General features: G+C 44.7%; 3 protein-coding genes across 7 annotated transcripts; 1 reads left to right on the plus strand and 2 right to left on the minus strand.

The window, feature by feature from the left end:
* Positions 1 to 2,318: 2,318 nt before the first annotated feature.
* On the minus strand, positions 2,319 to 5,817 carry LOC149339271 (heat shock 70 kDa protein cognate 4). Its single transcript, XM_089548033.1, has 5 exons — positions 5,660 to 5,817; positions 5,329 to 5,535; positions 4,014 to 4,650; positions 2,812 to 3,724; positions 2,319 to 2,727 (listed from the first exon to the last, which is right to left on the minus strand). The coding sequence occupies exons 2-5, from the start codon at positions 5,531 to 5,533 to the stop codon at positions 2,542 to 2,544; spliced, it is 1,941 nt and encodes a 646-aa protein (XP_089404159.1). The 5' UTR covers positions 5,534 to 5,535; positions 5,660 to 5,817; the 3' UTR covers positions 2,319 to 2,541.
* An 825-nt stretch (positions 5,818 to 6,642) lies between these two features.
* LOC149339272 (PHD finger protein 14) lies at positions 6,643 to 41,167 on the minus strand. 5 transcript variants are annotated; one of them, XM_089548029.1, is made up of 23 exons: positions 41,000 to 41,167; positions 40,711 to 40,833; positions 36,569 to 36,789; positions 35,509 to 35,579; positions 34,282 to 34,337; positions 32,956 to 33,059; positions 32,011 to 32,066; positions 30,505 to 30,616; positions 28,798 to 28,892; positions 26,139 to 26,181; positions 25,238 to 25,369; positions 23,874 to 24,135; positions 22,242 to 22,348; positions 18,427 to 18,522; positions 17,458 to 17,558; positions 16,823 to 16,954; positions 14,185 to 14,326; positions 13,198 to 13,623; positions 12,100 to 12,224; positions 11,591 to 11,699; positions 11,164 to 11,190; positions 7,660 to 7,737; positions 6,643 to 6,842 (listed from the first exon to the last, which is right to left on the minus strand). In XM_089548029.1, the coding sequence occupies exons 1-22, from the start codon at positions 41,052 to 41,054 to the stop codon at positions 7,696 to 7,698; spliced, it is 2,637 nt and encodes an 878-aa protein (XP_089404155.1). In that variant the 5' UTR covers positions 41,055 to 41,167; the 3' UTR covers positions 6,643 to 6,842; positions 7,660 to 7,695. The 5 variants fall into 5 exon arrangements, with proteins under 5 accessions (XP_089404155.1, XP_089404158.1, XP_089404157.1 ...); XM_089548032.1 differs by lacking the exon at positions 11,164 to 11,190 and having other exon boundaries at positions 7,660 to 7,698; XM_089548031.1 differs by lacking the exon at positions 11,164 to 11,190.
* A 223-nt stretch (positions 41,168 to 41,390) lies between these two features.
* Positions 41,391 to 108,832, plus strand: Sse (extra spindle pole bodies like 1, separase). The gene is made up of 28 exons (XM_089548034.1): positions 41,391 to 41,579; positions 42,224 to 42,305; positions 42,383 to 42,613; positions 43,889 to 44,783; positions 48,577 to 48,687; positions 49,570 to 49,709; positions 52,446 to 52,624; positions 55,090 to 55,194; positions 55,591 to 55,737; positions 56,368 to 56,524; positions 64,148 to 64,312; positions 65,863 to 65,994; positions 69,663 to 69,902; positions 69,985 to 70,243; positions 73,536 to 73,689; positions 76,700 to 77,924; positions 79,746 to 80,037; positions 80,891 to 81,006; positions 84,117 to 84,223; positions 87,816 to 87,964; positions 88,532 to 88,677; positions 91,267 to 91,386; positions 93,018 to 93,185; positions 97,057 to 97,233; positions 98,952 to 99,172; positions 100,548 to 100,628; positions 103,565 to 103,732; positions 106,537 to 108,832. Exons 2-28 carry the CDS (start codon positions 42,237 to 42,239, stop codon positions 106,769 to 106,771), a joined length of 6,189 nt encoding a protein of 2,062 aa, XP_089404160.1. The 5' UTR covers positions 41,391 to 41,579; positions 42,224 to 42,236; the 3' UTR covers positions 106,772 to 108,832.
* Positions 108,833 to 111,878: the final 3,046 nt, after the last annotated feature.

The following is a 111,878-nucleotide window of genomic DNA, read 5'->3' on the forward strand; positions in this document are numbered from 1 at the left end:
CCAACCGCGACGGCCGCGTTTCGATGGAGGCGAAACGCAAGAGGCCCCTTTCCTTGCGGCGCGGTTCGGGTGCCCATCGAGATATGCGAGACAGTTACTGCATATTTCCTTTCCTCAAAAAACCAATCATAAAACCCTGCTGCGCTGTTCTGGAACCTTCTATACCACTGTAGCAGAACCCAGAAAACTGCTTGGGCGTCTTCGCGGTACTCCTTACGGCTTACGTCCTGCTACACTCTTTCTCTCTCTTTTCAGAGTCAATATATCATAGAGAAACGTACCACTTTCTCTATGAATATATTCTCTCCGGTGATTTTGTCGCTGTGGTAATTTGGCACGCGACTCAAATAGCTCAGTTACTCGAGAGCCCGTCCGGAAACTACCGCCACCTACAATGCGGTCTTCTCTGTAAATGTGCACCAATTATGCACTTTTCCAGGGTTGCCAGGTTTGGCTACTTTGCGCCAAATTGGCTACTTTTGAGAGCTCTTGGCGACAAAAATTTGAGCTTGGCTACTTGGCTACTTTTTGGCTACTTTTGAAGTGCTATTTATGAACACCATTATCCTGTTGTACCTGCCTTGTTGTCTATAAATAGGGAACAATTTAGCGGGGTTAGGCCAAATGCGTATTAGTTGTGCAGGCACTTCGGTTTTCACTTCGGTTTCGGTTTGAGGCTCGGTTTTACACGTCAAGCAGGCTTCAGACAAAGATCGGCGACTTAATCAGACTTCAGCTCCGTCTTAAGGGCATGACGAGATAGCATTAATGGGTTAGTGCCCAGATATGTGGAATAGGTCATTATCTACATTTACTGATCGCTCAGAGTCCTACCACTCCTGGCGCCGTGGTGCAGTGGTTGCCCTGCGATGGCAGGTGCTGCCATTGGTGGGGCTTGTGCCCAGGTTGCTCTTCCCAAGCAACGAGTCTCAACCAACCAGTAATTTAACTTCCACAAGCCATGGTGGGGAGAGTACTCATAATCTGGTAGGCAGTGCTCCACTCCTAGAGTTCCACGTACGCTTCACGCCTTCACGTAAGACTCACAAGGGCTTCACGTAGGGCTTCACGTAGGGCATCACTTTGTTTACCCATCTCGAAATTGCGACATGTCCCCTCTAATGCTCACGCATTAATAACTATGACTGCGTCAAAAGAACACAAAGTATTTGCTCTGCCGAAGAGAAAATGATTTATTCTGGTCACTTTACAAGTCATGTCATAAATACCTCTTATGCTTCCAAGTTATTTACAAGCACTGTTGCCCCATAGGTTGCCCTCTGTCTTTAAACTGTAAATTTCCTGCCTCTGGTGACGTTTTTTAGGTGTCCTGGCGCCAATTCTGGCTACTTTTGAGACCATGGCCGTAGATTGGCTACTTTTTGGCTACTTTTATCATTTTCTTGGCTATTTTTTGAGATTAGGACCTGGCAACCCTGCACTTTTCCTTTGTTTGTTTTGTTCAAAGCACAAGCACATTCTTCCGCAGTGAGTCAAAATAAAAGACATTACCATGAAAATCATGACTAGAAAGGGCCGCTTAAGGTGGCGTCAGCCCCAGTGAAGTTGCGTTCTCAGCCTGTTTCCTTTCGTTAGGATATTGTACCAGCGGCGAATTTTTCCGTTCTTGCGACCATGCCGGCGGTCCATACAGCAGTTATGTTCGGTTGCGAGTTCTCGCGAATTCAGTTCCGGCGTGAGAGTGCCAGTAGCAGCTGAAAGCTCATTTGACTGCCCCTGCAGAAAGACAAATATGCCTCATTTTAGACCAATCTGTTTTAAAAATGCGGCCTGTGCGGCGGCGTTTCCTGAACGCACGTGGGCCGACACCGCGCGACACACGGAAGAATTTAGTGAAGCATGGCAGTCATAGAGAAACATACTGTGTGGCCGTAATGAACCCCAGTCCTCCAGCTCTATAGCTAAGCCAACATAGTATGTTACTGCGGTCACGGAACATCACTGATGCAAGCAGTTTCGCAGACGAGCGGGATGCATTTAGAGCTCAGCTTGGCGTATTCAAAGCATAACTAAGCAATTTACATACGAGCCCGAAGCAACGCAGTGCTCAATTGCATCGTACACAAATTAACTGACTGCGCCATAAAACTAGCAAACCTACGAAGCCAAGCTGTATACTTTCCCCAAATAGCGCCACGCGGAGTTGCGTAAGAGCTCATAAACGACCTTCTATTAACCCACCTTGCATCACTTCTGACCACCCACATAATTTGGTGGTGTCAACAGGCCACATTAGGCTGAGGGTTATCTGCTCAACCCGCCTAACCCAACCCAAATTACGGCGAAACGACGAAGGATACGGTGACTACACTTTTATTTATAAAACAACATTCTGTACACATGCACTGTTATGCATTCTTTTATATATTATATTAACACCAGTATGAGTGTGGAATGCCTATAACAAGACGAGTAACACAGAAGCTTTTATTGGTCAAGTTTAAACAAAAAAAATGAACTCTTCAATAATGACATATACAGTTCAAATGAACACAATTTTTTTTTTTGTGCCCCTCCCCCTTAGTCCACTTCTTCAATTGTAGGACCGCTCCCAGCACCGCCTCCTGGAGCCGCGCCAGCACCAGCTCCAGCACCTGGGAATCCCGCACCGGGCATGCCGCCTGCCTGGTACAGCTTTGCGACGATGGGGTTGCAGATCGCCTCCAACTCCTTCTGCCGATGCTCATACTCTTCTTTCTCAGCAAGCTGCAAAAGACAAAGAAAGTGCAAGTTAATGACTGCTACCACGATCTGTACATCATGTGTTGAACTGATGAAACTGCAACACACCTGGTTGGAGTCCAGCCATTTGATGGTCTCCTGCACCTTGTCAAGGACCTTCTGGCGATCCTCGTCAGAGATCTTGTCCTTGAGCTTCTCATCTTCAACTGTGGACTTGATGTTGAAGGAGTAGCTCTCCAGGGAGTTCTTGGCAGAAATCCTCGTCTTCTGCTTGTCGTCCTCATCCTTGTACTTCTCGGCATCCTTCACCATCCTCTCGATCTCCTCTTTGGACAGGCGACCTTTGTCGTTTGTGATCGTGATCTTGTTCTCCTTGCCTGTGCTCTTGTCCACAGCAGACACGTTGAGGATGCCGTTGGCATCAATGTCGAAGGTGACCTCAATCTGTGGAACGCCACGAGGTGCAGGAGGAATGCCAGTCAGCTCGAATTTGCCGAGCAGGTTGTTGTCTTTGGTCATGGCACGTTCGCCTTCAAACACCTGAATCAGCACACCAGGCTGGTTGTCCGAGTATGTTGTGAAGGTCTGAGTCTGACGAGTGGGGATGGTAGTGTTGCGCTTGATGAGAACCGTCATCACACCTCCCGCAGTTTCAATACCCAGGGACAGAGGCGTGACATCCAGCAGCAGCAGATCTTGCACCTGTTCAGACTTGTCGCCAATGAGGATGGCTGCCTGGACAGCAGCACCATAGGCCACAGCTTCATCAGGGTTGATGGACTTGTTCAGCTCCTTTCCATTGAAGAAGTCCTGCAGAAGCTTCTGGATCTTGGGAATACGAGTCGAGCCACCGACCAGGACAATGTCATGCACCTGGGACTTGTCGAGCTTGGCGTCACGCAGAGCCTTCTCAACCGGCTCCAGGGTGCTACGGAAGAGGTCAGCGTTGAGCTCCTCAAAGCGAGCACGAGTGATGGTGGAGTAGAAGTCCACGCCTTCAAAGAGGGAGTCAATCTCAATGCTGCAATGAGAAGAAATACATGAATACATCATTTGACACCAAGAGAAGAGTTTTGGAAGAGGAGAGTAAAGGGGCTAGTGCTTGTACCTGGTCTCAGACAACAGCTTGTGTTGCAAGGAAACCAAACACAAAGAATGGTGAACAATGACAGTTCTAAACATCATGGGCGAAAGCCATACACATTTTCCTAATAGTGACCGCAATGTGGGCATGACAGCATGACTGTTATACACCGCTACAAGGGTTTTACAACTGACAATATATCATCGAAGTGGGAACATCTGCTTACCTGGCCTGTGTGCTCGAAGACAGTGTGCGCTTCGCCCTTTCGCACGATGTCCGCAGACGCCGGAGAGCCCTCTTGTTCACGGTGAGGTCCTTCTTGTGCTTCCGCTTGAACTCCTGGACAAAGTGGTTCACCATGCGGTTGTCAAAGTCCTCTCCGCCAAGGTGAGTGTCGCCGGCCGTGGACTTGACCTCAAAGATTCCGTCCTCGATGGTCAGGATGGACACATCGAAGGTGCCGCCACCCAAATCGAAGATGAGCACGTTGCGCTCGCCAGTGCCCTTCTTGTCGAGACCGTAGGCGATGGCAGCGGCGGTAGGCTCGTTGATGATACGGAGCACGTTCAGACCAGCGATGGTGCCGGCGTCCTTTGTGGCCTGACGCTGAGAGTCGTTGAAGTAGGCGGGGACAGTGACCACGGCGTTCACGACGTTCTTGCCCAGGTACGCTTCGGCGATTTCCTTCATCTTGATCAGGACCATAGACGAGATCTCCTCAGGGAAGAATGTCTTGGTCTCGCCCTTGTACTCAACCTGGATCTTGGGCTTCCCGCCGTCGCTGATCACCTCGAAAGGCCAGTGCTTCATGTCCGACTGGACGGCAGGGTCATCGAAGCGTCGCCCGATCAGCCGCTTAGCGTCTGGAACAAAACGAGGCGTTCCAAATCATGACCAATGTGAACACTACGTCACCGACCGGATTGCACCGCAACATGGTCTAGACACGAAACAACCCAGAGCAAGATCACCGATCGGAAAAACTCCCATCATGAATGAGTGCGGCGCTCCCAAAGCCGGCTTTCTTGGATTAAAAAAAAAAAAAAGCTATGGTGTGCTTTAATGTTTTAAGGGCACGACGAGACACATGGTGAACAAGAGACGCCGTAATGGAAGGCCTTGAACGTAAACTTCCGGGGGGTGGCTTCTGCTCTAATGCAAACGAGCGTAAGATCTGGCATTTCGCCGCCGCGGCCCGGATCAGCAGCCGAACGCCAGATCCACCAAGCCAACCCGGAGCGTGAACTAATTAACAACGACAATATGTACGAAGGAGACTGGCAGGATGGTCACAACACAACCAGGCTGCTAATTGGCCTCCATATGATGTAGCACACGGTGAACGGGCCTGAATGCAGTCATTAAGCACGCAGGCTTGCCACGAGGTGTGCACTTACGCGCCCAACGCCGTTGCTTCCCGCCACGCTAAGCCTACTCTCATTTACCGGTACCGGAACGAGCAGGCACCCGGTTGTAAGAAATATCCATGCAGGTTGCTAATTTGGACGCTAATTAGAGCACAATAAAAGCGTGGTACTCACCGAACACAGTGTTGTTCGGGTTCATGGCGACTTGGTTCTTGGCGGCGTCTCCGATAAGTCGCTCCGTGTCCGTGAATGCGACATAACTTGGGGTGGTCCGGTTTCCTTGGTCATTGGCGATGATTTCGACCTTTCCATGCTGGAAGACTCCAACGCAGGAGTAGGTCGTGCCAAGATCAATACCAATCGCGGGCACCTTCGCCATGCCTGCAACGAACAATGCGAAGAACCAACGGTTAGGGCGTTTCCAACACCAAAATCCCTAGCAAAACTGACTTCTGACACGAAACGCCGCTGAAATCACACAGATACTGCTACGGCGAGAACATACCTCTGCGCGAATTCCACTCTCAGGAATAAATATATGTACAGGTGAGCTCGATGGACACACTCGCGACGTTCGACACGAGCAATTCTCACTACACAAAAAAGGCTACCAGTCAGTTTTATGCGAGGGCTCGGACGTGACGTCACGTAGAATCTTCTAGACGGTGCCGATTCTGACCAATCGTAGCATGCCGTGTCTCTGGCCGCTTGGCGGCGGAAACGGTTCTTGTATAGTTATGAAGTATTCTTAGTAAAGCAACACAAGACACTTAAAATAGCAATCACGTGACTAAACTTGCGCCTGAGCTGTGGAGTTTTGTAGGAGGGCGCTGCGCTCTGCGTGACTGAAAGCGAAGTTGGCCAACTAAGCATTTAGCCTCTAAAGCGCCTCTCCAGGCGCGTCTCGAAACGGCAGGAACGTTCCAGAAGCCGGCGTACAGCATTGTTTGCTGGTTATATTCTTTTTTCGCTCGGGATCTGCCCACCAAGGCCGTTTATCGTAACGTCATAAGAGAATGAGTGTGTATGAAAGGAAGGTGCGAGTCGAATAACAGCACTTTATGCACTGTTTCGTGCGTTAAAAGGTGAATTCGCCGGCCGGCCGGTACCAAATCGTAGCGTTTAGCTTTTTTTTTCTTAGTTCGAGAGAGACGCGCTGGCGTTGCGGCTTCTGTTTTTTCTTTTTTGGTCTCTCACCTGCAAGCTTTATGGTTCCGCAGAAGTCAGCGCCAGAAAGGAGGCCACATTTTTTTTTTTTCCGTTACGTAACGCGTCTGTATGTACCGCAGGAAAGGTTGCGGGGGAAGGGGCGGGGATGTGTTAAACCACGTGGCCTGGACAGCAGCGTTGAACGGTGTCGCCGTGAGACCACCTTTCCGAGCGCGCTGCTATTTCTGTACGCGAGTAGCTGAGCCGTAAATGACGTCAACGTCATACGTGCAACGACAGGGCTCAGTTACGCGCTCGATGAACGAGACAAAAGACGTCTTGGCGTCGTCTACTGTTTATTGACGCTTGTCAGAAACGTCTTGTCCAAGGTACAAAAAATGAGACAGATGGAAACTCGATCCCAGTGCCTCTGGGCGCCGATGAAAGCTCGCTAGGTCGGAATTGAGAGGGAAAAAAAAGGGTGACTAATATCCAAGATGGCTGGCCAGAATTCTCCGTTTTCGTGAGTCCTCTTCATCCTGCAAAAACAATACGTGCATGCACTTGGAGAGAAAAAACGGAACCAAATGTCAATCTCATCAACCCTGTTTTCGGAAGTAATGCTTCCCCCAACGATTTCACAACAGCAATGTAAGCTACAAATGAGAGGGAGGTGTATAAAGCTACATTTATAATCTTAGTATGCTCTACATTTATAATCTACTTTTAGCATACTCAATGCAAGCAGTGAAACACTAGACACGGAAAACAGATGGAACAAAAGGAAATATGATTCAGACCAACAAACAAGAACAAGGTGTGTTTCCGTGTCTGTGTTATCTCTTCCCTTATCATGAAAGCATTGTTGAGTGCAGCACTAGAAATGCTGGTAGAAACCTCCAGATGACCACACTGGGCAAGCTATTTATTAATAACAAATCACAGCAATGCAGCCCAAAGCTTACACAGCAAGACTAGTGCCTGGGCCTATACAGCTAGGCAAACTCTGCTGGCTAACAAAGCACAAATGAGTGCACGGTACTGACAAAAAAGCGTGTTGAATTGCCAAGTGTGGTAATATTTTGCATTGTGCAAGAGCATTTGTTAGGTGGCATTATTAAATACTCATATAAAAGCATTTTGCTCTTCAACAGTGCGCTACTGAGGTATCCAAAGTCGTTATGCTACACCTTCATCAGCTATAATCTTCTTATCTCAAAGTGGGAGTGCCCCTGTTATTAGGCGCACTGGCTATGAGGTAACTTCGTACCAGAAGCTGGAGAGAGGCACTAAAAAGACATTTCTGAAACCAAACAAAACGGTAGTAGTTTGTGCATAATTAGTATTGGCGCTTACTGTGGTCTTGCATCGCATATGGTGCATGCGCTGCTCCTACTGCAAGGGAGGTGCAGTGGCAAGAAAGTAAACACATTCCTGTTAGTGGAAAGTGGAAGAGTTAGCACAACAGACAGAAAGAAGTGCATATCAGGGGATGTTATGAGAAAGCAAAAAATGAGGAGGTGAGAAGAGAGCAAAAGAAAAAAATATTTTCATTCAATAGTACTGTGCAATACAGTTTTCAAAGTGCCAATTATGGATACCAGTAGAGACAGAGGTTCAAAAGAAAGCAACATTAAGATAACATGCAGTGATCGACGATAAAATCATGGCCTTCTCAAGCACTACTACTATAAGTCTGCCTGGAAATCTTATCTGGCCACAAAATAGATTCCTAGAAGTACTGTGTCAATCGAGTGACCTAATTATAGGAAACAAATGTGGAATAAACATGTGACATTTTTTATTTCGCTTTTGTTTTGCCAATGTACACTGGCACACTGATGAAACTAAAAAGAGACACCAAATTTTTGGACACTCGTTTTCCTCTGGTACATAGACCATACGAAATTTGCCTAGGCCTGGTAAATTTCATCTCTCATGCCATTCTGGTTTTGGTTTCAAAAGCCACATGGTAGCTACAATACTAAAGTTCCATTCAGGTCATGCGAGGCACAAAAAACTGCAATATCTGCTGCTGCTGCTTCATCGTTTTTAAGCACAGTGGTTATTTTGATACCCTGCTTTGAAATATCAAGTGGCTGATATGCTATTCTATGTGATTCCTTCAGTGCATTTTTCGACTGCTTTCTTCACAAAAAAATGTGCTCAATGCCACAAAGTGTCATAGTAACTTGACATCATAACTAACAGGGAGTTCAGACGATGCTCGAAATGACCAGGCTGAGTGGAGGTGCCAGGGACTATGTGCAACCTGTGTTGGTTACACTCATCCACAGTGCATGCTAAATATGTTTACATGCAGCATGCTGTTTGGCGCCACTGTTCTTGCCAGTGATATAGTCTGAGCTTCTTATGCGGACCAACACAAGTGCGAGAAGTTGTGGCAAAATAATCAGCACAAGAACTGGACAAGAACAGGAACAGAGATGGAAGCGGCGCTTGCCTTATCCAGTACCAAGCATCCTGTTTTACTCATCCGCGCCCCGATTCCAACACTCACCCTCAACCCAATCAAGAATGTACAGACTTTCAAAGCAAAACATTTTATGAGCATCTTTCCCATCTCCTTTACCTGTCCCCCTCCAATAATTTTTATACTTGTTTCCGGCAATTTCTTCTTAGAGCTCTACTGTTATTTTCTGACAAAAGAAAGTAGGACAGGGAGGCTCAACTGCATATGCAGAAATATATACATCAAAAGAAAAATGAGTTAATTGACAAATTATTGAAATTTCAACATATCTGCAGAAATTATAGCATGTAAGGTAGTTTGGATGATCGGCCAAGTTGAAGAAGGAAAGGAACAATCGCAGACTAATTACACAAAACAAGCATGAGGCAGAAGTAGTGTGGAGACAGGATTACTGAGAGAGGGAGATCACAAACTATGATCAGCAGCAATTTTTTTGCTATGAATATTAATGGGCCAAGGTTTTCATTGAGACACCATGGCTGACAATTTTTTCAAAGTAGACAGAAACATGATGTCTTTGGCTGATGAGTCATCCATCTGGAACTAAGTTGCTGTAAAGCTCAGAGGACAAAACCAGTCGGACTGTGTGAAAGCAAGTTTACTAAACTGGAAGATATAGAACCACAGTCACCTGTGACATCACAAAGATTGCATCCTGCTTTGATAATGCCGATGGTACAATTTAGGCACACCAAATGGAAGTGAACCAATGGGACATTATTGTAACTCCATTTCTTGAAGGATAAATGCCGCTACTTCCAAACTAAAACAGCATTGAAATAGACCCTGTCACACCTACCGGACATCATCTACAGACTTTCCGATGACCACTAGAAGCCAAAATAAAGCAGTCTAAAGTAGGATACAACTTAAAAAAACAGCAGTTTTTTTAAGTTGTATCCTACTACAATGGCCAAAAGAAAGAAAAGCCACCACAGCTTTTGTTTTAAACAGCTTAAAGGGACACTGAGGAGAAATTGAAGTTGACTTGCATCGACAGAATACCAGCTCCTGATTACAAAAACACCACTCATACTGACAACAAAGCTCTTGTAACGTAGAAAAGAGCAAGAACCAAAATACAGGTATCGCCGCCACAGGCCAAACTCGCAAGTACAAGCGTGATGACGTCATAGGACAAAGCAGTGTTGCTAAAACCAATAGTTCTAGTAACACTAGGACACGAGAAGCCACGAATCACTGAGGCGCAGCAAATGCATGCGCAAATCTCCTTGACGTCGCCAGAGGGCACCACGTACCCGAAAGCTACGCACGTTCCTGCAGCGCCAGGACCAATCAGCGCCTGCTCACAGCGGAATGGGTAGGGTAGTACGGGGGCTCCCGGTATACCGCTAACGGTAACAAGGTACACGGTATGCTAAAGGTGTCTATTTGCGAGAACTTCGTTGACGACTTCGAGAACGGGATCCATTGTAACGCTGGCAAAACGCCGGTGCAAACGTAAACGAAGCGACGGCCGCAATAGCCGATAGATGCCTTCAACGTGCGGCCGGCGGTAGCTTTCTTTTCGGCTGCTGCTGGGCTGCACTGCATGGCTGCCAGAAATCACGGAGTCTGCGTTACATCATGTGCACGTCATGTTTCACGCCACTTAGTCCTGTGTCGTCATAGGAGAATCAAAAGTTTGAATCAGAGCGGCGGGAAAAACTTTTTCAACTTCGAATCCAAATTTCTTAGAAATAAATGCATCTTTCGCTGCCGGCCAAGTGGCAACAAAGCCGTGAAATGCCGAACTATCGGATTTTGCTATAAAAAAAAAATATTAATAGACCTCTCCTCAGTGTCCCTTTAAAACTGATCGCTTGCTCTCAACATGGTGGCCATTTTCATCACTAGATGGCCTATGAGTCACCACCACAACACTGCTGCTGCATTGAAGAGGCAGCACAGCAGCCATGGAGCCGCTGTTTAATGGCACAAGTCAACTAGGCATGACAGCAAAGCAAAGGGTGGCTGTACAGAAAAGTGCACTCCTGTGCAGTACCTGAACAAAACTGAACTGTTGTTAGGCTTAGTGGGACTAGCAGCAACGAGCCATGTAATTAAATTGGCAATTTAATTCTGAAAACACCAAAATGAATCCCTTTACTTAACTGTTACGCCTAACAGGGAGGGAGCACAAGAACCCTTTGCATGAGGAAAAGTGTACGGTCATGGACAAACGTTTACAGGCAGTGGGTTAGCGGAAAGAAATTTATTTCTCGGTCGGGCAAGGCAGGTCAGTGAAGAGCATAAAAGCAAGAGAGAACTGCGCACTCCACCCACTGACCGGCTAGTGGGGCAACACAGATATATAACATTTTTTCCACAAATCTGCACCCTGTAAACGTTTGTGTGTGGCTTACCTTTGTTGAAGGAGTGGCTGCTGCATGCTAGAAAAAGAGGATAGCTTGACACCAATAACGACTCACAACAAAGCCAAGAAAACTACGCAGAAAGGTGCACAACATCTGTTATTTCAATATCTGTTATACATTAACTCTATCATGGCAGGCAGGAGATATCAAAGTACTTGAGTCAGTCCGAATTTTTTTGACACCTTAGAGATCAATCAGTGTTGGCAATTTCCTGACGCAATCTACAAAAACTGGACTAGGAAGTGAGAAATCGCTGAAAGAGCGCAGCACAAGAATTGGCAGCTACGAAGCAGCATCTTGGAAGCAATGGGGCACTTTCCAGTACCAGTCCATCTGAATGAGCATATGGCTGCCAAGAGAGAAGCGAAATTCACTGAAGACCTGCAATGCTGACGGATCACTGCACTCAACTTACGGAGGAGTTGCACTCTTCGCAGTTCCAGGTGTAGCCCCTCTGCTTCGGGCTTTTCCGCACAGGTGGGTAGAGGCAGAGGAAGTGGTACCCCTTCTTACACTCATCACAGCTGCATCAAGAAAGCACAGTAAAAAAAAAGGGGGGGGGGGGGGGTATGAGTGTCGGAGGGCCATCCATTCTTTGCTTACCTCCATTGCCTGGAAGTTTGACAAACCATGTCCCCCAGGGTACCAAGCCATGGTTTTCTTTTTTTTTTCTCTCTCTCTCTCTGTTTTCTGGGCAAGGACCATTCCTGTATTAAGCAATGTTTGTATAATACTGTGCTGGTTGCCACGACTTTATAGTAGCTCTAGCAGGGGGCCCCAAAATCAAAAATACTAACACTAATCCAATTTAACCGAAGACTAGAGCTCACAGCCATGATCCTTGCCTTGAACTGCGAACTTCGTTAATTCCATACCCGAAGCAATCTAGCCGAGTCTCTTCATGAGATGACTGAAGCCACTCACACAACAAGGTTAGTGCAGTCACCCGGATTGCCACATCGCTTGCAATCCACCTTCAGGTCCTTGTCCAGGGGAATCCTCTTCACTGGCATGCGGATACCAGACACGCCAGGAACAGCATCGCCGAACTGCACAGGCACAAAATGCAGACACCCAACTACTATGCGCGAGTCATTTTATGTGCCAGGTCCCTCCTTAGCACAACTTGTCCACAATGCGCTATGCAGCGTGGAATTCAAAAGCACTAAGAAATAGATGACGAAATGCGATGGTGCCAGAAAACAAGGACAAAAACACACAGTAGAGAGGACGGTCGCCCGTTCTTCAGCTATGCTGCATCGCCAACTAGCTCAAATGAAAGACTTGGTGAAGCAGTATGACCGGTCTGCATTTTTGTGCCAACAAATACGAAGCTTCAACTTAACAGCTGCACGGGGCTCGCTAAGTAAAAAAAAAAAATGTTGACTTGCATACATAGTTGTCTGTTGTTAGTGGCTGTTTATTAATAAAAATAAAGATGGAAGGAAAAGATGTTGCTAGTCATGGCATCTGCCATCAAAGCCTAAAGCAGCAAAAGGACAGGGAGAGGGCAAGAAGAAAGGATAGGGGTAGGGTGGCAATAAACACTATGTACAAATACAGGATATAATTGCATAGGTAGGCCAAATGCGAATTAGGTACACTACCAGTTTCCAGTGTTCAGATCCAGTGTTCACGGAAGGCAGTGCTCACCGCATCAGGTGGCAGCTCCATTAATCGTGAGAGGTTGCTCGCAATGAGCAACCTGGATTAAAACCCAACCAAACAACCCAAGTTCCCCGATGGTATAGCACCTGCCATAGAAGGGCAGTGGCGCATCACTTGACCACTTCACCACTGTGCGAGGAATGCTAGGGGGGCTCCCAGGGATTTATGAATGTAAAGAATGACCAATTCCGCATATATATGGACATTAACCCATTATCACTATCCGAACTGCCATCCGTGAACACTGGATCTGAACACTGGAAACTGCTAGTACACCTAATTCGCATTTGACCTAACTAAGCAAGGCACAGGTGTTCTTAGCGAGTGTTCTTCGCTGTGGTGAAACTCTCTCACCGGTGTGGAAGGTTCACTCTTGGGTGCTGGGGCAGGCGTAGCCGGGGTAGCTGGGGCTGCGGCAGCCACGGGGGCAGACTTGCGCTTGGCTCTCTTTGCCTTGCGGTAGGCTTGCATTTCGGGGTTCAGCCGACGCCGAGCACGTGGTTTTCCTTGGGGTGTCAAGCCTCGCTGCCGCTTAGCTGCAGTCGCACCTTGGGAAAGCACCTCTGCTGGTGCTGTGGGGTTCCCTGCGGACAAGTCGTTGGCAACAGTAGCTGCTGTCGGCGTTGTAGAGGCGGTAGTGGTGGGAGCGGTGGTGGTGGTGGTGGCAGCCACGGCACTGGCAGTGGCAGGAGGCGTGACAGTGGTAGCACTGCTTGACGTGTCTGGCACTATGCAGGTCCGCGACTGTCTCACGCGGCGACTCAGACGACTTGTCTGCAACTGCATGGGAAAGGGGAACAGGTGCTGCATGTTCGACAGCCACGGAGACCCACCTAGCAAACGGTGCAGTGAACAAGATGCCTGTGAGGCTGTGTGTGCAAGACAGGATGAACGCGGGAGTGTGCCTTGACAAGCCTCAGGTGTACAACGGGTCCTACTTGAGAAGAATGAGATGGGCACAACAAACCTGTTCACATTATCAGAGGCTGACTCCGTTTAACGGAAACAGCTGAGCAGTGTGGGAGGAGCGTGCAACCATATTTAGTGACACCAGCAGTGAGACATGAACAAATGCGGCAGATTTCGCTAGCGGATACTCGTCAAGCACTCCAGAACAGCCTTTTCAGGTATTTCACATAGCACACATGGTCAGCTGCTGTCAATTTTTTTCTTTCAACAACTGCTTTTTTTTTTACCCGAAAGGGCAGCTGTCCAAGGTCTCCTGAAGACTGTTCACAACGTTCTATCCCCTCAAAAAGGTGGCAGCCCCAGCTACAATTGTCCTAAGAGTATGCAATGCACGATGAGAAATGTTGTCAAACTATGGTGGTGTGTTCCCACCTTCCTGGGGCTGCTCTCCATGAAAGGGAAATCCTCGTAGCGCAGGGTGCCTCTGGGCTGGTCGCGCAGCCGACGTGGTGCGTTGGGGTCGCAATGCCTCTCCTTGTCCTCATCAGAGTTCTTGTCGCATTGGCTACACTGCCTGCACCAACACAAGGCACAACTGGTCAACCCTGCTACAGTGTAAGTGGACACACCATGGGACGCAAACTCACGGCATAGCAGACCACTGATAATTAAAACTGACATTTTGGGTTTCATCAAAATCACATGTACAAGATTATTAAGGAGGTAAAGCTCACATCAACTTGAATTAGTCACGAAATGGGCTGGTTAATTTAAACAAGACTGTCTGCTCACAGAGGTTGCTCTCTCTAACTCTCTTGTGACAAGGACAGGTAAGAGGCCTTACTCACAACTGTAGCATCTCATACAAGAAAGATGTAAAGCAAGAAAGGTGACAAAGAAAAACCAACTGACATGTACGAATTAATGATGCGATAGTTAACGTCCCAAAGCGAATCAGGCTATGACAGACACTGTAGTGAAGGGTTTCGAAAATTTCGACCACCTCGGGTACTTTAACGTGCACTGACATCTCATAGTACACGGGCTGCTAGCATTTTGCCTCCATCGAAATGCAACCATCGCGGCCGAGATCGAACCTGGACGCAAACTCACTATGGGACGCAAACTCACGGCATAGGAGACCACTGACATTTCTGGTTTCACCAAAACCACAAGTACAAGATTATTAAGGAGGTAAAGCTCACAGCAACTTGAATTAGTCACGAAATGGGCTGATTAATTTAAGCAAGACTGTCTGCTCACAGAAGTTGCTCTCTCTAACTCTGCTTCGATGAGATCGAACCCGCGTCTTTCGGGTCAGCAGCCGAGCACCATAACTATCGAGCCACCGCGGCAGCAATGCCTGAGCTAGTCCTGCTCATGATCATCAGGACTGCTACATAGAACAAAACATTACTTTGAACATAAACTAAAAACCTTAGCACACTAGTGGAAACCAACCCTAACACTTCTAGCTGACGACTATGATAGACAAAGTGATGAATACCACCAATCATTTGTTGCAAGCATACGGCCCTCACTTTGAAGAGCAATGCCATGCTTCTTTGCAGCCTTTAGCTTTGTGCAGCTGAGCAGTCTGTGCATGTGTCCCTGCACTTCCCCGGTTACCCTTCGCACTCCTCTGACTACACAAGTAATTTCACGTAGATTTTGCGACCACTGATAACTTCTCAGCCTGCACAGCCACGAATATGCAGCAAGGCCTGCAATACTGGGCTGCGCATCTGCAAGTATGATGCAGAAACCATGCGCAAAGCCGTTAACAGTGTCAGTAGTCTATTGATTAAAACGTTTCCCATTTCACTTAAACTCAGCTTCATTAGAAAAGGTAACTGAGTAATACTTGTTGGGGGCTAGCTGGTGCATGTTTCCAGAAAAGGGTTACAGCAAAGCCGGAAGTTGGGCAAGTTGGATAACGTTCATGATGTAACAATAGCGCACAAGGAACACAAGGGACAAAAAAGAAACGACGCAGACAAGCGCTAACTCGCAACTGAGGTTTATTGCTGACACGCGCAATATAAGGTAGCCACTTTAAAAACATAAAAAGAAAAACAACCACACGCAGTCCCTCCTCGAAAGACCAAGTTAGAGGGGGAAAAAAAAAATGGAATTGAAGCATCAGGCGCCACTCATCGCTGTGGAAGGATCAGTTAAAAACAGTTATCAAAAAAGGAAGTCAATGCAACGCTGAGGCTAAGAAATCAATTTCACAGTCTGCCAAGTTAACAGAGGGCTCACTGATACAAAGATTCTGACATTTCCTAATATGGTATGCCTCCATTATCTCGCGTACACGTTGATCACGATGTCCGATCACGAGATAATGGAGGCGTCCCCTTGGTGTTTGAACTGCTTCGTATTGTGAGACTACCCAGGCTGTCCAATCAGGCACCTATCGGATATACCATGTTTGGACGCCACTATCTTGACAAGTTCAAGCGAGTTCGTGGAGCTCCTAGCAGATACCAGAAAGCAGCAGGAGAAAATCCTCTGCACAAACAAGGAGACTGGGTGATAATGATATCAGTGCACCATACTGCTGCCATTAAGGGAGCTTAGAAAACAAGCCCCAGAACAGCAAGGAACTACTTCTCATAACTGGTGGTAACACCCCAAGCTGCATCTTACATGCAACTACTCAGTGCCCCAAGAAATGGCCGTCAGCTCGATTTTGGGTTTATTGGGGCATAAGCAACTAAGGCTACGCTCAAATCTCTAAAAAGACCTTGTGGATGCCTGCCGACCTAGAAGAGGTGACAAGAATATTTTCAAGAAAATTCAAGAAAATCTTTTTCTGGAACTTTCAAGTTATCTACACGAGATTAAGAAGCCGCCAATAGTTTAGGCATTCTGACGGCTTCATGAAGACGACACAGATGGCTTGATAATGCCCAATGCTGTTATCGGTAATGGCTTGCTACTCAGAGAAGTAGATAGAACAGGGCAAGACTGGCTGTTCTTGAACAAAATAAAACTGCGGACACTATAAATCAGCATGAGATGTGAATTAGCTCTCAGCAAGTGAGATTCCCCGGAAAACACGTACCATCCCATTGACTTGGTTTTCTTGGGCATCCTGGTCAGTGGTGGGTCAAGACAGTAGAGGTGGTAGTGTAGCTGGCAGTTGTCGCATTTGGCAAGCTGATGCTGGTCCTGAGATTTCTTGCAGACACCACACCTGCAAAGAGTGGGCACTGAGTGAAAAGCAATTCTCAATGAAAATAGGACACAACATAGGGCTTCCTGAACAAAGACGTCAAAAAAAATGAAAAGGGGGGGGGGGGGGGGGGGCATCATGGCTAAATTACCTACTTAAATTGAACGTGAAGTAAAAGAAAATTAATTGAAATTCAAGAAAACTATCATTTGAGAGCACATTATGACCATCATGGCACATAATTTACTTCAAAATGCTAAGGTGACTGTGAATCATAAAAGGCTAGTTAAGTCGCAAATTATTAACAAAAAGTTGTGAATGTCGAGGTGACAAAAACTGCGTGGGATTCCTGTAAGCTGTTTGAAAAATAAGTACACACAGTGTGCGTGCAGAGATGGCAGCGATAAAAAAAAAATTCTAGCAGAGAGAGCCTACCACATCAAACAGGGTTGCTTGCTACTTTTGAGGCACAGTAGGTTTCATTTTAATGCAATGACAAGGGGAAAAGTGAGAAAAGCACTTACTCAAAAAGGAATGATGACCCTGAGTCAGATCGACGGCTTGTTCGGCTGGCTGGCTTTGCTACTGGCTTCTTGGCTTCAAGCACTGTTGGCACAGGAAGCTTCTGCAAACAGACACACGAAGGCACCAAACCAAATTGATTTTACACAGGCAAGCAGGAAGCTCTTTTAATGAATTTTAAGAGTCTGGTCAGTAAGGCCCGCGTGTTACTCCAAGCTGGATTCCACAACACAGGTGGATGAATGATGCACCTCTGGAACATGTGAACCTCTTTTCAGCATAGGATTGGCACATTTTTTAAAAGCCATACGCGCAATGTAACATGCACATGCAACAAGCACGAGCGTTTACAAAAAAAGGCTTTCAACAGTTTCAACATACTGAGCAAAGAAATGGCTAGTTTTGGCGGCTGGAACTGAATTTAATTTTGGTGAGATGCTAACTTCCAGATCACTAACCGTCCAAAAAACGTGGTCACCCCAAACAACTTGCACTGATGTCAAACAGCAAAACAATGTACACTTTTACTGAACCTGTGTCATGAATTTAGTGCCCCACAAATCATACTACATAACAGCAGCGACAAACACAGAAAATGATCAGCTCACAAACAAAAGGTAATTTACAAAAAATAAAAAACTTAACCATACATGAAATGCATGAGAAAAAAATGCAAGGCCTGCACTACAAACATGTAAGGAAAAAGAATGCACACAGCATGATGTACATGTGTTGACCTAGGTTCACATACACACATGAGCAATGATAGAATACATAGTGAAAAGACCTTGCTTTTGGCACTAAAGATGCAATGTGACTGCCACACATTTCTGGAGTTGGAACTGTGACCTTATTGCCACCAATATAGGGAGAAAAAAAAAGCTAATTAAATATAAAAGCTGCAGTGCTTCCCGAAATCTTTATGCCCCCAGTAGTTTCCTATCAAAATGACTGCAGATACTAGCACCTACCTTGTTTGTCAAGTCGCACAACATCTTCCAATACTGTGTTCCACACTCATTCATATGAGCATGCTCCTTTTTCAGCTCCTCCAGCTGGTAGACTGCCTGCAGACAACAGAAGTCATGGACAGAACAGCGACAAGCCACACACAGAGCACTAATGCTGCAAAAGAAGGAATCACTAGGCTGCATACTGGAACAATAAATTTTGGAGATCTCAGCTTCAGCTTATGCCATAGAGTTTCTTACTGTTACCTAGAGGGAAAGCCGGCAGCCCGTCTATGGGAGTTTGCATGGCGACCCCTCGAGACCACTTCAGCCACCATGGGCGCTCAAAGCATCATGGGGCGGTGAGCTACTTGTTGCGGAACTGCAACTTCTGGCCAAAAAATAATAGAAAAATAAAGCTGTTTGATAACTACAAACGTCCTAACATTCAATATTTTGTCTAATGATTGCAACAAACGAGCAGAATAGCATTTAAGTGCAAAGTTTGCCCAAAATAAAAGACGACTCGCTCTCCTATTGGCCAAGTAATGAACACAATAAAAACTAATATTTCGTAATTAACGGGCGCACTTTTAAAAGTAAATATGTTTTTAAAAAAAATGTTTTTGCTTAAACACTATAACAGGTACTATAACAGGTTTTTAATGGCATTTCGGAAAAGTGAAACCTTTTATTGGCGTCGTGTGTCGTCGCGTTTTCATTACTATGGGTTTTGCACACTGCGTTCGCGCGAAAGTCGTCTGAGCACACACGAACAGCGTTTTCGGAATGAAACGTCTCAGTAGTGCCACTCCGTGTTCCGAAAAACTACGACTGTCTCACAACAAGTAGCTCACCGCCCCATGATGCTTTGGGCGTCCATGGTGGCTGAAGTGCAGCGCCGCCAGCTTTCCCTCTAGGTAATACTAGTAAGAAACTCTATGGCTTATGCCGAGTGGGTGAGACAACACAGCGCAAACCCGGTGTGCCTCTTATTAACTAATCAACTACCACCGATTCTAATCTACTTGGTGCTGGCATTTGAGCTGAAATCGGGGTGAAGACACAGATTACATGAGGGCACCTAATGTCGACAACCAACAACTGACAGCTTCTTAATGAGCAAGAATGAGTACCAAAACAAGAAAAATGTATTTGAAGGCGGCAGAGAATAAGATGGAGTGACAAGTTCTCAGCAGTTGCATTTACATATTCCGATACTCATTTTTCCCACAAGCGATCCGTGAGTGGAACAGCTTGGCTAGCGATGCTGTCAATTGCGCATCACTCGAAGCTTTCATCGCTCACATATCAAGCAATGCTGTATAGTGTAGACCGGGACGCATGTGCACTATGTTGCTTCTGTCTTTTTTTTCATGATGGCATCTTGATTTGGTTGTCTGTTTGTTTGTTTGATATTTGTCAAAAGATGATGAGCCTTATCATTTGCTCCTTGAATATGTACTCACTTTTTAGCTTTTTGTCTCTGTTTTCGTGTGCTAAATATTCTAACCTATTACTTACACCTCTTTATGGCCATTTTTAGCGTTTGTATAAACGATGATAGAATGCATATCTACTGTCTCATCAGTTCAAATTGCTTATGACCGTGCCTACTTGAAGTTTGTTGCTTTCAATGTGTAATGTGTCCTTTTCCTGCAACGGCCTCAAATGTGAGGCTAGCAGTATGTTCAAATAAATAAATAAATAAAAGCACATGGAGATCCCATCGAAAGGGCTTTGTCCTGAAGCAAAGTCAACTTCGTTCATGATGACAGTGTTTTGGACTGCGCTAATGGGGACCTAAAATTCCACTATTTCCCTAAAAAACGCATTCCTGTGCACTGCAAGTGCTTCCAAGGTCCCTTCAAATCAAATCAAATCAAATTTATTTCAACATCACAACGTACATTGCAATGCTGCGGGTGCAGGCAAAAAGCCCTCAGGAGGCTTGACGGGACCTACACCCTATTAAGAAACACTTGGCAGAAACAGCTATGATGATCACTATGATCATCACCCTTGACAAGAGTCACCCCCTAACCAGTAGTTCAGGCCATTAGACATGCCACTTTTGAGGCCAAAATTGAAATTTGACTAGTTCAACTAAATGTGCCAGAAAAAGCATGGTCACGCATGCAAATGTATTTATAATGTCCTGTAGCAGCATGCCACACACAATTTTGTGACACAAGAATTGCCAAACATGCTTATTTGAGAAAACATCCCATGGAGTGTGATGGCTACTGTATTTACTCAAATGTAACACGAGTTTTTTTTACTGACAATAAGAGTGAGAGGTCACCTATTACGCATCACTGAATAATTGAATATTTTTTTTTTTCAATCCTACATTGAGAAAAGCAACTTCTGCATAAATAATTGCGGTCAAACTACATTCAGGTAAATACAGTGCATTTGCTTCACGTCAGAGGCAGTTGGCAAAACAAACTGAGTGTGAAACAGGACAACTGTACAGAAGCAGAGTAGAGCAGTTGCAACAATCTCAACAAACTCTAGAAGCTGAAGCATGAAATCTCCAGGCAAAACATGCAGATACAATTCCACTTAGAAAAGGGGCACAACACCGAGGAAAACAAAAAGCATCTGTTCCTCCTGGCAAGAATTATGGAACAATTTTGGTGAAATAGCACGGTCATCCTAGTCAGTAAGAAAACAACATAAATAAAAAGAAAAAGAAACACAAAAGAACGAAAGCGACTGCATGACGAAGAATTAATGTACATAAGTAAACTTAGACGGACTGTAAGAATCCCGTAGCTATATAAAGGCCCCAAAGAGTGCAGTTCAGGGAGTCTTCTCTGATCACATAACACGTAGCATGTGCCAAGTAACCATCAAAAATTGGTTCAGGATGCTTCTCAGAGTACTGCTCTGTTTTGGACCATATGCTCGCTAGACAACAAGAGGATTTCAAAGGGCTGCCTTAAGGGGGATGAGGGGATCAAAGACAACTTTTCTATTTTTCGACTTAGAGTGATGAAATTTAGCAGACTAGCTTGAAACAGCATCAAACAATCAGATATAAAGTTTTACAATGACAGCTTCAGTAGGCTCCCTTTTATCATTGTTTACATGTTGTCCCCATGTTGCTTACTCGTGGAAAGCCTAGCATGACAAAAAAACAGGCTACAAGTCTGTACATACTTTGAATATTTACTAACAAGTGTGGTGTAAATCAAGACACTCTTAATTTGTGTTTTAATTTCTCAGTTCTTTTTTTTTTAAAGGACACAATATGCATCTTCTTTTATGTTTAGGAAGTATCATGCTTTAATTACCATGTAATAAAAACATGTGAGCCTAAATGGTAAATCTGAGACTGTCTTGACGCAGAACACATTTCAGTGATCAGAACAAAACAAGCGGGGTAAAAATCAATGCACCGATTGCTGTGCTACGCTTTCCACGAGCAAGGTTTTAAGCTCAAAACAAACTTTCGAGAATACAAGCCTGAAAGTTCTAAGCTAGCACACACTGTCTATGCGTAGATGCCGACAAATATATTTATTTGGAACGTTTTAAACTTTATTTTTGGGTGAAATATTTCAGTACAACATAGAAACAGTGTTGGAGATGCCAGATATTGTACTTTTCAAAAACAACTTTTTTCGCAATTTTTGCGATCTGATCCCCACATCCCCCTTTAAGGTGCTAGCTGCAATTGTAACTACCCATCAACCTCTGCCTCAAATTTTTTTTCCCTTCCTTTAAAGAAACCGGATTCGCACACTTGGCACCTTATGAAGGTGGATGAACATCCTGCAGAGAATTAAAAGAAAGAAAAACAGCACACAATGGACTGCACCACAAACCTTGTCATACTGCTGCCTGAGTGTTTGTTCCTGGTCCTGTAGCTCCGAGTTCTGCTGCAGAAGCTCGTCCAAGTGCCGCCGCATTGTCGCAACACGGTTACTGCGGTCTGCAACGATCAACGAAGAACACTGTTCCAGAACATCTAAAACTTCATCGATGAAAAACACGCGTGTGCACATACATATACACACTGCAACCATGATTCAACTGTAAATGAAAAGTACCGTTGATCTTCTGAGAAGGAAGACGTCCACAGACAAGATGCGCCTTTCAAGGAACACCTCTAGACATTGGTGTCTGGTAGGGGTGTGCGAATAATGGTTTTGTGGTTTGAAGCGAATTCTAAGCAAATACATAAAAAAAAATTTTAGAATAATTCTGGCAAGTAAAAAAAAAATGAACAGTAAAACAGGCATTATAAAAGTAGCTTATTTTTCTAATACTCAAGGCCATCATACGAAAAAAAGAGAGTGCCCTGAAGCTTTGTCAAATTCGTGAAAGTCGTGTCAACTTTCCACAAAAATGGCAAACGGAAATTGGGGGAGCTGAGACCTACATGCGGATACCAATGCGTCTGTTCGGTGAGAGACCTATTAGTGGGACCTCCGCTACTGCTCTTAATTGCGAATGCGTCGTTGCGAAGCTGTTGCTTTTCAGCAGCGACTCTGTGGAGACACTTGCTAGGTGTTGTCACTGGTGGATGGATGGATGGATGGATGGATAGGAGTGCCCCCTTTGAAACGGGGTGGTGGCAATTGCCACCATGCTCAGCTTTTCTTTCTTTCATCATCATCATCATCATCAGCCTGACTACACCCACTGCAGGGCAAAGGCCTCTCCCATGTCTCTCCAATTAACCCTGTCCTTTGCTAGTTGCCGCCACTGTATCCCCGCAAACTTCTTAATCTCATCCGCCCACCTAACTTTCTGCCGTCCCCTGCTACGTTTGCTTTCTCTTGGAATCCACTCCTCTTGGAATCTCTTGGAATGCGCTCAGTGTGTACGTGTGTTTCTGTCTCTGTCCTTGTTTCCTTCGCGCAGTTAAACCATGAACGAAAAGAACCAACTAGCCCGCCAGAAGACTATTCTTGAATCCACTCCGTTACCCTTAAGGACCAGCGGTTATCTTGCCTTCGCATTACATGCCCTGCCCAAGCCCACTTCTTCCTCTTGATTTCAACTAGGATGTCATTAACCCGCGTTTGTTCCCTCACCCACTCCGCCCTCTTCCGATCTCTTAACGTTACACCTATAATTTTCCTTTCCATAGCTCGCTGCGTTGTTCTTAACTTAAGCTGAACCCTCTTTGTTAGCCTCCACGTTTCTGCTCCATAGGTGAGTACCGGTAGGATACAACTGTTATATACTTTTCTCTTCATATATTTCTTTATTTATATTTCTTTCTTTATTTTTGTTCAACTGTGTTGTCAATTCTCATTAAGATTCGCCATCTTCTTTACCTACGGTTTCCTACACTTCTAACCTTATGCCACATCTCTGCCCACCGAGCACCCTATGCCCAGCGCCACCTAGTGTCAGGCATTGGAAAGGGGGCATCCATCTCTACGTGTCTTGTCCTCGCTCCCCTTCATGACCAACCATGACCGTGACCAACGGGGTGAGGCTCTCACCCAGGAAGTAGCTGACGAACTCGAGGCTGAACGCGGGCGGCACGTGCCACTTGCGGCGGGCGTCGGCCACCCCCTCGGCGGCCAGGTGTGAGGGCTGGGAGACGCCCATCAGGTGGGCCTTGCGCAGCAGCTGGCGGCACGCCCACGGGCTGCTGGTGAGCAGGCGCGCCATCTTCTGGGTGGGCACCCAGGGCGGGGTGCGCTCGGCATGCTGCCGCTGGTACCGCTCCCGATGCCAGGCCAGCTTGCGCTCCACACGGGCCTAGCTCGGCAACACACGCACACAATGTCGTCAGAAACTGGGGCCATGACAACCATACACTGTTGCACTGAAACATCTCCGTGTGAACCCTAGCAGCGCTTGATCTCATGAAATGTGCATCCACTTTATGGACAAAAGAATACGGAGAACACATCACGAGCTAGTTGGTTTTCCTTCACAATGAAAACAGCGCAAACTTCACGAAGGATGCAGAAAGGGGAGACGAGACACAGGCGCTGACTAACAACTGGAATTTTATTGCTCTGACACATCGGTAAATATACTCAAGGCATCAAAAACAACAAGAAGGATAAGACATGAATCATAGACAATCGCAGCAGGAAACGAGCAGGAAATCATGACTGCTGAGCTGTCGAAAGGAAACGAAATTCCTTATCCAGAAGGGCCACGGATGGGGTGCTGACACAGTGGTCTTTTAGGATAGCGAGAGATAATTGAATCCAAAAAATTGCGAGCCTAAAAGACCACTGTGTCAGCACCCCATCCGTGGCCCTTCTGGATAAGGAATTTCGTTTCCTTTCGACAGCTCAGCAGTCATGATTTCCTGCTCGTTTCCTGCTGCGATTGTCTATGATTCATGTCTTATCCTTCTTGTTGTTTTTGATGCCTTGAGTATATTTACCGATGTGTCAGAGCAATAAAATTCCAGTTGTTAGTCAGCGCCTGTGTCTCGTCTCCCCTTTCTGCATCCTTCGTGAAGTTTGCGCTGTTTTCATTGTAAAAGAATATGCTCTGAAGCTAGGATTCCTGAGCCTTACAGCCACAATGCCTCAAATGCAAATGAACCGCCAGAGCGATATGAATTTTATCTACACATGTAATTGTTGTAAGCTACACAACTCTGAAAAGACTTTTCACTACACACCATAGAAAAATGTTCCTAAGTCTGCTCCAAACCACTGTTGCAGCTACAATCCAAACGGTTGATGTTACACGTTATTCAAGCACAGGCTAATGCATACTGCCTTCACACCTACTGGTACTCTACCCTAGAGAAAGGCCTCCGACTGATGCAGGGACAGATTTCGTGAGTCCGCAAAGAAGTGGCACAACACAAGAGGCTGGAGGACAGCCTGCGCACCTTCTCCTTGGGATCCTGAACAGTGGCCTGGCTTTTGTTGCGCGACTGCAGGGCCAGCCAGTTTCTCCGCTTGCTTCGGACAATCGCCTTGTCAGCATGCAGCTTGCAGTAGGCAAAGAATGGATCTGCAATCTGGAAAGAAAGAAATATGCCACAGACAGGCCCTTGGATCTTAAGCCTGGCACTTAGCTTTAATAAAGATGCATTTAAGAACAATTCATTACGCTGACTGAACTATAAGGCTCAAGCCTGGAACAAGCCCCCTGTTCGGCAGTCATTTCATTTTATTTGAATTAGTTTTGAGTGTTCTATTTTCACCAACGCCGATGAGCGTGCAATCTTTATCTGAGACAGCCACAGTCCCCCCCACCCTATACGGGGCGTACAGCGTAAAGCATAAAAACACAAGCGACAAGAATAGTCACCCAGAGATTATTGTTGCTGATGACAAACACAATTCAGGCAGCACAGCTGAGCGTTCATAACAGTAACCGGATTCATCTGCAACTGTTAATGGCACACATTCCTTTTTGGCAGGAGTTCCAGACGGAATACATACTTTCCATGGAAGAGCCCTTTACAAAATTAATCACAAACACCAAGTTGTGAGAACAAAGCAAACACCACTTTACTGCAAACAACGTAGCAGATGTTTCATCTTTGTGATGGTAAAGATCAATTTAGCCAAGGGTTTAACAAAGAGTGCGCACTCCTTGTTAAGTATCTTAAGCTAGCCGTCTAAATGTAACAGTAAACTACACTTAGCAGAGAATCGCAACTTTCATTTCAACAAACAGAATGCTTTGCAATTTTGTGAATGCTGCTTTAGCACTTTTTTTTTTGTGCACAAAAGTTCACCTGTCAATGGGAGACAGGGCAGGTTAGTAAAGGGTTCCCATACCTCCTCCATTGAAGCTTCTGAAAGCAGACCTTCCCTCTGAGCACTGTAAAGAAGCAGAAGCCACTATTAAGCTAAAGCTGCATGAAAGCAACGAAAAGCCATGTATTAGTTCAAATCAAAATCAACATAGCTGCCACCATAAAGTCAGCATGGCGGCATCAAAGAAAAAATAATGTGTTCCTTCAGAGAGAAGGAACACTCACTTCTAGGTTTTGCATGGCAAATATAGAGGCACTCTGCCAGAAGCAGCATTTTTATAACTAACAAAAATGCGTGCACTGTAGCTTCAAGTGCTGATGAAAGCAATGAGGCACTGTCGTTTATAAACCATGTTATTTTCACAATCTCTTGCCTTCATCGAAACAAAAGAGCATATTATCGCATATAAGGCAAGTCCGAGTAGACTTACGACTGTACTTGCTTCAGATGCCCAGTGTATTTGCAGGCTGAATTCCAGCCGACCATTTTTACGATGATTTTTGGCACGCGAATGGTACTCTAAATTACAAAATCGCAGAATGTCAGGAAAAAGCCAACCTCAGTACACCTTTGCAGAGTATTCTACGACAATTAGCGCTTCATTTTCTTCCTGAACTGGAAAACAACATGCGTAGGACATAGTCTTACAATTCACTGGTCTGGATGGTGGGCACATAAACACACATGGTGATGGACATTTCTTTCAGGTGCCTGCACACATAGCATGCGCATGAATACAAACCGCTGGGTTATACGACTGCACATGCAGTATTGAGCTCCAAAGAGACCAACACAGAAATCAGGCTCTGCCAGGCACTCCCTTTGAGGGTTTTCGTCTTTTTCACTGTTTTCTCTAAATTTTCTGCACCTACTATGCAACGGTTAAAACATTTAGTCTGCCTTAATCAATTGCTTAAATTGTCCTGTAGCAATGTAATACATTCATTTTAATGCCCTCTTAGTTGAGTAAAATTCATTGCACAGATCAATTATATGGTCAAATGTTTTAGGGGAATCCCCCAAGGTGGAGTAAATTTGTAATAAGGGAGTAATTACTCATTGGCATCCACCCGAGCGCAGCCATACGGCTACAAAGGAAAGCTATACAGCTTTCTCAGAAACTTCATAGTTAAAGAAAAATTCGTCCTGGTCCGGGGTTCGGTTAGCTCAATTGGTTGAGCTACTGCTCCGGTGTAGCGGTGGTCCCGGGTTCGAACCCCGGACCAGGACGAATTTTTCTTTAACTGCAAAGTTTCTGAGAAAGCTGTATAGCTTTCCTTTGTAGCCGTATGGCTGCGCTCGGGTGGATGTCAATGAGTAATTACTCCCTTATTACAGATCAATTATATATTTTTTTCATTTTGGCCTTCATTATTTCACAAATGCTAGTTGCATTGTGTTCTCGATTATTGATACTGACAGCAATTTTTTTCTTTTCTGTCACATTGTCCCATCTCAATCTGATTTCATACGAAAAAAAATGGTTAGCATGTTTTGTATTTATTATGCATTGAAAATACATCCTTTATGCAGTTTCAGCCTGTTGTTTATTATTTATGAGTGCTGTATGCTGCCATTAAAGGACTCCAAGACTAGTCAAGCTGATTTGTAAGTAGTAGCTTTTCTTTCAGAGGCTCCTTTCTCATTTGAGAAATAAAGAATGTTTTTGAATTTGAATTGAGCTGAAATGCTCTAATTCAAGGGCTTCCCCTTTGCAAACATTATATCATGTATTCAAGGAGTGTATGATGGGGGGCTAGTTGGTAATGCATGAACTTAGAACGAAAACCACGCAAAGGACGATACACAGGGAAGAAGTAGACAGGACGAGCGCGGACTTGCAACCGTTTATTGAAACACATCTTCCTTCCATCAACAACCCTACGCATGCGCTACAAGCAATCTCTATCTAATCAAGTTCAGGAACTTCAGTTCCTTCTTGTACAGATAGACCAAAGCCTCGCTTACACACTTATCGGCCCATATCTATCAATCTGCCAGGCTTCGATGACCTCACGTATTTTCTGGTCTTTGGCCCTTCCGATTATCTTTGTACGCTCAAAGAGTGGCGTGCATTTTTTGTCACACGAAAGACAGTGTTTTGGCAAATGCATGCCGCTGTGAGAGCCCAACGCGCTCGTCCTGTCTACTTCTTCCCTGTGTATCGTCCTTTGCGTGGTTTTCGTTCTAAGTTTATATCATGTCATAACACACTTCTTTCTAAAAAAAAAAGTGGTCAGTGAGACTGTCATCAGTCTTGCATAACTATTATAAATGCACTAATTCAAGACTGAGCTCAGGAGAAGAAAAGAAAAAGAAAGGACAACCTACCTTGTCGGGAAGTGTAGGTGTAAGCATGAAATTCTTCAGAGATAGTAGCTGAGCACACCACCTAGCTTCAGGCAAAGATGCTTTGAGGCTAAACACTTAACATGATGACCTCAAGGATACTTTTCGGCAGCTACTCTTCTGTTACTCAGTGAACTGTAAAACATGTACAGGTCTCTCCACCAAAGACTGCTCGATCAGCGCCACGACCAAGAGCCAGCTTTAACGCAGCTCTGCTTGCATCGAGGATGGACATACTTTGAACCCTGCCGTTCTGCTCCAGCCCACTTTTCTTCACAAAGCCAACAGGATACTAAACATGTGATGGTTAAAACGATATGCAGGTACCTACCATGTGACGTGGAACGATGCCTTGCACATGCCAGCATCGCAGGTAATGCACACTCCGGTGCGGCTGAGACGCTCATCTTCACACAGAACACATGACTGCAGAAAAAAAAAAAACAAGGAAAAATAGATGCAAAAACAAGACTGAAGCTTCTTAGACCGACATAAATAAGAGGCAAAGTTTTGTATGGCAACCTCAACTGCTGGCAGCACGACAGCGAGGACTTGTGAAAAATGCTAATTATTTCTATACAGTTTCGGTTGCCAGCCATCGAAGCGATTTACTGTGCTGTAGCTTCCACTGTCATTCTGGCAGCCCTATTCTATAAACAAGCACTTAATGCTTCAGAAGTCTGTGCAAGATTTCTGAGAGGTATCAGAAACAACCTTTCTCACAGAACAAAGATCTATGTCATAAATGGCAGTTTCATATAAGTACACCCGTGGTCAAAAGTTTATAGAATGAAATGTTAGCAAAAAATTTAACTCCATTGCTATTTTTGTATGCATCTGGAAAAGATATTATGCAGTTTAATTGTGACTGTGCAGATACGCCTTGGATGCAAAGAAATTAAATTTCTTGGGCAGAGTCGCCTTCAATAACTTTGGCAGTGGGCGTATGATAACACATTTATGCACCGGTGTTCACGGTCTGAAGCACGTGAGAAAAAAAAAAAGATAATCGGAACCTTCTTTTTTATTAATACTGTATTTACTGTTTACCACTATTTATTTTGGTGCATAGTGCACATCGTATCCATAAGACAATTTTACCTTATGATGTCATTTTAAAACCTTCAAATCTCGAAGCATTATCCAGTGCTCAGCTCAGCCTCACGCACGAGTTGCAGCTTTAGGGGGGATTGGCCTTTCAAAATGCAAAGAATGGCCAAAAATTTGTTTTTTTTGTTCCTATCATTGTATTTGCTTATATGCCTCGTTATGTATGCCGTCCTGAAGTTTCATTGCTGAAATCCGCCGAGAAGCACTGCAGGCTTCCCACAAGGTGCACAAGAGAAAAAATTTGTAGAAAAGAATGTTCTTCTGATACAACACTGAAACTCTGTACTTAAGTTTGAAAGTATTGATAACATGCAAAAAAATTTCACCAAAATCCATCAAAAAATAAGAAAGTTGGTTTTGAAAGCCGTGTCTCGCCCTAAGCCCCTAATGAAGACTTTTTTTTTAATTTGTATCAGAATTGTCATTTAGTACCTGTGCTGCCATATGTCGGCAAAGAATAAAAAGCTTTGGGCACACCCTACTCTACTTAGACTGCCAAAAAATACACGACAAGCTGGACTCGTTAAGAGCCAGAAATTACTTATGACGATCCTGACTCACCCAAACCTGCTAGGGGGCTAAGAAGGGTGCAACTCTTGGTATTTTTATATCTCTAGTAAACAGGGCTTCACATTAATTTATGTCTCAAGTGCAAACTACAGAAATAATGCATGCCATAAGAACCAAACAACACTATTCTATAAAAGCATGTTAGTTATTTTTTTCCTGATTTGCCTTGTACTAAATAGTATTGACCTTTGAGTTGCAACTACTGTTTATTTGCTCCTCCCTCACGTAATACCTTGACAGGTGCACCTAAGGATTAACAAATGATGAAGATGAAAAAGTAAGCAAACAATCTGCCTTCCAAACAAAAAGAACCAATAAAAAAGCCTAGAGCAGCGTCCTAGAGACAGCAGTGACAGACCTTGGCACCCCATCGAGAGTACGGCATCTCAAAGAGCGTCACTGGAGTGAGCTTCTCCACATTGCCAAAGGCCACCCCTGGTATGTAGAGGGCACAGACCAGATGCACCCACCTGAAAGACAGATAGATGGAGGCATTCATCGTGCTGCTAATGTCACAATGACTAAACAGTGCTGCCCTCACTTATTCAACAGAAAAACTACAATTTTGAAATCAAAGAAGAAGGATGGATAGCTGGGCGAGTTTGTAATAATACATCGTGGCAGGGAACAGCGCGAACAAAACGACAGACGAAGCAAGAGGACACAAAGGCGCGCGCTGTCTTTGTGTCCTCTTGCTTCGTCTATCGTTTTGTTCGCGCTGTTCCCTCCCACGATGTTGAAATCAAACCATTGCAACTTTGTACGTTCAGAGGAACCATTGTGTTGGAAAACACTGTGGGCACTACATGAGACTAAACGAGCATTGGTATTATTTGATATTGCTGTTTTACCATAAACTTTGCTAATTTAGTAGAATTCAATGTTCCTTTGGTGAAAAAAAAAAAAATTTTCTCACAGACAGCAGAATTTTTAGCAAACTTTCCATGCATACTGAAGCTCTGTATAAGCAATCACATGACTCCTCAGTATTAGACAATTAAGAGAAAAACTCTCTTTACACACAGCATGATGCCATAGATATAAAAAGAAAGGATGGCCTGTAGGCTAGCTTAGATATAGCAAGTCTGAAGGATTAAGGCAAAACTATTGTAAATGCAAAATTTTATACAATGCAGAAACTACAGGCAATGCAGAACAAACATACAGCTAATGCCTCATGTACACTCACTCGTGTAGTTGTGTGCTCGCTGAGTTCTCTAGTATAGGCGTTATCAGAAATATAGGTTTTATTTTCATAGCCACAACAGTGTTATGAATATTCTTATGTAAGTGACATGAACACCTGCAAAAATTACTGCAATGAAAACAGCATAGAGGGAAAAGCTGACTTCCCATTTCAGTGATGGGCTCTTTCAGAATGGCACTGCAACGCCTCAAAAGAAAATCAACAGCCAAAAGTGCTCTAGCATCACTTACTCGAAATGTAAGGACAATTTCATTTTTTTTTTTTCAAAATTTACAGTAAACTTAAATAGACCTGAAAATATCAAAAAGGTTGCTCACAGATAGGGAAAGAAGCCTGCAGTTATGTCATCCTCCATGGCTTCACCTCAGTTACCGAAAACCGAGCTTAGTACAGATGCAAGCAAGGGTTTGTGATTTTTTCCATTATTTTCCTTTCAGCTAATGGGTTTTTTTGTGCAGCTAGTAAGCCCCTAACACAGTAAGAATGAAAGCCAAAAACTGTTCACACCACAAAAGAACAGTAAACCGGGAAGGTTAGCACAGAAAACATGCAATTTTGTGGTATGCGCAGAATAGAAAAATAAGAGAGGTGAGAAAATACATTCGTAGACCAATGCACTGAAGGTAAGGATGATGGACAACCCTCAACTCAACGTACTTGCCAACATCCGTCTCCTTGAATATGCCTCCACTGTTTGGGCAAAGCTCACAAATCTGCAAGAACGTAAAAACAGCACAAAATACAGCTACAGTTTTAACTACAAGTAGTGAGGCAGAATGGGCTCAATAATAGCTGCAACAAAAGAAATCAACAAACTGCTTTTGTGACAGGAAGAAAACGAGAAAGTGCTAGAACAGCCTTGCCGGCCACACGTTAGTGCACATAATTGCTGGTGGTGCCATCTGTCAGATTTTATTGTCACTATCCCAATGCACAAGCTGTCTCCTCCCCAGCCCTATCCCTCATAGGGCATGCATATTGTTACACAGCAGTGACGGCAGTCCAGCAGCCAGGAAGACAATGGACAATGAAAGGTTACAAAAAAAAAGTTTTTTTTTAATCCTTTATAAGAGTGACTTGCGCCCCCTCAAGCCCCTCAAGAACTGAAGTCGGCAGCAACAATACCAAGACTGCTTGGCAGTCATTGAAGAAGAGAATCATCGCTGCTCTAAGCGAATCAAGTTTTAAGAAAAGGTCTGGAAAGCATCTCCGTGAGTGCAGGTAAAATCATTCCAGAGAAATCTAGTCTTATCTTTTATCACAAACAAAGCTGCGTGCTGGTTGTTTTGAGCATGAACAAACAAATATTATAAAGTTTTGCAACAATATCAATACACAAAGAAAATTTCGATCTTTGCAGGCATGCCCAAATTATCTCATGTAGAACAAATGGGCCAATATGAGCTGCACTGTACAATGAATGTAAAAACTACACAACTCAAATGACCTGAGATGTGCCAGCAAGCCTCAAGCATAAACGGCCTCACCATAGGGCAAGTATTTGTTTCCGAACACCAATGCATAGCCATGCAGCAGTAGGTATGCACATTGTGCAACTAGAGCATGGCACAGCAAATAAATGCAGCAGAAATGCGCACTCACTGGTTCTTTCTGTCCAGCCCGACATGCATCACAAAACCACGGCTCTGTAGAGCTGGATGAACCTGTGCTCATGACTGAGTCACTGTCCGTAATACCATAGCAACCTGAAAAAAAGAGGACAAAAAAAGGAACAACGGTCTCAATTCAAAGCAGAATTTAAAACTTTCAAGTCTGCCTCCCACCAGTTTACCAAGTAGCTTTGCAGCTTTTATATTATATACATGCAGTCAAGATCTTTCGGGTTGCTCTGGAAACCACTAAAAAGACTGAACAGTGCAAAGGCATGATAGAAGGAGAACAAAGGATTACTGTGACGACTAACAACCATATTTTATTGGGCATGGGCAGAGCTAAGTATGCTTGACAGACAACAAAAGCACAGCAACACGAGATCAGAGGCAGAAATTCTATTCTGGAACACATCACGTCCGAAGGGGTGGCGATTCATTTGCAAGCTCCCTTCCACTCTGTTTTCTTTAAAACAATACAATTTCTATTCCAGTGACCATTCTGTGCACTTTTTTTTTTTGCTTTGTAATTCCTATTAAACACACATATTCCTCAGCAGCTCTGCAGTCCATTGTTTCTTCCATTCTGTCAATGCTCTGCAATTATTTTGGACCACAAAGTGGCAAGCCTCCATCAACATTCGTCCTTTAACCCCTTCAGTGTTGCGTTTTTTTCTGGGAATGACGCACTCACAAGGAGGAAGCAGTTTCAGCAGCCCAAACAAAGGAAAAGTAAAAACGGCAACTTGAGAACGAAGGTGAATGAGAGAGATAGGAGAGTGATGCAACAACCTTGGCTTGTGTCTGATAGTGGCGAATGTGCTCTGTAAACTTGACGCCCCGGGCGAAAGAACAATAAAAACTTCTACAAAGTTACAACAAATGTTTTAATGAAGAATTGCAAGTGTGGGGGTGCTCGCGCACAGAGCAACCTCCACTCCTTTCGTAAGCTGAGCGCGTGGTGCTAGCGCCAAGCGACCATGCCACCGCTCGCAAGAGAGTGGGGGTGGCGCAGTTGCTCCGCAATCCATGACCATAACTGACAAACCCAGTGAAAAAATGATAATACATGCTTCTAGAAATATACTACAGATGGCGACACCAACCAAAGAATGCTAGCTTTGCGTTCCAGCGCATAGTTTTGAATGCAGAGCGGAGAATGTATGAGTACGTCAATGACACTGAAAAGGTCGAAAACCTAATTCAGCAAAACCACTGCACTTCCCAAAGCTTACAGCACCAACACATTTACCTGGACCACTGCAACAAATGCACATAAAAAAAAAGGCTGCCAATGGCCCCCATTCTTGGCACTTACCTTCATGAACAGACACGCTGCAACAGTCACACTCCACTATCTCATCATCTTCCACACTGCAATTGAGAAAGAGAATTGACCAGCAGAATAAGGCCTAGCTGAAAGAGCAGAATGCTGTGGTCTTGCAGCTACAAGTATCAACAAGAATGAAACACAGTGCACAAGTTGTACATACAAGCATAGCCCAGTGACCTGCTATACAGAGCTTCATACAGGAACCTAACAATGCACGTCACTACTGAGAAAATCACAGCAAAACGCATGAAGTCATAATTTCTGTGATGTGATGCAAAGGCTTCAAAAATTTACCTACTAAAGAACTACCCGATGCATACTAAAAGCTATTTGGAAAAAACACTGCCAGGTAAGAATTATGAGGAACCTTGCAAGGAATTAGGGAAGGACAGTTTCCTGAATATAGCGTATGCAAATCACTGCTCAACACTGAAGTAAACTTATTCTGATTTTGAATGAGATGAATGTTGGTTAAAGTACTTTTAAAGAGGAAGCCTTTAATGCCTCATCGTTGTAAGCAGGAGTTGTCGACAGAAATGTCACGCTTTTCAATTGGTCGAAACGGTCGTGACGTCACAGTGCGCGAATTTCAAACCATGCTAGTAAGGGATCATATAGTGATGCTCCAAGTGGGACTGAGATTAGTTAATTGCTTAATTACCCAATTAGCCTAATTAACCCTTCTAGTCAGGCCAGATAAATAAATAAAACCGAGTAGAAAATTGGTCCAGTTCGGGAATCGAACCCCGGTCTCCAGAGTGTGAGACGAGAATGCTAACCACTCCACCATACCAGCTCGATGGTTTGGAAGGAACAAAGGCACATCTAGTCAATAAGGTGTCATATGGTGTCTTGGGTGTCTTGGTTCACTCCCATCTTTCCGGTGAGGTTTAGGTGTCCACCCAGATATGTGAGACAGATACATTTCCTTTCCTCAAAAACCAATTTACCGATGAGCAAGGCGTACAGCCGAACGGTTGATGGTTGATGGTCTTTGGGGCCGAACGGGCGATGGCATTCTATGGACTCCCTGGCAGCGTTGCAAGACGCTGTCGCGTTTCACTCTTAAGAGGCGAAGCCTAACATCTTAACAACGCATCAGTGACTCAAGCAGCAACTTAAGACTTTCGCCTCACCGCACTTTAGGTCAGCAAAGTGCCCCCCTGAATTTTTAATACACAAGCAAGAAAAAGAACGGCAGAAAAAACATACCTTATGTCCCCAAGACAAACAGCGCAGATGGTGATTTTAAGCTTCAAGGATGATTCACCTTCACCTGATATCTGCAAAAAAAATAACAAAAATTATAAGAAGAAATACACCACACCTGCATGATAGCTCATGGCTGACAACAACACACAACACACATTAGTTCTTTGATAAAAATTCATTGAAATGCTCAAGCCTGCTGCCCATACCAAGCCTGAAGCATAGGGATTGCAAAAAAAAAAAAAAAAACAACAGTTAAATTATTCACTGGTGTGGAAGAGTGCCACTGTAAATGAGAGAGAGAGAGAGAGAATACACTTTATTGCATAGCCTGCATGTTGGCGACTAAGTTGGCAGCGGGCTTGCCGCACAAGGGCCAGCTAGTCTTGTAGACGGCCTGAGGCAAGACAAGCACTCTGTGAACTAGGGGGGTGGTGGGTAGGGGTAACGTGGCGACTGTATGGCTGATGGGCATTCAAAGAAACAGTGGGAGAGGTTAAGCAAACAAGGGAAGGGGAGTGAGGGGCTCGTTTTAAATATGAGAGAAGCCAACAGCCACAGAAACCAAGGGGCACAGGGGATTTTTTTTAACTAATTTATTTATTTTGTGGTGTTGATCAATTTATAATATTACTGAATACGTTATCGCTTAAAGCTAATGGATTAGAAAAGCAGAAGAAAAAACAACCACATGCCGCCGGTGGGATCCGAACCCACGACCTCCGAATTACGCGTCCAGTGCTCTACCGCTGAGCTACGGCGACGGCTGTCAAATCTTCTGCTTTTGGGGGTGTTTATGTTTACAAATAACCTAGCCTTGGGAGTGTTCACCAGCGCCACCCACGTTCTTAAGCGGCGGACGTGGAACGTCCTGAGTTACCGCTGGTGTGCCATAGAACGTCATCGAATGGCGAGGGTGGAAGCTGTGAGAACCCTCTTATGCCTCCTATGGCGTCAATGGAGAGTTTGTAAAACAAGCAGTAAGTATGCAAAAAACGTTTTTGGGAAACTACAAGAAGCTAGAGGGTGCCTACCGAGTTATGAGCATGTCATTACCACTCACCCTCTGTCTTGCCTGACTCTGTCTTTGTCTTGCTCGCTCGATGAGGTCCCCAACTATAAGTTTGGGGACCTTCTTTGTTTCCTCCGGCTCTGCGACACCATTCGCCACCTCGGCTGGGGAAAACTTCTCTTCTGCCTCTGAGGCATCTCTGGACGACTCGTCATCATCGTCGTCGTCATCCATGTTTTCAGAGGTATCACCCTGGTCATCGGATTCCAGGTCTGCAAAGCAAAAATGGGTTAGCCCCGCACTGTAGTGTTGCAATGCTGGTGGTAATGTGGCATCTGTGGAACTCGTTAAAACAGATGCTTGGGCAAGTTGGTAACTCATTTTCACCGGAACAGCGCGCACTAAGACACGGACACGAAGGGAGACACGACACACACGAGCGCTGACTTTCAACTGGTGTTTATTGTTTGGAACGAGGCATATATACAGTTCCAACAACACAAGGAAAACAAACTATTCATTCATAGATTCATAGTCAATTCATGCATGTCGCACTGAACAAGGACGATAACAACATTATCATTTTCCCTTCGCTAAAAATGCCAATTCTTTAGAACCGATCGATAAAGAGGGGCTACTGATGCATGCGTCTTTAGACCAGGCAATGTGCGCTGCTTCGATTATTTCGCGTGTTAATTGGTCACTGTGTTTACTTAAAATTTGTGTGCGAGTGAAGTCACACACAAATTTTAAGTAAACACAGTGACCAATTAACACGCGAAATAATCGAAGCAGCGCACATTGCCTGGTCTAAAGACGCATGCATCAGTAGCCCCTCTTTATCGATCGGTTCTAAAGAATTGGCATTTTTAGCGAAGGGAAAATGATAATGTTGTTATCGTCCTTGTTCAGTGCGACATGCATGAATTGACTATGAATCTATGAATGAATAGTTTGTTTTCCTTGTGTTGTTGGAACTGTATATATGCCTCGTTCCAAACAATAAACACCAGTTGAAAGTCAGCGCTCGTGTGTGTCGTGTCTCCCTTCGTGTCCGTGTCTTAGTGCGCGCTGTTCCGGTGAAAATCTGTGGAACCCAACAGCGAGCAAGAGAAAGGCCCTGCAAGCAGCTGGTTCAAGGTTCTATGGACCACTGCTCTTAAAATGACTTTGTGACACTGTAGATCAAAACTGTAGAGGACATTATCAGTACACGATAAAATTATATTGAATGCCACATTTATTACTTCCCTAAACAATTATGACGCTCACGTGTTAACACTTTAAAGCACTTTGTGCACAATAGTGTACACTGCTAACAGCCTTTTCTCAAAGTGTGCTCTACCTAGCACTAATTTCTTTGTTTCAGGTGAATTTAGCATCCTTAATATTGCAAATAGGATTTTCTTTTTATGCCAACTAGAGAACGCAGCTCATAATATTTCTCGAAACAGTAAGCGTGGCAACACATTATTCGTCATTTCTTGCCAGACTTTGACCCCTGTAAATTTCTAGCATCATGTCCATCTTTGAACAAGAAAATGATTCCATGATCTCTGGGGTGATGATTTCACAAATTCGGGTATATTACTATAGCAGCTTCCAACTATTTTGACAGTTTCTGAGAAATTTTGTACATGCATGCGAAAAATTAACCAACGGCGTGTTTAGTGGGAAAACTAACAAACTGGCTTTCCTGAGGCTTGCACGTACTAAATTATTTAGCCAGAAAATTAAGTTTTCAATATTAATGATAATTTTAATTCTGCCTGCAAGGGTTGAGTTAGATAAAGGTAGCTATCAAAGTAAGTTAGATTACTGCAAAAAAAAAAATAATTCCACGAGGACCTAATTTTTGCATTTTATTTTGTGATTTGTGTACAACTCGCAAAAATTGTCCCAGCAAATAATTTGGGAAAAATGTCAGCATATAATTTGGCAAAGAACAATTTTTCTTGAGAAGAGGATTCTGTTCCAGTCTTCGATACGCATTTGATGCAAAAGAACGGCGCATGCCAGAATTCACGGAGTATTAAATCTGCACAGCAGCTCTGTGCACTTTGAGTTCACAATGCGCTCCAGTAAGCCATGATGCGTGAGTGGGTTTCATCATGCTTGCTCTTAAATGTAACTTTACGTCTACTTCACTTGGTCCTCGCTACAAGCATTGCTTAGGCACGTAGCATAGCACTGCACAAAACTTCCTCACAGCAGAGGGTAGCACTAGGGGTCTGCCATTTCCCTTCAGGAAATTTAGTACGTGGAATTTTTAAAATGCGACTTTAATCACATTCACGAAATGTGGACCTCGTAAACTATGTCATATAAAGCATTTATACTAGGAAAGCCCAAGCTAATAACCCCTACTGTCTGTTGATTCTTGACTACACAAAACTGTTGTCGTGTGCAACTGCAAAATTGAGGTCACTGATTATGAACCAGTTGATATCCACAGTCATAAAGTAACTCGTTAGACTATAACGAGTTCACTTTTAGTGCTACTAATAGCTGCTTCTGTGCAAAAATAAGCGAAAAGGAAGCAAAAAATGGCAGATACGACTATATACTCCACACAAGCATGCATTTTTTTTGTGCGTGCATAAGAAATCACTGCATCATCAATGTGCACTTCCCGCATTTCAGAGCATTCAAGACTCTCAGCACTGCTATCGCACTAAGCGATAGCACGGCCACTACTGCATCAACGCATCCTTGTCATTACACTTTCATTTTAATCTTCACCCTTCTTCATGTCTTTATTGTGCTACTCAGCTGCACTAAAAATTCTAGGAAACAGCGGTGGCTTCTGGTGAAGGAAGAATGCTGAGGGAAGAGAGGAGGCCTCAAAAATAAAGAAAAGATAAATTTTGTTTAGTTAAACGCTACTTATTCGAAAATGAAATATCTGTAAAATTGTAGCTAGAACCTTCGGGTATGCAAAATAACAGTTAGTTAGTTATATGGGGTTTTATGGCGCATAAGCAACTATGGCTATCATACGCCAAGCACAAGGTTAGATGATATGTTAAGCGTATAGAGGTTACATTATAATAGATTTAAAACACTGGCTTTCTATAGAAACTTACAAACGAGTGAAAACTCGACAAGTGTTTGCTCGCCTAAAAGCAATGCGGGATGAAATGGAATGTGTTCATTGTAAAATACCTTAAAAAATTTTTTTCGAAGTTCTTCGAGATGCGAACAAGAAATTAAAATGTGATTTACTGTGAGCTCCTCACCACACATTTCACACACAGGTTTGTCTTTTTTTGTTAATAAGAAGTTATGGGTGATGTGTGTGTGACCTATGCGTAAACGACATAAAATTACTTCGATAAAACGCTCTTTATGGCGGCATGATTTCCATTCTTTTAAAATGGGCTTTATGGTATGCAGCTTGTTGTTTCTTTCATTTTCCCAAGAAGTGCAAAAATAACAGGGACGAGTTACCTTACACATTTTGTCACCAGGATCACAAGCAAATGGCTGGTTTCAATGAATGGCAGAAGTTGGGATATTGGCATCGTGGACAGGACTTGTTTATTAACTCTTTAATTAGACATTACCCCACAGTGCCCGAAGGCACAACAACAGAGAGAGAGATACAAAATAATCTTCATTAATGCACCACACTTGAGACTGTGTCTGAATGCAGGTGCACGGATAGGAATAATGCGACTATTTTGCTGATTTGCGCGTTTTCACAAGTACAGTGAGCATGGCAATACAGTCCAAAACATTGGGCCTCAGATGGCTAATGGTGCCACCGCGCAACAAAGCAATGTGCACTGCACGGTCACTGTGGTCTTAGAAGCACAGCTTCAGAAGTTTTAGTAACCCCTACAAAGAGAAGGTTTTGTCTTGCATTCAGCACTATAAGAGACCCTGCTGATCTTTTTTTTCTTTTCGGCACATTCATTTGTTAACCTGTATGTCACGCACACATTGAAATACCGGCATTAAAGCTTTCATGACTAAATAGTAAGTTTCATAGACAACTTGACATAAAAATTAATCGAAAAGCTTTGAAATAAAAGACGATTCGACGAAACCAAACCCGCTGAAACGGCTTCGAATGGAACGCGCCGCGTTCGATTGGCTGTTCGGAAACGTCTTTAGTCATAATCAAATAGCAAACTCACTTGTACAGCTTCTATTTTAAAAAATAACAGGTTAACATAAGCATAACCAACCTTTCTCATGGTCATCAATTTGGAAGTCGCTGTCATCGGAACTGTCACCCAAGTCAGCGAAATCGAGCAGTTGCAGGTGATTTTCAACGGGTTTCACTCTTCGCTTGCTTGGATCCCTTTCCACTTGTATTGGAAAAATAAACGCACCAAAACTGTGAGCACTTCTACAGACAAATCATAAAGTAACAAGCATCGATAGTAAAGATCGCAGAACAACATTGGATGTCAACGCTACCAGCTCGCTTGAGCGTTCAGAAAATCACTTGCTCATGGAACCGCAGAAACTTACCCATGGTGCGGTAAAGAAAACCGACATTTTCGATGTACCCATCTTTATCAGCCATATTTCAGGCGATGCGTGCTTCCCAGATCACTGAGAAGCCACTTGTTTCAGCAACTTTCAGCGATCGCAAATGTTAGCGGCGACCGCAGCAGTCTGCTCAACGCCAAACAAAATAGGCTGTGCGCGCGGCGCTAGTTACAAGGCTTTCTAAATTTACTTTTATTAAGCCCTTTTGCTGGAGACACGCAAAATATATATTAAATGCTAGTTTTATTAAAACTTATTTTACTATTTAGGTTTTGGTATCTTTTTTATAAATAAAACATGCCAGCGAAAAATTTGTTTTTGGTTCCTCTCACTGGTTCCTCTTTACTGTACAGCGCTGCGTGTCGCGATCGTCGCTGGAGGCCGCCGTCACCGCCGGTTTTGAAAAGCCCTCGACCATTTTTAACGTCAGAAATCCCAAAGGCGCAAAGGCTGGTGCGGTTGCAGTCGTCTAGTTGTCATGAGGTCTTTTCATTACGCTCCCATTCTCTGAACGGTTGTCTCTCGGTAATTTTGCGCGAAGTGGACAAGAGCGAACTGGGTAAGTCATTTCGCGTTTCGGTGCTATTCCGCTTGCCGTGCCTAACGCATTGTCGCTGGAATTCCTCGTTACCTTGTGTGAGTTATTTCATAATCGACGCGTTTACGCTTATAATGCGTGTATTGGCCTCGTCTAGGTCCAGATAAATGTATTCCGCATATATATATATATATTTGCTGCGGTTGTGGTGCTCCGCCAGGCATACGCTCGCAGGCTCTCCATTTACGAGTGAACCATTGGCTCAGTGGTTATGGTGCTCAGCTGCTAACTGGAAAGACGCGGGTTCGATTTCAATCCCGGCCGCGGAGGTCGCATTTCGATGGGGGCGAAGTGCTAGAAGCGCGTGTTTTGTGCGATGTCAGTTCACGCAAAGAACCCCAGGTGGTCGAAATTTCTGGAGCCCTTCACTATGGCGACCCTCGGAGCATGAGCCGCTGTGGCAAGTTAAACCCCCATAAAACTAAAAACTGAACAGTATTGGGGTTTCAATTCTGTATGCGTTGTTTTGTCACAGTTTGCTTGCTTCAAGCCTATGGCTAACTGACATCTAGAAAAAATAACTGTTGCATAACGATGCTCGCAGTTGTCGGCGTCACGTTGGTGTAAACTTGTGCCCCATCAACTTCGCTTATCATTTCCTGCAGCTCCCAAAGTACAATGGCTGAGCAGCTAATTTACAAGAAGGTGAAAGCCAAGGCCTTGCAAGGACTCGGAGATGATGTGAAGGCAAGTAACTTTTTTGGCTGTTAGTTGTTCTCTCACTTTAGAAATGCTCACTTGCTCTTGTTTTTGTTTTCTTTCAGGCCTACTTAGCTTCGGTTAATGACAACCCGCAGAAATGCGCCGACTTTATCAAAAGTCTATTCACATACATCCTCAGATTACGAAATGGCAATTCCGGCCACGAAATACCAGCAGAGGCTGTAGCAGCTATAGGCATGGGCCTGCAGGCTCTTCAAGAGGTTGTGAAACTCGCTGACTGCAGTGATCATCTCAACACTCTCTACCATGTATTCTCCTTGCTCCTGAAACAGGTATGCACTTTTTAATTGAAATGTTTGTTTCCGTGGTGTTTATAGTATATGCGCATGTGTATGTGTGCACACGCACAAAGGTTGTTGCAAAAATAGTGCCAGTTGAAGCATTTTCTTTCAAGCTATACAACCTCATCTTTGAAGCTCATTTTTTGTGCAGTCATGTGTTTCTCCTAATTTTGTTAAGTAAATAGGAGCATGTGAGCTGGTGGTAGTTAGCTATACCTTCAGGCTCCAATTAGCTTTGTGAAAATATCCCTCAAACTTCTGCAAAGCTAAATGAGGATAATTAGACTGGCTTGAAGTAAAAAGCACCTTTGTGCGCTCTAGGCAACGATTAACTGTACAATTGAGTCCCACACCTGCAACACATCCCACTTCTTTTTTTAATCTTTGGTTCATGTTATGTGGTCTTCCTTTATATCAAGGAAAGTAGTCGGGTGCTGTGTTATATCGTAAAATTTAAAATAAGCCCATTGCAAGGTACAGTCAGCTCCAATATGAAAGGGAACACACAGGAAGGAATTTCGCTCTAACTTATTTGCTGAATTTGAGAATGTCTCATGGACATTATCCGTCCAAAGGAAAGCTGTTTAGAATGAATGCAAAGGTGTGCTTCTCGCTCAAATTTATTGAGTAATCATCTGTTGAAAGTGGATGTGTTTCCTTTCATGGTTATTATGGCTACCAATGTCGCTCCAGCACACCATGCTTATTTATGGCTCTTACTTCCTGGTACATGATGTGCAGCTAGCATACATCTGACCATAAATTTTTAATATCCAGTAGATATCAAAAATATCCAAAAATGAGCTATATCCTGGGGGCTTAGGTTTGTTGGGGTCATGCCCCTTTCTTAGTAGCAAGCACCTTTGTGAAGTTGGTTGCTGATGAGCTGACACTTGGTTTAGCTTCCAGTATGCTATAAGCTTGAAACAATTATAGTGATAACAGTGATGTCCAGGAATCGTAGCATGTACTGCTGTAGTGGCAGCAGCATGTAATTTGAGTTTAATTTAATTTAATTTGAATTTGGGGTAAACTGACTTTTGCATGGTCCGACAAAGTTGAGTCAGTTGCAGCCATTGTCTTTGAACTGAGCATAGCATTCTCTATGTGCCATCAGTCTAATGTCATACACAACTCATTTCAGTTAGCCAGGTTGGTCACTGCAAAACAAAAAAGCGCATTCAGGTTGTTAGTTTCTCGTTGTTCTCATTGCTGATTATGAATAAGTTGAAAATTGAGCTTCTTTATGTTCTCCCCTATTTTTAGGCGCTGCTTCCCCAAGCTTCTGCAGCCACTCAAATAGCGTTGTCCCTGCTTAAAACCATGGACTGTCAAAATCCAAAGACTGCTGTAGTGGTCGCCAACATGTACGTGCAGCTGTGGAACACAACACTTGAGATCCGACAGAGCAACGAACCTGCTCGGCAAGCCATCGGGTTTGAGCTCCTGCTGCATGCAATGCGGTTACTCTGCCTCAAGGACGAGTTGAGCGCTGTCGCCGATAAGCATGGCATAGTCGCCACTTGGTGTGTGGCAAAGGCGAAGAACGAACGGTGGCTGAGGGAACTGCGCCAGTGTGTCGTGACCTCTGTGTCCGCACTTCTCCCACGTGTGCCCAGGCAACTGCGAGCTAACATTCCGGTCACCGTTAACATCCTCCTGGAGCAACACAGACTGAGCTTCAGGTTTGGCAGGTGCTTCAGCCTCGTCTCTGAATGGAATAAGATTGTGGGTGAAGTACTGTTCGCTGACGAGATGGGCCTGTACCGTCATGTGACAGCCCTACTGGCTATCGTGGATCAGGTGTCAGCCTTTGGCCTGCACGTTGCTGGCAGGACCAGTTCTGTGCAGCAAGTCAAGCTTCCTGCGTGCATACGGTGGCAGGACTGCCGGCTCGGCTCGGAAGAATTTGTTTGCCTTATGACTTGCGTGCAAACAGTCCTGGCAAGGTTGCTTTCCGCAGATCAGCAAATGCAGGGTGCAGCCAGTCGGCAGAAATTCACAGCCGCCTTTAGGGAAATGCTGGGCCTTGCACCTTTCGTCAAGCAGCATTTGAGTCACCTCCACAGCGTCAAAGCAGGGCTGGAGCACTACTTGACGGCCCTGCGAGTGCTCAAGGTGCTGCTCACGCAACTTGTTCACCTCATTCAGGATACAAAAGGCAAGTATCTCTTGTGTGCATCTTATCATGCTAACATGTGTCCTGCCTGTGAAATTCATTTTCTCAAGCAGACTGCGACACTTTCTGTCCCATAGAATGGCGTAGTCGAGCTGTTGTGCCCGTATGAAAATTCTTCTCCTCTGTATTAGTCTGTAAATCATTGTTATAATGCATATAGCTCATAGGTCAACAACCTTCTCTAGCATTGATCTAAATTGCCGAGAGGCTGCTGGGAGCAGGCCGGTCAGCTGCAAATGGGACAGGCAGGTTAAAAGAACACTGCACAAAATGAAGCTGGCCCGTTTAATTAATTACCGCGTTCTAACGACAAAGACTCTGCTTTCGCCGAAAATGGAGCTTTTATTTGTTATAAAAAAAAGTGAAAAGGCCAACTGTGAAACCTAAGGCGAGAAAGCTACACTAGCATTTGGATTTACCGTTGGCGACTTTGATGCTTTTGCTCTAAACCGAGGCTTTGTACACACGGCAGAATTCTTCTGGTGGGTGAAGGTGGACGAAGATAAGCGGTTGGTTGGATGAGCAGCCACCTGAGTTGAGGGTGGGTTGGGGAGGTGACTGGTGGGTAGTGTTTCTAAAGTACAGCTGGCTTTCCCACTGCATCTTTGAATTCAGTTTCACCGCATTTTTTCGTTCTGTTGCTGTGTGGGCTTCTAGTGGCTGTGGGCCTTGTGAGGGATGGAGGCAGATGGTTTGGTGGTGAGTAGTGCTTCTGGAGGGTGAAGGGTGGGCAAGGGTGTGGTGGGGAGGTGAACTGAGGGTTTCAGGGAACGGGTGGGCTGCCATCTAAGGGGGTGCAGTGGGGAAGTGGCTGGTGGGTGAGGTTTCTGGAAGGGAGGGGCTTCACAGAGACAACTCCAGCATTTTCGCCTCTGCTACTGTAATAAAAATTAAATACAGATATAGCCACTTGCGGCTGGTTATGCAAGCAAACTGCAGTGTGTTGAGACACGATTTTCATGTGCGGATCCCTGATTACAGGCAACACAACTATTTGTTTCCAAATGGTGTTACAGGGTCCTTCTCATTATGGGTGTCAGGAGTTTAAATCGGGCAATGAGAATTTTTAAATCAGATTTTCTTGACAATAAAAGCATCAACTGCTGGGCAAACATCAACATAGCCAGAAAGAGCTACAGAAATAATTTTTACCCAGAACAAAAGTTGGATGGAGCAGTCCTTGGTGTTCCTTTAAGGAACTACGTAAAAAGGCATACAGGTCGACGCTGATGTGCAGAGATACTGCTGTGTCGAAGCATCCTTCGCTCCTGGCCCAGTTTAACTTTGTAGGATTACATGTTTTTCATATTAATGTGTGAAAAAGAGAGAGAGAGGTCAGGGAGCTTTTCTCGGAATGTGCTAGTGACCAGATGAAACTGCTTGGGGGGCAAAATGTAGCTTGCAGGCTGGGTGAATTTTAGAAAGAGGGGGCGGAATGCCTACCCACCTTTTCCACCTTAACCTCAATTTCCTACTCCCTGCCGCGGTGGCTCAGTGGTTACGGCGCTCGGCTGCTGGCCCGAAAGACGCGGGTTCGATCCCGGCCGCGGCGGTCGAATTTCGATGGAGGCGAAATGCTAGAGGCCCGTGTACTGTGCGATGCCAGTGCACGTTGAAGAACCCCAGGAGGTCGAAGTTTCCGGAGCCCTTCACTACGGGTTACCTCATAGCCTGAGTAGCTTTAGGACCTTAAACCCCAATAAACCAAACTTAGATTTCCTACTGAGGAACTGCACCCCCCTCTCTCTCTCTCTCTCTATCCCTCCCTCTTTTTTTTTTTAAGGTTCAAAAGAGGTACTGTGCACATGGGACCCGCTTCAATAGTTGCCCATAAATGCAGTCTTGGCAGCAGACCATTGGCTCGTGGCCTTGCATGAAGTGTACAGAAACAGTACTGTGGTACATAGAGGCTTTAGGAGATTGGAAGCTGAAGTCGCATTTTTTTTTACTAAAAAAAATTCCTTTATGGATTATTATTCTCATCTATCCCCCAACTATTCAGGAACCTGTCCACAAAGTTTATTCCTTTTCTGTAGAGCAGAAAACAAGAAATCAGTGAACCGGTGCCTGGTTGGCGCATGCATCTCAAAGAGCAGCTTGCAAGTGCAGTTTTCGAAGCAAGGCTCCTGACAGGAACTGATCTAGGAATGAATGCGCTCGTTGCCAGCGCTGTTTTTCCAATGTATGTAAGCACTACTGCAGAGATTACAATGAAGAGTATACAGAAGCAAATTTTGAAGCCAATACTCAAGAAAAATTTGCTTTCTAAGCATTTTTTTTTTTTAATATGAATTCTTATTGCACCCTCTAGAAGCTTTAGCTCCATTCTTCTTTTTTTTTTTTTTTCCTCTGAATCACTCATATAGGAAACTATTATTCTTTTTCACAGCAACATGCATTGTTTGAGCACTAATAGACTGAGAGTGAAAAATCCAGCTTTGGGCTTGTTTTTTGCAGTTTTGGCCATTTTTCTACTAAAGCATTTTCAAAGTGTGGTTATACCACTCAAACAGTGGTTTCTTCAAGGAGACATTTCTTAGTTGCCATAAATTGTAAAACCTGAGTACTTGAGACCCTTCTAAATTTATGCATTACCAAAAATAAAAAAATTGTGTCATTTTCAACGATAGTTCTCATAGTCCACTTCCCCTTCCATCATTTAAAGCTCCGTTTAACCTTTTGTAGGGTGCTAAAAATTTCGCATAAAATTTTTTTATTAATTGTCACCCCGTAAAATAGGAGGAGCAAAAGAATACTTTTAGCACAATTCCCAACCTTGCACATCAATTAGAGGCGAAAAAAAAAATGGGTCGAACATGTTCCCGGAGTGGAATAGCCACTCTGAAAAAAGTGGGACAAAAGTGACCCACAGCTGCATTCAGGGGAACATGAAAAAATATTTACTGTAAACGAAGTGCAGTCTAGGCTCTCCTAGACTGCACTTTTCACAATGGAAACCGTTTGTTTCCTTTGTGAAATGGCTCAAAGCACTGGATGTAAAGTGAGACGCGGCACGTTTCTCACTTGTAGTTGGCGCGTGCTTCCTTCCAAGTATAGTGGAGCCTTTTTCTAGGCAGCACATCATTTTTGTTCTTCCTGAATGCGGCAACATTTTTTTCGCTGCTTGAATATGTTCCCATTGATTAGCTGGCAGCCCAGTAGCAACAGAAACGTCGTGTAGTTTGTCTGCTGGCACGCACAGATTCACGTGTAAGCCTAATAGTTCAGCGCCGGTGAACATATATAGCGCTAATTTTTTTGTCTTATCAAACATCAAGATATTGATGTCAAACACGGCGGAATGGAGAAACTCACCAGGCATAACTGAGAAGCAGAGCTGATGGCATCGAGGCAAAAATGCGTGCATGCCAAATTACAAGCTGTGCTAACTCGAACTGCTCTTTATATCCTGCTCTCATCAAATGACAGCTCTTAAAAAAAAAAAAAAAAAAACTTATCATTCTTAAGCTGGCAGCACCATACAAACTGGGTATGACATATACCCTGTGCTTAAGTGCAGGCCCTGAAAGCCAACCCAAAAGCAAGGTTAAACCTGACTCCTCATACTGAAAAGGGTTAAAATTAACTGCATGTGGAGATACAGTAGTGCAGAACATCCTAATCAAGTGGAACTAATCAAAACTGAACAGATCAGCCCTTCCTTGCAGAAAATACTGCTGAAGCGAATCTATAAATATTGTGGTCTCTAGTTTGTTTTCAGTTGTGGATGTGCTCATATGTAACACAGCATTGGAATTTTAATGCTTGTTTTCAGACCAAAAGGAACTTTTGAAAATACTTGCTGCTGCTGAAGATTACTGCCCATCATCACTTGTCGAGATTGCAGAAGCTTGCGCAGTGGAAACTGATGATGTAGGCCTTCTGGGTAAGAATGCAGAGCACTGTACTTGAGTTCTTCTCCTAGTTCAATTAGTCCATTGTATTTACGATCAAGAAAATGCATCCATAAGTCTGTCATTAAAAGCACTTCTGGTGTTTTAAATGATTAGACGTTAAGTGTTTTAAATGAAGCATATAAAATATATAATGTCACAAGTAAGTTGTTTCAGTGAAGTTTTTTATTTCAACATTTAGCGGACTTTCCATTAAGTACGCCAAATTTCATTTCATATTGTGTAAAAATTAAATTTCTTCTCCGAAGAGCATTCTTCCTTAATCGCCAAATTTTGGGGGGTGATTACCAAATATGACTGGTGTCAGGCTTAAAACATGTGCTAAAGGCACAAAACGCGCTTTATAAACAACTGCCACCATCTAGTGTTGGAATTTTGCAAACACAGTGCCAGCCGTGCCAGTGGGAGCAACGAAACATCGGCCCAGACGAGTGTGTCTCGTCATTGGCAATGTTGGTACAGTCTCCTATGATGAGTACAGCTTGGTAGGGGCAGTGGTGGAAAGGGAAGTGAAGTATTTCTTTTGACATATGAAAGTTTGAGCCAGTTTTCATGGGAAAAAAAAAAAATTCATTTTACACCAAAGCTGAAGGGAAAAGCATTTTAGTGAACTCTAGAAATTAGGCAGTGCGAAAGATTGGTCACACAAAGCACTGCTATGTTTTCTACATAAATTATGCACAACAAAATATTGAAAGCACAAAATGAAACAGCGTAAGCTGATGTCGGCAGGCATTCAACTGCAAGGAGCGAAAAAAAAGATGCACCTTTGTAAGCACAATAATTGTGTTGGTGTTAATGGAAAACGACTTCTGGTAAAAAAACTTACCACTGTTACAACTGCCTGCTTACAGCTCGGCCATTCTACCTTCTGGCATACAACTGCCTTCAATACAAGATCAACGACCAGGCCACCACATGCGCCAAAATCAGTGTGGAGCTGACTGCCCTGCACATGACTTATCACTCTGAGGACTTTTCGGCAGAATTACAGGTGGGCAGGCAAGCCTTCTGGAATCTTTTGGATTGTTCTTTGCAGCCTTCACCAATGCCTGTACACTTGCATGCAAAAGCGCCTAGAGGAACACGGCCTCAGACCTGTTACCCACACATCTCTGGTGATAAATGCTACATACAGAGCTCAGATGCAGATTAAAGTTTGTCTCCATCATAGGCTCCCGCCGCCGTGGCTCAGCGGTTACGGCGCTCGACTGCTGACCCGAAAGACGTGGGTTCGATCCCGGCCGCGGCGGCCGAATTTTGATGAAGGCGAAATTCTTGAGGCCCGTGTACTGTGCGATCTCAGTGCACGCTAAAAAACCCCAGGTGGTTGAAATTTCCGGAGCCCTTCACTACGGCGTCCCTCATAGCCTGAGTCGCTTTGAGACGTTAAACCCCAATAAACCATATATTTATAAACCATATAACCCAATGCACATATATTTATCTACTTTTTTTGATGACTGGTGTTGTGATCAAGACGACGAAAGCTGGTATCGTGTTTAGGTGATCTTTGTGAGTATTAGTCAGATTTAAAAGCTATGTGTGAAATTTGCAAATAATTGGTTAAAAACTGCTGCTCTCAACCAACTGGGGTGACACCTCACCATGCTTGCTTAGCCGCCCCTATTCCAGTCACTGAAACGGGCAGTCTGGGTGAATGTTCTCACTGGGCATGCCCAAGTCACATGGGCGACCTGTTTTCTTTCTCTTTTTATTTTTCTGGTGGAGGCATGTATGAGTTGAGGGGGGGAGTGGAGCATCATTTTAATCACCAGTATCTTCGGCGCGAATGGAGCTAGCCGAAAAAAACTTCTAGCTGCAGTGATGAAATACCAACCCCTCTCGTGCTTTTCCTAACCTCAGTAAATATCACTTCGTGGTCCCTTTAACGCATGTTCAACCTCCTGGTCACTACAGCTGTGTTCATAGTTCAGTAGAATCTCGACGGTACAATCACGGCTGGCATGATTTCCGGGACCGTGCCCTCAAGCACTAAACATTGCCTTCACACTACTGACTCCGCAGTCGCCGACTGCGCGTTACATACATATGTTGGAAAGGGCTTAAAAAAAATAAAAGTGCCCTGCCTGGTGAGGGGCAAATAGTTGTGTGCGGCCCACACATCACTAAAACCGCAATTGCAACTTGCACAGTATGCTCTATGAGCAGTAAGCGCTGGCATGCGGCTGTAAATAAATCCAGTCAGCTGTAAAGTGATCTTTGTGAGTGCATTTCCCGTACTTCCGCATGCAGATTTTGTTCATTTCTTGATCATGCAAATTTTGGCTGGCACGAGTATTTTTCCCGACCCCGTGACATTCGTATCAAGATCCTACTGTAGTGCATGCTAGACCGGTAATGCTAGTATTTCCAGATTTTACTTAAACTGAACTTGTACCGTCATGGCTGCTAATAGTGTGAAACTGAAACTTACAGATGTACTTACGTTCTCCATGACCTGTATAGCAGATTCGTGCGTTCCTCTGGGACAAGAGTGCTCAAAATTGAAAAATATTTTCTGTCAGATATGCAAGTAATGAGTCTTTATTTTCACACGTCTTTTTGCTCGAAATTCTCGACAAACAGCATAGCCTGAGATTGTGCTGTTGCTTACCAGGAGGCCTGCTAGATTGTGCTGACCACAGATTTTTAAGCAGCTGTTACGGTACAACAACTAGCCAGTGGTAGATTAGCACAATTGTGCTAATCTCATGGCGAAAATCTTTCCCAGCTCAACTGGTTTATGGAACAATTTCCAGTTGGTTCCAGTTGGAACCAACTGGAACCCAGCTGGTTCCAACTGGGACCAACTGGAAATTGTTCCATAAACCATTTGGGCTGGGAAAGGCCTGCTGTCCCTACTGCCTGCCAGCTGACAGAAATGTAGTGCGGAGATGCACTGTCTGTAATGGTTACTCGGAAGTTAACCAGAGAGACAAGTGGATGAGGAAGCCAAATGAAGGAAGGCAATGTTCAGACTGCTGTAGTCCTGCTCATAGTTTTTTACTGTATTAAAAATTCACTTTTTTTTTTAATAGTGCTTGAACATTGCATGTATTTGATGAGAAATAAATGCTTCATCCTCTAGATCAGGGGTCTCTGGGACAAGGCTGCGCATGTAGCCCATTGGCTGTTAAGATCTCGGCTTTTATTGTGGAAAGATGTCGCTCCTTCTCCCTTTTTCACTCTTTCGTGGCCATCCAGTCATGCAGGCCTGTCGTTAAAGAATTTACATTTACCAACCTTTGCTTAAACTTCACATTTAATACTTGTTTGGCCTTTGATCCCTCTTCCCTTCTCTCTCTGTCTACTGACCCGTTGAAAGACAGTGATAATGCAGCCTCCGTAGTGAGGTAAGTTTGAGACCCCTGCTCTTTGAGAGTGGATCCAACTGCAAATTTTGGCTGAAGACATTTTTGAACATCTTAGATGTCCAGCTATACCAACGATTTCTATGCGATTTCTAAAAGAGATATATGTGCAAGTACCTTTATGACTATCCATGGCATCTTCATTTCTCTACTAAAGCCAAGTATGTGTGCCCAGATTTTTCCACAAGAAGAGTTCTGGGTGGCCCGTGATCGTTCAAAAGAATGCTCTGTGACTTCCTCATTGCATATACTTTGACATTTTAAGGCAGCCACTAGTTTGAACAAGCTGTATGCACTCTGCCTCTGTCTGTGGACTTGCGGTGCCTCTGCTAACAGTTGCGTTTCCAAATTTTCAGAATGAATTCTGGAAGCGATGTGAGCTGCTCTTGTGGCAGTTCAGGCAGGAGAAGCAGTACACGGAGGCACTGCACGTGATTGGCAAGGTGGTGACGCTGGGAGTTGAGCTGCGTTCCCTGGCTCTTGTCCGCTGGGTCAAGATCAAGAAAGAGACGGGTGTCACGGGGGAGTTCCATGGGTATGTGAGCATGGAATGCTAGGTCTCCTCACTGTAGACAATAGGGGATATTCAAAATTCCGCAAGTGCGCTTTCCCGCATAACAATGTTGTCCCAAACAAGATGGCTGACCATGCATTTCCAGCTGAAACAAAGCAAGAAAGAGTGGTTTTTTGTTTGATTTTTCCAAAATACGTTTCTCACATTCTATCCACACCTTTAGCGCCTGTCCTGTAGCCCACATTATTGCTTTATAGCGAAGTCAGCCATCTTGTTTATGGCAACATAGTTATGTGGGAAAGCGCACTTGTGGAATTTTGAATATCCCCTAGCCAAACAGTAACGAGGGTCTAATAGGCAGCTAGACAAACGTATGAGTGACTATCGGGATACTTTTATTTGAATAGACACTTTCTTTCAGTCGGCGTGACTAGTGTGAAATGACCACTCAAACCTCGACATAACGCCAGTCATGCTTCGATATAACGAACACGGACATAACAAATTATTGGCTGTTTCGAACTGTTCTAAAATATTTTTTACAAACATGCAATTGTCGCTTCATATTTAGAACATGGTTTGCCGTAATACGGATATATATTTAACTGCTGAGCACTAAGCTGTGTCCGCTCAGATGGCAGGCGGCAGGCTTTGCCTTTCTACACAAGTAGGCGGTGGTGGTGTGGCAAGCGTTTGCACCACGGTTCACGTTTTATTTCGCACTTGCCAACAGCGCCTTTAGAGATATAGCAGCGTCAGCAGTTGGTAGCCAGGTGGCCAGCACCAGTTTGCGCTTCTTGCGCCCATTGAACCAATGGCATGGTCGATTATGGCCTTACAGTAGCTATCCTGTGCTCACGTCGACTTCTACGGAGGTGGTGAAAACAGCACTAGCTTTCGTTCTGGAGTCCCTATTTCTTATGCAACACTGCTGTAATGCGGTGATGCCACCCTAGATGACATTTGACTGCTGTGCTTTAGGAAGCCAATGGCTGCCGTTTGGAGCTTGGTTTCTAGCCACATCCGCAGTCGTCATGGGTAGCTTCAAAATGGCGTTAAAACTTTGGAAGCTGTCTCTCCCAGTTGCCATCATTTCACTGTCTAAATTCTCACTTCTGCGAGAGTTTGGGACAAAATCTTATATTATGAATTTCGGCTATATTTCAACTATATTTACGATTTTTTACGTTTTTGCTACAACAAGGTTTGATTGCAGTAAGCAACATCACATAACGCAAACCATTCGATCAAATTGTGCAACTACAGTACTCTCCTTTCCTTCCTTAAAAACTTTGTCCCCTGCTAATGTGCGTTGCTAGCACTATGAATGACATGTGGTTTCTAGGGCCTTTGAAAAGTTTGTTTACTAAGAACAAAACCTGCGTCAGCTAGGAAACCAATCTGGTTACCTTTGTTTGTTGTCCTTGCTACAAGATAGCAAGCGGTTAAGTGAACTTGGAAGAAAAAACATGTTGCATGAAAGTGCTGGCCATTATCGTTTGTGCATTATAAAATTGCGCTCTGGTTAGTTTCATGTTCAGTTTACACACACACACACACTAACTAAAGGTTCGAGGCAGTGTTTGACATGCTGTTTTGCAAGCCATCTTTAAGCTGTTTTAACACGATAGCGTTAAGGTTCCTGTTCTGGAGAGAACGTTTTCATTCAAAGTAGAAACAGCAAAAAGACAGAAAATTGAAATCGAAACTGGGTTGTGACCAAACTGAGGTCACAACAGACCAACCTTCTATGACGTCATGGATACTGTCCCAAAACGTATTGCGTGTTCACTGATTGGCTAAACTAGCTACTGTGAGTGACAGCTTCGGTCCTTTATTTTAAATGACCAAAAACAAGCTCGAAACTTTCTCCTTCAGCAAACTCGAAGCAAACATTAACGAGCGCACAAACTGCGATGTCACACTCTTAAGGTTACCCCTTAGAAATCGCTCCGACCAAGGCCACGGAATGGAAAATTTCAATATTCATTTTTGCTGCTACAAAATGCTGCCTGGCTGCAAAATCTGGCACAAAAGACCAGAAAACTGCGAAGGATGTGTGGAGGTCACCCAGGAGGCGACCGCGGCCACGTTTATCAGAGGGTTGCCGCAGAAGAGAGAGTGGCGGCGGCAGTGTTCAGCCAGGGCCAAGGTCTCGAGCGTTCTTTAGCGCATTCTCTCGCGCGCTAGCGACACTTTGTCGTCTTCGGTATTTCGCCGCTGCCGGCCGCGCGGGTCGCTACTGATGTACTGTGAAAGTTTCAGTAAAATCCGTGGAGGTATAAAAAAACACCGGAGTTGCCTTTAATGAGTGAAGCACAAGCACCTAGCTTGAGTAAAGCGCATAACATTCTCCAGTGTTCCATGCTTACCTTCTTACAACATCTTTGCAGAAGTGATCGGAATGTGCAGGAACCTCATCTCTAGAGCTTTAGAAGCGTATCAAATACAAACTTTTTCCCCACTACTTACTTTTATTTCTCCAGGAGCCTTCTGAAGCAACTGGAAATGGTTGGCTTTCCACTGCACATGACTGCAGATGACAAGTTTGGCTTTCTGAGCTTGGAGCTGAACGTGTCTGTGAAAGAAGGGTGAGCAGCTTCAATGCATACACCTCATTTCAAAGGCTTAAGAGACGGTGATTTTGAAATCTGGGAGCAGATCTATTGCACTTGCCTTGTCATTGTTCGTCAACTGTTCTACTTCGCCAAGGTGTTCGTCAAAAAATGAAGGACCCACTTTGCACGTCATGTGCCTGAGTGTGTCTTTGAATTCTGGGCCATGCATACAGACTGCAAAGAGAATACTTTTTTACACCCTTGCAAGTTCTTGCAATTTCCTTAGCCAGTTGTTCCGTCATGCATAGAATGCAGAAGTTTTCGGTGGCAGTGTTCAAGTACTGAGCTTCTGAAAACTGAGTGTGCATTTTAATGTGACTGTGCTGGAATTTTAATTTTTTTTCTTAACATGTTGCTGTGGTGTTTCAGGCTAGCTGCGGAGGCCTGCGTGGAGTTATATCATGAGCTGAAAGAGCTTGCGCCGGAGGTCAACAATGCGTTTGCAAATGCCCTTGTCCTTGTGGAGAGCACTTTGCTGCTGTCTCGTTTCCCATACATCGAGTTCAACCTTGACCGGTATGTGGTGATCGTTCTTTACTCTTCTGCCTGCGTGACTCACTTGCGGTCCTTTACGCAGAAACGGATATGGGACTTGCTCTCAAGATTTTCGGCAAGTTTTGCATCCACACTGCAGAGCTCGCATGGATATCCAAAAAAAAATAGACAAAAGTTTTTACAAAATTAAAGTAAAAGCTCACTAATTCGACCCCTGTTAATATGGAAAAGTTGAACTGCCGACTAGGCCTCGCCAATGCCCATGCAAGTCTATGATCTGGTATGCTCGCTAATTTGGACATCGCACCAGCTAATTCGAACGGGCTCCCGGTATGACTGGCACGGCAAGACATAGTAAAAATAACCAAACTCATAACCTCAGTTCCATGCTCGCATACCTCTGACAACAGCGTGCAATGGCAGGTCCAGTCTCTGAGAACAGTATGACTGCATAGTTTCAGTTTCGCCTTTCTGAGCTTCATGCAGCAAGCTACAGCTAGCCAACCGATGAAAACACCAGCGTACCCCAGCGCGTCGCTGGTGCTTTCTTCCCCCATCCTTCCTCCCTTCTCCCCCTGCTTTGGCACCCCTGAGTTGCATTGCGTAGCTGCTAGAAGCCGGTAATGTGTTCTCCTGTTGTCTGCTTTCCAGCACATTTGACGAGAGCTTTGAGGAAGCCCTATGCAGTGTCGAGGCTCTGCTCAAAACAAGTGACCAGGAGACCACTCAAACTGCCAGGCTGCTGCATGCGGCCTGCCTATTCTGGCTTTACGTGAACAAAATCGACACTCTGCGCAACTTTGCTGCGGTGAGTGGTTCTTCGCAAGCCTTTCTTTTTCCTTCTGTGTGTTTGCTGAATGTTCAGCAGTTGACAGCACTTGCTGCTCAAGCTACTACAGCTACTCAAGCTACTAAACAGTGCACGTTAAAGAACCCCAGGTGGTCGAAATTTCCGGAGCCCTCCACTACGGCGTCCCTCATAGCCTTAGTTGCTTTGGGACGTTAAACCCCATAAAACAAAACAAACCTACTAAACAGTAGCTGTCATTTTTTTTCTTTTTTTTAACACAGCAAATATGTAGCATATGCGAGACCTGTACAAAGTATCCGCTTTGTTTTGTTTTTAGTTTATAGAAGGTTGCCGACCTAGTATAGCAGTGACTTCTCATTCCCCATTGGAGCTGACATCAGTTAATGTTCTAGGCAGTATACTGCAGTGGTTTCTATAAGCTACAGTAGCCTAAAACTCTGGCTGATATTAAAGCAATTCACTATCACCAGTATAATGAGCAAACTTAGTAGCAAAGCACTGACGACATGGCATCAAACACATGTACGAGTGCTTCGCTATAAAGCACACTGGTCATGCTACTATGTACTGATGGTTAGCATTTCAACCCACTAAATAAATCAGGCAATAGCATTTTGAACTTTGGTTTTATTGACAGTGTTAGTTTCTTTTTTGACCAACATTCCGATTCTTGTTTCTGTGCATCAAAGCAGTGTAGCTGCCTGTGTTGCAGATAGAGACCATTGCTGTGCTACTTCCTCTGCTGTTGCTGGAAAACACAAACTCCGGAGCCCAGGGACATGCTCTGTTTTGGCATCGCGGAGCGTTCTCTCTTGTACATTTGCACGTTTTAATTTCATCCAAAGCAGCCAGCCCATATTGGGAGCCAAATGTGTGCCAAAATTGTGTGCATTATTAATACGCCAGCAGCTTGAAGCCCTTCATCTTGCCTTTAGCTGCATTCTCTTCATTCTTTGCGACCAAAATGCAGCATTAGTGCTGGGGAGATGACTAATGTACAGTGATACCTCAATAACTATCTCGGTTAACTCAGAGTCGCCAAGTAAAAGCTCGTTAATTCGACACTGACGGGACCGCGAAAAATTGTCGAATTATCCGAATGTCGAATTATCGAATGAACAACAAAAAACAATGTTTGCCGCAACAGGACGTATACCTTTAGTTGGCAAGGAAATCTGTAATCACCGTCCGCTTTTTCGAGCGAATTTGAGCGACTACGATAGCTCTAACAGCTGCCAGGTGCTCCGCGGCACACGCGCCGTCAGGGATTTGTTCACAGAAGTCCTCCCGCACGGACAAGGCTTCTGCGGCTTCTTTCACCGTGCACTTCGGCATTTGGTGCAACTGCTCACAATCGTAAATCGTCGTCGTTGTCAGCGCCTGTCACTTCAATTATTTCATCCTCGGTCAGCTGACAGGACACGAAGGCGAGGCGGCGCGCAGGCCCTGCGCGCTACCCACCGGAAAGCAGCGCGGGGAGGAGGTGAAGGGAGCGCCGCTCCCCGCTTATCTGTTTTTTCAACCAGCGTCCGCGGGGACGGCGTTGTTGCTGGGACGCGCGTCTTATCTTTCCTCTGATCTTTTAACTCTCCTCTTATCTGCACGGGGACTGTGGACAGGTGTCTTATCTTTTCTCTATCTTTTTCTCTGATCTTTTAAACTTTTCCAGCTTGTTTTGTGTCAAGAAGCATGACAAATTGACAATTTCTGGCTCTTGCTTACCTAATCTTCAGGTTTTCTTCATTCTCCTGTTTGCAAGCGCCTTCATCATCGATGTCATTGATTTAAAATTTCTTCAAAGTGTGCATCAACAGTTTACTGCTCCACCTTCACGCCGGCCGTTTTCAAACACCAGGCAGTGGTTTCTTCCTTGTACGTTTATTCATTGACACTGCTGAGGAAATGCTGTTTGGGTCACACGAAGTTATCGCCATCTACAAACAAGCGTGAGTTTATCGCAGAATTTTAAAACAAACTCTTTTCTGCCTAGGCTGATCACGGAGGGAGTCCTCCATAGCCATATTGGATAAATTGAGGCACCCCCTCTAGGTCGTGAAAACTGCCAATAGGTGTGAGCCCGCAATAATTAGCAATGCTTCACGCACCTTTGCACAGACTGTGAAGGCATGATGACATCACGCCGACTAAATCGACCCTTTTCAGCTAACCGGTGCCTGACTGCCATTACACGCGCTCAGACCATGCTGGCACCGACATAGAGCATAGCCTTTATTTCATGCACTGAACTCATCGTTGGCAAAACAAACCATGCCGCATCCAGATAAGCAGTGTGCAGACTCCTCCCGTTGCTTCTTTTAAACAGACAGCTGCCCTTCTATGCAATGTGCCTTTGAGCTGTGCCATGCCACTAACCAGATGTGTCTGACCTTGTGCACTGAGAACATTGTTGTAGAGAAGCACTGGCGAGTGGCAAAAAGCTTTGCTGGTAACCGAGTTACATCGAGCAAGATACGCAACCATGTTCTGCAGACGATGAGGCTAGCCTGACTGAATTTCGGGCGACCTGCTGTGATGCGGTGACCACAACGAGTCCAAATGACCTCCTGCTATAGGCAGAATTAATCGTTAATCACCGGCTACAGCTTTGTAGGGTGTGATGGTGACTGTAAAGTGCTGCAAAAGGTTGATCAATGTTTTGAGCTTGGCTGTGTCGTTTTGCTTCGATTTCAGTTAATTTAAAAACCTGGCTAATTAGAATATTTTAAGCAGACCAACGGGGTTTGAAATAATGGCATTATACCATATATTCAGGATAGCTTTCCTATGTAGGGCATATTTCATAAGCTGTACTATTGCACTGCTGAGTGACTGCATTTGCGCTAGATGCCCTTTTGTGCACAAATAACCTGTGGAACAGGTCCTCAGTGGTCAGAGAAAAAAAATATTTTTGCTGCCTTTCTGATGAACTGCACCTGCACATTCAAGAGTTATGGGCAAAAAGAGTTTCACTGTATCGAAGGGACATTCAAGCTATGTTACAAGGTCAGTGTTGGAAGATAGCAAATTACTTTTTTACCCAGAACAGAGCTTCGTTGAGCTTGAAAACTGCATTACAAAGAAAGATGTGAGGTGATGGCTAAGGCGAATTCTAGCAGTTTGATATTTCCGAGGGTAAAAGGACAGTAGTATTGCAGCGAGCAGTGCTTAGATAAAAGAATATAAGTCGCCATTCTCCATTCTCTCTTGTGCCGATGTAGCTTCCCTGAAGCTGCAATGCGCAATAACATCAGGATCTCTGGCCAAGCATGCCCTTGGGAGCATTCAAGCTCTATAGGGCTTGTCTAACTTTCTGGTCCTTGTTTCTGTGCTTCAAAGTACTGCAGTCATCTGTGTTACAGAGACAGATTGTTGCTTCATTATTTCAGGAAAAGGCAATGTGGAACCTCTCCTGGTTGCTGAAAAGCATTAATAGAAAGTCAAATGATTTTGCTTTCATTCAATCTGGTATATTGCTCACTTGCACACATTGTTTAATTCCTTCATTCGTCACCTGTCAACAAACACTCAGTTTTGCAGACTTGAGACCTCGTGGGCTTTGCATTCTGCCGCTGGCAGGGAGGAGATATCATAGAGAGCGACCTCAACAATGCGTTGGGCTTAACTCACTGCAGTGGAATCCAGCCTAGATCTCTAGTTAGTTCAATGGTCAGGGGCAACAAGAGGATCCAAGACCACTCACAAAGAGCGAAATGGTCACCATACTCAAAGCTTTCGTGTTGTTTTTGATGAAAACCACAGGGTCAACCTGTTATGAAATCCACACCACTAGGACCGGTTCTCCAGTGTCGTCCCTGAATATGCTACTAGAAATAGAACACAAGGATTTTTTTTGCCTCAGGAAACAAAAGTTAAGGAAACAGAAGAAAAACAAACTTGACTACCACTGGTACTCAAAGTGATGTCACTGTACTTGCCAAAGCACAGAATCAGTTCAGAATTTCCGAATGTTTAGGCATGACATATAGGGTTAACATTCTCTGTTTTGTTCTTTGACTCAGCGAGGGTACAGGGGACTACATCCCTCAAAAATGAGGCCTTGCATTGTGTGGGAAAGTAAATAGGCACACAATCAAGAACTTGAAATTTTCTTGGCAATAGTTACTTCTTGCGTAGAGAAAAATGTTTGTGCAGTTCCCAAGGCGTAATCTACTAACCTGCTGTTGCTGAGACACAGAGCTACTGCAAGAGTAGCCCTTCACTATTTTCTTCTTTGCATTCTCTTGCATGCAACACCTTTAAGATAAGTTTTTAACTTGAGAGACATCTGTACAACTAGTTTAGGCAGTGTACTCTACTCGTAACTTAAAAAAAAATAATGGCAGCTGAGAAAATGCAAATTATTTACTGCTAATCAAGAAAAATGCAATAGATCACATACCACTTGAGTTGAAACATAGGCTGCACAGCATGTGAAAACAGGTTAGATGGCACACATTTGCATGGTGGCACATTTTGGCATACAATCTCGAATTACAAGTGCCAGCTATGTCTGAATGGGTCTCAATCCTTGCTTATCAGTTTGTGTAAGGATAAAGGCAAAGCACAAGAATATATCTGATTATAATTGACACATACTAATTTGTTTTCTGTAATCTTTTAGAAGGAAAAACTTTTAAATCTAACTAAAGTGCACTTGTGTTCTGCTTTGCCGAGCAGTACATGCCAGCAAACTACCTAGACTACACTGCTGACAACCTTCTATACTTCCCTAGAAGCACCGATCACGTAAGAAAGTTTTTTATTTGGCAGATGTTTCTTTTCTCCCATTGGGTGGAACATTCATATAAACAATACATAAAGGGAACATGTCAAGCACTTGTGCTCCCACACTTCTGCAACTTCATGGTATTAAACTAGCCAGAAGCGGTCATCATGCGAATGCGTCTATAATTCGTTCTCTGTGTCACATTCCACATAAAATCTTCTTTGGACTACTGCTTGTAATTTCTGGTAGACATGACTTGCTTGCCAGCTGCTTTAAAAGCTGTTGTAAAGTGCCTTTTCTAGGGCACGATATGCTTTCACTGCATCGTGGCAGCTCTCCTGGCTGCAGAGGAAGAGGCGTAAAGTGTCAAGCGCCTTCAGTGCATCACGCTTTGTCACAGGCTCTTCTTGACTACCAGCACCGTTGCCCGAGTCTGAGGTCACATTATCACTCTTGTGGAATTCGTGTTGTACCTGCACCTCTCCACACATATCCTCTTCGTCCACTTGAACATAGCTGTCCGAGGGAACATTTGCGCCCACTCCATTATCCACTTCCTCCCATATTGCGTGCTGTTCTGCGTGTAGATGGGCGAGAATGCTTCCGCGGAACCCACAAGCCTTGAAAGCAGCCCGCACAGTCTCTTGCTCAACAGAGTCCCACGAAGTTGCGATTAGTGACATGGCCACGAATAGCTTTGGCCTTGCCTCTTCCACTTGACCGTCCAGAATGGCGAGCCTCTTGACTAGAAAGGTTCGGTAGATCTCCTTGAACCGCCGCTGTATGCCCAGGTGCAGTGGGTTTTGGTTGGTGAAAGGCGTTCCGCTGGCGAAGGCGTACAGGCGAAGGTTCGTGAAGGCTCTTTTGACTGCAGCCGCGAGGTCCCGCGGCAGGAAGATGGCGACGTGGCGTTTTTCGTCGTGCATGCGCTTGTCGACACCCGAGAGGTACTGCTCGAGCGTTTCGGTAGTTAGTTGCAAAGGCCTCACGCCACCGAGGTAGACGCAAGGCGGACTGCAAATACCGCGCAGGCTCCCGGGGTTTTCGCGAAGGCCGACGACGTGGGGCGCCAACCTGTCGGTGCAGTCTTCGTTGACGCCCAGAACGATGCCCACTCGCGGCTCACCGTGACGAACAGCGCACTTTGCGTCCGGACCCGGGTTGGACTGGGCGATGTCGGGAGGAAGGAGAGCGTAGTAGAGCTCCGTCCATCCGACGGCGTAGACGTCTCGCGGGTGGTACTGGTCCCGGGTGCTGAGGAACGTGAAGAAGTCGCTCGGTTCCTGGCACCTCCTGGCAGCGGCCGCTCTCTGCGCCGACGTCCGCTTCTTGTATCGCATGAAGCCGTGACGCTTGTTGAAACGGGACAGCCAGCCGCTGGAGGCCGTGAAACCGTCGATGCCCATGCTTTGCGCCCCCACGGCGGCCATCTCTCGCATTTCCTCGAGGCTGGGCCTTACGAAGTCGGGCTCTGCAGCTTTCTCGCTAAGCCAGGCGAACATGAAGTCGTCGAGCTGCTTGTGCTGTCCCGTTCTGGTGGCGCGGCACGACCGGTCAAAGCGACCGACATTGGCTTCGATGCTCTGACGCTTGGCGATTATGGTGTGCAGTGTTGTCATAGGGATGTCGAGCTGTCTGGCGAGCGTAATGCGCTTCGTGGTCGGATGCTCGTCGACGAATTGCAGTATCTTCAGCTTTTCGCCGAGGGTGAAGGAGTGCCGTTTGCGCGACATCGTGGTCAATCTCTCCCGAGCTGACCGCCTCAAAACACTTGCGCCAAACCGCAGTATGAAATTGTAGAATGGCGCCAATGCCGCCGCAGCCAGCCGCGTTCCACTTGGCTTCGGATTGGCTTGGGCTGAGTTGGATTGCTCGGCTCGAGACAACTCTTGTTTCGGTGAAGGTTTCGATTTTGTTTTCGGACTTCGTCCGTTGTTGAGACAGCTTGCTATTGTAACGTTTTTAGTTTACCCTTCTTGTGATTGGTATTCTTTTGCATATTTAGCATGAAATGTATACTCCGCAAGAAAAGTGGGTATCTCTTGTGCCTCTTACTGTGTCACTTAGAATGCGGCATTCTTTGTTGCGTTGAGCGAATGTTTGATGGCAAACGCCGGTTGCGGATAAAATTCTGCGTGCTTATTCTTAGGCTTTGAAACTTATAGCAGAAGTTTTTTTTTTTTTTTTTTGGGGGGGGGGGGGGGGGGGGGTCATTGTACCCACATGCACACGCGCTCAAACACACCTAGAGAGCCAGAGATAAGCATCCCAGTGCTGGCTGGCGAGTACTCAGTTTTGTGGGAAAAGTTACATGAATATTTAAAGTTATATTAAAGCAAAATTTGTGCTAATGTCAAAATTACTTTGAAATACTACAGTGTATTAAGTGTCAAAAACAATTTAACATGCTTTTTGCTCTGTTTAGTGTCTGTACCGCAAATTTGTTGAATAAGCGAAAAGAAATGTAGTTCTTTCAGTTATTAGAAACCATTAATTAGCCTGTCACAGCTGGAGACCTAGGTGTTATCAGAGCGACCTGATACATAAGAATATCTGTTTGTGCTGATTTGCTTGACATGTTAGCACACCATCTGCTATAACAGTTTATAGCTGCCATCTCACAGTATACGTAATGTTTCAGTTCATCAAGTGGATTGTTACATGTTAAAAAAAAAAAAAGCTGCAGATTACCACTTCTATGGTTTGGTTATCTGGCCAGGGAGGTACGTTTTAATATATTTGTAAATATTGGTTGTTCACCTAAGACCTTTTAATTGGCTTTTATAAATTGAATTGTATTGAACAAATAGAAACCCTGTATGTATACATTTTGTGGAAACTGTGAGGGGCACAGACTTGCATGAAAAATCATTTCTTTATGCATTGCTCCACAGAAGGATGCGAACGAAACTGCAGTTGATCCCTCTGAGATCAAGTGCGATGATCCGATTCTGAGGCAGGCTTTGGCCGAGGACAAGGACTACTCATGTGATGCCACCCGGAGCTACCGGCATATCAATGTTGGTTATGAGCTGTCAGCTCAAAAGGATCTCGATCAGGTAATCCAAGGCCTTTCAAGCCTTTCAAGCATGCATAAGTCGCTCATTGCTTAAAGGGTATCTGAATGGCTTGGGAAAGTGATGCGCTTCTAGGATATTGTAGTGTTGCAAAATTCAAAAGCAAACAAATTGACCTCAGTTCACCAGTAAACTGGTCACAGATGCCCTTGCACAAAAAAAAAAAATGCATCATCATCATCATCATCATCATCATCATCATCAAAAGCAAACAAGTTCAAAAAGTTGGACAGAATCACTTGGAAAGAGGAACCCTTCACACAAGTCCTGAGCACTAGCTGCATCTAGCTTGGGATTGAAACACACTGCATCAGAAATGTGGTGGTACATCTGAACTCTGTTTCAAAGAGCTAAAGTGTTTTTGGCTGCCCAAGCCACAAAGCCTTTATAGGTCTGTGTTGCCAAGCATCACACAAGGCATTTAAGCTTTTTTTGTGTGTGTGTGTAGCACCATTTTAGAGCTTGTTTGACAGTCCTGCCTGTTTTTGGCTGTTTCCAAAAGATTAACAGTTTGCGTTTCGAAGACAAGTGCTGCTAGTCTAAAATCGCTAGCCTTGAAAATGTAGTCCTGCATGCGATTAAGTTTGTTCATTGCTCTGTGCTTGGTAACAGTAGCACCAGGTAATGCAAGGAACTCAAAGAAAGGAAATGTCTTGGATAGGGTGTGGCTACTTTTTCAGGCAATATGGTGACTGGACAAAAGCGATGCTACTGACAACTTGAGCTTGTAGGTTTCATTTTTCCTGTTTTTTTTTTTTCAAACATTAAGCTGTCTATGGAGTTCGCTAAAAGGAAATTATTTAAACAAAGGTTTTCAACGAGCAAACATTGGTGGCAGCAAAAACAAGCATGGATCATTTTTGTGCATTTATGTGAGAGGCATTGTTGTGGTTGGTTTAGAAGTCTCAAGAACAAATAAAATAACACCTAGTTGTGTGGGTGAAAAAGAATGACCTCACTGTTGCATCCACTGTTCCACCTACATATTGAGAAACTAGCTAGTGCAGGTTCTTCTTGTTTTTCAGATACTTATGACTTGCTTGATTTTTTTTTGTACATGCAGTTGTGCAATGGAGAAAGAGGGTTCAGCTTTAGTTAAGGACAACGCAGCGAGCTATGGAAAGAAAAATGATAGGTGTAACGTTAAGAGATCGGAAGCGGGTGGAGTGGGTGAGAGAACAAACACGGGTTAATGATATCTTAGTTGAAATGAAGAGGAAGAAGTGGGCTTGGGCAGGGCATGTAATGTGAAGGCAATATAACAGCTGGTCCTTAAGGGTAACGGAGTGGATTGCAAGAGAAGGCAAACGTAGCAGGGGACGGCAGAAAGTTAGGTGGGCAGATGAGATGAAGAAATTTGCAGGAATACGGTGGATGCAGCTGGCGAAGGACAGGGTTAATAGGAGAGACATGGGAGAGGCCTTTGCCCTGCAGTGGGCAGTCAGGCTGATGATGATGATGATGATTCTTACACTGCTTGTGTAGTGCTGATGTGCTGAACCTCTTGTTAATTGTTTGTCTGCTGTCACTAGGTCCTAGAGCTGTGGTGCGTAGCCTTCCAGAGCCCTTCGTCTGAATGGAGCCTGCTCTTTCGCGACCTTGTGGAGTGCTGGTTTTTCGAGCATGTCAAGGTGGTGTCAGAAGTGTTCGCTTCATCCTTCAGGGTAAGCTCCTGCCTTCCCTTTCTGTCACGACATCAAGTGGTCGCTCCTGGCCTCTATTTTATTTTTAGGCATGTGCGAATATTCGGTCGAATGGTAAAGTATTCAATATTTGATTCAATCCGAATGTTCAGTATTTTAAATTTCGGAGTATTCGTATCGAGCGAATAAACCCGCCGCCGTGGCTCATTGGTTATGGTGCTCAGCTGCTGACCCAAAAGACGCAGGTTCGATCCCGGCCGTGGCGGTTGAATTTCTTTGGAGGAGAAATTCTAGAGGCCCGTGTACTGTGCGATGTCCATGCATGTTAAAGAACCCCAGGTGGTCGAAATTTCCGGAGCCCTCCACTACGGCGTCTCTCATAGCCTTAGTCGCTTTGGGACGTTAAACCCCATAAACCAAACCAAACCAAATGTATCGAGCGAATAACATTTCTGAAATTCCTGCTGCGTGTGATCGGAACCGGCACGGTGGCTTGCCACAATAGAATGATTTAGCAAAGCGTGAACCACTTCCATGCGCTGCCTTTGTGCATGTGCTGATTGTCCCGGTGCCTTGTGGCATCCTCAGGGTGATCTGCGCATGCTCAGTGGCTCCCCACGGAAGCGGATTACGTTGTAACAAATCTTTCTAATCGGAGGACGCGTGGCTTCCCTGACTTCTGCGGAAATAGTCTGAACTGACTGCAGCTGCCACTCTTCTCCGCGTTGAATCCGCTAAACAAGTGCAACGATGCGATCACGAAGGGAGCTAGCATGAAACAAGTGGAGATGACGCCCTTTTGAGACACCTAACGCGGGGTAGCACTGGACGTTTAGCGCGTACGCATATCAGGCGTCATGGAGTCGTCACTTAAAAGCAACAGCTGTGCAATGACGCAGGCGCAATGAAGGGCAGCAGTTGAAAGCCCCACACATAGGTCTCGCATCCCAAAGATTTGTGCCCCGCCGCGGTGGCTCAGTGGTTACGGCGCTCGGCTGCTGACCCGAAAGACGCGAGTTCGATCCCGGCTGTGGCGGCTGAATTTCGATGAAGGCAAAATTCTAGAGGCCCGTGTACTGTGCGATGTCAGTGCACATTAAAGAACCCCAGGTGGTCGAAATTTCCGGAGCCCTCCACTACGGCGTCCCTCATAGCCTGAGTCGCTTTGGGGCGTTAAACCCCAATAAACCAAATCAAACCAAAGATTTGTTCGCACTGCATGAAGGTTGGCTGTCCCAATTTCCAACGGCCATTGCTTCAAAAAGTCGTTGCAGCTTCAATTAGTTGTTTGGCAAAGCTTCAGTGCAATCTCTTTTTTAATGTAATGGCCTTGCGCGTTCGAAAAATACATGATTTTGAAAATGCCTATTGTGCCGTTCAACCTTTTTTGTGTGTGCCAGAAAGAATTCTTCAAAACATTCACTTTAAAATGTTCGGAGGAAATTACTGTTTGTTTCGAATTCGCTTCGAACCAAAAAACCACTATTCGCACATTCCTTTTTATTTTTCACTTGAGCCATGCATTGGTATGTGCTGAATATGCATTGGATTCTGGTACGTGGAAAGCTGCGATAGCTGTAAATGGTCTGTCGGAAGGATGTATGTTTCAGCGGATAAACTGCACCGTGGCACAGTTTTCAAGTGTAACATCTCTTTCTTTACATGAGCAGGTGTTCTTTTACTTTTTACTTAATATGATCGTGCCACTGCTCGGGTAGTTGGCACTGTCTATTGGAGCTTAGTATTCCTCCGATAATACAGTAACGGTGTTGCACAAAAGAAGTAAATTTAAAAGATGATCACAGATCCAGAAGGAATGCAGTGAGTACCATGCAATCCTGCTCAAGTGCAGTTGTTCCATGCTTAATATTAGGGGTGTGCGAATATTCGAAATTTTCGAATATATTTCGAATATTATATTTTTAGTATTCGAATTCGATTCGAAATCTAAGTATTCGTGTTGTTTCGAATATTCGACCCGACGCGAATATTCGTATCTAGCCGAATATTCATTATGAGCACCGGCATTCATTTCGGTCCGCAAGCCCTATCGACAGATACATAACAACATGGCAGCGCCTACACGGAAGGAAAATTCTTTCTTTCTCCAAGGGCCATGCCGCAGCTGACTGTGCTGGTGAGCTTTTTTGTGGCTATACCTGCGAAGCTGGTATAGTCAGAGCTGTGCACGAAGTACCTCGCAATACGTGCCAGGTCAGTGCCAAGTGAGAGGGCATTTTCTGTGGCTTGAGGAGTGGTTTCAGTTAGAAGGGAACTACTTCTGTCTGACCATGTGGTGCAGCTGGTTTTCCTTCACGACAACCTTTTAAGTCATCCCAGCAACGCGCTTTTGTGCTGATGGCAAGCTAGCCTTAATCAATGCTGTGTACTAGCCATCTTCTCTGATATTTCCACTCTTCTAAGAATAATGTTCGAGACTTTGATACTTTTTGTGCAGCCACACACACCTTTTGTGTTCATTTAATCATCGATAGTATAACTGTGATGTTCTTGGGTGCCCAAATAAATGTTTTGTAGTGATTAAATGGGTCTGTCCTTTATTATTCGATATTCGATTCGATATTCGGAACTAAGTATTCGAATTCGATTCGTATTCGAAAAATTTGATATTCGCACACCCCTACTTAATATACATAGTCATAATTAACATAGATGTGCAATACTTTAGTTCATTCAGTTCAGAGTAAAACACGTGCCTAAACCTTAGAGCTGGGACTGCTTACACCGCATACACATAGTACACGAAAAAAAGCATTTCACTGCATTTTACATTGAACACATTCCTTTCCACCCTAGGTTACTCTTGGGAGAAAATGCAGTTGTAGGTGCAGCAGGCGTCTTCATATTCCTAAAGGATGGAAATGTTCTAAACAAACTAACCTCGAAAATCTCGTGTATCTTTTGGTACAGCATACACTTTAGCCTAATGTTTGGCACATGGTAGCCTTAGCCACTAATGTGCCGTAAAGCCCAACAAAACATAGCACATACAAATAAGAATTCTTTACTTGCAGCCAAATGTTGAGGGGGGACACTGGTCTTGAAAAAAAAAATTTTATTAATGAAGTCACAGTTACGAAATCTTCAGGGAATATGTATTTTTGTGTGCTGATTCTAAATATGTCATTTAATTTCATGTAAAACAATTCCTTGAGCACTTAAGCACTTTTTATGCTAGTATTTTGCAGAGAGTTTTGAAGAAAATACAATAAGGGTAAAATTATCATCCTGGCTCTCTTAGAACTTGAGTAATAGGGTACTGAAGCTGCCACTTCAGAAACAGGAATATACACTTTCCTTCTCATTTCTGAAGCGACTACTTCAAAACTCTATAACTTAAGTTCTATGATAGGCAGGAAGACAATTTCACCGTTATTGTATTCCTTGGCGTCAAGAGAACCCAATAGCATACATTTCAGCGAGTTTCCCGCAGCAAATTTTCTTCAAAACTCTCTGCAAAATTCTTCCATAAAAATTGCATAAGTGCTCAAGGAATTGTTTTACATGAAATTAAATGACATATCTAGAATCAGCGCACAAAAATACATGTAACCTGAAAATCTCATAACTATGACTGAATTAATAAAATTTTCTTTTCAAGACCAGTGTCCTCCCTTAAGAGGGTTGCGAGCTCTAACTTGTGTGCGTTCCCTTCCTTGTTTGGCCAGTTCTTGGAAGAAGTCAAGGCCGTGACCCTGTGGTACAGCGTGGCCAAAGACCGTGGGCTGAACCAAGAGACGGTCCTGGCTGCATCCTACCTCATCAATGCCCTGATCAAAGTGGGCCTGATGGATGCGGCTGCCACTGTGGCCGAACAAACCGAGGCTGTGGCTACCCAGCTGGGTGAAGTGCTCCCGCGGCTGCGGTTCGTTCTGGCACAGGCACACGTGCTTTACAACCAAGAAAAGGTAGCATTCGTGGTTCTTATTGAACAGCGTGTCGTACATTGGGCTGCTTGACTAGAAATATCTTTTCTGTCCCTCCGCTCAGTTCACCGAGGGATTAATTCTGCTGGAGGATCTGCTGAACCATCCGCTTCTGCAGAAGAACAACAAGTCCTCCCTGCTGTTTGTGGCGGAGGTGAAGCTCCTTGTCTGCCGGTACTCCCTCTTGCCTGCTGCCATCACCGGACCACTGCGCGCAAAGGGTCTTCTCCAGTGTGACACGCCAATCCTCCTCGCCCAGGAGTCACTGAGGATGTCGCAGGGGGTCCTGCACCACTTCACCGACAACGTCACCGGGGAGCCCTGTGCGTGCTGCTTGCATCTTGGCTTTCTTTGCACGCTTACAAACGTGTTTATAGCACTAGCCCTGCCTCTGTGCAGTGCGGCATCGAGGCCAGAGCGGCCAGGAACACGTGATCACTCCGTGCTAATTTTGTTGTCAGGTGGGATGTGGGGGATCAAAGAAAGGTACTGCCAGAACTGGATAGCACAAATCATGTGCACCTGCGAAGTAGCAGGTGGGATTTGGGGGATCAAAGAAAGGTACTGCCAGAACTGGATAGCACGAATCATGTGCACCTGCGAAGTAGCAGGTGGGATTTGGGGGATCAAAGAAAGGTACTGCCAGAACTGGATAGCACTAATCATGTGCACCTGCGAAGTAGCAGGTGGGATTTGGGGGATCAAAGAAAGGTACTGCCATAACTGGATAGCACGAATCATGTGCATCTGCGAAGTAGCAGGTGGGATGTGGGGGATCAAAGAAAGGTACTGCCAGAACTGGATGGCACGAATCATGTGCACCTGCGAAGTAGCAGGTGGGATTTGGGGGATCAAAGAAAGGTACTGCCAGAACTGGATGGCACCAATCATGTGCATCTGCGAAGTAGCAGGTGGGATGTGGGGGATCAAAGAAAGGTACTGCCAGAACTGGATGGCACGAATCATGTGCACCTGCGAAGTAGCAGGTGGGATTTGGGGGGTCAAAGAAAGGTACTGCCAGAACTGGATGGCACGAATCATGTGCACCTGCGAAGTAACAGGTGCCACAATTGTGATAAAGGGCCATGGATGCGGCCGAGGTGAAGTATCATGCTGTGAACGCTGCACGTCTGCAGGAGGCCAGTGCCACAAATGACCTGAAGGTCGAGCAGATGGGGAATGCTCTCGAAACGCTGACTGCAAACATACTGCATGGCAAGATGCTCACGTTCGTGCCAACACATTTCTCGCACCATAAAGCACTCGTTGTAACCCTCCCAAAACAGAATCACACTCATCACACACTTATGCATGGCAGCAGGACTCAAAGCAAATGCAGCATTTGCAAAAGCACAAGGTGGACCACCTGTACTCTGCAACAACTTTGTCTTGCAATGGGACCGAAACATGTCCTCTATTCCTACGCAGCAGAATATAGTCCCTGCTTGCTGTTATTAGTTTTCTCTTAAAACGTAGTGTATTGTCAACACACCTGTACACTTTCAACACTAAAAAGATCAAGGAGAAAAGTTTTCTCGATTGCAATGAATTTGCTAGGCACATCTTATTGCAAGAAGCTTCTATAGATGGCCCCAGTACGTCAGTGACGGAGTGAATCTGCCGTGGAGAGAGCAACGTGCCAAGCGGCCAGGCTGACTGTTGCGTGGCTGATCTATTTGGTGGAATGAGTTATGAACGCTTCACCTCCGTAGCCTTCCCTTCAATGCCAAGAAGAGCTGTTGCTGAGTGTAGCACTCATCATTAGGATTAATTAGCACATGTTTAATTGCCAATATTTTTGTTCACGTGGGCTTGGCAGTTTCTCATTGCCATTTTTGAGTCTGCGAGAGCAACGGCATCTGTGTTAGCAATGACGTGGTCATTCTTATTCCTTGTTCAGCAAGGTGATGTGCAAAGCACGATGTTTAAACAGTTTCACCTGCCAACTACATTATTCGACCAAAGCCATTTTTGTGTTACTGGCTTAGTACTAAGTGCAAAGTTTATGCAGCATTACGGTTCCATACAACCATTTCATTTCTTGCCTATCACTGAAGCTGTAGAGCTTGCTTCTTACAGCTGAACCAGCTTCTTGTCAGGTATAATAGATTAGGTTAGTATGCGAACAATTTTTTCTCTTAAAATATCCACTCAAAACTCGTCTCATCCACCTGTATTTTTTGCATTCTTTATTTCATTGAAAAAAAAATTGGGTAATTTTGCTACACTGGTCACAGATGGAAGCACTTTTTTCTCAGTTTTGCTTCATTTTGTTTGTGGGAAAAGAAGCATGGTCATATCAGACATTTGAAAATGCTCAAGTGTCGGTTGTGCACAGCGGTCAAAGAGCCAGTGGTCATTCTCTACAGCCTTATTTGTCAATATTGCTTGTGAATTGTTCCACTTGAAAAAAAAATCTGCACACAATGAGCAGTGATCTTAGCGAGTAGTGCAAATGACTAATATGAGTGAGTGAAAAACATTTAATGCTCCAAAAATCAGGTTTTAGCGGTGGGCCGATGTCTTCATGTCTTCGGCCTCTTCACAAGGTCGGCGCCCCTATTCCAGGGCACCGCTGAGTCTTGCTGCTTCGCAGGCGTGCTGCACCAGTGCCCATTGGGCCGTGAGCTCGCTGCTGGTCAGCAGGCCCTCCCATTGTTCAGCATTCGGGTCATTTAGTTTGTGAAATGCTCTGTTACGTTTGCATTCCCATGTGATGTGATATAGCGTGGGGGTTGCTCCGCACCACGGACATGTGTCCCTGTATTGTGCAGGGAACATCTTATGTAGTATGTGTAAATTGTGGAAAGTCCCTGCTTGCAGTCTCCGCCAGCAGACCGCCTCGTGCTGTGTTAATGACGTGTGGGGTGGTGGGTATTTGAATCTCCGCCCTCTGGGGTAGTTTAATATTTCTGCATACGTTGGTTCCACCGTCATGGGGTCCTCCAGGGTGTCTGACTGCCCTGCTCGGCTTGTGATCTCGCAAACTAGGCTGTCTACCCTCGAGTTACCCTCTATCCCGGTGTGTGCCGGTATCCAGAAAATCAGGAACAAGTCTTTGATAATCCTAACAGACTCCAAAGCAGCATGCAGGAACTACATACAGGGCAAAATAGGCAAGGAAGCGCTGAGCATCCTCCTCGAAGCAAAGCTTCCAAATAAAACCTTAAGACTAATATGAAACGGATCAGGTTGAAGAATTGAGTGCAGGTTAAAATGAATGCACCAGCAGATGATGGCTAGTGCTGGCAGCTTTGATAGAGACAAGACGAGCAGCAAGGTCTGTGGTTTCATTAAAATGAGGTGCAGTCACGGTGGTCTGCCATAAATTGCAGTGTGAGAGTTATGTCACTGCGGTTGGAGCTACGCATGTATGGCATGCTTAAGTTGGCAAACAGTTTTAAAGACCACCAGTCAAAGTGAGATCAGCCATATGCCATAATGGCCACATTTTATTTAATCCCAAGTGCGAATGTGTGCGCAGATGTCTTTTTCAGCTCAGTGAATTTTCTGTTTGCTGTTGTCGTCTGAAGTTGTAATTGGCCTCACGGAAACAAAGCGTTTAGATTGTGTGGATGGCACCCTCGCATGAACAGCGCTGGCTCTAAATTGCAGATGACCCCGTCATGATGTGGACTCTGGAACGAGTGCTCCTCGACTCTGCGGCGCTCTTGGGGCAGCTCTACACTGGAGTGGGTGCAGCAAAGGAGGGCTACGCTTTCCTCAAGGAGTACCTGCGCAAGGCACAAGTGCTGGTCTCAGCAACCAGGTATGCACACGCTTTCTGCACCTCCTCTCTGCACTTCTGCGTGTTCTGCACTTCTGAGCTTTCTGCACATAGATTTTCTTCACTGGCCACTTGTTTGGCTTTGAAAATTGCTTCTAAGGAGCCAGTCTGGGTGGCCTTTTCTACAGTGCGTGGCTCACTTTACTAGACCCTGTGGTTGAAACTGAGCATCCTGTGTTTGTGTATAGCAAAGTCGCACATAAATAGGCTCTGTTTAAAACAAACATGACGGAACTTTGCAAAGTATTGAGTCATAGTGCACGCTGCAGCACTTTATGTCGAACGTTAGGCACGTAACCTTCCTGTGAAAGGTACTCAAATAGAACTGTGGCTTCTTCACACTTTTGTCAGTTAAAAAGACGAGTGACAGCTGACATTTTGAAGCCATGTTTGCTTTGTGGTAATACCTTCCTGTGCCTTTTTTAAAGCTGCAGAACGTACCCTAATTGCCTGTGGCTTGTCTTCGAGAGTCGGACGTCTTCAGTAGTTCCAACCTTCTTTCGATTCAAGGCTTGATTTGAGACAGCCTCCGATTAAGGAAGACTTAAGATTGCCATTTTTTCCTTGGACAGCCTGATTTCGCTACTGCTACTGTTTGTACACCACTTGCAAATGCGCACAGCCCACATGACTTATGGGCCTTTGCACGTGTATGCTCATCCTCTGCACATGCATTTCCTCTGCTTCCTGTGCTGTGTGCATGTACTTACATGCACAAATGAACCAACAGCCGTTGAGGCAATTTGATCGAAGTGCATACATATTATACTCTGGCCATTGCTCATGAAATGAAGACACGTAATAGTGTAACCCACACAACAAGGTGCGTCAGGCCCTTGTGTCAATCAGGCTCCATTCATTTCAAACTTTGGTTAGTTTCAACAAATTTTTGTCCTTCTTTGAGTTCAAGTTATTGCGATTAGACTGCATTTTTAATTTTTCAAGTGCGTGCACTTGAAGTGGAAAGAGGGTTTTGGAAAAAAAAAGTTTTCTTGTTGAAGTGATAATTATGAAATCTTCGGGAACATGTATTTTTGCACGCTGATTTCATATATATACATATAATATAATTTTATGCAAAGGAAGTCCTTGTGCAGTTATGTAATACATGTGTGAGGTAACTTTTTGTGAAAGCTTTCCAGAAATTACTGTGCTGTATTGCTGCAAGTGCCACGTGGCATGCGAGGTGAAGACAAGAGTCCATTTGGCAGCCAGGGAGAGGGAGGTCGAGAGAGAGGGAACACACAGGAAGTAGCATATGCTTCCATTTCCCCCTCCTCTACACCCCTTCCCTATGCTTAGCAACAGCCTGCCAGCTAGAGGCACTCCTAATGTGCTGTGTGAGGTCAGTGCGCATTAAAGACCCCAGGTTGTCAAAATTATTCCAGAGCTGTCCACTATGGCATCTCTTTCTTCTTTCACTTCCTACTTTTCCTCACAGCGCTGTTGAGGTGCCTGTTGAGCAGTGACAGGTACTGCACCTTTCCTTCCTCAAACCAGTTTTTCGGGGGAACCATGACAGAGACTGTTACTCAACTTGTCTCTCGTCGCTGTCTCTCGTCGCTGTCTGTCTCTCGTCGCTGTCTCTCGTCGCTGTCTGTCTCTCGTCGCTGTCTGTCTCTCGTCGCTGTCTCTCGTCGCTGTCTCTCGTCGCTCTCTCTCGTCGCTGTCTCTCGTCGCTCTCTCTCGTCGCTGTCTCTCGTCGCTGTCTCTCGTCGCTCTCTCTCGTCGCTATCTCTCGTCGCTCTCTCGTCGCTATCTCTCATCACTCATGTTATCAATGCTATCACGTTTGCTACTTTGAGTAACAAGGGTTTGCTATGGACATCTGCTAGGCAATTTAATCTACACTTTTTTTTTTTCATTCCAGTTTCCACTCTGCATTGCCCTTTTGTGTCTTCATACAGAAACTGCATGTTACGAAAAGCTGCATGTAACGAAAAATTGGAAAATTGCCACTATAGCATGTCCGTTGACTAGGGGTGTGCGAATATTTGATAATTTCAGTTATTCAGTCGAATAGTAAAGACTTCAGTATGCGTCTTTATAACATTTCTGCAATATTTGATTCATGTGGTATCTGTTCAGTGTGCCTCCATTGGGATTGCACTGCAGGGTGGAGCTTTGCTTATGCTTAGCAGGTGTCCGTGGAGTCATAGCTGAAAAGTAAAAGCTGTAAAATGATGCATTCTCAATTAAGAGCAGCAGTCGGAGGTCTCACATATACGTCAGCACTGCTTGTAGGTCGACTCCCCCAATTTCCAATGGCAGTTCTTGCAGAAAGTCAATACAGCTTTAATAAGTTTGATGAAATTTTAGTGCACTCTCTTTCTTTCTCTCTGTGCATTCTCAATTAAGAGCAGCAGTCGGAGGTCTCACATATACGTCAGCACTGCTTGTAGGTCGACTCCCCCAATTTCCAATGGCAGTTTTTGCAGAAAGTCAACACAGCTTCAATAAGTTTGATGAAATTTTAGTGCACTCTCTTTCTTTCTCTCTTTTTTTTTTTTGCATGTAGTGTCCTTGTGTTTTAAAAAGTATACAAGATTTCGGAAATGCTTATTGTGCCATTCAAGTTTTCTTTCATGCCAGAAGTATTCAAAATAGTTGCTTTGAAATTATTCTAAGAAAATTACTATTCACTTTGGCTGCCACGGTGGCTCAGTGGTTATGGTGCTCGGCTGCTGACCCAAAAGACACGGGTTCGATCCCGGCTATGGTGGTCAAATATCTATGAAGGTGAAATTCTAGAGGCCTGTGTGCTGCGTGATGTCAGTGCATGTTAAATAAATGCAGGTGGTCGAAATTTCTGGAGCCCTTCACTAAAGGTGTCCCTCATAGCCTGAGCCGCTTTGGGACGTTAAACCCCCGTAAATCATAAACTATTCACTCGAATTTACTTCGGACGAAAAAAAAAGTATATTTGCATGCCCCTACTGTTGACCTTAAGCCTATATGCATGTTTGATTCCCATCTTTTTCCCCCCACGCAGATGTGCCAGGCTTGTCCTCCTCATTGCAAACTTGGATATGCTCTGTGAAAAGCTTCACGATGCCAAGCGCAAGCTAGTGAACGTGGAGTTCATGTTACACCTCGGAAACTTCAGGTGTCCAAAGCGGTCTCTCGACAAAGAAGGTTCCACAATGGACTTGAGGCGCTCCGAGGACAGCGGTGATATCGGGGAGAAGACTTACGACAAGTTCCCATTCGGCTTCACACGCAGCCACTCGATGTCTGTGGCACTCTTCCTCAGGCGGGAAACGACCTTGCACTCTCCGCCGTCCATTCCCAGCCTAGACAAAATTCACAGTGCAAACTGTGACTGCCAGCTGTGCAAGTTCTATGCCACGAGGCAGTTGTGGATCGAGCGCGATCTGCTCAAGTGCCTGCTGTACGTCACAGTCGGAGATGTTGCAGCTGCTGTCGGCGGTTTCGAGTCTCTGCTCACCCTCGCAGACTCTCTGCAGCAGAAGCTCTCTCAGGAAGTTGCCGCCGTCGCTTGTTTTCTCAAGCACCGGCTTTCCAAGGTCATGTGCTTCAGCCACAGCAAGACCACGGGTGCCTGGGGCGAGCTCCTGTCCCTGCGTGCCAGCATCCTCCTGCACCTGTCGGAGGCCCACCTTCTCCGAAAGAGCTACTCGTCATCGCTGGAGAGGGCGGACGAGGGCCTCAAGCTTGTCTCACTGAACGGCTGCGGCAGCAAGAGCCACTGGAAGACGTTCGCCAGCCTGGCACACCAGAAGGTCAAGGTGCTGGTCACCATGTCTCGCAAGGCCAGGGACTGCTCCAGCGACCTTAAGGGCGGGTCGCTCTGGCTGGTCAACACTAACCAGCATGCGGCCGTTGCACCGGACGAGTCGGCTCCGCTTTCACCGCAGAGGCAGAACGAAAAACGTCCAGCCGCGCTCAAAGTTCCGAACGCACCCAAGCCACGCAGAGACACACCGATGGACAGATACATGAAGAGCTTAAGCAGAGCCGAGATGGCAAGTGTGGACAAGGGAAGAGAAGAGAAGGCCGCGTTTGTTGTTTATGACGAGACTGTGGAGAGTGGCATGGGCGGGGCTAAGCGTAGTGTTACCAGGGCTAGCAAGAGAGGAACAGCACGAACAAGGGCTGCTGCTGCTGCTACAGCTGCTGTCATCGCGGCTGCAGGTGACACCGCTAGCACGCATGCAGATGGCAAGCCAGAAGTGTCCCGAATGCCAAAAAAGCCGGTGAGTCGCCCTACCTTAATTTTTTTTTTCCAGTAGCGACCGAATATGCTGATGTTGTCTGATGAAGACCCAAAGAGCAACAGCAGATGTATTGGAACAAGGTGACACGGAGGCCAGTTGCATTGTAAACATGTACAGTAAAACCTCATTGATACGTTCCCGGTTCATACAATTTCCCGGCGTGTATGCTGAAAACCACGGTCATTCAAAATGTCCCCTAGAGTTGCGCAATTTTTCTCCCGATTAATACACTCCTGGATAACACAATTTCCCGGCTACTACGTTTAAAATTCCGACCAATTCTGAGTGTATTTGCATTTAGTGACCAACCGCGCAAGGGGGCGAAGCATTCGAAGACACGAGGTAAAGATTTCAGCTACTTTCGCCATAGCCATCGACAGACCGGATGTGTGGCAAAGTTTCTTCTGAGCTGAGAATTACGCAAATGCATACTGAATTCTGGGAGCAGTAGAAAAGTAGCTGTTCAGACCTTGGGCCAGTAAATATTAATCACCAGTTTTTTGACATGAAATTGTAAGGAAGTGTCTTTGTACATCACTCAAAAGTTATTTTTCAAAATTGGGCAGTTCGGGTGACACATTCGTCCCATCATAAGAGAACAATGCATTTCTCGCCTCATGTGCTAACCCCCCACCCCCCCCCCCCCCCCCACCCCCGCCACCTCTCTTAAAGCGAGCCAGATTGTTGACGATTCCTTTGCATGGGGACTAGAAAGTTGCAAATTACATTACATAGCAGTTCAACACTTTTGCAGTGCCAAGCTTTTGTTGGTTTCCAAAGATTCAAAACTGATTTGTGTTATGCTTCGATACATGAAAAATGGTTGTCATGCGATGTTTTTGTACTGCCACTGCTCACCTCAATGCGTGCACATGAGTAGGATCAAGCTTTAGCATGGCTTGCTTATCGCATGATATCAGTGGAATATTTTTGCCGGTTAGAATCAATTAGTGAACTAATCACTAGCTCTAAGTGAAGTTTGATTCATAATTGACTAATCAGTGACTGCAGTAGAAGTATGATGCTCTCAAAATAGCTAGAGGTTTCGTTACGAAAGCTTAAAGCAGCTAAGAGAAAAATTGAATCCCAAATTTCTCACATTTTTTTCTCAGTCACTTTCTGGCACAGGTGTCTGATCTGAACCTAGACCAACAAAGGTGGCTCAGTGGCTTTGGCATTCAGCTGCTGATCCCAAGGTCATGGGTTCAGCCCTGGCTGCGGCGGCTGTATTTTGATGGAAATTAAATACAAAAATGCCAATGTTCTGTACGATATTGCTGCGAATCTTTGTAGCGTTTGTTTGTTGTGTTTATTTGTTCATGCTTCAAGGCTGCCGGCATGCCGCTTTATCGCTTCTTTGTGACGCAAGACGCGCCTGGAATTATCTCGACTGATCGCATCCAGGCGGAGCCAATTCTACTTTGTGCCAGAATGTTCTAGTAACTTCCCAAGCTTTATCTCGAACGTTCACTATCAGCTTTAAAAAGAGCACAGCCGACAGTGGCGGGCATTCTGTTCGACGACCGCCGAGCACACTTGTTGCTACGCCGCCGCCGAGTGATTCAGTTCTTTGTGGGCGCAAGTCAGCCCAAATAAAGAGCTCCGTTTCGAAGACGTCCTCGCTGTGTTCCTGTTCGCCGGACTGCAGTCACCACTACGTAACAATATCAGAGCATGCTGAAGACCCAAGTGGTCTTAATTAATCCAGTACCCTCCACTGCGCCATCCCCCATAACCACGTGTTGCTTCGGGATGTCAAGCCCCACAATTTACAACTTTTTTTCTTGTTGCATATTTAAGGTGCGGGCCCAGCGTAAGACTGCAAAGACCGACCTCGTGTCCACGAATGCTGGTGAAGACGCAGCTACTCAGGGAGGTAGCGAAGATCCCGTTGAGCAAGTTCAGGTGCGCTGCTCAACAAGCGGTGTTGTGCCCGCACTGCTCAACACAATTGACGAGGAGGAGGCAGCTACCTCAGTTGCTCGGCTGTCACTGCTCGAGAAGGAGCCCGCAATCCAAGAAGACATCATCTACAAGCAGGAGGAAGAGATCATGGTCAAAGAAGAGCAGCTGCCAGCGTGCAAACCTCAAGGTGTGGATAGTGGGACTTTACGGTGACACATTCTCCTGAGGGAGGGTAAAAACCTGTCCGGGGGTTGCCTATAGACACTTGTTTTGCTTTTTTATGTTTTTCTCAGCATTGAAGGTCTGCATAGGTGACAGTATTGAAAAAAAATTATTGACGTAGACCCATTACGTTTCAGTTTCAGCCCGGTGTATTTCGAGACGGAGCCTTCTTTGGTACTTTTTGCTAGCTCCTAAACATTTAAAATTGAAGAACCACTACTTCGCACATTCAAAAGAACAGTATGTTTTGTGCCTTTCCAGCTGGAAAACAGCTTTCTCCAAGAATGCTGAGAATTATGTGTACTTGCATTTGAGAGGCTTCTTTCAATAAGGAAGGATGAAAAAATTGCAATATCGCAATGCCTGGCCTTGTTGATATTTAGAGCCTACACAGGCCTTTATATGTACATATGACTTTCTTATTTAGGGCACATTTGTGCACTTAAAAAAATTTATGTAAAAAAAAAAGGGCTACACATAACAGATGAGTTGTTAAAGCAGAAAGGACAGTTGGGACTTTTGGCAAAAAGAAAATCTTGAAATGAAGTGCTTACCAGCAACAGGTCATTCAAGGCAGGTGTCAGCACCTCCCGACAGTAGACATGCAGTTTTGAATGTGAAGGACATAGCTCTAAAAGGCATTGGCTAGGCAGTGCCTACACAGTCACATTGTCATGCTAATGTGTCTTCGTCGTTTTCTGTGCAATTTGTGTCAAGAATGGATCACCAACTAGCCCCAACCCGCATTAAGCTTCATGGCTCATTTCTTGGCTTGTTCTCAAGTTATTTGAACCCCCCACCAATATCTTTCTTTGCAGCATATGATGAAATGGTGGCACTTCTTGACAAAGCATTCCAGCTCATCATTCACTTTCCTCCGTGCCCACTGTATGCTGAGATGAGCCGGACAATGGCACACCTTCTGGACCTACAGGCAAGAACTGACGTATAACACGCATGCGGCCGGACTAGCAGCAAACCGAACTGCTCTCGCGTTGCCTATTGCTCATCAGAGGAAGTGACCGCCAGCATGGGGAAAAAGGGTGGGGGGGGGGTTAACGGCACGTCATCGGCATTTTCTTTAGGGGCACTGATGGGCAGACGAAGTTTTTAGTGCGCCACCACTTATAGTGGCCATTCACTAGATTTGGGCGTTGTCCGTCCATCTGTCCGTGCATCCCAAATCAACTGCCTTCTTTTTTTGACCTCTGCAAAGAGGTCGGCCACGCATAGAGGTCGACCTCCCAATTTTGAATGGTCAACTTATACGCCACTGTACTTTTACTTAATGAGAGATGCCAGTGTTGCTCATAGGCAGGTAGGCCGACGTTGCGAGCAGTCAACCCGTTGCCGGCACGGAGCAAGAAGGATCGTGTCGCGGGACGAGCGCAGGCACTCGCTTCAGCGGTCCGCAATCCAAAGATTAGTTTTCGTACTGGTAGCTCTGGAGCTGAGGCGCTTCACGTTATCAAGCATTGGAATCGCTGCATGGAGCCGCCATAGCTTTATCGGTTTGCAGCGAAATTGGGATCTGGCATTCCTGTGTGGCACCCTAGATGTTCGACTTGTCTGGTCAAATTGCGGGACCACAGAAGTTCTTCGAATTATCCAGAATTTCAAATTAACAGCATTAGGATTATGAAGGTTTTATGACTTTCTACACAAATGAAATGCCAGCTGGCAACATTTGGGACAGCCTAACCACACTGACATCCAATAATGGCGACATTCTACTGGCCTTCATCAGTGCTGCTGAAGATGGAGAATTTGATCAATTTAATTACACCTCAAGTAAACTTCACTTGCTTGTGACGTGCATACCATATTTTGTTGCTTCATCGCTAAGAATTTCAGTGTAGTAGAATCAGGGATAAATGATCTAACCATGGGAACTGGGTGCATGTTAACGTTAGGATTGGAGGTGCATAAGGATGATACAAACAGGCTATGCACCAATGATAAAGTGCCAGCAGGCAACTTGTCAGTGCAGGTTTTTCGCACCACCTATGCGAAAACATAGTGCGTCTTAAATGAAGGTGTAGCTTGCGTACCAACTGTTCTGCAAAAAAAAAAAAAAGTGAACGAAGGTAGTTTTTTTTTTTTTAATTGCTGATGGTCATTGCGATTGATGCAGAGAGGCGTGTGATTCCGAAGGTATGACCAATTCTTGTAACCAAGCTAGCCATGACAGCATTGTATCGAACACATGTCAGCAAGAACTGTGTTCGAACATGTGCTGTTGAGACTGGGTCTGCGGGAGACGCCGAACGATGGCATTGTGTGAAGTGCATGACTGCATTATGTTGAATGCATATCAGCAAGAGGTGGCTATGTGCAGAGCATGTGGCATCAAGCACGCTGCAAGAGATCGCACTATCCTCATGAGGTGATGCAACCGGTTAAGTCAGTGGTGACCTTTGCGGAAAAAACAAAACGGTTTTGAGGAAACGAAAGGCACAGTGATTGTTTCACTTTCTCATTGCACCCACTCACCTGGCAGTGGGGTCACTTTCATTCTACACTCTCCCACCAGCTCTGATTGGCCACATCAGTTTTTTCCTTGCCACAACGCTCCTCCCACTACTCTCTCCTCTCCACATTTTGCTCGTTGGCTCTTTCCTCCTCTCCACTCTGACCCTGAAGTTCCAAACTTGCATATTAGTACACTTAGTTTTGCTAACGATTCATAATAGCAAACAGCACAGAAGACAGAAGAATAGAAAAAAGGAGTAAGCAGGACATGCACTGACCAGCTAAGGCCTTATTTGCATTTAAATAAGAAAAAAACAGCGGAGATACAAGGAGCGCTGAGTGATCATACAAAGTAACAAAACCAAAGTGCACGCAGCCATCATGAAGTGCTCAGAAGAGAGAACTCTTTAGCTGACAGACCTGTCGAGGGTTTACTAAGGCAATTCTGTCAGCCCCTGTCAAGCTCAAGCAGGTTTGCCTGGCTGTCCAAAGAAATAAAGAATACAAGAAAAGGGTGGAGCAAAACACACAGTGTAAAGTTTGTTCTCTGCAGCAGTGGCAGCACTGGAGTTCTGTACTGTCGTCAGCATTATGAAAGGGAACACACGAGTGCATGGCAGATAGTCTCGAAGCTTACTTGTGGCAATATGCGGTGACTGCTTTTTGAAACATAGGGGAAAGGGTTCTGCCGCCTTGCTTGCTTCTGGCAACGGAGGATCACACCTCTCTTTCCTGTTTGTTTTTGAAGCGGTCGCCGCATATCACCGCAAGTAGAGTTCCAGGCTATCCGCCACGTAGTCGTGCATTTCCTTTTGTAAAGCTGATTACGGTACAGTCTTCTCCTGTCATGCGGAGCCTGCAGACAGACTGGGCAATTGTCTAGTTTCTCATTGTCAATGTTGCAAGGACAAGCGCACTATATTTTTTTTTTTTTCATCATGCACAGGTATACCTACAATCAGACCACTCGAGAAATGATTGAAACATTCAGTGTCGCAAAGGAGCATCATAATTTCATTAGTAAGCCCTTGATAGGTCTGTTAGATAAAGAGCTCGCTTTTCTGAGTGCTTCACGATGGCTGCATGCTTTTTGGTTTTTGTTGTTACTATTCTGTTTGACCACTTGTCATCTTGTGCACTTTTTCCTGTTTAAATGTAAGGTTTCGTGAAGAAACCCTTAGTTTAGTCAGCACTTGTCCTGTATACTCCTTCTTCTAGTCTTTTGTCATCTGTGCTGCTTGCAGTTATGATTCAAACTGACACTGCCAGACAGATTTTGCAAAGATGGCAGAAGTAATGCTAACGGATTACAACTTATGAAAGTTACAAATCATTTTTCTGGCGTGCATTCATTAAAGGCCCGTGTACTGTGTGATGTCAGTGCACGTTAAAGAACCCCAGGTGGGCGAACTTTCCGGAGCTCTTCACTACGGCGTCCCTCATAGCCAGAGTCTTTTTGGGACGTTAAACCACCATAAACCATAAAATACCTTCAGTGGTTATGAAATTTCTTCTGTGTCCTGTACCACCACACGCCTTGTGCTATAGTACATCGCTTGCTTTTGCTTGCAGGAGAAGCGCACCAAAGATTGTAAGGATGCGTGTTTGTGGCATGCTAGCCAGACGTCCTCAGTCACACTCCAACACATGGGGCTCACCTGCCTCTACAAGAAGCTCAGGTAAGGGTGCCACTTGAAATATTAACCAGTGCCATTCATAAACAATGTTCCTAAACACTTGTTTCAAGAGCCGCCGCGGTGACTCAGTGGTTATGGTGCTCGGCTGCTGGCCTGAAATACGTGGGTTCAATGGAGGCAAAATACTAGAGGCCCGTGTACTGCGCGATGTCAGTGAACATTAAAGAACCCCAGATGGTCAAATTTATCCAGAGCCCACCACTACAGTCTCGCTCATAGGCCAAGTCACTTCGGGACGTTAAACCCCACGAAACCATAAAAACTTGTTTCAAGAATCCTAAAGTATCAACTAAAAGAAACTAGATAGATTCGGCCTGTTTCTCAATAACAGCCTAGGTGCTTAGTCATTTGTCACCTACATTCAGAAACTAGTTAGCAGTCTGCAATAGTTCTTTTTTGCTTTCTGCTGTGTGACTGTTGTTGGTGCACATTGCTTGATTCCGTTGAAAAAGTTCTGTGTCTGGAAGGCTTATAAATGCAAGTTTGTTTCAATCTCTGCGCTTGAACGAAATTCTTCATTGTCTACCATATTCTTGCATTTCTCTAGAGGTCGTGTGGCCTTTTTCACTGGCAGCAGCAAACACTCACTTTGTAATGCCACCTGTATTCAATACAAAGAATTAACGTTTCATTGAGGGCATATTAATGGGACAATGCGGACAGCTCCATCCAGTCTGCCTCGAAATTTACTGTACAGCTCTTGGTGGCTATGTCCACATTTGTAGCAGGGTGGAGAAATTTGAGACCTTTTCTTTTTTTTTCCATTGCTGCATTTATTTTTAAATCTAAGCGCCACGACAAAAGGAATGCCACACTCTAAACAGAAAGGAGTAAATAGGGAGCACTCTCTTTTATAACAGGGAGTGCATTTCACTCTAAACAGAAAGGAGTAAATAGGGAGCACTCCCTTTTATAACGGAGTGCATTTCACTCTAAATAGAAAGGAGTAAATAGGGAGCACTCCCTTTTATAACAGGGAGTGCATTTCACTCTAAACAGAAAGGAGTAAATAGGGAGCACTCCCTTTTATAACAGGGAGTGCATTTCACTCTAAACAGAAAGGAGTAAATAGGGAGCACTCCCTTTTATAACAGGGAGTGCATTTCACTCTAAACAGAAAGGAGTAAATAGGGAGCACTCCCTTTTATAACAGGGAGTGCATTTCACTCTAAACAGAAAGGAGTAAATAGGGAGCACTCCCTTTTATAACAGGGAGTGCGTTTCACTCTAAACAGAAAGGAGTAAATAGGGAGCACTCCCTTTTATAACGGAGTGCATTTCACTCTAAACAGAAAGGAGTAAATAGGGAGCACTCCCTTTTATAACAGGGAGTGCATTTCACTCTAAACAGAAAGGAGTAAATAGGGAGCAATCTCTTTTATAACAGGGAGTGCATTTCACTCTAAACAGAAAGGAGTAAATAGGGAGCACTCCCTTTTATAACAGGGAGTGCATTTCACTCTAAACAGAAAGGAGTAAATAGGGAGCACTCCCTTTTATAACAGGGAGTGCATTTCACTCTAAACAGAAAGGAGTAAATAGGGGGCACTCCCTTTTATAACAGGGAGTGCATTTCACTCTAAACAGAAAGGAGTAAATAGGGAGCACTCCCTTTTATAACAGGGAGTGCGTTTCACTCTAAACAGAAAGGAGTAAATAGGGAGCACTCCCTTTTATAACAGGGAGTGCATTTCACTCTAAACAGAAAGGAGTAAATAGGGAGCACTCTCTTTTATAACAGGGAGTGCATTTCACTCTAAACAGAAAGGAGTAAATAGGGAGCACTCTCTTTTATAACAGGGAGTGCATTTCACTCTAAACAGAAAGGAGTAAATAGGGAGCACTCCCTTTTATAACAGGGAGTGCATTTCACTCTAAACAGAAAGGAGTAAATAGGGAGCACTCCCTTTTATAACAGGGAGTGCATTTCACTCTAAACAGAAAGGAGTAAATAGGGAGCACTCTCTTTTATAACAGGGAGTGCATTTCACTCTAAACAGAAAGGAGTAAATAGGGAGCACTCTCTTTTATAACAGGGAGTGCATTTCACTCTAAACAGAAAGGAGTAAATAGGGAGCACTCTTTTATAACAGGGAGTGCATTTCACTCTAAACAGAAAGGAGTAAATAGGGAGCACTCTCTTTTATAACAGGGAGTGCATTTCACTCTAAACAGAAAGGAGTAAATAGGGAGCACTCCCTTTTATAACAGGGAGTGCATTTCACTCTAAACAGAAAGGAGTAAATAGGGAGCACTCTCTTTTATAACAGGGAGTGCATTTCACTCTAAACAGAAAGGAGTAAATAGGGAGCACTCCCTTTTATAACAGGGAGTGCATTTCACTCTAAACAGAAAGGAGTAAATAGGGAGCACTCTCTTTTATAACAGGGAGTGCATTTCACTCTAAACAGAAAGGAGTAAATAGGGAGCACTCCCTTTTATAACAGGGAGTGCATTTCACTCTAAACAGAAAGGAGTAAATAGGGAGCACTCCCTTTTATAACAGGGAGTGCATTTCACTCTAAACAGAAAGGAGTAAATAGGGAGCACTCCCTTTTATAACAGGGAGTGCATTTCACTCTAAACAGAAAGGAGTAAATAGGGAGCACTCCCTTTTATAACAGGGAGTGCATTTCACTCTAAACAGAAAGGAGTAAATAGGGAGCACTCCCTTTTATAACAGGGAGTGCATTTCACTCTAAACAGAAAGGAGTAAATAGGGAGCACTCCCTTTTATAACAGGGAGTGCATTTCACTCTAAACAGAAAGGAGTAAATAGGGAGCACTCCCTTTTATAACAGGGAGTGCATTTCACTCTAAACAGAAAGGAGTAAATAGGGAGCACTCCCTTTTATAACAGGGAGTGCATTTCACTCTAAACAGAAAGGAGTAAATAGGGAGCACTCTTTTATAACAGGGAGTGCATTTCACTCTAAACAGAAAGGAGTAAATAGGGAGCACTCCCTTTTATAACAGCCGCCGCGGTGGCTCAGCGGCTATGGTGCTCGGCTGCTGACCCAAAAGACGCGGGTTCGATCCCGGCCGCGGCGGCTAGAATTTCTTTGGAGGAGAAATTCTAGAGGCCCGTGTACTGTGCGATGTCAGTGCACGTTAAAGAACCCCAGGTGGTCGAAATTTCCGGAGCCCTCCACTACGGCGTCTCTCATAGCCTTAGTCGCTTTGGGACGTTAAACCCCATAAAAACCAAAACCCTTTTATAACAGGGAGTGCGTTTGAGGACAGCTTACTCTCTTTTTACTCCCATATGGGTGTATTGGTGTTTAGAGTGCATGATCACCGTTTGGAAGTGAACGATCGTATGGCCTAGCCTCAGGGATGCACAGCCATCAAAGATAGGGTTGACATAATCAATTTGCTTTTAAAAACTGTGGATGGCAGCGATACCTACATTTCCTTTTTTGGCCTTTTCCAGCATCTATTGATACAGGCCAGTTTCAGTTTGGCTCGTCTCTCCCTTAAACTGTAGTTTGCTACTGCACGCACCTGTGCAGCTGTTGTTGCTGCCTAGTGACTTGTGTGCTGGTGACTGTGCATTTTTGTTTGTTTTTTCCAGGAAACAAAAGGCTGCCTTTATCAAGGATGGAGTCCAAGGGTGGAGTCTAAATGACCAGGACCTGAGCAAGGCACGGGCACTAAATTTCAGGATGCATAGTGAGCTCAAGACTGCGCAACTCACAGAACTGTACGAGCTGCTGCCCGCAAGTAAGTGCCAGCTGTGCCTTTAGGTTTGTTGGAACGTCTGAATTCTAAGCTCCCATGACATTTGAGCAAGGTTACGAGGAGGTGTCCAAAAATTTAGACTGGTAGACTGGTCCCCGTCAGCAGCTTCTGTGGATCAGTCTCAACGAGTCAGAGTTTTTCTTTTTTTATCCACCCTGGAAGCTGTTGGGGAAGGCAACAAGTGCTACCAGCAGCTCGTTGATGTCGCCTAAACTTTATCAAACATACTACCGTTTGTCTTCAACTTTGTACTCTGGAATAAAAAAAGAAAAGTTGCAGAGAGCAAAATTGGTTTTGGGGGAGGGGTAGGCAGGAAATCATACACATTTTGTTTTCAATCGTAGTGGCAGTAGCGAAGAACTTTTCAGCAAAGGAATGTGAGCACCTTAGTTCACAGTCTGAGTTGAATAGGCTGGTGTTTGTTTAGAGCCAACTGAACGTGGAAGATGGGCATAAGCTGGTCATCTGCCTGGGTTGCATAGAGGTTCAGAAAATTGGCGGCAGACATTAAGAGTTAACAAGCTGTTGTTCTCTCTCGCTGCTTTTCAGACTGGACAGTGGTGCAAGTGACCGCAACAGAGCCTGTTACAAAGGGACCGAGCGGTGTAGCCCTCACCCCGGATTTATTCGTCTGCCAGTGTCGGAAGGGGAAGGCTCCAATCACCGTCAAGCTCAGCGGCTCCTCAGATGCTGAGGTGTGTGGCTGTAACTCACTCAGCGTTGTGGCGCTATAAAGTGCCAGTTATTTAGAGCCCACTAAAAGGAAGACCATACCAAGCATTTTTGTGGTGATGTGTTCATGCATGCAGTTGAGCTGCAGAAATATTTCAGCATTCTGAATGTTGGATTGGAAAATATTAAATGCTGCAGGCCTATTAGTTCAAAGCCAGAGTACAGTAGTACCTCGCTGATGTGAACCGAGGACCTAGAAGAACCCATATCGTCCATAATTAACATCACCTAAAGCAGGGGTTCTCAAACTGGGTTCCGCGGGCTGTCTTCTTGTGTTCCGCGAGAACCCTCACCGGCCCTGACCCGGCAGCTGATATGAGACGGGCTCTGAGTGCTGCTGAGCCTCGCTTTGACTTGCTCTCAAAAGGGAAGCAGTACCACCCATCACATTAGTATTTGTATTAATCGGTGCAATAAACATTTAGCCTTTGCAACTCTCTCTTTGCAAAATTGCACTCGACCACATTGCTGGTAAGTGAAAGCGGGGCGAGGGGCAGGGGGGGGGTTCCCTGGAACTTATTGAAGGCTTTTGGGGTTCCTCCAAGCAAAAAAGTGAGAACCCCTGACCTAAAGGAAATGAAAACTGGACCGTAAAAGTATATTCAGTTTCGATAATACATATTTATAACTTTTGCATAAAAAAAGGCCGGCATACTTATTTTGGCCTGTCTGCCTTCACTCAGTGTGAACCCTGAAGCGTGCCTTTTTTGGAATGCATACAAGCGTGGTCTTGCATGATCATCTGGAATAGGCTTACTCTACTGGAGACTGGAGTTCTGTGTGCTGTGAGTTAATGCTATCAGCCCGGGTGTATGTGGCAATACTTCCCTGCAAGACATATTGTCTAAGTAAGCCGAAAATATAGCGTGAATACAGCTGCGATGAAAACTACATTAATGGGTTAGCATCGTTAATGAAAATTGTGATTGAAATCATTCATCGCATTCTTTTCTTCTTTGCTTTTAACTTTAGCAAACTCTGTCGCAACTTTTGCCCTGACAGTACATCAGAGAGCACAAGAACAAGGAAACGAAAATCCAGTTCTACAAGTACCAGTTTGCTTTTGCTGTGGGCAGCAGCAAACTGGTGAATGCTATTCGCTGTTTAGTGAAGGCTAGCATTCTGGTCAGGCTGCTTGCTAGCAATGGATTTTTGGGAAACCAAGCAATGAGAGACGGAGCTAATGAATAGCCCTTGCATCATGTACTACAGTCAAGCCCACTTATAACAATACTGGTTATAACAATATATCGGATATAACAATGGTCAGTCATGGCACCCTCAGCTTTGCCACATGTTCTATAGTAAAATAAACTGCTTATAGTAATGCTGTAAGGCACATTATTGGTTATAACAATTAAATCTGGTAATTGAGTGTCAACCATTATAGAAAAAAAAAGGAAATGCTAAACCCACACCGGCAAAACTATGCTTACAACACAAAAGCGCGCACGTGGGGGGCCAACCAATGGACTAAGCTGTCGCAGTAACGCCACGAAAGCAAAAGAGGCAGGTGTCATCGCGTCAGGAGAGCTGCTGCATTGCTGTATTGGCTACGCACGCCATGCGTACCCCCAATCAGTCGGTGCAGTGCGCGCGCATGCAGCCAGCGCGGTTTTTCTCTTGTCAGCTGTCACCGCACCCTTAGTTCTGCATGTTTCTTGAATTTCCCATGAGAATCACTTCCGGAAAGACTGCTTGATTCCTGTGACATGGAGGTGCGCAAAGCTCTCGGTGGCGCAGTGATGGCGGTGCTTAGGTCATCGGTGAACGGTGAACATTCTTCCGGTCCCCTGAAGTTCGAATTAACGAGCTTTTACAGGCATTAGAACAATCAAACCACTCCAGGTATTTACTATCAATAAATGCGGTGAAGTTTGTCATCTTTTCTTTTTTTCGGCACCACCCTGTTATAACAATTATTGGATATAACAATGGTATTTCCATGGCACTTGAATATTGTTATAAGTGGGCTTGACTGTATTACTGTCCAACAGCAGAAAAGTTTGAGTCCATTCTTTGTGGTTTTTAAAGAAACTGAGTCACCTTTTGAATCTGTCAGAATATTCATTGTTGGAGGTAGCCAAAGATTGCACTTTTCTCACTGAAGCCCAAGCTATTGTTTCTTTTTTACTTCTCTAAAAACAATAATTACATATCCCACACGCTCACAAACCCAGTCCTAAGTGCATAGATAAAATAAAAACTTAACCAGAAATATTCCTTCTATTTGATGCTTCAACTCTGAGACTGTCCATGCATCTGAGGCCAATGTTTGTTTGCCATATTCTGTTCTTCTTCACATAGAGTGTTGCTGATTTGACGTGGCTATAGTATACCCTATTGTGACTCTGGCAAGTAAACAAAGCACTCTGACTTATCCTTCCTTTTCAGTGCATTGAGAAGCCCTTCCGGCATGTTAAAGAACCCCAAGTGGTCTAAATTAATATGGAGCCCTCCACTACATCATCACTCATAGCCCATGTGCCGCTTTGGAGTGCTAAATCCAAAGTACCATTGTCTAAAGCTCTCCTGAACTTGTGCTCCTGCAGTTTCACCGAGTCCTGTTCAAGGAATTCAACACCATCTTGGACGAGAGCACTGCAACCACAAAGATGACAGAACCACCCGTTTGGTGGTCAATGCGACATTCCCTGGACCAGCGAATGAAGGTAAGCACATTTTTTGTTTGTTTTTATTTATTGATTGATACTGTTGGCTCATTGGGCCGTTACAGGATGGATTTCTTTCTACACGGTTGCAGCCCTGCACACTGCAAGCACAAACGAAATGAATAGGAGAGAAAATATGCGTGCTGTACACAATGCATAATACATACCAGTAAGGCCTCACACATTTTAATAAATAGAGACTTCGAATTGCATTCGAATTTCTGCCTGTGGCCAGGGCATTTTTCAATTCCTATCGTCCGGAAATTCATATCAACCAGGATAGTATCATCGAGGTTCTCGTGTACAATATAAACAAGTAGAGGCTAAAAGCTACCATTCGCAGCAAGGCAATCCATTGCAGCTTTTTTCAAATTTGTGTGTGGAATCTATTTTTACAATCTCACATGGTAATGAGTTCCATGCTTCAGTTGTATGTGGGAAAAAAAATATTTAAATATGTCTGTTTTCGCAGTGATGACTGCTTTTAAAAAATATATATAACGCTTGGCGTTTAAATTGAAGTATTTTGAGTACATCGAGTGGAGAAACTTTAACCAAGCAACCATTCACTGTTGGGATAGTTTCGGTAAGTTCACTTTAGTTAACGCCCCGCCGCGGTGGCTCAGTGGTTACGGCGTTCGGCTGCTGACCCGAAAGACGCGGGTTCGATCCCGGCCGCAGCGGCTGAATTTCTTGAAGGCGAAATTCTAGAGGCCCGTGTGCTGTGCAATGTCTGTGCACGTTAAGGAACCCCAGGTGGTCGAAATTTCCGGAGCCCTTCACTACGGCGTCCCTCATAGCCTCAGTCGCTTTGGGACATTAAACCCCAATAAACCAAACCAAACTTTAGTTAACATGGCTGAGACTGAATCCGTTATGCTGTATTTAGAAAGGATAAATCTTGCTGTTCGCCTCTGGATTCTTTCAAGTTGATTGATTTGGTTCTTTTTATGTGGATTCTATACAACACTAGTGTATGCTAACATGGGACATACTAAGGTACATGGGATACTAAGGGGAAATATGTTATTGCCATCATATCGTATCAGCGGCAGTTCCATTCCTGCCGTCAGCTTGCAGGCTTCATGATGCCGCGTTCTCTCGCACAACCAGGCAACACAATTCAACGATAATGTGTCAACGCACCTTTAGGAAATCAATTTGCACTTCAATTTTTATCTGACTGTTCTTTCATTTAATTTCCTTTGTTTTTTAATTACCGATAGCGATTCCATCTATAAGCACAGGTCTGAATACGGCCATTTGTGAGTTAATTACTTTTAAATCAAAAGTCCGCCAAATTCTCGTAAATTAGGAACCGAAAAGTTCAACCTTTATTTATATTCAATACCCAGCAAACTATGGCGTAAATCTGAACAATACTGACCTTTTTTAGTTAACACTGAATTTGAAAAAAAAAATGAAATCGCCGCACATTGATCTTTTTATAATCCCAGCTGAAACTGAACACTTCGACCTCTATATTTATAGGAGAGGATCAAAATTCAGTTTGGAAAAGGTACAAGAGCGTCAACTGTGTCGTGTATGCAGTTGTCGCTTGACTGTTTTGGGGCCGGCATGTTGCGGCTGCTCTGCCATGCACTGACGGACCATTAAACTTTGTGTGGCAGGACGTGCTGGATAGCATGGAGAACACGTGGATGGGTTGCTGGAAAGGGGTCTTCCATGGCAAAATCGTCGACGCTGGTGCGTACAAGGATCTGAAGGACTCTGTAGCCCAGGTGTTGGCCAAAGCGACCAAGTACAAGTTGGAATGCTGCAGCAGCCGGCTTCTGGAGGTGAGCCCTTGGCCACTGGAGCTAGGTTTTCCTCCCTGTGAGCACTGTTCGGGCCTGTTGCTTTGTTGTTGTTGCATGGGGAAGGGCGACCATATGTACAGCCGGCCAAATCTTTAGCTGGCGTGCTTGACGGCCGCGTTTTCCATGCTCCTGCAGCTTATGACGAAGCAAACTTGCGAAAATATCAAATCTAAGCACAGGCCCACTAAACCCGTGCTCAATATTGACCGTTCCTCAAGTTAGCCTAATCGTAAAGCGCAGAAGAGCAGAAAAAGCGGCCGTCGCGCACGCCAGCTAAAGATTTGGCCGGCTGTACGTGCATTTGTGTATGATCATGCATGTAAATATACCGGGTGTCCCAGCTAAATGTAACCAAACTTTTAAAAAAGGCGAAGTGTCCTAGTGCAGTGAAACCTACTGAGGGTTTTTCATAGTCATTTGTCCTAGTCTTGAGTATTTTTTCGCTCTTCAAAGTTAATTAGTGAAGTTTAATTAGCTAACTTTTTAATTATTGGCTTCAAGAAGAAAGTTTCAATGAAAAAGTTTTAGATCGCCTGGAAAAACCGCTAGTAGTGCTGTTTCCGTCAAGTTATGATTTACGTAGCTTTATTTATTGGCCTTAAAAGAAAGTTGTCACGTGACCAGCTGCTCGCTCACTTCTCTGCCCCAATGTGCACCCAAAGTCTCATCGAGGAGAGGACTTCAGAAAAAACGAATTTTATTCTTTAAGGGCGTGTCTTGGGTCATTGAAGTGGCATAGTTGTCATGTGGAAGCTTTTTCTTATTGTGCGGGTTATGGTTAAAGGCCGGTAAAAAAAAAAACTACTTTACGTAAATATTACTTTGCTGCAAATGTCTCAGTAAGCTGTTTCTCAAAGCGATCTACAACTTTTCCGTTGACACTTTGTTTCTGAAGTCAATAATTAAAAAGTCAATTAATTAAGCTTGACTAATTAGTCAACCTTGAAGAACGAAAAAAATACTGCAGACTAGGTCACGCGACTCTAAACAACCCTCATTTGGTTTCAGACGGCTAGGACACCCCGTGTTTTTTAAAAGCTTGGTTACATTTAGCTGGGACACCTGGTATATGACCTTGCTATTGACGGATGAGTTAATAAACATTGTGCTAACCAATTTATATTATGCACTAATACTTAAGGCGCCAGTGTGCTCTGTAGTGGCTGCAAGTATAGTTTGTTGGGCAAGAATGTTGTTAAGCTCGCGCCCTCGGAGCAAATAATGTGCATGTGTTGGAACTTGGCACGCATGGAAGGCTAGGTATAAAGAGCATGTGCATGTAAAATTGATCAATAACTGCCAAGTGGTGCCAATTCTAACCAAGCAATGATAAGTGTATGTCGTTCGTGAAGCATCTTTGAAGGCTGTGCTTGTAATCTATTGTTAGCGCAGTATCAAAGACATAGGCACATGAAGAAACCTGATAATGCTTAGTTGAATGCCATGGACTTTACCAAGAGCTGCTTGATTTTGACTCTGTGGTTAGGGCAGTGTGAAGTCTGCATCAGCAAACATTTGCCCAGCTTAGAATATTTATGTAGCACTAAATTCTTTAGTTCTTCCTTAAGGTGACTGCTGCATACTCAGCTTCCCTGGCCCATGTAAAGGATCCATAGCTAATCGAGGCGAAGCTCCCCTTGTGAGGAAAGGCACATCCGTGTGAATGTGGTATGCTCACCACTGACCAGAGATAAATAAATCACTTGCATTGTGGTTGTTGTGACGGCTGACTGGTCGTGGTTGAAGAGTCTCAGCAAGGAGAGGATGACCAACCTGGAGAACCTGGAAAAAGCCGCAGTATGGTCTGCTTGGAACAAGTAGATGCGCATAACACAGTTTTTAGCAAATGACTGCCACTTTTGTCGAACTGAATATTTTAGGCTCTTATGCAGACAGTCCACTTACTACGAACATCGGATATAACGAACAGAATCTGCGTGACTGTCGGGTTTGTTATAAGTGGGCTCGACTGTATTTGCGGTATGCTTGTGTCCTAATAGACTGGGCACTCGCAGCAGTTAAGAAACAAATCTTAAAATGAAACACGCTCGTTCACCGTTATTTACATTGGCAAGATACTTGCCTGCTGCCGAGAAGTGCCGTGCAAGTACAGTGGAGGGGCTCCTGACCTGGTTTGTACTTTTCAAATAAACAGGTGCAGTTTGCATGACAAAATCAAGCTGGTTGGAAGGCTTCAATTTTTGTACTGTGCGGTAAGGTCAGTGAACGTTTTGATATTTGCTTATCTTGAAACTATGCTCATCACAAAATTTTTCTTCATTTATATGGCTTCAACTGAACAACAGCTTACTGTATGAGCTGTATGCATTTATGGTTTTCACAATGATGGCTGTTAGTCGCAACAACCTCGGGCCAGATCTGTGATGGCATCTGTAGATCCCCGCACAGTGAGGATGGTAAGAGGTAGGTATGGAGGGGGCAGGCTAGGAGAAGTGGGTAGCATAGCACAGAACACGAGCTATCACTGGACGCTGCTTGAACGATCGTGCACGGGAACATGGGTTATCGCTAACAACTGGGGAGGAATCCAATTTGGCAAAGCATTGCCTGTCCTGCAGTCACTGTCGGCCATGGCTTAATGAGATTAGAGTTCTGGGCAAGAGTCGTGATTCAATCGCACGTGAAGTGATGGAAGCGTATTTCATAAAGAAAAGGGGAGAAGCATGCATCAGTGATTCTTCGGTTGCACTGTACAATAGTGAGGTAGCCTTTCTCGATAAGGCGATGTAAGTTCAGGCCTTGGTATGCTACTGATTGGCACATGATGTATAATTTCGATGCGCATGCTCAAAGTGCATTCTATTTTCTTCCTTTAAATATGTGCTGGGTTTTTTTTAAATAAAATCAGTTGTAAGTTTGCGCTCGTCCCATAATCTGTCTTGTGTGTGTGTTTCGCGCAACTGCCATGTCTGAACTATCGCTGGGTTCTTGCATTATGCAGCATAGTGGAAACATCTGTCAATTTTTCATTGCTTTCTTCATAAACTGTCTGTGCCATTCTCTTTTTAGATTGCACAACTCGAAACTTTCGTTTCTTGTCACTGCTTCAGCTAATCCTGGATCCTAACCGAAGCTGACAGCCTCTGTGACGTTGCAGTGAAAAAATTCAGGGGGGCACTTCGTTGACCTAAAGTGCGGTGAGGCGAAACCTTAAGCGCGTTGTTGCTGCTTGTGCCACTGATGTTAAGATGTAAAGCTTCACCTCTAAAAGTGAAACGCCACAGCATCTTGCAAGCCACAGCATCTTGCAACGCTGCCAGGGAGTCCACAGAAGCCATCGCCTGTTCGGCTCTACACCTTGTTCCATGGGTAAATTGGTTTTTGAGGAAAGGAAATGCATCTGCCTGGCATATCTCAGTGGACACCTGAACCTCACCTTAACCGGAAGGGAGGAAGACGGGAGTGAACAAAGACACAGCATTCACTAGACACGCCTTTGTTCATTCCAAACCGAGCTGGCATGGCGGAGTGGTTAGTGTGCTGGTCTCGCACTCCGGAGACCGGGGTTTGATTCCCGAACTCGACAAATTTTCTACTCGGTTTTATTTATTTATCTGGTCTGACTATAAAGGTTAATTACGTTAATTGGTTATAACTAAACTCAGTCCGACTTATTTGGAGCATTACTATACCATCCTTTCAATTGGTTGCATGGTTACTATCCATAGTGCAATTGGCCCCGTTTGAAATTCGCGCACTGTGACGTCACGACCATTTCGACCAATTGAAAAGCGTGACATTTCTGTCGACAACTCCTGCTTACAACGATGAGACATTAAAGGCTTCCACCTTAATATATGGAGCCTATTCGTTGCTGCATTTTACGCAGGCCGTGATTGACTCAGCTGCAGACCTGAGCAGCTACCAGCTGTCAGTGGCACTGTGCCAGCTGTTTGGCATCCGCAGCTCCCACCCTGCACACGGGGTTCTGAGCGATCTCATCCTGTCGAAAGCAAACCTGGACTTTGAGATACGTCGTCATCCAGTCATCCTCATCCTGGACAAGGCAAGCATGTGCTCTCCTTTCAAGGGCACGGTAAAACAGCATGAAGACAGTATTTGGGGATACTGACACGAGATCAATGCCTGTTCGTCCTGTTCGTGTGCTGCTGTATTCAGGTAGGGGCAACATTTAGGAGTCCATTGCAGGGTTGTATGGCGGAACGGATAAACGACCACTGAGTGTGCAACATCTCACCATGAAAGTCTCGTTTCGAGGCGTCGCGAGGGAATTTGTAAAGAATGGGGCCGCACGCCTTGTAGCCTGAGCTACCGCTTCTTGCTGTGTTTCGCTAACAATGCACCACTTCTTGGCCCTTCAGAATTACTATTAAAGGAAGACAAATACTGCCTTCGGACTTTAGTTTCAAAGATATCTTCTTTCATTTTGTGCAGATTGATTTTTTTTTTTCCATATATCTAGTTATTTCTCACTCTGAATAAAAATTACACTGCTTCAGCAAATGTTTTTTTCTTTGAATTTATAGGCTTTCTCAAAAAGCATTATAGTAATGAAATTTGGACACCTGGTTAATGATTTTTCATTTTACTCTGCTTGCAGCGGAAATCCGAATTTACTAGGTCCAAAACCGAAATTTTGCTAAAACTCCATTTTGTTATGTGCTGCAAGAGGCAAATTTTTCTGCGGAACTTTTTCTGTTGCAAAAGCTGGAATGTGTGCTAAAATTCTACAAATCACAGTTTCTTCTGCTTAAAAAACTGCTAAAAGAAGCCTGTTGTCAATGTGCAGGAGGCTTTCCGATGAATATTGCTGATCCTTTGTTCTCATTTCGCAGAATTTAAATTTTTCCGCTGCAGAAAATTGGGGACTTCAATCATAGTGTCATGCATAACGTCATAATTTTATTTTCATCATCATCAGCTTGACTGCACCCACTGCAGGGCAAAGGCCTCTCCCATGTCTCTCCAATTAACCCTATTCATCGCCAGCTGCGGCCACCGTATCCCCGCAAACTTCTCAATCTCATCCGCCCACCTAACTTTCTGCCGCCCCCTGCTATGCTTCCCTTTTCTTGGAATCCACTCCATTACCCGTCAGGACCAGCGGTTATTTTGCCATCACATGACCTGCCCTGATGAAGCCCATTTCTTCCTCTTGAGGCCGCCACGGTGGCTCAGTGGTTACGGTGCTCGGCTGCTGACCCGAAAGACGCGGGTTCGATCCTGGCCGCAGCGGCTAGAATTTCTTTGGAGGAGAAATTCTAGAGGCCCGTGTACTGTGCGATGTCAGTGCACGTTAAAGAACCCCAGGTGGTCCAAATTTCCGGAGCCCTCCACTACGGCGTCTCTCATAGCCTTAGTCGCTTTGGGACGTTAAACCCCATAAACTAAACCAAACCATCTTCCTCTTGATTTCTACTAGGATGTCACTACCCTGCGTTCGTTCCCCCACCTACTCCGCCCGCTTCCCGTCTCTTTAACGTTACACCTATCATTTTTCTTTCCATAGCTCGCTGCATTGTCCTTAACTTAAGCTGAACCCTTTTCGTTGGCCTCCACATTTCTGGCCTTACGCAATAGCTGGTTTTACAAACCAGCTATTGCTAATCACTCATTGTAAACCTGTGGCTGTGATTTTCACCAATAACGAGAACGCAGTTGTCTTCGTGGTCCCTTCAAAATCTGAAAGCGGAGCAGTACTCCAAACGTGTGCGTGTTCGCCTTGCACCCTGACACCTGTGTCGCTTCGCATGTACTGTGCAGGCAGTGCAGGCACTGCCGTGGGAGAGCACTCCGATCCTGCTCAAGAACTCGGTGAGCCGGGTGCCCTCCATGAACTACCTGCGTGCCCAACTGCTGCACTACCACCTGGCGGCCGAGAACGTGTACACCCAGCACGTGGACACCCAGAAGACGTACTTCATCCTGAACCCCACCAACGACCTCCCGAGGACCCAGGCCCATTTCGAAGGCACCTTCGCTGGGCAAGTACATCCGTGCACCTGTACGTCCGTGGCAGGCTTTTTCATTCTGCAGGTGACGACAGTTGCGACATCACTTTGAGTCAACACAGGGGCAGATTTAGGCAGCTAATAACAGACCACTTGAACCAACTATAGCTACTTCCCTCGTGATGCTCTGCCTGCAGTTTGAACTGCTTGTGCCATTGCGACACCCCCCACAAGTGTTTTCCCTCTTATTTAATTTCCGTACATTTGAATGTTTAATTTTATATACTACTGCTTTGCCATATATTTTCTGTACTATCTGAATTACCTGACGTTAATTTCACGTCAAACTTGTTATTCTTGTTATTTTTTGTTATGTTTTTTATGTTTACATGCCTTTGTATGACCGCTTCACACCACTGTCTCCCCCCCCCCCCTTATGTAATGTCCCAGACGGGATCTTTAAGGGTTCAATAAATGATGATGATGATGCTGTGCACCGGCACAATGAGCTGGACGCAAACTATAGATGATGTTGTAGCCGTCATCAAGTACATTGCAGCTTGGGAATAATCTGTAAGAAGCAAAAAGTAAAGCAGAAGGTCTGCGACAATATACATTAAGTGTGCCCTAAATCTGCCGTTGCTGTTGTCACTTAGCTTTCTTATCACTGCGCTTTCAAAAAAACCCTAGAGCGTGTGCGCATTCGTGTCTTCAGGGGAGCTGAAATGGTACTTGACCTTGTTCACCCGCATCACTGGAAGTGGTGGATGCCATTTTAAGGCTAATGTCAGAATGTGCACGATACAATAGCTTGAGAACGCCTGCAGCTTTCACAAAAACGACTTGAAAAAAAAATGCGTGGTGTGGAGACAGGTTGCGCATGAGCTCACAAGTAAATGTTTCACACACTGGGTGGCAATTAACAACAAAAACAGCGAAATAAAGCACACACAGACTGCACTAATTAGAAGTTATGAAAATCTGTTTCGAAAATGCAGTTTGAGTAAAGGTGTATAGCCTCTGTGTTGTGTAATTCAAAAGCTTGATTCATGAAAGGTTTCTTTTATTGTTGTTGTTGGCTTGTCATAAAGGTCTGTCTTTTTAAGTTCTTTCATGGAAACCGAGAAAAAGGTAAATTGGGTTCCTTCATTGATTTATTTTCTCAGGAACGGTATTTGTTGCTAATGTAGTACAGTGGACTCCTGTTATTTCGAAGAAACTGGATGTTCTAATTGAGTTCAAGCCAGTCCTGTCAACATCAAGTGTACATAAATGCACATAAATGTACATAAATAAACCACTCCACACTTTCATTGATTTCAACACAAAGGGGCCAAAAACTCTGAATACTAGTTATGCAGAGTTCAAGTTATCTCTGACTGTCTTTGTATACCTCTTTCTTTTCCAGTTTGGGCTGGCAAGGAGTGGTTGGCAAGCCTCCTCAGAAGGAAGAGTTCCAGGCAGCTCTCGTCGGCAAAGACCTCATAGTGTAAATACTTTATTTTTTAATTTCCAGTGCACAAGTAGTCTCTCATCTAGATAGGCAGAAACCATTTCACAGTTGAAAAAACTTATGGAGTACCCTTGTACGGGCAAACTTTGTTTGAAGAAATAATGCAATGACTGATAGAGCAGGGCAACCGGAATTTTTTTTTTTTTTAGGCGCGACAAAGCACATATAGAGTCGATTGCATCCAAAACTCGTGTAGCCAGGGTGAAGTGTGACAAAACATAGCTAGAGGTGCCAAGCTGCCTTGTGCAAAGCACAGCATTTGGATTGTTAGTGAGCAAGGCCCCATTTTTGGGAGTTGGCAAATTGTTTGTTTTACTTCTTGTGAACTATGTCTCTGTTACTACTCCTGTCACGTATGAGAGCTCATTCTTTATGAAGCAAAACATCGCTACTCATAGAGAAGATGAGAGATTTTGCTTCAAAATCAATCTGGTACCTAACTGGCGATTCCATGCTGCATCTTCACTTTGGAACACTGAACAACATGCCCTCATTTTAAAAAGTGGGCGAAAATTCGCTCGCATGCGCCAGCTGCCAAAGCACCATACTTGCTCTGCAGTTTCAGTGCCTGCTGAGTCAACATCAAGCAGGGCTTTTGAAACTGGCAAGAGTCAGCAAATGGTGCGTTGCAGAGTATACATTACTCATCACATGGTCCCTTGCAACTTAGATTTCCTTGACGTTCCATCACTTTTAACCAAGAAGGAGAACATATCTTCAGAAAACCAACTGAAAGCTGCACTGCTTGAATTGAGCAGTAACAACGGTGCTGCAACTACAAAACCCTACTTGTACATCTGAAATAATGTTGCCACAGGCAATATAATTTTAAACTCTCTCGACTGCCTGCAGCTTTACTTTAGGGTGTGCCAAAGTGACAGGGATGGTCTTGCTGTGCAAGAGCCATTCATCCAAAGAGGGAACAAAGGGCCACTGGGAATTTCCTATGGCAAAGTTTTGTGAGGAAAACTCCCAAGTCATACATTCGTGGAAATTACTTCAGTAGCGCCCGCATATATCGAACTTTCAAAAAAACGCCTACTAGTTTGGTATAATAGGTACCTCGATATAAAAATAGCAGTAAATTTAACAGCACACACTCAGTGAGATGAAAAAAAAAATGTGTTTCTGTGATAGCCACTTACTGCGTGCAGATTACAGAGCGAAAAAGTCGAAAGTTTTTTTTCTTTATCTTCATTGCCTTCATTTTACAGGCAAAGCATCCCATTACACCCCATGTTACTTTTAGGTGATCGGGCACTGGTTGACATTTCATGTATTTTTAGGTTTCTCAAGAAAGCCAACGTTTTAAACAAACTCTAAGTATTTTTAAAAAAGCTTCACCTTTAACAGAAGCTCTAATCTTGTGTTTGGCGCATCATAGCCTCAGTTGCTCTTGCGCCATTAAAATCAATATAACTAACTAACTAACATTTTTCGATATTATTGATGGACTCCGTACAGCTGAGACCACAGCCTTCTATCTGCGCGCAATAGCGACGAACCATGCTGAAGCACGTTGAACCGCATGGGCACAGGTTCTCTGAAGTCCTCATCACAATGCGCATCACTGGTGTCCTGGTTATCCGCGACTTCGGCAATAATGTCTTCATCCGCAAGCTCGCCCGTAGCTTCAATGTCATCACCCGTGGAGGCAGTCTCCTACGGCTGCCTCACCACAAATAGCGCCAGGAATTTCGGACAACTGGCTCCACAAATCAAGACCTACTCAAGAAGAACTCTAGTTTGGGCTAGTTGGTTCATGATTCGGGAGGAAAACGGCGCAAAAAAAACGTGGACAAAAGAGAGACAAACACGACAGGCACTGGTCCTGTCGTGTTTGTCTCTCTTTTGTCCACGTTTTTTTGCGCCGTTTTCCTCCCTAATCAAGACCTACAACGGCTAAGCTTAGCCTTCCAGGGCTTGAGTTTGAACTTCCAGCTTCTAAGAACAGCAACAAGGGCATGTAAATTTAAGAAAAATGTTAAAGGAGACAACACGGAGTGAAGGATGGCAGGGAAAATGTTAAAAGGGATTAGTATTCTGTTTTGTTCCTAACCTCTGAGATATTCTGACCCCAATTTTGATAAATTAATCTTGAGCCATTTATATTCACAGCCTATGCATACATTAAAGGTGCACTGAAGAGGATTCTGAACTCGTCTTTTTGCCGCGGGAACTCGATCTACACGTTCCTAGCATTCTTAGAAACTGCGACTTATTGCCCTGTGTGGCCGATTTCCCTAATTAAATCGAATTAACGTCCGGCTCCTGCCTTTTTTTTTTTTTAATTCTCTCGTACGGTGGGTGGAGTCGACCAACGCGTGGAGTGCCCTTTAGCCAGCTCCGTAGAGGCTTTGCTTTCGCTTCATTTTGTTTTTTAGGTTTCCGTGAATAAATAGTTTCATTTGCAGATAATATAACCGCAAAATAAGCCCGCAGAAATAAAAATACGCGCGGAATATTTGCTTCTACGGACTACTACGTATTACTCCGCCGATGGCAGAGCGGCAAGCTGCCACGGGACTGGGTGAAAGGCACTCCCCGCGTTGGTCGACTCCGCCCACTGTACGAGGGAGAATTAAAAAAAAAAGGGTGGGAGCCGGACGTTAATTCGATTTAATTAGGGAAATCAGCCACACAGGGCAATAAGTCGCAGTTTCTAAGAATGCTCAGAACGTGTAGATCAGAGTTCCCGCGGCAAAAAGACGAGTTCAGATTCCTCTTCAGTGCACCTTTAAGTATACTTACAGAGTTCATCATTAGTCCAGTACTGCTCCTTGCATTGTCCAGTATTCTGATGTTTTCGAGCAACACACTTCTTAATTTTTCACTCTCACTGATAGTGCAGAGTCTCTCTACAGTGCCTCTGGCAACTGCACTTTATATAGTTGTGGCCGCCTTCCTTGCAGCTACTGTGGCCATGGATCGGGGCGTGAGTACTTGATGAGTGAGGTCTTCGAGCAGATGCACTGCCACGCGTGTACCATCCTAATGGGCTGTGGCAGTGGCCGCCTCAAGTTCTTTGGACCGAAGATCGAGCCTTTTGGAGTGGTGCTGCAGTACTGGCTTGGCGGCAGGTGGGTACAGGCTCTTTGAGAAATGGCCTTTTCCATAGATCACTGGCTCTCAAATGGTGGCCGTCCATAGATACTGTACCTACTCGTGTAATGAATCCACTTTTTTCCAGAAAAGTTGACATCAATTCGGTCTGCTTTGGTTTATCGGAGTTTAAGGGGGGACACTGGTCTTGAAAAGAAAATTTTATTAATTTAGTCATAGTGATGAAATTTTCAGGGCACATGTATTTTTGTGTGCTGATTTTAGATATGTCATTTAATTTCATGTAAAACAATTCCTTGAGAACTTATGCACTTTTTATGCAAGTATTTTGCAGAGAGTTTTGAAGAAAATTCGCTGCAGGAAACTCGCAGAAATGTATGCCATTGGGTTCTCTCGACGCCAAGGAATGCAATAAGGGCAAAATTGTCTTCCTGGCTCTCATAGAACTTGAGTAATAGGGTACTGAAGCTGCCACTTCAGAAACAGGAATACACACTTTCCTTCTCATTTCTCAAGTGACAACTTCAAAACTCTATAACTTAAGTTCTATGATAGGCAGGAAGACAATTTTACCGTTATTGTATTCCTTGGTGTCAAGAGAACCCAATGGTATACATTTCAGCGAGTTTCCCGCAGCAAATTTTCTTAAAAACTCTCCGCAAAATACTAGCATAAAAAGTGCATAAGTGCTCAAGGAATTGTTTTACATGAAATTAAATGACATATTTAGAATCAGCACACAAAAATACATATTCCCTGAAGATTTCGTAACTGTGACTTCATTAATAAAAATTTTTTCTCAAGACCAGTGTCCCCCCTTAACATCCCAAAGCGACTCAGGCTATGGGGGACGCTGTAGTAAGGAGCTCTGGAAATTTCGACCACCTGGGGTTTTTTAATGTGCACTGACATCGCACGGGGCTCTAGAATTTCGCTTACATCAAAATTCAACCGCCGCTGCAATTTTGGGGGAGGGTTCATTACATAGAAAAAACAAGTCTCGCCAGATATTTTAGCGAGAGTAAAAATTTCATACCAAATATTCAACCGTCTATCCATCAAAAGAAGCACGCATTCAGCCACATTTGTGTCGCCAGTGTTTAGCATCATTTGCTTCAAAATGTGTTAGCTGTGTCATGGTGCAATCCGATGATTTTGTTGTAGTAAGTGGTGCTGACCAATTTTGGTGAGACAAAGCAAACGTGCTGAACATTCGCCTTGAAAGTCAGGTGGTCATTTTTTACACGAGGTCACTAAAACTTACAGGACAGTTATGAGTGTGGAATGTGAACGTTTAAGCGTTAGCTGTGGTCTGAGAGGGGTTAGGCATTTTTGCTCCCTATCTCAAGCTCGCCAAATCATTGGTGTCTGAAGTTCCTGCTTCCTCGACAGCATTTCTTGTTTTCGCACGTTAGTACTTGCTTTCGCACATTACTCATGGCGAAAGATGTGGGTTCGATCTAGGTTGCGGTGGTGATATTTTTGTGGAGGCGAAACGCTAGAGGCTCATGTACTATCCGATGACAGCGCATATTAAAGAACCCCAGGTGATCGAAATCATCCAGAGCCCTTTACTGTGGCATTGCTCATAGCCTGAGTCACTTTTGGATGTTAAACCCGATATACCAAATCAATCCAAACATTACTCATGAAGAATGCGTGAGATGAGGACTGGGCCTAACAGACAGATGCCGACAGGCTGAGTTCTTTTTTTTTTTTTACATCTTCTTTTGTTACACGAACATTGCTTGCCTGGGCCTGGAAGTTTTATCCATACTAGAGATGCAGATTCTGCACCTGGGCATTTTTCCCTCTCCTCTTCTTTACTTTAACGACCACTGACTTGCACGAATGCGTAACTATCGGGGCTCGATGCGAAAACAAGTCCAACTACAAATCAGCCTATTAGAATCGGCCAACTACAAGTCTAGCCAATGATCTTCCAGCCACCATTGCGATATGTAACCTCGTTGGGTTCAGTCCCAGCCATTGTGGCCAGGTTATGATGGGGGATGAAATGCAGGTTTCAGTGCAAGTTAAGCACCATATGTGGTTGGAATTTGCCCAGAGCCTTCCACAATGGTGTTCCTCAAAACAGAGTGTAGCTTTGGCATTTAAGAATTTACTCTTTCTACAAATAACCACTATAACTGGCACTTTCATTAAGGCTGTCTTACTACGTCTGCCATGCACTTGTTATTTAGTAAGCTGCAGAGTTGCCATTGAAGAACTGTGTATTGCCTTTTTTACTCTTACCACAAGTGAAAGTAAAGAAAACATTTGGGTGCTGAAGTGTAAGTTGGAGATAGCTGTAATCTCTATCTTTGTTTTTCGGTAACTATCCCACAAATGTCAGTTAATATCAAATTCACCTCTTCATTGATTAAGCTTGAAGGAAGGCTTCTAAATTCTTGTAGGCCCCACCACAGTGGCTCAGTGGTTATTGCACTCAGCTGCTGATCTGAAAGATGCGGGTTTGATTCCGGCCATGGTGGTCGCATTTCGATGGAGGCAGATTGCTAAAGGCCTCTGTTCTGTGCAATGTCAGTGCATGTCAAAGAACCCCAAGTGGTAGAAATTATCCAGAGCTCTTCACTACGGCGTCCCTCATAGCCTGAGTCACTTTGGGACTTTAAACCCCCATAAACCAATACCTAAATTCGTGTACACTGAAGCAGAGATCGTTATTACATACTTCTTAATTTTACCATGCATACAGAGCCATCTCTGCATGCATGGCTTCACTTACACTGCATCTTGAGGATGCAAATAAAGAAATGTATGCATGACTGACCGTCACTTCTCATTTATGGCTTTGCAGCCCATGCGTGGTGGGATGTCTCTGGGATGTCACGGACAAGGACATTGACAGGTTTACAGATACCTTTCTCGGGCACTGGGTTCCCGAACTGGGCTCCAAGGACTTGGATCACATCCCAGACATAACCACGGCTGTTCGGCTGGGTAGGAAGAGCTGCAAGCTGCAGTACCTTGTTGGGGCTGCTCCTGTTGTGTATGGGTTACCTGTGCAGAGCAAGAATGCTCCATCTGTCTAGCATCGTAACGATTGAAAAGCAGTCGCAGTCGTGTACAGTTGAGAAAAACTGCCGAGCCAATCTACACTGCCAAAGCAAATGCCATGAAATTGAGTGTTTTGTACATCTTGCAAGAGTGTATTTATATGCTTCTCTGTATGCGTTCAATGTGTTCAATGGCTGCTGTGGAACTGTGGTGAAAGTTTTGTGACAATACAGGTTTCTTTTCTGTGTTTGTTTTATTTTGTGAACTGCTGCCTGATAGCAGCTGCAGGAGTTTTTGACTACTGACGTGTTTGTTTTAACATATTTACTCTTGTAATAAACCCAATTTTTTTTCCCAAAAAAGTTACATCAATTTAGCGGGAGGGTTCATTACATGGGGAAAACATCTTTGACAGATTTTTTTTGTGAGTCGAAATTTCATATCGCATGTCCGTCCGTCCATCTGTCCGTCATCAACAAAAGCACGCAGTCAGCCGCGTTCATGTCGCCAATGTTTAGCGTCGTTCATTTCGAAAGCTGTCTGCTGTATCACGCGTGATCCGACGATATTGTCATAGGTGGCACTGGCCAATTGCAGCGAGATGTAGCAAATATGCTGAACACCGGCCCTAAAGGTTTGGTGTGAGTTTTTTAGGTGAGGTTAAATACCTCGTAGGACGGTTACGAGTGTGCAATGTGAACGTTTGAGTGTTAGCCAACCACTGCCACTGATGCTTTTGTCAAGGGTGCACAGCGTCTTGGCGCTCTGCCAAGTTTACCGATTGCATCACCCCCGCAGGAGCTCTCGCCGAAAGATGAACACTCCTTCATGTTATTGGCATGCAGCAAACGGCACGAAACTCTGGAACTCGCTAAGAAAAGCTCAATGACAAAAGTGGGGGTGGGTTCATTACACGAATAAATACGGTACAGTAGAGTCTCGATGATACGAATCTCATGGGGTCGCGGAATAATTGTATCATTCGAAATTTTGTATCATCGAAACAAATAAAATTCATGTTCAGAAGCATAGAAAATGCATTTATGAAGACCTGTTTACGAATGGGATTTATTCACGGCTGTGCGGCTACAGCTCGTTACTTGTGGTGTGTACAGCATGACTGGCGATCACAATGTCTACAATATGCAGGCCGTTGCTGGCGGTGCGTACAGCACCGTTAGCGATTGCGGTGTTGGCGATGTAGGGGCAGCATTTAGTGCTTGAGGATGCAGTCACGACTCGCACGTTTGTATAATCCGTAGTGGTGCAGGGGAGAGTTTGGTACATCCAGAATTTCGCACATTGTGCACAATGCACTCTGGCTGGGGAATTTTATTATGTCACATCGCCGGCTTTGTGTCACCAAGGCTCTACTGTATTTTTTTAACTGTTGCTAAATTGCATCTGTCGCAGTTTTTGGCTACTGACAGTGGCATGTGCATACATAATTTCAGCGGATGCATGATCACTGTTGTTGCTTCTCTGTTGTGGTATGTCTCATTGTCTGTGGTGTTTCCCAGCTTGTTTTCCTCTCTGAGTGATCAGTAAAGCAGTTGTTTACAAATAACTCTAGTGGCATTACTGTGTTGCATCACTTAAATTGCAGTAGCACATTAAAATTGTAAATCTTGTGAGAATCCTTACACTCCCTCTGGTATGCACTGAAATTGCACTTGAAAGCAATATCTAATCACTACCTGTTGTTCAAACTGCCGTGGTGCCACAATAACCAGTAACACACAGCTGTTCTCTGTCACCTTGGAGTATTATGGTTCACTCCACTCATAATTTTTATCGTACCTGAATTTAATGTGTGAATATAACGTGAACTATAGGCGCTGATAATTAGAGCTGTGTGAATGTCGAATCTTTGATTGCAAATTGAATACAAATATAATTAATATTTCTTTGGAATTGAACGATCCCGAACATCAGTACAGATATATAGTTCAGACTAAGGACTAACGCTCTTCCGCAAAACGCAGCTATGAAAAAAGGTATTTCAAACAAATTTTGTTCTAGGCCATCAGCATAATTTACCAACTGTTCCTGGAAGATCTGCCAGGCATGTAAATAAGGAATGGGGACGTGTGTGTAGTGGTAATAAGTGAACTATTTACAGTTCTTTGGATAATTGCATTGAGTGGAAAAAGTTGAATACCACAGTTTGGCTTAATGTAATGCTCACATGACAAACGAGCTTACTGAATGCTGTCGTGAACCATTGTAAAGAGGCCAGGTGCCTTCTTACTGGAGGTGTAACAGATGTGACAGGAGGCATACGTCGCACCTCCTGCAACTCACTCTTTGCAACTCTAGCTCTTACCTGCCATATGAAAAGTTTCACTTGAGTTCCAACGCTAGCAGGACCTAAGATCCCTTGATAATTTGAAAGTACCAGCACACGACCTTCTTGCCTCCTCCTCCGCCAGTTTCTCACCCGTTGTTCTGGACGACGATTGCTTCTCCCCCTCCATTTCTCTTGGAAACACACAGAGCTTTTGTTTTCCGTTGGTGCCGTTTTTCACCTTGGCATGGTGTAGAGAATGGTGCGCATTGTGCTTTCCGCGCTCTGCACTAATGATGTGCCATGCTTTTACGAGTAACTGCAGGAAGTGGTATGAAAATGACAACGCAGTTTTTATGCCACCGCAAAGAAAGCGGTAAAGGAGTTATTACTCATTAGCATCCATCATCCAAGCGCAGCCGTGCAGCTACAAAGAAACTTCGTAGCTGAAAAAAAATTCTTCCTGGTCCGGGGTTTTTTTCTTCAACCACAAAGTTTTGTGGAAACTGTATAGTAGGATTTTGCGAACGTTCAAACGTTTCCAATATCGAAATGGGGGTGATGCGGGTATTAGATGCGGGCTTCGAAGCGAATAGCAATATTTGAAAACCGCTAATATTTTCGAAGTATTTCGACGTTCTAGAGTTAAGGAAAATATGCTGCTGGTTGAAGCAGTCGATGGTCTTATGTACGTTCTAATGCTTCCGTGGTGCGATCGCACCGCTCTAGATGTCGGCGTGCCTCGCGCATCGGCACGGCCGCATCCAGAAATTCGGCTTTCGACAGCGTGATGGGACAAAAGCCGAGACAGACAGCCCAGATGCGAAATCGAACACGCCGCAGCGGGAACCGCACCTTGCTGGCGCACCGAAGGCCTGAAAGACAGTTAACCGCGATCAGCTCCCGTGATCTGCTTCCCCGACCCGCCAGTGGCAACCCCTGATTGGTCCCGACGTGGCACACACGCGTGCAGCTCATTGGCACCATGTGGCGCCCTCGAGGTGATTTGCGCATGCGCAGCGGCGTCCAGCGGAAGCGGCATCAGGTACGACCGATACGGCGCGTCATGAATTTCGACGTCCGGTAAATCTATGAGCAGCATTAAAGAATCGCATGGTAAACGACATGCTGAACGGCATGAGCTCGTTTAACAGACGTCCCGCAAACGCACTCTGTCCCTTTGCCACCAGATCCACTTTTGAGTTTTGACACATTTATCTTCAGCCTCCCTCAGGCAGCGTACACGTGCTCTTATTACCCCCTGTACCTACCCCTTTTCCCCCAACCATAGTCCTTCCAACCTACGGGTGGAGGAGGTCTCTCTTGGGCGGCTGCGGGTCGGGTGGCCCTTACGCCTGCAGTACGCAACCAGTGGCGAAGTGAGATTATTCCTGCGCCGAAAAAATGCCCTCACTGCGAAGCACCCGCTTCCCACACCACTCTGACTCGAATTTCCACTTGTAGTTGAAAAACATTTGCGCCCGAAGTTTATGTGACTTTGTGTACATAACCGGACTTCATGCTTTGTTACTGACATCACCCTTTATGCCATGTGGCACCTTTAGCGTCACAAATAATAATAAATGCTAAAGCCGTAAATCACTACAGCAACGGCATACTTACGGACAGCATATTAATTGCTACACACTACTATGTTTTACTTTTTGCTTTACACAAATGGTTCCCAAGCTGCACAACTATAGGAAGCGGCAGATGCCCCTTCGAGGCCCTCCAGCGTAATGGCGTCTACCGATTTTCATGACGCCGGGGTTAGTCAGGTTAAGCCGTGATTAATCATCTTTCATCTGCCACACCCCTGCGACGCCATCCTATATATCTTCACGCTAGCAGATACAAGGGGATTAACCTTGACATCATCAGAATCTGTCGACGCCATTGGGAGGAGGGCCTCCTTTGAGGAGCATGCCGCTTCGTTGAAAAGTTGGTTTTGATTTTGAGGAAAGGAAATCATGGAGATGAGGAAATGACGCAGTGACTGCCTCACATATCTCGGTAGGCACCGAACCCGCGCCGTACGTAAGGGAAGGTATAAAAGCGGGAGTGCACGACTCCTCGCTTCGGCGAGCGTACAGTGCACTAGAGCGAGCGCGGCTTCGGCCGCTTATCTGTTCTTTCAGCAGCGTCCGCTCCGGCGGACGCAGTTGTTGCTGCGACGCGCGTCTTTTCTTTCCTTTTTCTCTTTCCTCTGATCTTTTAACTCTCGTCTATCTGCACGTGGCAGCGGTGGTGGCTTGGCTCGAGCCAGTAGGCAGGCCCGTGCAATTTCCTTTTCATCCTTCTCTCAGTCGTAACAACAAGAGGTGCTGGAGGAGGCGAGGCATTCGGTTTGCAGCCTTCGGGCAAAGCCACCTAGACACTTTCAAGATGGCGCTGCTTCGGGCCGCGGCCGTGTATCTGTTTTTTCAGCCAGCGTCCGTTCCGGCGGACGCGGTTGTTGCGACGCGCGTCTTTACTCTCTCTTTTACTCTGTCCTCTTATCTTTCAACTCTCTTCTATCTGCACGTGGCAGCGGTGGTGGCTTGGCAGGCCCGTGCACTTTTCCTTTTCATCCTTCTCTCAGTCGCAACCAACCAACCAAGAGGTGCTGTAGTGGAGGGCTCCGGAATAATGCCGACCACCTGGGCACTGACATTGCACAGGACAGAAATTGCTGATCACATACTCCTATACTTAATACCCTTTCATTCCACCCATAACTTTTTTGACTCCATCGCACCATTTTCATGGAAACATGAAACACGAGCATGTTCGCACTGTGTATAATGACAATCTTTAAAACCAAGGTAATCACTTCACATAGAATTTTTCGATAGCGCAGAATACCTCGAAAAGAC

This window comes from Amblyomma mixtum, chromosome 6, assembly GCF_055824585.1.
Source record: "Amblyomma mixtum isolate Tamu chromosome 6, ASM5582458v1, whole genome shotgun sequence".
Lineage (NCBI taxonomy): Eukaryota > Metazoa > Arthropoda > Arachnida > Ixodida > Ixodidae > Amblyomma > Amblyomma mixtum.

Bases quoted from the DNA above. Each gene is read 5' to 3' on its own strand.
- LOC149339271 (XM_089548033.1), bottom strand. From the start codon at position 5,533: ATGGCGAAGGTGCCCGCGATTGGTATTGATCTTGGCACGACCTACTCC. The intron at 4,651-5,328 runs GTGAGTACCACG...GTTTTGTTCCAG, and splicing joins CCCGAACAACACTGTGTTCG to ACGCTAAGCGGCTGATCGGG. The intron at 2,728-2,811 runs GTGTGTTGCAGT...TGTCTTTTGCAG, and splicing joins AATGGCTGGACTCCAACCAG to CTTGCTGAGAAAGAAGAGTA.
- LOC149339272 (XM_089548027.1), bottom strand. From the start codon at position 41,054: ATGGCTGATAAAGATGGGTACATCGAAAATGTCGGTTTTCTTTACCGC. The intron at 22,349-23,873 runs GTGAGAGCCTCA...TGATCGTTGCAG, and splicing joins GTTCGTCAGCTACTTCCTGG to ACCGCAGTAACCGTGTTGCG. The intron at 12,225-13,197 runs GTGAGAGAGTTT...GTGCCTGTGCAG, and splicing joins AGAGTGAACCTTCCACACCG to TTCGGCGATGCTGTTCCTGG.
- Sse (XM_089548034.1), top strand. From the start codon at position 42,237: ATGGCTGAGCAGCTAATTTACAAGAAGGTGAAAGCCAAGGCCTTGCAA. The intron at 44,784-48,576 runs GCAAGTATCTCT...GCTTGTTTTCAG, and splicing joins CCTCATTCAGGATACAAAAG to ACCAAAAGGAACTTTTGAAA. The intron at 48,688-49,569 runs GTAAGAATGCAG...GCCTGCTTACAG, and splicing joins TGATGATGTAGGCCTTCTGG to CTCGGCCATTCTACCTTCTG.